General features: G+C 43.4%; 5 protein-coding genes across 12 annotated transcripts; 2 read left to right on the forward strand and 3 right to left on the reverse strand.

Moving 5' to 3' along the window:
* The first annotated feature begins 781 nt into the window (after nucleotides 1-781).
* On the forward strand, nucleotides 782-15,980 carry SNX22 (sorting nexin 22). The gene is made up of 6 exons (XM_033166970.1): nucleotides 782-924; nucleotides 7,728-7,811; nucleotides 11,734-11,838; nucleotides 11,929-12,020; nucleotides 14,354-14,427; nucleotides 15,021-15,980. The coding sequence occupies exons 1-6, from the start codon at nucleotides 847-849 to the stop codon at nucleotides 15,155-15,157; spliced, it is 570 nt and encodes a 189-aa protein (XP_033022861.1). The 5' UTR covers nucleotides 782-846; the 3' UTR covers nucleotides 15,158-15,980.
* A 503-nt stretch (nucleotides 15,981-16,483) lies between these two features.
* On the reverse strand, nucleotides 16,484-23,852 carry PPIB (peptidylprolyl isomerase B). The gene is made up of 5 exons (XM_033166969.1): nucleotides 23,661-23,852; nucleotides 20,455-20,568; nucleotides 19,242-19,335; nucleotides 18,906-19,090; nucleotides 16,484-16,923 (listed from the first exon to the last, which is right to left on the reverse strand). The coding sequence occupies exons 1-5, from the start codon at nucleotides 23,835-23,837 to the stop codon at nucleotides 16,801-16,803; spliced, it is 693 nt and encodes a 230-aa protein (XP_033022860.1). The 5' UTR covers nucleotides 23,838-23,852; the 3' UTR covers nucleotides 16,484-16,800.
* A 6,781-nt stretch (nucleotides 23,853-30,633) lies between these two features.
* On the reverse strand, nucleotides 30,634-79,685 carry CSNK1G1 (casein kinase 1 gamma 1). 7 transcript variants are annotated; one of them, XM_033167742.1, is made up of 13 exons: nucleotides 79,587-79,684; nucleotides 66,923-67,315; nucleotides 63,241-63,281; nucleotides 62,516-62,585; nucleotides 60,221-60,372; nucleotides 58,138-58,372; nucleotides 56,127-56,212; nucleotides 54,068-54,152; nucleotides 50,490-50,638; nucleotides 49,417-49,518; nucleotides 48,409-48,516; nucleotides 45,495-45,601; nucleotides 30,634-32,071 (listed from the first exon to the last, which is right to left on the reverse strand). In XM_033167742.1, exons 2-13 carry the CDS (start codon nucleotides 67,098-67,100, stop codon nucleotides 32,017-32,019), a joined length of 1,368 nt encoding a protein of 455 aa, XP_033023633.1. In that variant the 5' UTR covers nucleotides 67,101-67,315; nucleotides 79,587-79,684; the 3' UTR covers nucleotides 30,634-32,016. The 7 variants fall into 7 exon arrangements, with proteins under 7 accessions (XP_033023633.1, XP_033023635.1, XP_033023634.1 ...); XM_033167744.1 differs by lacking the exon at nucleotides 79,587-79,684 and adding an exon at nucleotides 79,164-79,181; XM_033167743.1 differs by lacking the exon at nucleotides 79,587-79,684 and adding an exon at nucleotides 70,637-70,741.
* Nucleotides 79,686-83,966: 4,281 nt separating this feature from the next.
* On the reverse strand, nucleotides 83,967-92,600 carry PCLAF (PCNA clamp associated factor). Its single transcript, XM_033167741.1, has 4 exons — nucleotides 92,389-92,600; nucleotides 89,322-89,399; nucleotides 86,556-86,718; nucleotides 83,967-84,525 (listed from the first exon to the last, which is right to left on the reverse strand). The coding sequence occupies exons 1-4, from the start codon at nucleotides 92,438-92,440 to the stop codon at nucleotides 84,462-84,464; spliced, it is 357 nt and encodes a 118-aa protein (XP_033023632.1). The 5' UTR covers nucleotides 92,441-92,600; the 3' UTR covers nucleotides 83,967-84,461.
* A 5,920-nt stretch (nucleotides 92,601-98,520) lies between these two features.
* On the forward strand, nucleotides 98,521-136,805 carry LOC117056510 (activating signal cointegrator 1-like). 2 transcript variants are annotated; one of them, XM_033166952.1, is made up of 13 exons: nucleotides 98,521-98,661; nucleotides 102,611-102,777; nucleotides 103,098-103,234; nucleotides 106,780-107,001; nucleotides 108,283-108,361; nucleotides 109,154-109,283; nucleotides 111,088-111,303; nucleotides 112,282-112,405; nucleotides 114,076-114,263; nucleotides 115,977-116,101; nucleotides 116,928-117,019; nucleotides 129,422-129,524; nucleotides 136,533-136,805. In XM_033166952.1, exons 1-13 carry the CDS (start codon nucleotides 98,573-98,575, stop codon nucleotides 136,598-136,600), a joined length of 1,740 nt encoding a protein of 579 aa, XP_033022843.1. In that variant the 5' UTR covers nucleotides 98,521-98,572; the 3' UTR covers nucleotides 136,601-136,805. The 2 variants fall into 2 exon arrangements, with proteins under 2 accessions (XP_033022843.1, XP_033022844.1); XM_033166953.1 differs by lacking the exon at nucleotides 129,422-129,524 and having other exon boundaries at nucleotides 98,522-98,661.
* The last annotated feature ends 6,342 nt before the right edge of the window (nucleotides 136,806-143,147 follow it).

The raw sequence follows: 143,147 nt of genomic DNA on the forward strand, positions 1-143,147 counted from the left end.
CCGATATTATTAATTATTATTATTAAAATTTGTATACTGTGCTATACCTGCAGATCCCAGGGCAGTTGCAATATTAAAAACACAAAATAGACAATAAAAACAAAAACAACCCAATAACCTTCCCCTCCCCAACACATTTTAAAAGAGAATTGGATGTCAATCAGGCAAAGAACTGGTTAAAGAGGAACTTTGTCGACTGGCGCCTAAAAGCGTGTAATGAAGGCGCCAGGCAAATCTCCCTGGGGGGAGAGCATTCCTCAAACCGAGAGCCATTGCAGAAAAGGCCCATTCTCAAGTTGTCGCCCTCCGGATCTCTCGTGGAGGAAGAAATAAAATAAACCTTTGAATACCCCCCCCTTTTTTTCCTAATATTTCTTGATCATTTAATAAATTCTCATTTAATCTCCATCTCATTGGGGAATTTTTGCCCTGTGTTCTTAATTCCACAATAATAGAGTTGTGATCCGATAACGTTCCGGGTAAAAATTCTACCTTCTTTATCTTAATGTACAAATCTCTAGAAAGCCATACAGAGTCAATTCCGCTCGCAGAATGATCCAAGCTAGGAAAAAAATGTGAATGGTCGTGGAGGAAGGAAAGGGAGCGGGTAAGAGGAAAGCCGGATAGAGGGAGCGCGAGGAAAGTTTGGGAAGGAGGAGGGAAGCGCCCTGCGTTTGCTCTCCACTTTAAGGGCAGCACGCACGAGCCCTCCGCGACGGCGCGGTTGGAGCGCGCAAAGGCGGCGGGACCCGATGGGGCGGGTCTCCGCCGAAGAGGGCGGAGCGGTTTAAACAAGCCCTGAATGAGTCCGAGGGGGGCGGCTAGTCTCGGCTCCGAGGAGGCGGCATGAAGCTGCAGGTGGCGGTGCCCTCGGTGGGGCTGCAGCTGTCCGAGGGCGACCAGAGCCCGGAGAAGGCGCGCACGGTGAGTGGTGGCGGCGGCAGCCCGTCGGGTTGCTCCCGGAGCGGCGCGTGGGCTCTTTTCCAGCCGCGGGGCCGGGAGGGAGAGCCTGTCCGCCGGTGCCTCTGGCGGGCTGGAGGGGAGAGCCGGCTTCGAAGGCAGCGGGTGCCGTCGGTGCCCGAGGCCAGCCTGCAAGCGCCTTTGGCAGGGAGAAAGGGGGCGCTGAACTTGCTGGTGGGGCTTTGCAGAGGCCGGGCGAGCGAGGGAGGGGCTTCTTCGCGGCGTCCACCGCGGGAAATGAAGGAATGAACCCGACACGTGTAGCCTGGGGACCCTTCAGAAGTGAGAAGGCGTGCGAACAGTCTGCGTTTGGCGTCTCCAAGTGACGCAGGGCAGGACGCTATTGTAATTCTTCCAACACCGTCTCCTTTTTGAGTCTTGTGAAAAAGAACAAAGCTGAAAGAAGAGACGCTTGGAGGAATGACGAACCTCGAGACTCGCTTTAGGCTGCGATTGAATGACTTGAGTCTGTGTCCCCCAACAAGCGCGCACCCCGCCGCTCAAAAAGGGGGGTTTATTACAGCTTCTGTGGACAAGAGATGTGGGATATGGCAGGTATAGATAGAGAGAGAAATGTTAGCAGTGAGGTCGGAGAAGAATGAAATATAGATCCTGATAATTGTGGTTAAGGTTAAAAATGTCCCAAACAAGTATAGTGCCCCCATCCATGGCAGAGTTGGTGAGACCACCAGCCTACTGGCAGAGCCGCAGCTATGGAGTGGAGGGCGAGCCGGGTTCTTTGCCCCAGGTGAAGCCTCCAGCAGGGCGCCATTGAGGCTCCCAGTCGTGTGTGTGTGTGTGTGTGTGTGTGTACACAAATGCTCATGGCGGAGCATGAAATTGAGTCTTTGACCTGTGTAAAGTAAAGCCTAGTTTTGCCCCTGCCTCCTGGCACTGATGAGCTAATGAACAACTGCAGTGTGATTAAAAAACAAAACTTATCTCAATTCAAGGCCACAGGTGATAGAACCAAACATCAAAATACTTCCTTCTCTGGGAAGAAAGTGCACACTATGGAAAGCACTTGATTAAATGTGTCCTCCTTGTTTTATTGTTTAAGCTGATTTCCCATTGGCATCATTGCCTCAGGCAGCAGTTTCTTATAAGATGGGAATCCTGTGATACACACACACACCTGGAAGTTGTTGGACTACCATTCCCATCATCGCTGATGTGGACCATGCTGGCTGGGCCTGATGGAAGTCAGAGTCTCACAACTTCTAGAGGGACACAGGTTCTGTGTTCCTCTAAGAAGGGCTTCCAAAAGTGGGGCAGCTGGAAACACATTCATTCCATGACGTTTCTCAGTGTCTCCGTTCTGTTAAAAGATAAGAGCTGGCATGGGAAGCCCGCCAGCCTCTAGATAATAATGGAGTCCATCATTATCTGGAGAACCAGCCGTTTCCTACCCCTGACTTAAAGAAATGTTTATGCTGCTTGAAAGTATACTGGTTGAGACAATAATACACAGAATACAGGAATAATGTGTTTTATTTAAATGATGCATATTATTCCAGTAACCTTCCCCCCCCCCGTGTTTGGGGGGAGGGAACAGCCCCTCCTCACACTGTTGCCGCAATAACACACACACACACACACACACACACACACAAACACACAACTACCCTGTAGGAACGGGCAGAATGGCAGTTGCTGTGCCTCTGCTCCTTGTAGAACTGTAACACTAGAAGAAAGTAGGAGGCAAGGTCTACTTCACTTACATGCACACACTTAAAAAAAAATCATTCCGGCCACGAGGAGCCAGAAGGCACAGAGTAACTGCCACCAATACATTTTGGCACCTGAGGCAGACCCCAAAATTGCACCTCCCCTCCCCGCCAGGAACGAAGGGGTGAAGCAAGACCTATATCCAGAACAAGGGGGGTGGAGGAAGATTGGCATTGGGATCAGCTGCCCCAGTGAATCCCTTTGCCCGAGGCAGTCGTCTCGTCTTGCTTCATGGGAGGGCCGGCCTTGAGTGCAGTGCTTAGAGACAACAGGTTCTCATGTGGCACCACTATAGCTCATCCTGGGGTACTGGGGGTGGGAAACGAGCTAACCCGAGAGTGGGGTGGGGATCAGTATGGTGTAGTGGTTAGAGCATCAGATTAGGACTTGGGAGATCAGGGTTCGCATCCCAACTCGACCACGGAGCTCACAGGACAACCTTGAGCCAGTCACAGTCTCTCCATCTGAACTACCTCACAGGGTTGTTAAAAAATGAAGAGACAGGAGAACCATATACACCACTTTGAGCTCCTTAGTGGAAAGGTGGGACATACATCTAATAATCACAAAGCAAGGTGAGGCGCCTGCCTCTGGTGGCAGGATCCACAGGTGCAGCAGAACCCAACAGAGATCTTTATTCCCCACTCGTTCCTGATGTAGATCTTCACTCACCTCTTCTTTCCTGGTGAGGAGATACGCCAGGTGCTAAAATGTCTTGAGATGGCCCTGCTCATAATAAATAAATAAACTGTATTGCGTGGGCCTTTGGATCCCTGTAGACTCTGACAAGCAGCAACTCTCCAGTGTCTTGGACAGAGGTGATTCCTTGCCCTAAAACTGAGGTCCTTTTAAAGTGGAGGCAGAAGAGCAGCCTGTTGGATCAATTCAATGGTCCGGCATCCTGTTCTCACATGAATTGGTCTAATCTTTTAAAGCCATCAAAGTTGTTGCCCATCACTGCCTCTTGTGGCAGCGAGTTCCATAGTTTAACTATGCACTGCATAAAGAAGTCCTTTCTTCTTCTCTTGCCAGTTAATTTTTATTAACTTTCCAAATTGTTAACAAATTAACAACAAATTAATTCAATTTAAAAGTTGACTTTCCACCCCACCCTTCCAAGATGCTGCTTTCCCCTCCCTCCTTTGCTGCTAACAATAAAACACTGTTTCTTAATTTCTAATCCTTTTGCCTCCATTCTCTGTTTCCATTGACTGTTTATGTTCAATTCCTGCTTAGACTTTTATTTACCTCTTTTGAAACGGAGTTAATCTTTTATCAAGCCATATAAATCATTAAACATAATATTAAGTCACATTTCCTCCAATACGACTTATTCATCATGGCTATATTTTATCCATCCTGAATCTTCCAACATCCAGCTTCACTGAATGCCCATGAGTTCTAGGGTCTAGACCTAGGACTTTCTGTGTCCCAAAGCATGTGCTATGGGAAATCTGAGAAGCCCACTTAGATCAGATTTCTGTCGTGCTTCTAGTGGTGCTAATGCCAAGAACCCCAAGCCAAATTAAGAGCAGAAGCTTAAGACAGGATTCTGGTAAATTGGGACATCAGCTGTGGAATGGAGGGAAGTGAACTTAAGAGTGGCCTGTCTCCAGCTCGTACTGAGCGAAGCATAAACATCAGGCATGGCATCTCTTGGGCACAGAGTTTCTCGGTTTCCTTATTGGTTGGCAATTCTCTCTGTTTAGTTAAGCTGGGTGTGGTGACCGACGACCGTGGTTCTGTATTCCAGCTGGAAGGAGCTTACTTTGCTTGTGCCTTTATGGGGAAAATGTGATTGGAACATAAAATGCCTTATATGGCAGACTATTCTTGGCCCTAGGAACCTAAGAAACCACCTACCAGCCATTGGTCCTTCCAGCTAAGGCAGCAACTCTCCGAGTCGGAGGTCTCTTTTAGCCCTATGGAGAGATGCTACGTGGAACTCAACATGGGGGAGCTGAACATGTCGGATTCTATCATTCAGCCATGGCTTTTCACGAATGAATCCGATTTTTTCCTTTTTAAAAAAGCAAGCTTCTAGACCTCATGGGAAGCAACGATAGGCTTGAAGGCACGTGATCAGGACATCGTGAAATTTCGGAGAGCGGAGGAAGAGCGATGCTGCAATCCCACTGGCCAGAGGGTTAGACTTCAGTGCCTTGCATCGCTTCTTCCCTCCCCATCCCTATTCCACGCTTGTGGGAAGGAAAGAGAATAAAGGGTATGCATGCATGTTGGTTTAAAGTAGATCACAACGGACTTCCGGCAAGGACGCCATCGCGGGCGGTCGTGGGTTGCCTCGGCAGCGAGGCGACCCAGACCGGCCCGGCGGTTGGAGCCCCGCTACCGCTAAGGGGCTCCGGTGAGGCGCGGGAAGAGCGTCCCGCGCCTTGGGCTCCCCGGCGGGCCCGCTAAGGCTCCGAACCCTTCCCTCGCTCCCCCTGTAAAGGGGGAGTGGGGGTGAAGGGACAACGGAGCCGGGCCATTAGGGGACATGCCCCAACCGGGTCGGCGAAGCGGCGGCCGCCGCCCGCGGTGAGCAACATCGTTCTCCCTGCAGAGGAAAAAAATAAGGAAGCCCGGTGGCTGTGAGTACATGATTGGACTTATTTTTCGTGTTTAATGATCCGGGAGGTATTATGGAAAGGAAGCCTGCCTCCCTCCCTTTGGTGGAAAGAAAATAACGGTTTCGAGAGACTGCTGTTACAGTGATGGTTACAAAGTACTGATTTTCTGACAAGTGAGACTATTTAGATTTCCCTTTGGGGGAGCAAGACGGTGGAGAATATCTCTTTTTAAAGTTATAGTCTTTGCGCCCTGGCTCCAGGGAAAATGGCTGCGAAAGCTTGAGATTGAGTGGAAAACTACTGGTACTAAGATGGAAAAACATTTAAATTGAAACTGAAATTTGATACCTATGCCCGCTTCTGCCATGCTGGGTTTCGTTTTTGAGTTGGTTATGAACCATGGATTGACTGATGAACAAAGGATTATTTTTTTGAGACTGGAACTGCTTAACCAGAAATTGGTGATATTGAACCGGGATATGGCAGAAAAGGTACTTCCCACAGAGGAGACTTTTCAGGACATGGCTGCAATGGAAGAGAGCCTTGGCAAAGAGCTGAAGGGGATGATTGAAGAACAGAGCAAAATGGCTTGGCGACTCCGGGAAAAAGAAACGTCCTTTGGGGGTGGCAGACCCAGGACGGGGAAGATTTCTATATCCAACTCTCGAGGTGAGAGCTCGGGAGTGATGGGGAAAAAATTAATATGTCTACAAATAAAAGAAGAATGGAACACTGAATCGGAGAAGCTGGAAGAAGATGATCTGCGTACCCTGATGCTCTATGCAAGGACTGTCGTGGACCTTGTCTGGATCTGTGGACTTACAAGAAAAGAGGACAATTTGAGGAGTGGTTCCGGAGTAAGACGGAGAAGGAAAATGGTTAGAAGGGGGATAGGGTGAATTGTATTAAGGGTAAAGTAAAAACGGTTTATTACGGTACCCTGAAGCCGGTGTGTCAAGATTTTAAGTTTTTGAACTAGAAAAGGGATATTTTGATTTCTTTTTATTAGCAGCAGTTTAAGGGAAAGAAGATGTCTGTTATGATTTGATTTAAGAATAATATGTTAAGATATGGAGTATTGTTATCAATTATTATGAAGTTATAATATGATCTGATTTTAGTTAAGTTAAGAAGTGGAATATTATTGTAAACTAAAAAATAAGATTTTAAGAAGAATGTTTAGTTTTGAACTTTTAAATGAATTTAATTTTTAGAATGTGAAGTTATTAAAGTAGAATTTGGAATTGGAGCCGAAGGAGAGAAGGCAGGGGAAGTCAACTGTAATGATTCGACCAAGATTTTTTTTTTTTTTTTTGTATTTAAACAAGAAGAAGAATCGTTGGTATGTTTGTATTTGTTTAGTTTTAGTTGTGGTGGGTAAGTGTTGGGTTAATGTTGGTGAAGGTGTTGGATTGTTCTTTGTTATGGAAAAACCAATAAATTCTTTTTTTAAAAAAAAAAAATTAAAGTTGATCACAACGTGGTTTTTCTAGTTGCCAAGTGCTCCCACTGCTGGCAAAGCAGGGCTCTTGTATGTGTGCCTAGATGAGGAAGACAAAGCAATGTATACTAAAAATAGCAGTGTGTGTGTGTTTGTGTACACACACACACACACACACACAACCTGCTGCTACCAATACACAAACTTTCTGTGAGTAGACTGCTTTTAACATTCCGGAGGTACTCCAATTCTTTTTTTCTTGTCTTTTCCTCATTTCATTTTTAATTCATATACCATCTTTTTCCATTGCTGACCCCAAGACAGTTTGCAGCCCAAGGTGAGGACTGTACCATGTTCTTTCCCCCTCCCCCAAATATTTGGAGCTGCTGCGCAGAGGAGGGTCTGCTGCTGCAGCTGCAGTTCATGGTGACCAGAAGTGAGTGTTGGGTGTGTGAATAGTTGCTTCACCTGGGTAAACTAAGGCCTTGGCCCAGGGTCTTTGGTCTGATTTTCTCTCCCCCTTTGGTCTCCTTTTCTCTCTCCTGAACAACCAAGTACACAAAGACTGTGTGGCACCTCTGCTACATCTCTGCAGCATCTGGGCACAAAGCCTTCGAGGGGAGATGTGTGCTGCATTACAATCTCTGTGCTTTGCTGGAGTTGTCCGAAGTGTATTCGCCGCACTTCAACTGCACACATTCCTCAGGCCCGACACGGAGTTTTCTGCTGGGTGTTCTATTATGCAGAGCAGAGTTTATTCAGTATTCCCCCCCCCCACACACACCCCACTCCCATTTGGCACTTTTGAGAAGCGAAGCCAAAACCTGGTTTCAAAGAGGCTTTTGTCAAGCGGTGTTTGCTTTGGGGAGAGACTGGACTGTGGTGCATTGTGGGGGAAGAAAGCAAGATGACCGCCCTGCCGTTGCAGAGAGCTAAGACAGATCTCATCTGTTCAGCAGCAGAGCTGTTTTGTGGTGTGGGTGGGGCACGTCCGGGTGAAACTGACTCTCTTGTGCCTAACCTTTCAGGTGTTCACGGTGGAAATCCTGTGGAACGGGAGGAAACATTGCATTGAGAAGCGCTACAGCGAGTTCCATGCCCTCCATAAAAGGGTAAGTAGTGGGTGCATGAGAGTCAGGGGGGATGGGGAGCTTGTGGCCCTGCTGGGTGTCATTGGACTACAAATCCCATCATCCTCAGCAACTGCCCATGCTGGCTGGGACTGATGGGTGTTGGAGTCCCACCCACTAAAGAAGAATGGAGAAGTAAGGGGATGGATTGCACAGAGCTGGCAAAGTACGTTACGCTAAAATAAGAAAATAAGGTTTTGTGGAAGAATGCAAACCCTTTTCAGATTATTTAGAGAAATATTATTATACGATGAACATGCGAGCAGGATTTGAACTATGAGCAACAGAAGGGCCTAAAGATTATAGTAATTTTGTTAAGGTTCAAGAGATAGAAAACAGGGTGCAGCAGGGGAAGAGAAACAGAAACACAATGGAAAAGGGGTTAGGAAATTGAATTTTATTTATTTATTTATTTATTTATTTACTTACTGACTGACTGACTGACTGACTGAAATGTAAGTGTGAAATTTTGAATAACTTAATTTTTTAAAAAAGCTTCAGATTGATGGGTGTTGGAGTCCCACCCCTGGTATAGATCAATGCTGTGGCCTGGATCCATCTGCTACCACACTTGCACATGGCTTTTCTTTCACGTAGTCAGCTATAAGGGCTTGCTCTATCCTGGTTTGCCCCCCGTGTCATTCTTCAGAGTAGCAATAAAGCCTGTACAACTTTGCAGTGAAAAGCTTCTTGCAGGGGCAGCTGGAAGCCTTGAGTCATAAGAGCATATGGAGAGCCTGGCTGCCGGATCAGGCCCATGGGCCTACCTCGCTCAGCATCCTGTATCCCACAATGGCCAATCAGATGCCTTTGGGGAACCCCACCCTGCCAAGCAAGACATGAGCACAGGAGTCTTTCTCACTGCTGCCCTCACCCCTGCTAGACTGCCTCTGGATATGGAGGCTTCATTTTGCTGTCCCAACTATTAGCCATTGATGTGCCCTATTCTCTTCCATTAAGATTTTTACTCCCTGCTTAAAGTAGTCTTTGCCATCCTGGAAAAAGGGGGTGCCAGGCAGGTTGGCAACAATGTGTGGCAGACCCCACTCATGCTTATTTCAGAGTACATGTAACCGTGATCCTGAAATACAGCTTAGCTTTTCAGTTTCCTGGAGTGTCACATTAAATTTTGCCGCTTTGGGCGTATCTCCCTGCTCAAGGGAAGTGCAAGAACCCTTGGCTTCCATGTTGTTTGTTTGTTTGTTTGTTTTTGGAGGGGGGTGGAGGAGTTGAAGAAGGGCGGCCCCATATTACTGCCTATGGCCATAGACACTGCACACACCACACCTTTAAAGCACACGCACCCTAAAAAGAATCCTGGGAACTGTAGTTCTTCCCCCCACAGAGCCACAGTCCCCAGAACCCTTAAACTACAGCTCCCAGGAGTGGGTATACAGTTAGATATAAGGTTTTCCCAGCCATAGTATGAGCAAGATTAGAGGGGGGTATAGAAAGGGAAGCCATGTTTCACTGTTGCTTTCATCAGTGAGTGGCAGGAAATTTTCCATTGCCAGCTCTCTTTTTTAAGTTAACTTTCCCCCCAGATAGCTACACCTTGCAAACACAACTCTGGACAACCGAGGCTCCGTTCATTGGGTGTGCTAAATTAATCCAAGGGAAGTCTTGATCAGTCACCATGTCTTCCTCGCAAGTGTTCCGATGAAAATAACATGCCAATAAAGCTTTGAATTTGCTTGAGTACCATATTTGTGCCATCTTGAGGATGCTCTGCTGAATTGTCTCCCTCCTCCCCCCCAGTCAAATACCTCAGTCCAAATACTTTTAGGGTGTGGGTGGGTGTGGAGGGAGACTTTAAAAAAAAGATATTTATAAAGTAAAATGAATGCAGTGTGGTTTTTTGCTTACTGAGTATGGGTCAAATAAACATGCCAGATTATATATATCCGTGGGTTTAGGGCAGTGGCAGCAAACTGGTCCCCATCCAGATGTTGTTGGATTCCAGATGTTGTTGGGCTTGCAGGCCAGCAACATCTGGAGGGCAGGCACCATGTTTCAAATGCCTGCCCTTGCTTTCAGGGCAATGGTTTTTTTTTTCCTCCTGGGCACTGGATAATTCTATACAGCATTCCATATTTTCTGTAAAGTCCACATTGCTGGTCTTGACCCAAGACTTCCAGCCTAATTGGGGCTGGCCCAGACAGTGGCGGAGGAAGGTGGGGGCGATGGGTGCGCTCCGCCCCCATTGGCGTTATCCCGGTGGGGTTCCATTGCAGCTGCCGCCCCCACAGGCTGCGCACCCCACCCACAGGCTGCGCACCCTGCCTCCACGGGCAGCACACTCCACCCCCAGAACGTGCGCCCCGCCCCTTTGGGTGGCACGCACGCCCTGCCCCCGGGACACATGCCAGCCCCGCCGCCGCCTGCTCCCCGCCCCCGGTGCCGGTGTCGGAGAATGAAGCTCCACCGCTGGGCCCAGACTGCTTGCTACCTTGATGCAGAGGCCAAGATGGTTCTCCCTCCCTCCATGCCCTGCCAGGGTGGGGGACTGTTTGGGCCCCAACAGGCCAGATCCTTACCTCCAGAAAACCCACTACCCAACTTGGGACAGGTGTGTGATCCACCCATCTGTCAGAGTTGACCCATGTGGGAAAGGATCCGCTTTGCCAACACATTTCCTGCAGGAAATGCACTGGCAAAGATGTGCTTGGAAGGATTGAACTCTACTCACCAGCCGATGAACAGAGGGTTCGATCCTGCTCTCTGCTTGGGTCTGCTTCGCCGGCATGTTCCCAAGAGGGAACAAAATGACAAAGCGGTACCCAGCAGGATTGCTATCGCCCAGTGACCTTAGCTGATTTGACAGGTGGGCGTGGTTTGGGGAAGCGGTTTTGTGGGCCGAATTTGACCCCTGGTGGAACGGGATTGCCCCACAGGCCATAAGTTCCCAATGCACAGAAATGGACCCTGCTGGCAGCCAGGGTGGATTTGATTTAAATCATAGTTTTCTACATAAAGACTAATTATTGCTGGTATAACTTTAATATGCAAGTAGATGAAGATTTTTAGAATAACAACTTTTCATATTAGTTTTTTTTATCCCCAGTTTAATAGGTTAATATTTGGACAACTTTTCTGTTGTACTTAGGAAGGAGAAAAATAATCATTACCTTAATAATAACAATTTAAATAGATTTATTAGATCCATTCCACTCCAAACAATCAGAAAAATATTGTTTCTATTCTATTCACTGAACTTCTTGAAACTTAGCACTGAAGGGGTTGATTCTGTATTCATAGGTTTGTAGAACAATAGGATTAAGGTCTTTTTGTCAACTCTGTTCATGTTATAACATTTTTGCTGTGAAGAAGAGGCATGTGATCTCTGCTGAGTCAAATTCAGTTTTGAGAACTGCAAAAGTAAACCAAGCATCTGTGATAATATCCTGTAGGCAGGGAAACTGCCCAATAATCTTACAAAAACCTCTGGAAGAGCATAAATTTCATTGTGAATGGATTAATGGAATTTATTTACCCCAAAAATTAAACATATACAGCCTTATTCTACATAATTAAAAAACTAATCTTTATTTCATGATTGAATAACCTTTGGATGGTAATATATTTAACTCAAAAAGCATTTTATATTTTAAAAAAGTCCGATTTAAATAAATAAAAAATCTGATTTAAATCAAAAAATCATTGATTTTTATCCACCCTGCTGGCAGCTGAGCCTGACTTCAAAAACTCTCAGTGGAGAGCTGGCTAGTTTTGGGGTCGTAGTACAGAGCGCTTCTCCTCCCAAGGCCTCTCTGACATTCAGCATCCACTGTCAGAAGCAGCAACTTCCCTCTGCCTAACAGTAGGACCGGCTGTGAGCCTGGTGGATCCTGGAGCTCCTTTGATGTCCGTGCAGCTTCTCTGCTCCTCTCCCCAACCCCCACAGATCAAGAAGAGATGCAGAGTCCCGGACTTCCCACCCAGGCGCGTCCCCAACTGGATGACGAAAGTCCTGGAGCAGCGGCGGCAGGGCCTGGAAGCTTACCTCCAGGTAGGATGCGAGGCTGGCAGCCGAGTTGAAAACAGCCTCCTTTCCTCCCCAGCCTGCACTCACTGATCTTGGTTCGTCTGTCTCCTGCAGGGCATCTTGCTATGCAATACGGAGCTTCCCAAGGAGCTTCTGGACTTCCTGAAACTCTGGCAGTTTGAGCAGGAGCACAAGGCTGATCTCGGGTGAGTGTTTGGGTGAGCCAGGGGGGAGATTGAGCAGCAGCAACTCTTTCCACCTTTGTGCCACTGTCTGGCGCAGGTGTGTGTGTGGGGGGGGAACCTTTGGCCCTCCAGATGTATCTCAGCTACAATTCCATCTACTACAGCCAGTGACTTGCCAGTGCCTGGGGCAAAGCAAGTATTGTGCCCCCTAACCTGTGGTTCATGCCAGGGCCAGTCGGGAGAGGGAAGCTGGGGGGGGGGGACAATGCCAGCGGTCACTTATTTTATTTTTATTTAACGAAATTTTTACATGGCTTGATTTAAAAAACAAAAAAAACACCTCCAAGCAGTTTTTCTTTTGAAATTTTGCATCCTCCCAAAAAACATTTGTGCAACAGCCCCTCTGCCCCCCCCCCTCAAATGCTATGCCACAGGCTACAGCAAGTGTGCCCAGGGGCAAGCGGGGGGGGGGGTAGCAATTGTGGTTCATTAACACCTGGAGGGCTGAAGGCTGGTATAGCTGCACCTGGTATAGCTCGACAGCAGGATAGTAGTTCGAGATTGACGGTGGTTTTGTGGTTCTTCCAGGACTACTCTGCTTTCTTCTTTACAAAAAGCGGAGTATCTCACAATAACAGAATGCGATGCAGTGCAATATATAATGCTGATTTTTTTTTTTCCTTATTGCAAGTTATACATACTGCGCTTTTCTCAAACATCCCTTTCCCTGCAAAGTCCAGCATGGCAGGTAAACTCTTGTTAAAGAGGGATGGGTAGCTGGTCTCTTGTGGACATTGTCCAGGCGCTTTCCTCCCGAAGGAGCTACAGTCAAAGACGCCAACCCACAGACACTGACTGCCCTTGTGTTGATTTACAGACTTTGGGGGGCCTGGGCAAGTGACAGCTAAGGCCACATCTGCACTGCACAGTTAAAGCACTTGTATTCCACTTTGACAGTCATGTCTTCCTCCAAAGAATCCTGAGAACAGCCTCCTTTCCTCCCCACGGGCATGGAGAGTTATCAGAAGACTCTCATTTCTCCCCACAGAGCTACAACTTCCAGAGATCTCCAGGGAAGAGGGATAATCCACTTGTGAGATTTGTAGATCAGTGAGGGAAACTGGTGGGTGTGTGGGTGTGTCCTAACAATTCTCAGCACCCTTAACAAACAGCAGTTTGATTTACCATAGAATTGTAGAGTTGGAAGGGAGCACAGGGGTCATCTAGTCCAACCCCCTGCAATGCAGGAATCTTTTGCCCAACATGGAGCTTGAACCCACGACCCTGAGATTATGAGTCATGTGCTCTACCAAGTGAGGCCATGACTGTCAAAGCACTCTAGGTATGCTTGAAGTGCATGGTGTGGGTGCAGTTTAAATCTCAAGACCAGTGGTACCTTGGTTTAAGAACAGCTTAGTTTATGAACAACTTGGTCAGGGATGACGTGAGTCCTTCAATATTTGGAGAGCCACAGGTTCCCCATCCCTGCCTTACAAGCTCCCAGAGCCACCCGTTTCCACACACCAGCCTTTGTACGGATAGGCTGCCTTTGTTAACACCACTGTTTGTGAACAGCCTGTCCTGCCACACCCAGTGTTCTTCCCTGGGCAACTTTTTCCTGCAGGACACAAGGCAAGTGCTTCACTGCCCCAGTGCTTTGTTTCCACCAGTGGGAGGGAGTCAAAACAGACCCATCAGAAGGGTCCAGCCCATGGCCTTTGTCTACTTACTCCCCAGGGGATAAATGTGCTCATCCAGCCATGGAGGCAGGCACTTACTTTCTTGTTCCAGGGGAATGGGCACTCCCTGCGGCTTGCTTGCTGCTACAAGCAGCAGGGAATGCTCTCAAAAGTGTCTGCTTTGTGCTCTCTTACTGGCCAAGTTGCAAGTGCCTGTTGCTTTTGCAGAGAGACAGAGCACACCACCTTCTTCTGGTGCTGCAGCTTAGTGGTAGAGCATCTGCTTTGTGTACAGATGGTCTCAGGTTCAATCCCCAGGTAGGGCTGACCAGGAGAGAGGCTGCCAGTCTGTGTAGGCATTACTGACTCAGTAGAAGGCAATTTCCTATGATCCTTTGTTCAGAGAAGCAGCATCTGCCTGATACAGTTAGGCCACTAGTCCCATCTTACTCAGCATTGCTTACACTGATTATTCCAGTGAGGGGTGAGGATCTCTCCTGTTGGTTGAGTTTTTAGCTTTCCTCTCCCTCCTTCCTCTTAAGTTCAGGGTGGGGCATGTTGCTCCTCTCCCTTCTGCACATGCATTTTATTCTCACAACCACCTTGCGAAGTAGGCTAGGAGCTGAAATGGACAGATTCTAACCCAAACGGTGGGGCTCATTTCTCTCCTTGCAGCCCCGGTTACCTGCTGTCCCACCGGCCGGTCATAAGCTTCCGAAGTGATCCATACATCCTCCCGGCTTCCACAGGTAACGGCTTCCTAGGAAGGTTTTTGGGGTGGTCATAGAGAGGAGCAGAGTTCTGGGCTGCCGAGGGTCTGGTGTGCATGTCGACACTTTACAGAGCGATACAGAAGCAATTTGTCGTGTAGTTTTCCATATGGATGACAAGAGAGCCGGGGGTCCCTCATTTGCCATCCTGAACTGGCAGGGATTGCGGGAGTGGATGGAGAGCAGTTCTTGTTTTGCTTAAAGGCACCTGTGCAAAAACCACTGCAATGTTAGAGATGCCCAAACACTCAGGTTTGGGGTAGTAGTTAGACAGCATCTCCTGAAACAGGAGGAAGCCGTGCATGCTGAAATGATCCTTACAGTCACAATTGAAACACGGGATTGCAGAGTCCTAACATAAGCCACCTTTGTGCTCTGGAACTGAACCGTGTACTAGATCTCATGTGAGTGCCAGGTTGAAGCATTGTCCATCGGCCCCTTTCCTGGGGGGTTAGCTTCCTAGGCCAGAAAGGGAAGACAGGAAGAAGCCTCAGGGGCTGCTTTCTGCTCCCACCTTTTTAAGGGCTGAGTGAATGGGCTGCTGCCTTTTAATTCCCTCCTCTCCCTCTCAGACTCGCTTCCCGACGTGATCCTGAGCGGAGTGCTGCAAGGCTTTTATGCACCCCAGACGACCCTCTACCTGCAGTCAAAGCTCTTCGCGGCTCTGCCACCCGCCAACTCTGCGTCCTCTCCTTTGCAACCGGCCTAGGGAGCACTCAAGAGGATCGAGTGCAGCTTTGTTCGTTTGCGGAAAAGCAATCGCCGGCTTCCTCCTTGCGTCGTGCGTGGGAAAGAAAGAGGTTGGGGACAAAGGGTGCAGTTGGGGGAGAGCCACCATCTTGAGGCAGGCAGTGGGAAGGAAATGCAGTAGGTTGTTTTGTTAGGGTGCTGAGCTCCAGTAGAGTGCAGCTAACAAGGGCAGGGCTTGTTGCCACTTCTGGCAGAGCTGTGCCTCTCAGATGTTTCCAGGTTACAGCTCTTGTCAGCCCATGTGAGTGAGAAGCAGCTGCAAGTCAGGGAGGTACGCAGGCCTTCCTCCAAGCTTCATGGGCTGGAAGCAAGAGCAGCACAACAGCAGCTGGGGGCAGGTACTGACTCAGGTCAGGTGCTAATACAAGATGTTCCTAGTGTTTGTGCACACAGCGGCGCCACATTGATAGTCTCCCAGCCTTCCGTCTAGTCCAAAGGGCATGGATCTGGTCCAGTTGGCACCTTAATGCAGGTGTAGCCTACGTGGTGCCATCCAGCTGCCAACAGTCCCCCAACTCCCATCAGCCCCAACCGGCTGTGGTCTAACAACACCCAAAGTTTACCAGCTTGGGGAAAGCTGCATTGATGTGACACAGGTAGCAGAGCCCTCCTAGACAGAGGAGTCCGGGTTTTTCTACAGCATGGCAGGAGACCAGCAGCTCCTCTAAGCTATCCCGATAGTTTGGGTTACTCCTGCTGCAGAAGATAACTGCTTTCTCAGTGGGGTAGGTGGTCTACTTTAACAAAAATGGCTATGCAATAAAAAACACTTCCACTAGAAATATTGAGTTGTTTTGAAACTGCTGTAATTTGAGGCAGATGGGGTGGAGGGGAGAAGACAGTTTCTGACAGTGCCAGTGGGATGGTTTGTGGCCAGTGCTGCTTAAACCATGGTTTACTCTTACACTGAATCAGTATGCTAGTGCTGGAGGGGGGGGGGAGCTGAGCCAAATCATGGTTTAGTTGCAGGAGAGGCTTTGTTCTTCCTGCTCAGTTTGTGTTTGCGGTGGCTTGGGCCTCTCCTTCATTGAATAAGCCCCTTTAAACATACTCACATTTCATGGGATGCTAGGATTGGACACCCACTTGCCTTTGTGTTCCAAACAGAGGGGAGGTGCAGAGCTTTCTGAATGAATTTGGCAGTGGCTAACAAAGAGAACTTTCCTTGGGGAAGTAGTAAATTTGTGACATTCGCTATCTAGATCACCCCTCTAAATAAACGCTGGAAGTTCACGGTTGGGGTGGGAGGACCTAGCTGTAGCTAATAAAAACAACAACCAGGCAGTACTACAAAAACACAATGGTCGCGTTTATTGGTCCATGTGCTTTCTTACAAAATGGAATGGGACACCCATTACCCCCACCACCACCCCTCAAAGCCACTTGGATGACCAGCGGCTGATGGAATGAGTTGTTACAAGAATGGGAGACCCCACCCCCCCCACCCCGAAGCGTGTAGCTGGGGGAAGGGCACACAGAAAGGGAGCAGCAGTGCCAGCAGTTCACCTGCTGTGGGACAATGATGATGCGAGGCCTCCGTGAGTGTGTAGCCCCCTCGCAGCCCTTTGCAAGCCAGAGTCTGACCCTCCAGCGGTCACCCAGTTATTCTTTGGCAATGGCAAATGGCTTCTCCACCTCGATGACGTTGCAGTCGGCAATGGTGACGTCTTTGAGAGGTTTGTCTCGACTATCGGTCTTTGTGTTCTCCACTTTTCTCACTACATCCTAAGAATGGGAAGCAGGAAGTTAGCCAGGGGCATTTTGCTTCTGGTGTGGTCCAACTGCGGCCACACGGAGATCTTGGGATGCCAGGTTGCCGCCTGACACCTCCACCTGGCTGGCCCCTCCAGCTTTATTAAGCAGGTAAGCATAAGAGCTTATTTGTTGCATTTATAGCCCACCTTTTCCTCCAAGAAGTACATGGTTCACCCCTCCCCTGGTTAATCTTTACAACAACCCTGTGAGGTAGGTTAAGAGGCTGTGACTGTCCCAAGGTCCCCCAGTGAGCTTCATGACCCAGTGGGGATTTGAACCCTGATCTCCCAGGTCCTAGTCTGACACTCTAGCCACTATACCACACAGGCTTCCTACAATTCTTCTGCTAAGGGGCAGATACATAAATTAACAAGGTAAATAAAACAGGGAAAGCAAAATGTCACTTAGAGAAGGTTCTGAAATATTTTCCTCAAAGCCTAAATTAATTTTATTCTGGATTGTTTTATTTGGCGTTTTCATACGGAGTTGGAAGGGACCCGATGGTCATCTAGTCCAACCCCCTGCAATGCAGGAATCTCAGCTAAAGCTTCCATGACAGCCATCCAACCTGTTTAAAAACCTCCAAGGAAGGAGAGTCCACAACCTCCCGTTTTAATGTGTTGCATAATGCCTTGAGATTTTTTTCCTTTAAAATATTAAGTAGGAGAGAAATTAAATGAATAGTCATAACGATAAATCTCATTTTTTAATGGTGCCTAGACATTCCATTGTGGTGACTGTAAGCTAGGTTTGAGGTGCCATTTGGTGATTTGCTTATATACCTGAGTTTCTAACACTGATGACACGTTATACCCGTGGAGGGCACTTGGCAATGCCCACCGCATGGGCATTTCTAGCTGCCCCATTTTGCCCTGTAATGCAGCCTGGAGAATGGCAATACAGTCGTACCATGGAAGTCGAACGGAATCCGTTCCAAAAGTCCATTCGACTTCCAAATCGCGGCTTCTGGTTGGCTGCAGGAAGTTCCAGCAGCCAATCGGAACCTCCATCAGACATTCGGCTTCCAAAAGAACGTTCGAAAACCTGAACAGCCACTTCTGGGTTTCGATTGTTTGGGAGCCAAAATGTCCGAGTTCCAGGGCGTTCAACAACCAAGGTATAACTGTATGGGGTTCCTGTAGTAAGCTCTTTATATATTCACTCTTGGGTACGAGTTATGCCATTCTTTGACACTAGGTGCGCAGAGCTGTTTCCCATACAGAGGGAGCCAACACATTGTCAAACTCCCAACTCCCATCACCTCCAGGCAGCATAGCGACTGGTCAGGAGTGATGGAAGTTGTGGTCCCACTTCACAGGGAGGGCCCTAGGTTCAAATGTCAGAATTGGCATTACCAGATAAAAATTCAAGTCCACCACAGAGATCTAAAAAGCCCAGGAAGCTGAACAGATTTGTGCCCGATGTCAAAAGAGACAATGAACTCAGCATCAGGCAAAACTATTGTTGAGTCACTCCAAAGATGGGTCAACATCCTGGAAAAGGCCCTCTCCCCCCTCCCCCACTTCCTACAGCAGTGGTATCTGGAGAAGAGCCTCCTTAGGCCCTATCTTAATACAGGCAGCAGGTGCTGTTTGGTGCTTAAAATGTTTTTACCAACACTATGAACTGCCCTGACAACAAACTAGGAACAAACTTCTGAAGAAGTGTGCATGCACATGAAAGCTCATACCAAGAACAAACTTGGTTGGTCTCTAAGGTGCTACTGGAAGGATTTTTTGATTTTATATTTTGTTTTGACTATGGCAGACCAACACAGCTACCTACCTGTAACTGGTGAAACTAGGAGGCAGAGAAGTTTTAATATGCTCCATTTGCCTGGTCCTGGTCCGTAGTCTAATTCCCATTATTTTTGGAACCAACAACTGCATTAGAAATCCAATAAGGGCCCAGATGCCGCTATACACAACACACACACACAAAATTCAGCTCACCATCCCTTCCAGGACTTTGCCGAAGACAACATGCTTGCCATCCAGCCATGACGTCTTGACAGTGGTGATGAAGAACTGAGAGCCATTGGTGTCCTTGCCGGCGTTGGCCATGCTCACCCAGCCAGGCCCATAGTGCTTCAACTTGAAGTTCTCGTCGGGGAAACGGTCCCCATAGATGCTTTTACCTGGCAGTGAGCAAAAGGGAGAGAATAACACCGTCTTCCAGCGCCCAGCTTTGTTTTTTTAGAGTTAGTCCTGCCCAGAGGAGGATCCTTGTCCAGCCCCATCCAGATGAGACAGAATGACTCGGGCCCCAATTACCATTTGGCGCCTTACCTCCTGTTCCATCTCCCCGGGTGAAGTCTCCCCCTTGGATCATGAAGTCCTTGATCACACGGTGAAACTTGCTGCCTTTGTAGCCAAACCCTTTCTGAAAAGGAAGGGAGTTTGGTAAGAGTGAGGAGAGTTTGCGGCACCAGTCTGTGCAAGGCTTCGTTTTTAAAGTTCTTTCCTGACCAATCCAGAGCCAGACAGTTTCGGAGCATCGGATATAACCTCTCCCATCCCATGGGTGGAAGAGAGTCACAACTGGTGGAAAAGGGACCAAGATGCTAGGGAAAGCAGAATACTTTGCTGCTGCAATGCAGATGAGGCCCCAGCAGTTTCTTCTCCTCCACCATCACCAACCCCCCACTGCCTGCGAACACTTAATGGGAGTCCAAATGCTTAAGGCTTTAGGCTGCAGCAGGTTAGCCCATTACTTGAGCAATAAACTTCTTAATGGGCTCAGCTCTTGCTAATCACTAGCAATCCCTTGTGGTTCCAACTACTGAAAGGGCCCCATCATGGGGATCAGCAGGGTTGTTTTTTTCCCCCTGGGCGGGGGCAAAGTAAAACACTAAAAGAGGAGAGCGGGCCAGTTTCTCAGAAAGAAAATAAGAACGGTTCCTATACATTTTTGTTGCATTTCAAAGGCTACACAAATGCTGGAAACTTTTAAAATATATAAATGAAAGCTGGGAATCTGGGGTGATGGTTCATCCAGAGATTTTTTTTGGGGAGGGGGGGGAACTGCCCCAATGTGTCACTTCTCCCCAGTGGAAGCTCAGTGGCCCAATGAAACATCTGAAGTCACAAAACCTGATCCAGTGCAGAAGCATATGGGAATTCACATAAGTAACTTGACGGTCATATTTTGAAAGTTAAAAGCAGCAGTGAGAGGGCAGAAGCTTAATCATGGCAGCACCTCATCTTTTTCTCTGTGCTTAGCTTAGAGAAGAACATTTCCTCTCCAGCAGATCTCCACTCAGTTTCCAAATATTTGTGCAATTCGGCCAGCAGCAGCAGTGAATGGAGCACACCTTTAGATGAGCAATATTATTATTTCACTAATTCAAAATGGGGTAAGCCAGCCCTCCTGCGTTTGGGGGCCCTTCCCGTTGTGTGGGTCTCTGGATGCGTGCCCCAGTCTTTGCAGCCACCCCAAATGCCAGCCTTATTTGTAAGCAGACTGACCTACTTAGGACTCTGACCCAGCATTCGAACTCACCTCTCCTGTGGACAAGGCGACAAAATTCTCAACCGTCTTCGGAACTGTCTTTCCAAAAAGGCCGATGACCACTCGCCCCACATCTTCATCCCCAATCCGCAGATCAAAATACACCTGGTGAGCAAAACAGGCTGCATCATGGAACGGCTACAGAGTGGAGCCCCCTTCCTGTTCTGCATCCAGCGTGGCATCAGCCTCAATATCCAAGAGTCCCATGCCTGCGGGGAGTTAGGCTGTCTGCAGCAAGGCTTATACGTAGGGAGCTACCCACGGAACCGTACTGCTAATGTTATTGGGATCTTCCTCAGGTTATGCTCTATTCAAGTAGGAGGAGGAGAACCATATCCTTGGGAGAAAAAGGTGGGGCATTAAATAAATAAATAGATAGAATATTTGTCCACCTAAGCAGGTATTGTCTCTTCTGACCAGCAATCTCCCTCTCTCTCCCCAAGGCATAAGCAAAGTTCTCAACCTTGCAATTTGATTCCACCACCCCCAGGCTGCACCCAATACCAGCACTGCCTAGTGCTTGCTTGAACTGAAAGGTTTGTGTGCACTAGAAACACCTGGGTTATATGTGGCTGAAGTATAGCCCACTGTACAAAGTAGAGAGACATTATCTATTGCCCCACCCACACAAGCATGTGTCTCCCAAGTTTTCAGGCTGCACACTCTTCCTCCTCCCTGCTTTTGAAGCATGGCAAGTGGGTTCTGCCTGACAGCTCATGTTTGCTGGTCTGGAGTGGGATTCTCACTTTTTGCATGAGGACGTCCTGGGTTCAATTCCCAGACAAGTCCATACTCAAGAGGGGAGAGGGGAATCTTAAAGGGGAAGGTCATTGGTTCAATTCCTCACACCTGCAGCTTGAAAAGGATCTCCTCCCTGGTACAGAGGAGAGATGCTACCAGCTGCATTAGGAAACATCCTCGATCCCTTCCCTTCCCAGGAGTTTGAGGAAGGGAAGGGGCCAGAATGCACAGACAGAGAATACTTTGTATGTCTGCGGTTCCAGGCTGAGTCTCTGTCATCTCCAGCTGAAAGGCTCTTGAGCAGCAACAGCTAGTGGTGCTGTCAGGACAAGTCTTTGGGTTCGGCCAAAGGAGGGAGGGAGCCCAAACACAGGAGGGCTTTTAAAGGAAGCAAAATAGTACAAACTGTTTTGGAGCACATGGACCATTAAGTCTAGAGCCTAAAATTTCCCACTGGCTCCACCTCTCTGGAATGCATTGCCAATAGGGGTTCACTGAGCCCCCTCCCTACAGCCATTCCGGAGAGACCCCCAAACCCACCTGCAGTGTTCTAAACTCCCATCGTTCTAGGCGCATTTTGCGACAGGAAAGTTCATTAGCGCGAGCAGTTTCTGAGCTCTGGGCGCAGTATTGAGCCCGAGATATCAGATTAAAACTGCAGAGTGGAAGGAAAGGAGGACCTTTTTCTGCCTCCCCACTTCCGGCTACTCTCTGAAGACTGGAGAAGAGACCCTTTTAAGAATATTAGTGGGATGGCTAGACCATGTGAGAAATGAATGTAATATTTTAGATGCAGTTCATTCATTTTCAGCTTTGTATTCTTGTTATATAAAAAAAGTACGCCTAGACATTCCGTTGTTGCGTCCATAGCCTAGGTTTAAGGTGAAATTTAGCTCCTAGCTTTCATATCTCAGTTTCTAACACTGCCCACCTGCTCTCACTGGCCTTTGCTTCAGATCACACATTGCTTTGTAAGGTTTTTATTTAATTTTCGGCAGGCTGGCTGTTTTTTCTTTCATTTTATGAAGTACAGTATGCTTTTGTGTCTGTAATATTGCAAGCTTTGTTGGAAGGGCTTTTGCTCTGAAAGATGGCCAGGATTATTTTTAAGCCAAGAAACTCAAACAACAAAGCATTTGGTGGCACCTAAAAGACCATCAGATTCCTGGTGGCGTAAAAATGCATGTTAGTCTCTAAAGTTGCCGCAAGACTCTCTGCTACTTTTGGAACTTGTTCGATAAAATGATACAGGGATAGAAAGAAACCAAAGGTCTGACTCAGCATAAGGCTACTTTGTAGAATGAGGGATCTCTTATCCTGGCCAAGGCTTAGTCACAAAGCCTAACCCTTTCTGCAGACATCTCTTTTCAACATGCATGACAACTGTCCTAATTTACCAGGGGCAGCCCCTAATTTCTGAGCCTCCCTAAATCTCTCTCCTTTCCTAGCCCTATGCCTAAGAATACTGTATCACTTTGGGACCCCCCAAAGTCAAGGCTCCTAACACCTAAGTCTAAGCAAACGTACCAGGAAGTTCTATTACGCTCAATTGTACTTCCTATTCAGTAATAACACATCACATGCAACAAAAGCATAGCCTGCGTTAAACCTGTTGGCCTTTAAAGGAGCCGCAAGGTATTTCTGGAGTGCGAGACAAGACAAGGCTGCCCCACTGGGGCCTCCCAAGCATAACCACCATGCTTGGAATCAAGCATGTTGAGAGTGAACTTCTATTTAATTTTTATTTGCTGCTGTTTTGAGAGTTAATTTTATTGTGTACTATTCTATTCTAATAGATCGCTGAATATTACTTTACTTGATATAAGTGGTTCCATTTTAAAGTTACGTTTTATTATGAATTTTTGAACTGGCCTGCGTTCCTTGCTGCATATATATATATATATTGCTGCAAATCGCCTTGCTTATAGCAACATAGAAAAGCGGCGTACAAATTAAAAGCAAAATGAAATGAAGCCGCGCATCCTCGGAAGGGTCTCTCCATCGTGCATGACTTCATGCGCCCGCCTGGCCAGCTAAGACCCCACCCGGTGCCTAAGCCTCCCATTGCTTCCTTTCTTTCACTCCTTGCACACCACATCCCGATAAAACAAGACTATGGTCCACTGAAGACTTCGCCACATATAGTCTTTCAAGGCGCACACGCAGGATAAGCTGCAGGGGACCGGGTTCAGCTCTGAACGGTTTGCTAAGAGAAGAAAAACCACCGCCCCGCTCTCTGGGTGCACTGGCCATAAATCGCCTTTTAGGCTTCATGTCAAGATAAATCATATAAATAATAATATAATAACAATAGCACAGAATCGGGCTAGAGGGGCTTCTGCTCCTGCAGAATAGAGGGGTGCAAGCGCAACAGGGGGGACGCCCAGCCTGCAGAGAAGTGCAATGGGGGAGGGGGGGCTGCAAAAAAGACCCCCCTCCCCTCCCCCCCCGCTCACCTGGGTCGTGACCTTGGGCCCCTTCTTGCGCTCCTCCGCGTGAGCAGCCGGGAAGAGCAGCAGCAGCAGAGAGCCGCCCAGGCCCAGCAAGGCCGCGGCCGCCAGAAGCTTCATCTTCCTACGCTCGCAGCCCCAGCAGCGCCAACCCGGCCACAGTGCCCGCCGCGCAGCCAGCATCCGCCCCCTTCCCCTCTCTCGCTCTCGTTCTCCCCTCCCGCCCCCCTCTCCCCCGTGCGCAATGGTACAGCCCCGAGCCGGGCGGAGCGGAGTCCTCGGCGAGAGGGATTGGCCGGTTCCATCTCAGGAGAGGGGGAGGGAGGCCGTTCCCCACCCCCACATCGGGGGGGGGCCTCGGCGGCTCCTGCGACAAAGGAATGCCACGTTTCCAGCCTTGTATTGGGCGGCGAGCTCGGCCAATGGGAAGCGGGCACGAGAGGCGGCAGCTGCGCGCCGGTTGGACCAATTGACAGACAAAGGAGAGGAAGGACGCGCGGGGCGGTGCGAGGACTACGTTACCCAGGAAGCAGTGCGCGGCCGGCGTTGTGATCTTCGCTGAAGTTGCCGCCCTTCGCCTGTAGGGGGCAGAGCAACTATCCGGATAGAATGGAGGATGTTCTGTTTGTAGCCCTTTGGAAAAATGGTGGCGTGTTAAAGGATCAGACGTGTATAATTCCCTCCATAGCCAGATATGTAGGGATCTGGCCCTATTATGCTGCAATCTTGTACACACTTACCTGCTACTTAGTGTGGCGTACTGCTACACACAACTTATTGCTCAATTTGGTGCAAACGGAGAAGCACGTGGCTATTAGATGCAAACTGGGTGTGTATGACTTACAGTGCTTTGGCTTAAGACACTTGGCACACGGAGAAAGCAAAGGTATTAAAAGGAAAACAAAACATCTCAAAGATCCAGCTTATAAAAGGTTATGCCTTAATAAACTATGCGTTACATGCACTGCCATAGCTATCCCTCAGGACTTTGAACAAGTTCAGACTTCATAGGGTACGCCAGTCGTTAATTTAGCAACAAAAATAAATGCCCGCGTGATCCTGACACAAACCCCTACTCACGAACACTAGGCAACAGAACGAAAGAACCATGTCCTCCATCTGCCCCCCCCCCCCAGCAAAAAGGTGTCTATGACAAAAGTGTCTCTCACTAAATGTAAACAAATTGTGAAAGACTGCATTGTAAGTGAGGGTGATAGATGTACAGTACCTGTCCCCTGTTTATCTGTTTCATAACACAAAAAATCCGAAATGAAAACTATTTAAAACAAAAACTTAGTGTGCTTAAACTGTTTTGAGCTACACCTTTTGTCAGCCCCAAGTACTGGAATCTTGTTTATTGCACAGAAAGTTGACATTTTGAGTGAGTTATGGAGTGACCTTTTTGTAAACATGACTAAATTTTGACTAGCAGCAATGATGAATGGATCAGTGCACTTTTCTAGTATTGCTTTTGCACACGTTCACTCATAAGACTGATCCAGACCATTTCTGCATGAATCTGCAAATTGTTTTTAAAAAAACACCAGAAATTTTTTTACATGTGAATGTGCATTTTTAAAAACATATTGAAAATATAGGAAGCTTCCTTGTATATACTGAGCCAGACCAATGATTTATCTAGCTCAGCGTTACCTGACAGCAGCTCTCCAGGGTTTCAGACAGGATTGATCCTCAGGATTGATCCACAGCTCTACCACCAAGCTACAGCCACTTCCTTTGAAGTGTTCTCTAAAACAGCATTGTGTAGTGTGCAATTGTGCAGTGTGCAAACCAACATGAGTTTGACCAAACTGCAGGAGGCAGTGGAAGACAGGGGTGCCTGGCATGCTCTGGCCCATGGGGTCACGAAGAGTCGGACACGACTAAACGACTAAACAACAACCAAGTGTGCAATTTACACAACACAGGGATATAAAATTATGCATGGTGTGGAGACAGCAGACAGAGAAATGTATTTCTCTCTCTCTCTCATAACACTAGCACTTTGTAGACATCCACCAAAGGTGACTCTTGGAAGAATCAAGTTACATCTTCACACAGTGCAAAACTATGGAATTTGATCCCCCATGAGGAATGGGTCACCAATGGATGGTTCTAAAAGTTACATTCATTCTGAATTAAGGCTAATTACCGTTACTAACCCTTTCTTCTGAATATCAGTTGCTGGAAAATACAGGAAGCGGGAGTGCTGTTGTGCTCGGGTCCTACTTGCAGGTTTCCCACAGGCATATGGTTGGCCACTGTGAGAACTAGACTAGATGGGCCACTGGCTTGATCCAGCAGGCTCTTATGTTTACTTAAACCTCATTTCTCATTCTGTTGCCCAGCCATCCTAATAAGAGCAATTCAGAATTGTTCACTATCCCAAATAAGATGTCAGCACTTGGCTACCTTGCCACTCACTCTGACTGCAGAGGACAGCACGCAATTGAATGTAAAATACTGTGTTCAGCGTGATCATAGTACACAACATATTCACTATAACATCAAGGCAAAGAGTAGTGTTTCAGAACTTCTGCTTGATGATGACAAACATCCTGGCGTTAGTAAACTAACACAGTGCATGGTCTCAATTCAAAACCAAGGTGACAGAATTGAACATGAATGCTTCCTTTGTTGGTGAGACCATGGAAGCAAAAAAGCACATGCAAGCTGTGTTTATGCTTCTTTTGCAAATATAATCTACATTGCAAATACCTCCAGTTTTCTCTTAGGCAATACAGTATTAGCATATTTTATGGTTACTGGTTGGAAATGCAGTGTCTCATTCACAGGAGAAGCATCCCTTTTGTTTTCAAGATGCTAAGTGTGATGGGACATGGCACCTGAGAGAAAATAAAAAGGACTACACAGATGTGAACAGAGCAAATTTGATGTTTTATTTTACATTAAAAGGGTGCAAATAGGGGGAAGGGGGTATTTAAGGTACACAATATTTCTTGCAATGTCCCATTAAAAACAGGCACATCAGAAAAGATCAGTAGCAGGACCCAATTCCTGGCAAAGTGAAATCCAACTAGCGCCAGAGGAGCCTCCTGCACATCGTGTTTGTGAGCCCTTATCCTGAACCGTTTCAAATGCATTTGAAATTGACATTCATGTTAAAAAATACTACGCTTCATGTTCACTGCCAAGTTCCAAGAGCAGTGCCAGGATTATATGAATAAAACATTGCATTACACATTTAAAATAAAAAGATTAAAAATCAAAAGGCATTTCAACAAGAATCAGACATGTGCACACAATACTTTAAAAAAGATTTTTCACAGCTGATTTTTCTTTACAGTAACAAGAGTAGCACTCATTATCCCAATCATCCCATTTTTAAAAGCACAAAAGGCCTACATTAAAGAAACAGACTTAATAAATTATACATCACAAAATTTCCAATGGGAAAGCCACTTAACTGTGGTTTCCCTGTTTGGGGAAGATACAATATTTGGTATGGTCCACCTGCCCCCAAATGATAATTCTCTTCTCTGCTTGGTAGTTGCAAAGACAGACTTATCACTACCAAGTTGCTTTTCTAACTGGAGAATATTAACCTGTTCCCAAGTTCCACAAGGTAGCCTATACAGTTATGCAGCAGTTATGCAGTTTGGAAAAGCATTTCTTAGAAAAAGTGATCATTTTCCTGAGACAGTCTTAAGAGGATGAGAGAGGCTATTTAAAGCCATTTTTCCTGCCTGTATTTGATTGGCATGCACCTGTCATTTCAGGGGCGGGGTGAGGATACTGAACTCAGAGCAGGCACTGCAACCAGGTGCTCAATGTAAGATTGTCCCAGTCCCTCTGAGAAACCACACCTTCCATAGGAGCAGTATTCTGGGGCAACAACTCCAGAATGAAATCCCCATGAGGTGCTGAGGTGCAGGTTCCTACTACATCACTAAGCTGAGACAAGGGCATCCTGGTCAGAGACTGAGGTTTCCTCACAATTAAGAAGTTTGGTAATAAAGCATGCAGACTAAGCTGCTGCTTATCCTCAGACCCAAGGCCTGCTGCATAACAAATACTGAAGTAAAGATCTGCACCCCCTCCAGACATTCACACAGCAGAGAGTAATTCCTATAGTGGTTCATCTACAGCACAGATAGGAAGCCTGTGGCCCTCCAGATGTTGTTGGATTCCAACTTCCGTCGGTCCCTGCCAGCATGGTCAATGATTAGGGGTTGTGGCAGATGTAGTTCAACAACATCTAGAGGGCTAGAGCTACCCCACCCGAGACCTGCAAGTAAAACTATTAAGGGAGGCTTGAGAAATCAGTTCCCTTTCCAGTCACTTACTGGGATATGCATAATACAAACACGGCACAGAGAACTGCCAAGGCAAGCAAAGTAGCCTGGCATTCTTAGGCCCTTTAACTGCTACACATCATGCCAACATCAAGACCTGCAACAAAGAAAAGGAAGCTCAATCAGTGAGGCTCAAAACCAATGGGAAAAACTAGCCTTCCAAGTCAAACAATGGGTACTTCCTTTAAGGCCTGATAAGCAATGCAGAAAGCATATTTTCCTTCTTCCCCCAACTTTAGCATTTGAGAAAACAGGGCTTATGGCTTTGTATTTTTAGGGAGGTGCATATTTGGCAGTTCACACCCAGCAATACAACACCATCTTCAGACTACATACAAAGAAATGCTCACCATGGCAGTTTACCTTCCACAAAGCATCGCTCATGAAAGCTCTTGGGGGAGCTTACAAGTTCCATTCATCAAAGAGCAATATACATTTTGTTCCTCCATCCTGCAAGTCATTATAAACCACGGATGTGGAAATATTTAAGTCATGCATGCCTGTTTTGGACTATAGGAGCAGTGGGCAGGTCATTTTGAAGAACAAGCGTCCCAGGAAGCAATAATTTTTGAAGATAAGTTCATGGCGTGTGTTTTAAAATATAAGATTAAGGCTGAAAGTTGAAAGGGAGAAAGAAATTCAAACCAGCCTCAAGGAAAATAATTTTCTAATTCTGCCACTGGCAATTTTCAGAGTGATATACTCATTACATCACAAGAAAGCTGCTTTTATAGAGACTAATGCAGATTAGCTATTTTAATTTCTTCCACCCTAAAAAGAAAGGCAACTGTTTGGTAGCAAAGTCATGATCATGACTATTTAAAATCCAAGAGGATGGAGGTGACAAAACTGAAGGTAGATTTTGAACAAGCACCTGGAAGAACTACCCTTGTCTTCTTTTAAGAATATGTGCTGACATGTTATTCTCTGAGGCCCAGAGAACATTAGAAGCCAGCTAGCCAGCTCCTGAAGCAAGGCAATCCTCACAATTAAGCAGATTTGGCCTTTAATAATGGGAAAGACACACACCCAGTGATGAGAGGGAAGGGAGACCTATATAATCTTACTCATTCCTTCTGAGCATTTGTTTCAAAATAATCAAATACAATACCATCAGCTTTGTTTTGCAAAGGATGGCGCTGATTTAGAACTGGAAGCTTGGGGAGAAGGCTGTAGTAATTAGCTGTGGTATTATTAATGATCATAGTATTCTCTTCAAAGTAGCTAAGGTTGAATAGTTAAGAATGAAGGGGGAGAAAGTCATTTTACCACTGACTGTTCTCTGGAAAGAATCAGCACATTTCAGAAATGGAGAAGAATACTTGAAGACGCCTTCAGCTCCATGTTGCTTCATTGGAAATGGGAGGCTGCAGAAGCGGCTCTGATACGAAGACACTGTATGGAAGCACTGGGGAACTGGGAGACTGTTTTGATAAAATGGGCCAGCACTTTGCACACATTCTCCCATACAGATGCTTAACAACTGAAATGTTCACTTGCGGCAGAAGACGGTCCTACAAGTAATCCAGACCAAGTTAGTTTCTCTTGTTCCTTATAATGACTCCAGTAAATCCAGACTTTTACTCAAGTATCCCTACTGTGAGACATTTCTTACAGTTTTGTTTCTGAAGAGCTTCAGTATTTGACCAGAATGCAAAATCAAGTTTGGATATTAACCTGCTTCAAGAGCACATGCTCCCTATATGCATACAAATATTTTCATTCAGAAGGAAGCTAGATCTCCTGAGCAACGGAGCAGAGAAGCAAAAGCAAGATGGATTTCAACCATTGGACATTAAAAATAATGAAGACTTCTAAAGAAAAACAATTTGGGTCGGAACTGTTTATCATGTAGCTTCTTCCATTTGCAAATTCTAAGATGTTCCTCAGTGAAAGAGAACTAGACTGCAAAAGGACAGATGCATGTGGTGCAGCTGGGAGCACAAAGGTCAAGTTTTCATGAAATCTTACATCTCATATTTGATATTTCCCATGCCAAGAGTGGGAAACAAGGCTCATTTTAGCAGGTGGCCTTAGAAACATTTAAAGAGAGTTTTAGTAGTCGGGAATAATGGGCTGAGAAATTTTAAAAGTCTTCTAAAACAAACCATCAAATCCTTCTAATCTATGACTGATTGTGAAGAGTTCATTCCACTTACCTGCATTTTAAATGCAAGAAAAAGGCAATTGGCCACACTCAGAAAATGGATGCACAACTTTCTAGGATAGACAGTTCATGAGCAAAAAACAAGTCTACCTTTTGGCTCAAGGGTTGAAGTAGTGTTGGGGGAACCAGGGAGAGGAAGGCAGTCCAAAGCTCAGCCAAACAAAGCTAAAAATGAGGCTTTTAGAAGAAATTGACGTGAACCAAAGGAGTTACTGCAGAGTTGCTTTTCCTCCCTGAGCAGGTTTCTTCTGTCTGTAGGCAAGGAGCTTCCACAGTTTTCCCCAACAAGTTAAGAGGGTTATGGTCATGAGTTAACTCCCACCCCAAGGATTACTGACTGAACTACAGAATTGTGGTGCCACCTATTAGAGAAGATGAGTCACAAGATTTCAGGTATAAAATTTCTGAAAAGGAAACATTTTCAGTTCACTTCAAGGCAGTAGGCAGAGGGCACATGGTATGTCCTGGCTTCTGGGGCCAACTCCCTCAAATTTCCAAGCCATATCCACAGAAGATCTGCAGGAGTTCACAATCTCTGCCTTGGAGCACACTGAATGCAGAGTGGCCAATCCCATTTGGAAAGTCAGAATAAAACAAAGTTATCCAATTGCCTGGGGCATGTTAATAAGGAAGCCCTGACTGCATAACAGAAAGAATCATAAGTAATACACAGACTGCTCTGCTGGAAGTCACATGCTATTCTAGTCTGTATAGATGGCCTTGAACTTCTAAAACGCCTGATAAAATATGTCATCTAAGGCAGTGGCAGTGTCCTCTCGCTGATGAAATAGCTTTGCTCCCTTTAAATGGCCAAACTGCCTCATCCTTTCCACTTTCGGATACAGTAGTCTGCATTTGCATTTCTGTGACCTGCCCAGAATTCAGCCCAGCTGACTTTTCTCCTTCCTGCCAGCAGAAAGACTTCCAATTCCAAGCAGGTTATGTCAGGCACCATGGAGAAAAACCACAAGAGGGGTGTTCACTGACAGCTGGAAAGGGCAGCTGAAAATTCAAGTAAGCTTCAGTGCACAACCAACAGTGGGGTATGAAAACCCCTGAATAGTCCCAGGGGATTCCAAATGTGGTGGACAGACTAAGTCAAAGGGAGGCTTTGCACTCAAATACAAGCTGAACATGTGTGCTGGCATCATTCACACCCACAAGGGGGGGGGAAAACACGCACGTACAGCATACGCATACATAATGCTAAAATTAATTAAAAGTGCAACAACGTAAGTTCCTTTAGAACAACTGACACTTCTCTGTAACCATTCTGAGAAGGGAGATGCCACAGAAACCAGTAAATCAAGGCAACTGGAAATGTAGATTGCAGTTCTCTCGCCATTGGCTTACTATCATGGAATTCGTTGGAGTGCGATTAAGAAGGATCAGGTCTAAGCTGCCAGTGCAGTCAAAACTAAGCCGTTCGCAGCAAGAGGAGCTGGGTCCTCTTGAGAGCATCCTCTCTTCACCACCATGTTGACCCCGCAGTTCATAAAGCCCCCCGCTGTTGGGGGGGAAGCATGTCGAGAACAAAAGAGAAAGGGAGCAGGAACAAAAGCACATCCACCAGGAACGCCCTCTTTGCTGAACTGCTGTACAGACAGGAAGGTAGCCAGCCAACCTTCCAACAAGGGCAACGAGTGCTGGAAAGGATGCAATCCTGATTCCAAAAGGAGCTTCAAGCGTGGAGTGAGCAAGCGAGACCATTTGGGGAATCCACCTGAATGTTTATTTTGGATTTTTTCCCCCTTTCCTCTCTTTTTGGTTTAATATGTCCCTTGTTTCTTGTCCTCTCCCCAAGAGAAGCCCCATTCAATAAGACGTGGCAGGAACAGCAGGTAAACAAAGTCCCCCAAAGACCTCAAGGAGACACCTGTCATTTCTGGCGTTGGGAAGACTTCTTCCTTTTCCTCTTATAGAAGCAGCAGCACCTGGAGCACAAAGAACACAGCAAATCAATAGAGAGTACCAGAACCTCCAGCAAGCCCTCTCCTTCCAACACAATGCATGTGATGTGGCCAACTTCTTCACTCTCAGAAACACACAACACACATGCTCCCAACACCCACCCTCTCCTGCAACAACAGATAAACTCAAGACGTTCAAAACATCAAAGTAGTCCAATAATCGCCACCACGCTCTGGGGACCCATGTGATTTTTCAAGGGCTGTAATAACTTGAGGGTTACCATGACCAGTTCTAGCCTCTAGCTTTGGCATTATTTTCCAAACCAACATCATTTGCAACTAACGGGGAACGTGAACACGGCTGATTCCGTCCGAAAGGCACACAACTCAGAATTGCCACCCCCACCGCTGGCAGAAAGCTGCAAGAATGCACACTTTTAACCAAGTTGCTTTCACCACCACAGATGATACATTTACTATACAAGAAACTAATGAAGCCTCATGTGAACAAACAGGATGCTTTTAGAGGGGAACCGTGGCTAACAACTCCTAAGATAATTCTGAGACATGAAGAACACTGGCATGGGATGCTGCTGACACGGATGGACCTATGTAGTATATGATGAGAAAAGTCACCGCTGTTGCCTAAAAATACAAGAGGGATTAAAAAGAAGTGTGGAAGAATTACTTAAACAACACGGGTTGGAATTCAACTGCTAAACACAAAGTTGTCCTGATCTGGAGTTTCCAAAACACCTGAAGGAGAATTCTAGAACAGTGACTTGAACAAGAAATCGCCCTTGCTATAAAAAAAAAGTTGGGAAAAAACATGTTTTATAGGGAAGTGGACTTCAAGCTATCAATTTAATCTATGATTAGTCAGAAATTAAAGTTGTAGTCATGATGATTTATCAATTAAAAAAAACAGTAATACAGGCTACCCAGATTTGCATGCTTCCTCTTCTCTGTGCCAAGCTTGATGAAAAAGGTACGTTTTCTCCCAAAATTAGCAGGTATTTTTTGCCTTACACCACAGATTTCCTTTTAGCATTAAGAACCACAGGAAACTGAAACTTATAGTTGGATTCAATGGCAGTAAGTCTTTTAATTCTGTATCATCTTAAATGCTGGTGGGGTCTGAAATTGTTCAAATCTTGAAGCCATTTTTATTCTGGTGTGATTGGCCATAATATCCTGTAATCCCAACTCTCAAAATGATACAAATAAAGATGTTATTCCCCACTTTAGAAATGAGTGATAGATTTTATCTGTTATTTGCTGTCTCATATTTAAGAGGCACAGTGCCTTTCTGCCAAAATCCCCACCACCAATACATACCCCAAATTTTGGTAATATGGAAATTTAATTGATTAAAAGCCAAGGTAGGATCAATTATTTTTTAAAGCACGGTTTATAGTTGATAAGGCAACAAAGATAAAGCAGGTGGATTTAACAGCACGCTTAGAGTAGATATTTTTGCTCTGAAGTAAAATGTATCTGGATGTTACTCAAGCAAATTCCTGTGTAGGTAACTTATTTAAAATCTGGCATATGCATGAAAGCTGGATAAAACCTAGGTTTGGCTAAGCATGATCTGCAGTAAAGGTGGACAGGCTTCAGATTTGTGAGATTACTTAGTTCTTTACCAGAACCCCAAGATCTACTAACCAGAGCCAGGTGCCAAAGACAGAAACATAGAATTAAAAAATTATGAGGCCAGACATTTACGTGTGTTTTTTCTTTCTTTTTCAGTACCAGAATGTGTATAAGTCATTCAATATAAAAAGCCCACTCCAGGTTATCATTTCAGCTGCATAATCTAGATCAAGAGTGTCATTTTGTTGTTAGTATGGTTAAACAATTGGGAATCAGAAATCCTTGCAGTCAACCTTCTTCCCAACACCACCAAGATTTAGGAGATTATTTTTACGAATATCTTGAGAGACCAATTTTTACAAATATCTTGAGAGGCAAGTAGGGAGGCAAGGTATTCCCATGCTTCAGCGGGTAGGAAGTTAAGCATATAATTACTAAATTAATAGTAAAATACAGCTCACGAAGAGGGTGTACAAGATCTGAAATTCTGATCTCCAGTAACTTAAAGTTAAATTTATAGCATGGTGGTAAGTTTGCATTCAACAGGACATTTCTCTCAGATAACAAACATGAAAAGATGATTTAATGGGGGGGGGGGGATTTCCAGAGATACTAGAGCCCACTCCATGTATACATATTGCAAACAGTTTTATATAAACTGTATTTGAGCAGTAACTGGAACTCAAACTTAAGCTCAAACACAAATTGAGTATTGTAGGGTATCTCTTTCAGTTATACCCCAAAATAATTGAATCTCTATCATAGCTGATTTATAATATTAAAAAACCCCACATAGGCGGCAGTTCGTCAATGAACTGATTGGTCATCTTACTAGGATTCGTATAGTCTGAAGATGTACACATTTATTAACAGCAACACAATTGGCTATTAGTCATAAATGGGGGGGAAATAACTTGCCCTCTATTGACCCCTGGTGCTTGAGGGTATGGGACTGACTTTTTCAATTAAACTCACAAACGAGGTAACAGAGGAGAAAGGCAGCAAAGTGGATTTATTGAAAAATTGAAGGTTCCCTCCCCCCTCAATATTGGAATAATGAAGTCTATGAAAGATTGAACTTTTCAATCCCACTACATTCTGGGAATAAGTTGCCCGACAGATAAATATCTGAATTAGCTAACTAAAAGCAAGTTAATATTGTTTTGATCATGATTTATTGTCATTACATTTAATTAATATTTTTGTGATCATTTGTTATTTATGTGTAATGTATAATTATTGTGGAATAAATCCGTACATAATACTTAGTAGAAATAATATTTTTTCAAAAAATTGCCATGTTAGCAATTTATGGCCTAGAAGCCCTTCCCTGATAGGTCTCCTGCCATTTGTGGTCAAAAGGGAATCACCCATTGCCTTCTCACAAATTAGATTAACCTCCAGGAGTTTTTCCTCCTTCCTTGTAACATGTTGCTTGCCTTCTTACCTGAGCCACCTGGACTTGCCTGACAAAGTTTACTGGACAGAAGCAGCTTTCAACATGCATCTTATCACTCTTGTACTCCCTCTTTCAACAACTGAAGGAGAAAACTATGAGCCATCCAAGCATAATGAAGCAGAACAAGGACAGATGACTTTTGAATGTTGCCCGTTTTCATCCTTGGAACAGGGATGAGAGAGGAAACTTTGCCCACATGTGACCATGAGGAGATCTCCATAGTTTGGAGAAAGACACCACAATAAATAGCCCATGCAAAGCAATAAGCCATTGAGTTGGTCTCACAGAGTTGTGAATGATGGGGAGGAAGGGGGAGGAAAAGAAAAGGCAGAGAACTCACTGTGTTGCACTGAGCTACAATCAAAGTTCACATTAGCACTTGGTCACCCATTGCAATATCAAATGCCTATAGTGCATGGCCTGTCGCATTAGAACAGAGCTACAGGCACTGCTAGCATCAGCACAACTTTGTTTCTCCCACTCTCAGCTTCTGGATCAGTTACAATCTATTGTACAATGTGTGCGTTTTTAAAGGAGACTCAACCAATTTGGGAGAATATCGCATGCTGGCAAAATGCTCATCAATACAAATGGACTGTATTTATCCTTCCCCTTCCAGAGAAGTGAATGGTTTTTCCACTAACAATATTAAGTGTTATGGATTCCACTACCTTTTACAGTAGTAATCAAAGCAGCTGCAATTGGGAGACATTGCAGGGAGTGGACAAAACTTGATCTCCTCCTTGGGCGCTGGCAATCCCTGCAGAGCTTCCTATGCTCCATCTCATGGATGAAAAGAACCCCATAGCCCCAACCTTGCTTAGAGCAAAGAACAAAGGGTGAGGCAGTCCTTAGAGGTACAACTGGTTCTTGCATAAACTTTCACTCCACAAATAATAACTGTTTACCTAACCCAAATTTCTGTAACACAGATCTTACTAGAAAATTATTATTCACAGAAAATCTGCATCTTGAGAGATCGAACTAACTTAACCTGCTATAGAGAGTTGCTTATTTTCCATAATCAATTTTAGGTGTAAAATCTGAATCCTTGAGTACACAATTTGATTTATTTTGCATAGGTAGCCCCATATAAGGCATGCGATCTCATTAGTGGATAAAACTTCAGAGAGAAAAGACAACTCTATAATAAAACAGGAAGGTGACATATCTAGGTTTTGACATGTTGTATTTTAATCAATGATAAAATGAACAACATAAGTGAAGGAAGTTGATCTGTAAAACCTGAGAGGCATGCATGAAGCTAGGGTGACTTATGCTGCACAGATGGCTTCCATTATAGATGACACAGGCTGGATGGTTGACAGAACCAGACAAACCAGTCTCTTATGAGAAGCCTGGAGTGGACACTGGGTGGCCTTCACCTATGAAATTAATTCACTATGAAATGAAGCAGAGACAGAGAGAGAGAGTCACAAAGACTGATGGAATACGCGATATACTCCTTAAAAACACCCGTTTCCCACATTCATTGTTTCCATCTATACAAACAAGTGGCAGAAATAGCTATGCTAGCGATTACTTCTAATGTTCCCAACACCCCAAATTTCTAAGGTGGAAGAGTTGCCATAAAATGGTTTCCCCTCCAAATAGTCACATGGCAAACGTGTATTTTAGCATTTTAAATGCTGCCCAAATATGAGAGGAGGGTAAAATGCCTCCAAGGGATATAAACTACAAAATAAGGTAGGGCAGTAGGGGACACCACCAACAGGATAGCCTTGGATTTTTAGTCCCATAGCCTATTGCAACCTTTCCCAACTTGGGGTCTTACAGCTGCTTTGAACTACAACTCCCACCAGTCCCAGGCAAATAGGAGTCGTAGTCCAAAACAGCTGCAGGGCTGGCCTATTGCACACATTTGGTTTAGTAGCAAACAGATATCTAACATAGTTTTCTCTCTTTTAAAGGATAAGACAATGTTACAAAAGGATGATCTAAGACTAAATTCTTGAACTGTGGGTGAAACAAATGGACAGAATCATATACTCAGACCCCAGCAAGAACTCAGCAAACAAAGCCAGGGTAGGAAGCTACTTAGTTTGTAGGGAATGCAGGTTGGCCCTAATCCAAGATATTCTCACAAGTGTAAGAGATGCACTCCTACTGAAATCTGCTACAGGCAGACACCAGGCACAGGGTTAAGAGAAGTTCCCCCAGGCAGCTTATGTTTAGAAGGGGAGACCCCTCTGAAGCACACACAGAGTATTTATGAAATTTTAATTTTATTGTGTAAACCACTTACAATACTTCGGTTTGAAGCAGTAGGCAAATAAGAAATAAATAAAGTGCCCTTCCTACAGCTGCAGTGGGGAGCTATTCCAAAAGTAACAGCACATGATGTGGCTCAAAAGACTGCAGATACATACTCAAGAACTCTGAACTCTTCACACACACACCGCTAAAGAGTCAGGTATGGCCAAGTATGTCTTAAGACTACAAAACTGCTGATAACCATGGACTTTATGGGACACCTTATGGTGCACATCTATTGCTAGCTATACCTCCTTCCAAAACATTCAAAAACCAAATCATGGCTTCTGATGGCTGCAGGAAGCTCCCGCATGCAATCAGAAGCTGCATAAGCCCCGTTGGACGTTTGGGTTCCAAAAGAACGTTCACAAACCGGGACAATCACTTCCGGGTTTGTGGCATTTGGGAGCCAAAACATCCGAGTTCCAGGGCATTTGACAACCAAGGTACGACTGTACTAGAAAAGTCTGAAAGAGGACCATTTTAACACCCAAAAGTCAAAACTCAAGAATGGCATTTGTTCTCCAGGACAGAACACACACAGGACTGAATGTTGGGTTGTGAGAATTCTGTTGTTTTTTCACACACTCCAATAATTAACTTATTTTGTTGTGGGAGGAGGAATCATTACCAGTAGCAGCCGGAGACAAGCGATCCATTCTTGCAGAATGTAAACTACATTAGTAACATTTGCCTCTTGCAATAAATACTTGTTCAGTAGCAAAGGTACTCCAAAGCAGCAGGAACCTGAGCTTAAACACAACTCTACTCTACTTTTCACTCTAACAATCTCAATCTTCTCTCTCTCCAGTGCCATCAACACAAATGCAATTCACAAATGCAATTACAACTGGCTGTGTTTTCAACAGAGATTACAGGCAAATGAGACTTCCCTCAGGAATAGGCCCCATGATTCAACCCCAAGCCTGTTAAGATTACTACCATTTTTCTCCACTACAAGGTATACAACAGTTATCTGCCTTTTCTTTCAGCTACAACAGTAGCAGGTCCTTCCTTATAAGTAAGAAACATGTGTGCAAAAGACCTGTAAACTGGGGAAGGAACAGAGCAGCCAAAATATTCTCAGGGCTCTAGGTTTCATGGGTTAGAACAGTAATTTCTAAAGTGCCTCATTAACAGTAATTTCTAAAGTGCCTCATTAACCTTGACTTTTTAACTTTGAATTTGATGTTCTATGCAATAACCTATATAGTTTATTTTGACAATATCATAGAATCATAGAATTGTAGAGTTGGAAGGGACCACAAGCATCAATCTAGTCCAACCCCCTGCAATGCAGGAATCTTTTTGTCCGAAGTGGGGCTTGAACCCACAGCTCTGGGATTAAGAGTTGCATGCTCTACAGACTGAATTAGCCATCTTCCTTTGGCTGCTTTCTTTCCATATATAGACAGAGGAGGAAGAGACTCAAGGGCTGCAGCAAACCCTATGAGGGACTCATTACAGAATCCTCATGGGAAGCTGGTTCCTTAAAAACACTCCGCTTTCCACACATTTCAGACATCTCAAGCTTCTCACCTGCTTTTAAAGAGTCCAGTTGTCAGGAAAAACATTCCCATTTCATAAAAATGCATCCCTTCCTCTACAAAGCCCCAGAGAAGAGAGAGGCACTAATTTACGTTACCATTTCTTGCAAAGAGCATCTAGAAGTCACCACCTGCCCATTTGGTGAGTAGGACATCCAACACCACACAGATTCCTCTCTGCTGCAGTTTTCAAGCAGAAAAGAAAGAGCAGGACTCCTCTACTTTCTCCATATCCCACACAATAAGAGTGGGATTGGTGACTATAAACTTTGTGGACCCTGGCCCCAAATCACACTTCACTGCTCCGAAAGGTAACAATTTGTTTAGCCATTTGCAGTAGCATTACAGACCTCACTGCAATAAAATCTTAAAGTTATCATTTCTTCATGAGAGAGTTCAGGTTAAAATGTATGAGGGTGGCATCTCTTACACAGAAAGGAGTATATAGTGTTTTACAACTATGAGAGCCCAGCAAGAAAGGAGGAGGAGTGGAGTTGGTAAGCTTGGTGCATCAGGACAGGTAGGGGAGGTTTTGCCCCTTGTTGCTGTGTCTAAGTGACCCTCAAAACTAGCCAGAAAGCAAGTAAACCTATCTCCATAGCCATTCAGCTGAGACTCTTGGTTTCTGCAGCTCAGACAAGGAAACTCTTGCTTATTCTGGCCCCATCAGGGCTCAAAATAGGTGTAGGACAGAATTTTTAAAATGTTTGTACCCTAGCTTGCCTTTCCTCTGTCGGGGAACGACACATGGTGACACACATGAGAATCCCAGGTGGTCATCCATACAGGAACTGACCAGACCCAGACCTGCTTAGCTTCAGTAAGGGAGTGGACTCATGTGCATTCAAGGTTATACTCTGGCATGAAACATTATAGATTCCTTTTGTTCACACACTGTTTGAGAGAACAGCTGCAGTTTGGGGCACACATAAAAAACAAGTATCAGTGATCATCACAATGGTGAGAGTAGTAGCTTTCCTCCAACTTGTAAACAGCCCTCATCACATAGGTTGCTTCCTTGTCCTATCCTCACCTCTACAACAAAATATGAAGCTCTAATCCACCTTCTGCAACCTGGTGCCCTCCAGATGTTTTGGAATACAGTATGGCCATTGGCCGACAGGCATCTGAGTTCAAACCACCTGGAGGGCACCATTTTACAAGCTGAAGGCTATAAACTAACTCTTCCCTACGAACTGCAGGAAGCCACAGGAAGGCAAGTACCTTGATCTGTGCCTGGTATAAGCAGCCTAGATGTAGTTCAGAAAATAGTTAATTGGTTCCCAGTCCAGAATAAATACTATTTTCTTACTGTAGGAGCCTAGCTCTGGAAATACCAAGCAAAGGGTGACACCCACCCAAGCCACATTTTTACTACGAAGTTGCTAACAGAAAACAGGATTGAAAAGAGCAGAACTCTAGCTCTGTAGCCAGTGCAATGCTTTCAGGACAGTTGTGCCTCTGCCACAAAAATTTGACAACTGACAGAAGTGTGCAAGTAGAGAGAAAATTGCATAGGAAATTTATTGCCTCTAGCTCCAAAAACTTCCTAACTTCAAGTATTTGTTCACCAAGTAAAACTTAAAAGACAAGTGTTTGGTGTGTTAGGATGACAGTCCAAGGACTCTGAGCAGCAGCTCACCCACCCCTTCCGTTAATTTCATTTTGATTTGGCCAATCATGGCCTAGTCTGGTTCATGCCCCCTTGTATGTGAACCAGAGAGAGTGACTCACCACAAGTTGAGCATTTTCAGGCAGCTACAATAGACAGTGTGAGGAGAAAGAAAGAAAGAAAGACAAATAAAAACACAGAAAGGTAGGGAGACATTAGTTCAGAGGCGAGATGGAAGCATGTCATGGCAAGTCATGCAAACATGCAGTGCAGATCTGCGATACACACGACGTCTACCTGCCTTGTCAAACCTGGTTCCACCTGAACCTTCTGCAACTAACCAGGAAAGAGCTATCACAAGGGATTGTTGATTCGAGACAAAGTTTTCACAACTGTCTAGGACAACTATGTTAGAGCATCAGAAAATCATCATTGACGAGAATGTGCTCTAGAGGACTTTGGCAGATACGGTAGGAGCAAGAAGGTTTCTGAACCTTTTAAGTTGCAAGGAAACTCTAGAGATAGCTGGCTAAAAAGGCTCAAATGCAAATACCTTAAGTGCTTTGATGGAACATGGCAACTGATCAAAACAATACCCCTACATTTCCTTAACTTCATTTATAATTTTGAGAAGGAGTTAGTCTCCCTACACGCCTTGGAAATAAATTATTACCACCACCACTACTGTGTTATTTAAGTTTCAGCATGTGCTGGAGAAAGCAGAAGTAACACTTCTGGCACAAAGGATTTACATTCTAACTTAGGCAGAACACAGCTGACAGTGGAAAATGTGGAAGAGAAACCAAAATAGATGGGACAACATAAAATGAGCTTATGGTCTGGAGCAAAATAATAGAGAGCCTTTAAATTTAAAGGCTACAAAAGACAAAGTTGGTGTGGAAAGTGACAAAGGAAGCTGGAAAAAGAGATTTAAGACAATGGATGACTTTCAGCTACGGTAGCCAGCAAAAAAAAGGATGCAATACCATGGATGATGGTTTAAAACAGTTTTAGGGGTGGAAACAGCAGTAGTATTAAGACAACAAGAAAGGTAAGCATTCCATGTCTGCAAGTTTGCAGTCTTGTGAGATTGGGAAAATATCAAATTTCTGCCAGCAACAGAAGTAGGGACAGGTAGTCAGGAGAGGAAGTATCTGAGTGAAAAGATTCTACCTCTGAGAATCAGGGGCAACATACCTCTGAATACTAGCTGTTGAAAAACAAAAGCAGGAAAAGAATATTGCCCGCATGTCCTACTTGTGGGCTTCCCATAAACATCTCATTGGCTACTATAGGAAATAGGATGCTAGACTGCATAGGTCAGGGGTCGCCAAACTTACCTGGCCTTGGGCCGGTTCCTCCAGCGCCATTCGCGCGGCGGGCTGGAGGGCGCGCACCTACTTGCTATTTCCAGCGCACTTTTGGGTTGACGGAGTTTTGGAAATAGCTTGTGCACATGCATCATTTCTGGCGCACTTTTGGGTTGATGGAGCGCTGGAAATAGCTTGTGCATGGGCCTCCGCAGACCCGGAAGTGCGCCGGAAATGACACTTGCACATGCACACTATTTCCGGCGCTCCACCGACCCGAAAGTCGGCAGTCGCGCCGTGCCGCACCAGTAAGAGCAGGCAGCAGCAGCAAGCGGCAGGGGTCACTGTGGGCCAGATAACTGAGTCCCTCGGGCCGCATCCAGCCTGCGGGCCTTAGTTTGGGGAAGCCTGGCATAGGTCTTTGTTTTGATCCAGTAGGGCTCTTCTTAGGTTTTTAAGATTGTTATCTGAATTCTTACCATGTTATTTAGTTTGGGATACAGGAGTTGTTAGCAATGCAATCAGAGTAAAAGAATTCATTAGAAGAATGAATAATCAGAATTTTAAAAAGAGAGAATTTTTATCTGTATAAGTGTAGTAAGCACAAGCAATGAGAGCTGAATGCAAGCAACCAGAGGCAAATGGCTACATTTTGAATGGAAGCAGAGCTCTGTTATGAGCCAAGGAATGAAATAAAGAAAAAGGAAAAAAGAAGTAAAAGAGGACCAAGAAGGGCAAAAACAATATCTTTAAGGGAAAGTTGACATGACTGAAGGTACCAGATTGTTTAATTAGAATGCAAGCTACTCTAAGGTTTAGCCAGAAGAAGGTATTGAAGACTTTGGTAAAAAGCAGTTTCAGTGAAGTTAATCTAGCAAAAATCAGATTGAAAAGAGTAAAGGAAGGAGTTGGAGGTCAAAAGGTAAACATGATCGTACAAAATGCTCAACAAATTCTGCAGTGAAAGGTACTGGACGACAGGTGAAAGTGGGGGAAGGATGAATATAAGGAGGAAATAACGACTGAGAAATATTTGTATGTCTGAAAGCCCACAATAATAAACTAGGCAGCACAGAAAAAATGAAGATAGCTAGACAGAGAAAGCAGGGGTAGGAAAGGATGGATCAAGAGATCAGGTTGCATGATTGAAGGTAGTGAGCATCTTTCATATATATATGAAGGATAGAGAAACTGATTAATGACAAAACTAGGAAATTCTGCATACAGAGGGGAATGGAAAAAGGTCTGGATAGAAATTCACGAAGAGATCTTATATTCTTTGAGCAGGAAACTCACAGCAAGGGAAAAAAGAGCAGACAGAAAGGCTTCACTAGCAAGAATAAGTCTCAAGACACACAGACACAGCGCGCTTAAAAAATGACCAAGTCACACAGCTTGAGGTAGACAACATTTGAATGGTCTGTTAGAAGTTGATGGCTTAATAATAAAGATTGTCTATGGCTGGGAGATGAACAGGCAGAAAGGAAGAGTAAAAGGCAGAGTGAGGAAAGAGTGAGGAAAGAGAAAAGAGAGCATCTTGTCTAGAGGAAAGTAAAACTGAAACGCCTTTTTCAGCTTTTCAAATTTTACTATAAAAGTTAAACACACACACAACCTCACCCATCAGTTCTATACATAATTAATTGCCTCTAAGCCCTATGAAATTAATAAGACTGTGCAACACTGAGCGCGGACGCTTCTGCGCATGTCCGTGCAGTCCGTGCATGTGCAGAAGCGTTCTGCGCAGTTCACGCATGCGTATAAGCGTGATATCGCGCTTTCGCGCATGTGCGAAAGTGCCACCCAGGTTGCGCACTGTTTGGGGTGCGAATGGCACCCCGGAATGAATTGAGTGCGCAACCCAAGGTACCACTGTACTTTTCAACTGAAGTATCATGTTGACTGGAAGTCTGTGTGAATTCAAATGTCTTGGAAACTTTTAGCACACCCAGGAAATTGTGGGTAAAGCTTGAATGTGCAATTTTCATGGAAAGGTCAAGGGCAGTATGGTACACCATGTTTTAACCACAGGACCTTCCCCAATTCCACAGTCAACATTAAATGTCCCTGACTTTCATATTTACTGCAGAAGAAAACAATTCTTCACATAGCTGAGCTGTAAAATCAAAGTCAGTAATGGTATTTTATTGGCATCTCCCACTAAGAAGGCAATCCTAAGCATGCTTGCTAGGGAGTAAAAAGACTCAATGACTGTAGTGCAATTTATTTTCAAGTTAACATGCAGAGATATTGCTGTTGTCACAGCTGCAGCAACAAGTCCACCACAGGAGAACATGTCCTTGGGGACATTCTGGAGTCTTAATTTTTAGGCTCCATGGACATGGCCTAACTTAACTTAGCTGATGCTGCAGCACCAAAGCAAAGGTTGTCTTGCATAGAGTAACAAGCTGAACAATTTATTAAAAGCTAGTATCCAAAGCGAAGTACAAGTACTGAAGCCCAGTTCACTTGAGCAGCACTTAGTGGAAGCTAGTCTGCTGTCGAAAGAAACTCAGGCAGAAAGCTCTGTATCATATAACAATAAATATCCAAAGTAGTTAATATCTCATCCCACCCCCTTCTGCTGAAATATATTGTTCCCCTGCAGAGGAACAGAGGCTCAGCTGGGAATGCAACACACAATTATTAAGTTTGCCACAAGGACCTCTCAATTTTATTTAAATACATTCAAATCCTGCATTTCTGAAGCTTGAGGCAGCTATGAAGCTCTCCTTATGGCTGAAGACAGAAATGTTTGCAGAACGATAACACATTTCTTGGGTAATGGGAGTGCTAGGTGATTACTTCTCAGCTGAAGATTCACACCTGAAGCACAATTAGAGGTGTTGCATACACTTGCTTTTCTCACAAGCAATTTTAGGCTATTTCCAGCCTAGGAAATAAAGAATCACAATGCTTGCCAAGAAGCCTATGATTGCTGAGACATTCAGTAGCCATAAGGCAAGTCAGTCAATCTGCTATGCCTTGATCTATGAAGCCTTTGTGGAACCTCCTTCCCATGATAATGCATTAGGTGTGTGCTGACTTCATTTATAAAGAAAAGAAGACTGCTGATTACCTAGAGAAGATTCCACATCATGGTTCATGTAATGGTAGAAGATCATGCAAAGTGCCACCGGATGGTGGAGATGGAAAAACAGCCAAGCCATTATTCCCTCAACAAAATACCTTGCAACACTCAGCAGGCAGCTTATAAAGTTACCTTACGTGTTTCCATAGCAAAAAAAGGAGTTACTCACAGTCTGACAGGTTAACCTAAAAGGATCCAAATGCATAGGCTCAGACTTCAAGAATGAGGGACTCTGGCTTCTGCATCCCCAGCGCTAGTTATGTGCATACAGTTTGACAAACAGAAACTACAGCCCTAACTCAGAGGACGTTTACTGTACATGCCACTTGCAAATTCTTCTGAAATACTAATTTGCAATGCATGCTCTGGCCAACAGCAACATTACCTGGGCAGTGCAAGTGAGAAGAAGCTGTACCATCAGCAGCAGCACTGAGGTTATCATGCAAAAACAAAGCATCTGATAGCAGGTTATGGATATAGGCATCAAACACAAGAACACAAACTGATTTGACACACAAATGATGCAGGGGGGGGGGACTGCTTTCACGGCAAACATACTTAGCTTCCTCCACTACTTCCACCTCAGTACGTGCTGCAATTTGTACATTGGAAGGTGCTCCTGTTGGTTCATCGATGTTCAACTCACCATTGGTCGAGTTTACCACCTTAAAAGAATAGAAGCAAAGCCCCGACATTAATATGAAAACATAGCCCCAGTTTATGTCACATGCATAGGCACATTAAATTAAGTGAAAAGGAAACTTGGTGCTCAGAAAGGAAGTTCATTCTATGACCTGGGTTGTAAGTTCTCTGCAAACATTCCAGCAGTTTTTGTTTTTTTCTGATTAGGATATACATAAAAAATGTATGAGACATAGAATGAATTCTGCACACTACCAGTTTATGAATCTTAAGGCATTAATTTTTACACCTCTAGCCTAGTTTGGGATCAAGAGGGTTACAATGACAGAGAAGATGCACAGTGCTCTGAAATAATCAGTGGAAGCATCATCAAAAAGAAAGAAAGCAGTGCAGGTAGTGAAAATATACATATAGTGTGCATGACCAAAGTTTGCCTGGATAAAAACTGTCTGAGGAGTGATGGCTTGTCTACTACATATAACATACACACTCCAACTACAGAGTGAAATAACCATTAAAGCTGGGACCTACATGTGAAGCACATGGTCTGTCCACAAGTTTTGCTCTGCTTAGAGAGAGGGTTTTTTAAAGGGTTTTGCTTTGCTTTGCTTTTTTCACATGTATGAGGGTGTCAGGGAACTGTCCCCGGCACAGCGCAAGGTGGTGGAAGGGCTCTCGGGATGCTACAGAGAGCCCCGGCCCCACTTGACCAGCAGCACCTCCTCTGGCAGCAGAGGAAGCAGTGAGGCTTCCAGCGGGGAGGGGCAGGCATTTCAGGGTATGGAGGGAAGAGGCTCTGAGGATGCTGGAGAGACCCTGCACTCCCCTCGCTCAAGGGGCGATGAAGGAGACACGCAGCTTCTGGCGCCCCAAAGGCGTTGAGGGGTGAAACGAAAGGATGGGGGGTGGGGTTTCCGTATACTGAAGCTCTTTTGTTGGGGTCAGAACCGGAAGGGACCATTCCCAGATTCTGACAATGCTTGATACAGACATTAACTTATTAGCTCTGCACCGTACATGTTGTTGTTGTTCAGTCGTGTCTAACTCTTCATGACCCCATGGACCAGAGCACGCCAGGCACCCCTATCCTCTACTGCCTCCCGCAGTTTGGCCAAACTCATGCCAGTCGCTTCGAGAACACTGTCCAACCATCTCATCCTCTGTCGTCCCCTTCTCCTTGTGCCCTCCATCTTTCCCAACACCAGGGTCTTTTCTAGGGAGTCTTCTCTTCTCATGAGGTGGCCAAAGTATTGGAGCCTCAACTTCAGGATCTGCCCTTCCAGGGAGCACTCAGGGCTGATTTCTTTAAGGATGGATATGTTTGATCTTTTTGCAGTCCATGGGACTCTCAAGAGTCTCCTCCAGCACCATAATTCAAAAGCATCAATTCTTCGGCGATCAGCCTTCTTTATGGTCCAGCTCTCACTTCCATACATTACTACTGGGGAAACCATAGCTTTAACTACCCGGTATACGGACCTTTGTTGGCAAGGTGATGTCTCTGCTTTTTAAGATGCTGTCTAGGTTTGTCATTGCTTTCCTCCCAAGAAGCAGGCGTCTTTTAATTTCGTGACTGCTGTCACCATCATGGAGCCCAAGAAAGTAAAATCTCTCTTAAAGGAAACTTGGAGTTTTGCCTGCTTAACTCATGAGCAACTAACAGAGGACCTTACAGAGGGTAAACAGACTACTAAGAATCTGTGAGCTATTAGTTTTGTTTGCTTATTTTCAACACTACCTTGGAAGCATTGATTTCTCTTTACCAAATGTTCAAGCAATCCTGATTGGTGAGGGGAGGAAGCAGATATCAAGGTAGCTGTAGCCAGATACCAGACAGCCTGATTGTATTCTCTCTACAAATTCTCATCTGTTTCCTTATTGCCTATTTCAACTTGCTTCTATTATCCTGACCACTTTCAGATTTCTTATCCCTCAGTTCTAAAACAGACTTTGCATACTCATGTATACTTATTGCAGGGAGGTTGTCCTGCAATTCCACTGAAGTCTCAGAACAACTGCCTTCCTGTTTGAGATTCTGGGTCCTCTGGTCTGAAACTTTTTGCTCCCAAGGTTATAATGTTTGAGGCTTTTTGGTTTACTTTTTAAAAAGTGAGTAAGTGGGTGGGGACATCACAAAGTTGTATAAAATCATGCATGGCATGGAGAAAGTGGATGAGATGAACACTAGGCATCAACCAATGAAGCTGTCAACAATAAATAAAGTTCCTGGTACAGAATAATAGAATACTGTACAAGAAAGAGTAAATCCTATTGTGTTAGATTGGGTGAAATTTAACTCTTAAGAAAATAAAGGTAACAGCTTTATGAATAGTTCTAAACTTCTATTTTCCTCTTTCTCCCCCTTTCTAGCTACATAAATTATTTTATTTTTATTGCTTTAATGGTAATTACATCTTATTTATAACTTTGTTCTACCCAATACATGTATTTATAGCATTTGTTTCTAAGACACTGTGTAAGCATGGTAATATCAGTTACAAAATAAAAGTATCTGGAAGACACTAAAACAAAATCTGCAAAAAAAAAGAAACAAACTCTGTCTAAAGAATCAACATAGACAAATGGTGACATCATATTTGCCTACCAAACACTCTCATACGACACCAAACTGAGGAAATCTGTGTCCAGGAGATATTCTGAGTACAGACAAAGTTCTCATACTGTGCTGCCTCATACCTTGTGACAGGCAATTCACACATTTTAGCTGAAGCATCAAGTTAACCAAATATGCACCAGAATGTGGTGCATATAAACGTTACAAGAAAGTGACTGCAGTAGAAAAGATGTGTGGAACAGAGAAGGACAATACCTGTACTGATCCCCCATGCCGATCTGAAGTTAAGTGAGATTGCAGAAACAAAGCATTGGCTTGTCGCATTGGTGCCATTTCCCATTCTCCGCGACGTTCTGATGCAGACTGCATAGGCATTTGCAAGCACACAGCGAAAAGACAGGAGGGAAGGCAAAGGTAAACCAGAGCAAAGCAATGCTTTATTTTAAAAAGCACATTGTCAGCTCGCTGCAGGGTGGGCGCCGAGAAGCAAAGCAATTAAGAAGTATTAATTTTGACAAGTCTACTCCCAACCATTTGCACAGAAGCCAAAAGCAGTAAATACCAAAGTGGACTTCCTATGGGACGATCCAGAGCAAGTCTCTGTTATCAAACATTTTAAAGGTTAGCCAAGCCTACTGGCAGTCACACTGTCTCTCACACATGTGTACATAGTTTATAGATATATACTGTATATTCTGGCGTATAAGACTACTTTTTAATCCAGGAAAACCTTCTCAAAAGTCGGGGGTCGTCTTATACGCCGGGTGGAGAATCTGAGGTCGAGTATATCTCAAACTCTATATTTTAACTGGAAAAGTTGGTGGTCGTCTTATACGCCCAGTCGTCTTATACGCCCGAAAATACGGTACACACGCATCATAGGTCCAAGTATAAACCTCTCTTCTCAGCCCAGTGCTGCAGCAGAAATGCAGATCATTGCATTACAGCAATGGGTAGAGAGATTTAAAACCATCCCAATACTATGATGGGGAATAAAGTCCTATCTTGCAAAAAGAGTCTCTCCTTGCTTCAAAGCCTGACATTCACCATTATATATCACTCAGTTCAAATATACAGTAAAGCAGATTAACAGGAAATATTCTTAAATACAGGATAATATTAATTAATCAGCCTTCCTACCACCCCAACCACCCAAGAAACAGAATTAACAGTCTTTTCTCTGTATGTACCTCTTTATAAATTAAAGTTTCAGTAAAGGTTTGAATGGAAAGTTATAGTTAAAACAATGTTATGCTAACAAACCTGATTTCGGAGAGGCTGCATCGATGATCGATCCCTATGTGCATGGATGTCTCTTGTTACAGATGGTCCAGACTCCACATGCATGGGCCCCACTGGAGTGGGCTGGAAAAGAAACACACACCAAACAGAATTGACCCACCAGGTGACTCTCAAACAATCTGTTGACTTAACAACTAGAGCAGATAATTTTTGAGTAGAAACCAAACAGATGCTGCCCCCCCCTCATCTTCAATTGATGAACTTGCTGCTTTCAGCCAGTGGCCTACAGCTTCTTCAAGGCAAACAGCCACACCTGAAATCTCATGCTATCCAGCTGGCCACAACAATGCACATATTTAACATCTACATGAATGTGGTAGATGCCGCAGTGCTGTTCTGAACTTCTCCTCATTCTGGACACTCCCCCACCTTCCTGGAGGTTTAACCTTCCCCCGATAATGATGGACAAATGTCTCTTCAGAACATTTGAGGTTTGCTCTTCAACCCCCTCTTGGTCTGAGAGGAGAGTTTGGCAGTCAGATTGATTCCCCCACCCTCACCCACTGGTCACGTTTGACCCCCTAAAGGGTGGGAGATAACAATCTGCCTGCAGGCTGGAAAAGTTCCTCAATGCTGCCACACATGGCTGAAGGCAGGGAACAGATATGTAACATGAAAATAATATTGTGGCGAATTTAGTTGATAAGAGAAAGGAGAAAAGGCAACTACTAAGTCATACTAATAAAGAAGTATAAATGAGCAATGACAATCTACAGTTATTAAGGAGAGCCAATAAAATCTGCATTCTGTCATCCCTCCAGTCAAAATGCAAGAGCACCAATTGCACCTACATTATAATACTACTTGTTCAAAAAGACACATTTAGTAACTTGAACAAAGAAAAATGTTTGGAGCCTTGAACACGTATATGGCTTTGCAGCAAAGTTTTCAATGTACTGTACAGCAAAAAGGTCATCTTGTGTTCTCAGTTCATCATGAAGCGATTACTTGCAATGTAACTGGCATTTAAAAGGGACATTATAGAAAGAGCAACAGTCAAGAAAAAAGGAATATGTCACTCAGCTCCAACATACAATTGGCCTGCCAACCCAGTCGTAGGCGTAATCAAAGGTGAATCCTCTCTTTTCAAATAACTCTGTGAAGATTGTTCGTAGATAATCATAGTCTGGTCTCTCGAAGAAGTCTAATCGTCTGACATAACGAAGATAAGCTGCCATCTCCTCTGTTAAAGGGAATTAGGAAGAAGCAACATCAGATAATCTGTTCAGAAAGAAGTAGAAGCAGAATACATTTCAACATTACCTACTGGTCGGATTAATCCCCTAAGATATAAACCTATAAATGTAGGTGAGGGGGTCAACAAACCTGTGCCACTGGTACGATGATATGCAGTCACAATTTCCAAATGGTTCTCCTTAGTACACTTGAGGCCATTTAGACATATGAAAAGGCAAACTTTCAGGTAGCAAAAATATATAATGGAGAGCAGTTTAGAGAGGAGGAAGCGTTTACACCAGACCTCCCAATTCTCTCAGTGGACATCCACATAAAGATACTCATTTTTTCAAGTGTACTACCTCAACAGTTCAGGGTAGGTTAAAGCATGTTTATATTAAACAGGTGGGCTCCTGTCTTCAAAACAAGGACCCACAAGCCAAGTTACAAAGAGAGACAAAAGCAAATGAAAATAATGAAGAACAGCTGCATTTTAAGAGCTATTTGAGTCTAGGTCCTTGCCACAACTTTCTGTTGAGGTCAGTGTGCTAAAATCAGATCCAGGGAACAGAGCCTACACTGCTAATCTGGAGTCAGTAATAACCCAAACAAGGCCACAAATGTTTTGAACAATAGCTCAACATACCGTATTTTTCCATGTACAAGACACTATTTTCTTCCTATTTTTTGAAGTTTAAAATTGGGGGCCGTTTTATACACGGATAGTGCACATGGGGGATTTATTTGGAGTCCCCAAAAATAGGGGTCGTGTGATACACGGGGGCATGTTATACATGGAAAAATACGGTATGCTGCTCAGAGGTTTAAAGGGCTACTTGATTTAAATCAGTCACAACCTGATGGTCCTGAATGTTCTTTGAAGTACAGCACCTCTGTTGAGCTACATACAGTATGTATAATGATGAGCAATATGACAGCTATCAAGCAGCAAAGAGGTATTTCTTCCCATAGTTAATTATGTTGCACTTGCATGCTTGACTAAAAGAAAGAGTGGGTGCAGGTAATTCTCTCCCCAACCCTCCCTGATGACATCAATAGCAATCAGATTGTTTGAAGTCCACATAAGTCTAAAACAGAGTATTTTCAGGTTCATCACACTTATCCAATGACTCACTGACTTAAGAAGCCTATTCAGAGCCTCTACTGCCTCCCTAGGATTCAGTGAAAACAAGACAGAGTTGGGTGCTGGTGTACTGACAACACCACACACCTAGTCTCCTAAGAACCCGGCAGTGGTTTGTAAATTTTAAATAGCACGCAAGCCAATGAACCATGGGTTAGATAGGCATGGGAAACTTCTGGCCTGAGGGCAGGAAGCAGTCTACGGAGCCTGGCTATTTGGCCCACATCTACCCAACTCCCTGTATGGCATAGCAAATTAAGACTCTTAAACCAGCTTCCACTGGCGCCAATAACAAAAATTAAAAGTCTGCTTGCCACTGGGGGGGGGGCAGAAAAAAGAAAGAATGGCGTGTGTGCATGAATGAATGAATGAGTGCTCCCACCCCTGGAAGGTTTCCCACAAGAGAACATGGCCCTCAGTCTGAGTCGGGGGGACCCACCCGTGAGTCCCAGCACCACCTTCTAGGGCTGCCTCTCCAAAGGAGGACTGGAACCACCAAAGGCAATGCCCATGAGGTCCACATTGGAAGAAGTCCCAGATGGACACCAGGGCTGATGATAATGGATATTACCACTGAGAGTTCTAGGAGAAGAAACAGTGAAGAAACACATTCCTCCCAATTCATTTTCCAGCAGTCAAGGTACTTTCTATCCTTAAAATGGGTCAACACCCATGTTTGCTAATTTGTCACTCAGCTACTCACATCACCATTCTAGGGCCCTACCTATCAGAAATAACCAATTCCAAAGAAGCACATGGAGGGCTGTCATGGAAGCCAGAGCACACTGGTGTGCTTTCAATCTGCTACGTTGGCAGACGCTAGGACAGAGCAACAGGAGCTCACCCCATTGTGTGGACTCGAACTGCCAACCTTCCAATCAGCAAGCCCAAGAGGCTCAGTGGTTTAGACCACAGTGCCACTAGCAAGTAGGATTCGAGCACAAGGGCACTCTGCTCTCATGTGACTTCCAGCAATTGGTATTCAGAAACATTGCTGCCTCCAACTGTGCAGGAAGAGCATAGCTATTGTGGCTAGTAGCCATCAATAACCCTCTCCTCCATGAATTTGTCTAATCCTCTTTTAAAACCATCCAAGTTGTTGGCCATCATTGCCTCCTGTGGGAGCAAGTTCCATAGTTTAACTATGTGCTGCATAAAGAAGTCATTTCTTTTATCTGCCCTGAATCTTCCTTTTCATAAATTATGCCACTGTTCTGCAATTTGGTTTATTTTAATTTAGGGGTGTCATATTTCAAGAAGTAAAAATCCAGACACAAAAGTTGTTGAACCTTTTGTGGGGGGGGGGAATTGCCCAAAAGGTTGTTGAGCTTTTGGGGGGAAATCACCCCAAAGGCATAGAGTGATTAAAAAACATACACTTCCTGGTTCTGTTGGCAAAAACCCAGACCTTTTGCCCATTGTTTGAAATTCCCCATGGGCGCTAATTTCGCCATTCAAATCCTTGGCATGTCCAGGAAATTCTGGGTGTATGTGTATGACAACCCTAAATTTCACAACACATGGTTAATTTGAAATATTACAAAATTTTAAAAATGTCCTCTACTCACCTTTTAACGGTCAGGTGTGTTTAGAATGAGTGAGCGCAAAACGGAACAAAGTTTAAACCAAATGATAGCTAGCTCTCAGCATTTTACCTGGATGTTACTACTTCAAGGCAATTTTAAATTTTTATATATTGTATATTAAGGTATATTATTAGTACCATGCATGATTAGCAAAAACTTATTTAGTGCAGCTAAAAAAATATTGTCAGACCTGCAGCTCCTAGACTAAACAGTGCCCTAGCCAGGTGACTGAAACTCCTATTTTTTTAGCCATATGCAGGCTGCAAAACCAGAAAGTTTATCAAAAGAAAGCAGACTCTCTAGTACATAGCAGAGTTGTTATGAACTTGACCAGACTCATTTACTCTGTGCTAGGATTGGCACTTATCATTAGCCAGGTGGCTGCAAGCAATCATTTAAAACCAGGGAAGGGTAACCTGTGGCTCTCTAGATGTTGATGGACTCCAACTCCCAGAAGTCACAGCCATTATGGGCAATGGTCAGGAATGATGAAAATAAGTTACCCAACAACACATGGAGAGTCACAGGTTAAACACAAGTATCACTGAAATTTACAGCCAACTCTGATGTTAGCCATACATTGAACAAAGAATCCAAGCATACCAGTAGGAACACATTTGTTCCAACACCTGAACTCAGGAAATGCTGCTTTAACAAGAGCCTGGTTCCTATTTACAGAAGATACACCACCCAGTCTGAAACTTACCTGGAAAGTTCTCACAGAGAACATCAATTGGAGTGTTCCTCTTTGTGTCCCCAATCTTCTGGTATCTCTCTTTTAATGTATCAGCCTGTGTAAGGCAAATATATATATTTAAGAGGGTTAGGCTATGCAGGAAGGCAAGCCACTCTCTTCCCCTCTCTGCCTCCCATATGCAACATGGGGATAACAAGTTGTTGCAAACTAAGATTATCTAAAGCCGTTTGAGCACTGTAAAGCACCATATACACATTATGTGTTACTACTATTGCATGAACAGGTCTGCACGTGCAAGCTCACACAACACAGCTTTCCAGTCAGCACCCATTACAGCCAGTCTGCACCCTCTCCAAAGCTCCTCCTTCTACACAGCCCAGAAAAGGGGTGTTTGAAGTTATTTTGAAACACACTCTTTACAATAACATTTACTCTAAGACCATTACTAACTATAATGCATGATAATCAGCAAGGTGAGAGTGACTCTACTAAACTAATATCTCCTTCACCCATTAACTCTCTAACCCTTTGCTGTATTCATCCTGACAAAGGACTTCATCTGCACCACAGCACAGCTCATCAAGCATCTGTTTACAACAGCAGATCTAAAAAGGATGGAAGCATGATCCTTCCCACCCAATAAAAGCCTATTCCAGATTTTTCTCCTTTCTTTGCACACTAGACCTCTTTTTTTGTTACTGTTCCTTAATGAGGTTCCAAGAACAAAACAAGGGTAGCTGATGCTAAACCTCTGTGTGGGAGGCCTCCTCCTTTGTGGCTGACAAATTGGATGTGAGGGACTCCAGCTGTGAAGCAGACAGGAGGGGCAAGGCAGATGAAGGATTATACAGAGAAACATCAGGCAAAATGAAAGCGGGAACTAAAGGGAAGCTTGGAAATGCAGGTAGGTAGCCGTGTTGGTCTGCTGTGGTCAAAACAAAATAAATAAATTCCTTCCTCTCTAGCACCTTAGAGACCAACTAAGTTTGTTATTGGTATGAGATTTCATGTGGATGCACACTTCTTCAGATACCTGAAGAATAAGGTGCTACTGGAAGGATTTTTTTTTTATTTTGGTTTGAAAATGCAGTTCATCTGCACTGGGGCAAAATTAAGGATAAGAGATGCAGCAGGAGAATCATGTATGTCTTGCAGTCATATTTAGCTGCTCAGTAAGGAATATGTCAGCAATTAAAAGCAAAAGGGCAAGACATGCAACTTCCCCTGGCTGACTATCAGGATTAAATTCAAAGTTGACTAGCAAACTGAAGAGTATCATAGTGAGTGGAGCTTGGGCAATGAACCAGTCAGAGCCAGCTTGCCCATGAAGATGGGTGAAGTGCCCGTCTCAGGTGGTAGAAGTGCATGAGGTGACATCCCACCTGCCCCACCACTTCCGCTGCCATAAGGGAGACGTTCCAGCATTCAAACATTGCCTCTCATCTTCCCCACACCTGGGGAGGTAGAAGCCAAGAGGTAATGCTTTGAGGGGTGCCCTGGTTCCTGCCAGGTTTGGCAAGATCAAAGACATTTCTGTGTGACATGCTGCCACTCGGCTCCCACCTCCCCAATGGGGGTGGGGAGCCAAATGGTAACACTTTGAGGAATGCCCCAGCCCCTGCAAAGTTCAGTGAAATCCAAGGCGCAGAAGAAGCAGTGTTGGGGGTGAGGGGTGAAGACAGGAGGTGGGAAATCCTATTTTGCCTCAGGTGGTAAAACAGGAAGAGCCACCCCTGCCATCAGTTATCACTGCCCAAAGCCATGTTTTCTTAAAAACTGTAGAGTTGTACCTTGGTTGACCAACACCTGATCCGTTCCAGGGTGCCGTTCACACCCTGAAAAGTCTGTAACCCGAGAGGAGATATCCCGCATGCGCGGAAGTGCGATATCGTGCTTCTGTGCAAGCGCGACCTGTGCAGAATATTTCTGCGCGTGCAGCGAAACCTGGAAGTGAACACTTCCGGGTTTGCCGCGTTCGTAACCCGCAGCGAACGAAACAAGAGGTACGACTGTACGTCAAACAGGAAGTATCTGCTGTATCTATAGAGCAACACACTTTAGCAAATACCTTAAGGCCTTGCCAGGGCAAACTGCCTCGAAGGAAATACATGAACATATGTCCAAGGGCTTCCAAGTCATCTCGACGACTTTGCTCTGAAAAGATGTAAGAAAATGCACCACTGCTTTATCAGCTCTATCAGAAATGCCTACTAATTACATTCTTAGCTCTGGTACAATGTGAGGAAACATTTGTAGGCATCAGGGAGCACACAAGGGGATATTTGTCAAAGACTCCTGATTGGCCATGAAGTTTTAGTGTAGATTTATTCTCTATTTACAAAAATACATTCCTGCTTCATACTCTATGGATGAACTGGCTCCAAATCTAGATACAGGTATTTCATTAAAGTGGTCTTTAGTTTATTGCAAGTCAGGAATAAAAACCCCAGCACTATGGTAAAAATAGGATTTATTGGGGTGCTTATGCAACCTCTCCAATATGGATAAATGCATCCTTTCAAATATGACATAGCCTATGCTGTGAAGCTTCCAAGATATTCTACAGAGTACAGTGCACTCTACTAGTGTGAGGACAGAGCATAATAGGGAATGAGAAGTCAAGATTGCAAGGACAGTAAAACAGTAAAAGCTCCAAAGAAGCCCATGTGAATCACACAAGTACAACTACCAAGGCATTTACATAAGTAGCCAAACAAGAAGCACTCTGGAAGCTAAATAATGCTTTGGTTGTTTTCTGCTAGAGCTGGCTTACAGGTTGACATAAAATAACACAAACACTGATTTGCTAAAAATCTATTTCAGAGTTTCAAAATGCTATCAATACCAAAACAGCTAAAGACAAAATTATGTGTATATGGGCAAGAGCAAAATGCAAATGGAACTAAAAAAGTGTAGGGAAACTGAACTATTGAAGAAGCTAGTCAGATGAAAGCCATCAATGGACAAAATGAAAAGCTACTGCTATTGGTAGGTTTTCATTTGGTTTGGTAAAGGCTATTTTATGTATATTATTTGTAATCAACGTACCACATTTTTCCATGTACTGTATAAAACTTTATTTTTTCATAAATTTTTGAAGTTTAAAATAAGGGGTCATCTTATACACAGATAGTGCATACTGCAAAAAATAGCAGGCGTCTTATACAAGCGGGGAGTTATACATGGAAAAAGACAGTATTTATTAATATTCTTAATAATGAAATTTAAATATATTTGGGGGGGAAAGGTGCTACTGATAGGTAGGCATGCAAAATTATGCAACAGTAGCAACAATATGTCTTGGCTCCCAGTACGTTTCCGAGCACATTTCAAAGTGTTGGTGCTGACCTTTAAAGCCCTAAATGGCCTCAGTCCAGTACACCCCCATCATTCTGCCCGGACACTGAGGTCCAGTGCCAAGGGCCTTCTGGTGGTTCCCTCGCTGCGAGAAGCCAACTTACAGAAAACCAGGCAGAGGGCCTTCTCGGTAGTGGCACCCGCCCTGTGGAATGCCCTCCCACCAGATGTCAAAGAGAAAAACAACTACCAGACTTTTAGAAGACATCTGAAGGCAGCCCTGTTTAGGGAAGCTTTTAATGTTTAGTAGACTATTGCATTTTAATATTCTGTTGGAAGCCGCCCAGAGTGGCTGGGGAAACCCAGCCAGATGTGCGGGGTATAAATAAATCATTTATTATTATTATTATTATTATTATTATTATTATTATTATTATTATTAATTTAAATTGTACGCCTGAGGACAGAGGCCGTCTTTTCATTGCTATTTGTAAGCTGCTTTGTAAGTCTTCTTCCACTTAAGAGCAGGATAAAAATGATTTGAACACACACGAAGAGCTTAGCATTCTTCCCCTCACCCCACCCCGATGCAATAAATTTCAGGAGTCTACAGTTCTATGTGGATTTTCAGTTCCAGTCATTCAAATGTCTCGTTTTTTATAACATCTGAAAATGTTTTAATGGCATAAGTTCTGTAGAAAAGAGCTTGAGCTCTTCCGCATAATACAGATGAAGTAATACATAATACAGATGAAGTAAGATACAAAGGTATCTTAACAAACCTTTGCCAAGATGGGTGTTGATGGACATATATCTTGCTGTTCCAGTTAGACTCTTGTGTTCCCTGTAAGGTATGTGTTTTTGGGTTTCAGGATCAATGTACTCCTTGGCCAGTCCAAAGTCTATTATGTGGATGATGTGTTCTTTCTTATTTCCTTGTCGTCCAATAAGGAAGTTTTCTGGCTTGACATCTCGATAAATGAGATTCTTTGAGTGCACAAATTCCATTCGAGAGATCTGTAAGAGGACAGGACAAGATGGTATTTAAATGCCTTTAATTACAAAACTGTCACGTGTTTGTCAATTATTCAAAAGCTAGTGTACATTGAAGTGTAACTTAACATCATTCCCATATGTTAAAATACCTTAATAGAAGACAAATAATGTAGGTTTTTTTTATAGAAGAAACCCATCTGCCAAGGAACCTTCAAGGTGTTCCAGAAGATTCTGAAGTATGATCTACATAAGAGAATCAGTTCATAAACGGCTCTGAGCATGCCTGTTGTCATTGTTGCCCCACATGAACAGACAGGCAGCGCAGAACACCCTCAACATCCCGAGAAAGAGGAAGATTGACAGCAATTGGTAACAAGCCAACTTCAAAGAGCCTTGTTCATCATTACTCATCTTACTGATAACACCCCTTATAAGCTTCAAGAAATCCCAGTTCCATACAAGTTTGCCACTTCTCTAATCCATGTTCTGCTTTCCATCATCATCAGACTCTTTGAAACTAGAAGTTATCTAGTGCAACCTACTCTTCAACTCGTACACGTTTAACATGATGCACTTGTAATCAATCTGACCAGTTTGTCACATATACAACCATTTGAAAGTGCCCAAACTCTATTTTGGGAACTGAACCTTATGCACAGGGCCAGCTAACTTGCATTTCCTTTTCTGCCACCAACAACAATGCCTGGTAATATAATATTTTTAAAAGTTTGACCATTGTAGTCCATGCGGTAGTAAACTCAAGGCTGGAATACTGCAATGCACTCTTATGTGGAGCTCCCTTTGGCCTAGCTCAGAAGCTCCAACAGGTGCAGAATGTGGCAGTAGGACTGCAGATAAGCACCTGACAAACAACATGTGACACCATTACTGAAACCTCTACACTGGCTGTCCATTACTACTGAGCCAGGTTAAAGGCCCTTGTATTAATTTACAAAGCTCTTAACTATTTAATTCCAGGGTATCTTTGGGACTGCCTGATCCCTTACATCCCAGCTCAATCACTGACATCTGTAGGAGCGTAGCTGGTCATTCCCCAAGTTTGTGAGGCTCATTTGACTGCAATAAGAAACCAAGCCTTTAGTAACTATCACCAGCCCAGTCTTGTGGAATACTCTGCCAATAGATTCAGCAGGCACCTTTCATTTCAACTTTTGAACACCTTTAAAAACTTTTCTATTCTGTCAAGCTGAAGTAGATAATTAAAAATACATCTTTCCATAATACACAGTTGATTTCTAATTTTTATATTTTTAATGGTCTTTTTGTATATACTGTTGTAAACCACTGATATTTTTCACAACCACCGGATATGCTGGCTGGGGTTGATGGGATCTGGAGACCAATGACATCTGAAGGGCCACAGTTTCACCAGCCCGACATATGCAATCAATAATCCTTTCTAAACATCAACAAGAACATAAATCATTCCATTCAAGAGGTCAAGGACATGCAGTTCTTGATATGTTCAAATCTTGCTGTCTAAAGTGAACAAAGCATAGTAAACAAACCATTTATATTTACTGAGTTGCTGAAGATTAACTCAACTAAGTACTACTAAGAAGCACGAAAAACCCCAATATACTAAACAAATAAATCACACACAAACACTTTACTTTTCTTGAAAACTGAAAGTTAGCATAGTGCAAGGGAAGCCCATTCCCATCAGTCCAAGTCAGCACAGCCAACGGTCAGGGATGATGGGAGGTAGAATCCAACAACATCTGGAGGCACTCTGTTGGCTACTCCCCTTGTAAGGGTTAATATGTAGTTTCCTGAACCATTTGCTAATATTAGGAAATCATGTAAAACAAAGACTGCGAAATCAGCACAAACTATTCTTTTACTCACCAGCTGGATTGCTATCATTAAGACTGTCTTCAGAGTGAATGTTCTATCACAAAGGTCAAATAAGTCCTCCAAACTTGGACCAAGGAGCTCCAGTACCATGGCATTGTACTTTCCACATGGCCCATAGTAAAACACCTGGGGGAAGCCTTCAACTGAAAGTATACAAAACATACTTTTGGAATACATCGAGATGGTTGCAGTAGCATTACTGTTGTATGAAAACTCCCAAAGCCAACAGGTTTTACTTATGCCAGTCAAATTCTGTCACAAAAATGGTTCTGAAATTTATCTATTAATTGTTCTCCACACCACACCACATGAAACCCTTTCAATTAATTTGTGAAGGGGTGGTGGTGGTTGTGTGTTGCTTTTATGTAGAGATGGTATGCACTAGGACAGCAACAATCACAATCTATCAAACTTTACAGCTGGTAATCAAACTTGACAGCTGGTATCAAACTTTACAGCTGACCAGGATATTTTACCATTTTTTTCTTTAAGCAAACCATATGATGTCACAAACTGCTTTTCAAACTCCCCCACAAATTTCACTTTCAGAAATGGCTCACAGAGCATGGGAAGATGCTATTTGAGAAATCAAAGTTTAAAGCTCCCTTGGGCATACAGAACTGACTGATCCTAACTAGTACAGTCATATCTTGGTTCTCGAACAGAATGCATTCCAGGACTCTGGTTGACTTCCAGATCTGTTCGAAAACCAAGACGTGGCTTCTGATTGACTGCAGGAATGTCCTGCAGCCAATCAGAAGCCGTGGAAGCCACACTGGACATTCAGCTTCCGAAAAACATTTGAAAACCAGAAGAAGAAGAAGAAGAAGAAGAAGAAGAGGAGGAGGAGGAGGAGGAGGAGGAGGAGGAGGAGGAGGTGTTTGGATTTGATATCCCGCTTTATCACTACCCTAAGGAGTCTCAAAGCGGCTAACATTCTCCTTTCCCTTCCTCCCCCACAACAAACACTCCGTGAGGTGAGTGGGGCTGAGAGACTTCAAAGAAGTGTGACTAGCCCAAGGTCACCCAGCAGCTGCATGTGGAGGAGTGGCGACGCGAACCCGGTTCCCCAGATTACGAGTCTACCGCTCTTAACCACTACACCACACTGGCTCTCAGAACACTCACTTCTGGTTTTTGATCATTCGGGAGCCAAAACATACAAGTTCCGGGGCATTAGAGAACCATGGTACAACTGTATCTCTGTTACAAGAACAAAGGAGCCCCGCTGGATCAGACCAAAGCCCAACTACTCCAGTATCCTGCACCCCACAGTGGTTTATCAGATGCCTGCTGGAAGCCCACATGTCCTCAGGACATGAGGACAATAGTACTTGCTCACTGTTGTTTCCCAGTGACTGGTGTTCAGAGACAAGCTCTCTCTAATCCTGGAGGTAGCACATAGTCATGGTTAACAGCTGTTGATACCTTATCCTCCAAGAATTTATCTAGCCCATTTCAAAGCGACCCAAGTTCTGTTTCACGTACCAATTCTCAGCTATAAAATACTATCCCAAGCAAAGCTTCCAGACAATAGGTTTCCAGTCCTGGAAGTCAATGCCACGTATAAATTTAGTATCTACTGCTCCATTCTTTGACTGGGCTGTGAAGATAAAGCATTTTCTTTATTTTGATGCCTACCCTACATAACAGATATCTTATGTCTTCAAAGAGCATGCCTGGTCAAACAAAGGAATTTACCGCAGCAAGATACAGTGGCGGCTATTAGCTTAGATGGCTTTAAAAAGAGGGTTGGGCAAACTCATGAAGCATAGCACTATTGATGGCTACTAATCATAGTGGCTCTATGCTACCCTCCAGGATCACAGGCAGTATTCTTCTGTGGAAAAGGGCTACTATCCTGCTTCTGGGAAGCCGTCTGGTTGACCACATTTGGAAACCAGATGTTGGACTAGAGATGTTCTGATCCAGCAGGACTCTTCTGGGTGCATCTTGTATCTGCAGTGGCTCTTCTCACATGTGTTAAGGGAGTCACATGTTTTCCAGTATACCAGCTACAACCCTTAAGTCAGATCTATTATATGTGCCTTCTACACATATTTTCTCAAAGTTACCTACTAACAGAATAAAATGAGTTCCCTTTATGCTTGGGATACAAAGGTAAACAAATCTTGAGGACTGTGGAAGTGCATCAAAATTGCAACTGTCTGATCAGCCAAGGACAAAGAGTGGTCTTCAAAAATGTTATTGATGGGGTTTCAAATACATCAACTACAAGTTAAATACTGTCCATTTATTATCATTTCTAGCGGTGAGATTACTTACCTGTGCAGCCAATGTGTTTATAAAACCTATACTCTAAATGCAGCTGTGGGGCACGAGATTTTAATGGCTCCTACAAAAACAGAGTGAAAAAAATAGTCAAATTAAATGGAACTTTGTGGCAGCCCTGGCTTCTCTCAAACTTGGAAAATCACCTAGGCCCAGTATTTAATTTGACTAACTTTGAAGAATTGCTATTCAATCCTTGCCCTTTGACTTTCCAACACAAAATATCAGGTGTGAATTCATGAGAGGCCAACTTCAGTGTAGGCAAAAACTGAAGATAAGCAGCTACATGGTCACAATGTCAGATAGGAAGGAGCCTAATATTAAGCATCTGTCAAAGAACATAATTTGGGTCATTCATCTGAATTACATACATGATATTTTGTATATGTATGTATATATGCTACCTGCCTTAAAATCTACGGATGAAGGGTACAAGTTAAACAAATAAATAAATAAGTTAGAAAGAAGTGGCGGTTCACTAAAAAATATTATTAAGATACATGGCAGGTTACAATCAAAACAGCTTTCCAAATCTCTTTATGGAAGCATTTCGTGAATGTGTTTACAACAGGGAAGTGTTTTACCAGGAATCTAACAGACAACAGTTTACACAGATGTCCAGGAAAACATAGTCTAGAACAACGGGAGAATAATCTAAACTCCTAATTTTCTTAACACTCAGAATTTCAGAGATGTTTAAAAACTGCACATATACTCACCAGTTTGATTGCTACGTATTCATTTGTATAAAGATTTTTGCCTGCAACGGAAACAGAGACACAATAAACATCACAATGGTGACAGATAAGTTAGCATTGCTAGTTTTTCAAGTTTCCACAATGAAAAGAGGTTTACTCCAGTCTTCACCAACCTGGTCTCTCCAGATATTACGGCTACAAGCACCATCAGCCAAAACATCTGGTATGCTGTATAACTGAATCAATTAAATCTGACTACAGTTGTACTTTGGAAGTCAAACGGAATCCGTTCCGGAAGTCCGTTCAACTTCCAAAACGTCCAAAAACCAAATTGTGACTTCTGATTGGCTGCAAGAAGCTCCTGCAGCCAATCAGAAGCCGTGGAAGCCCCATCGGATGTTCAGCTTCCAAAAATAGTTCACAAACTGGGACACTCACTTCTGGGTTTGTGATGTTTGGGAGCCAAAACGTTTGGGAACTAAGCTGTTCGAAAACCAAGGTATAACTGTATGTTATTATTAGTACGCTGTTTATTTGCAAAAATTATTTATATTCAATATTAGAGGGGATAATGTGCAATTCACCTATTCTTTATCACCCATTGTTTTAGAACATAAATTCTTCAATGTTTTAATGTTTCTTTTATATACATTTAATAATACAAAACTATTCAGAGAAAAGTATGACTAAGAATGTCCCTATGTGGGGGGGAGGGAACCAAACAAAATTGTTAAAAATATTTTTTTTAAAAAAGAAAACAGAGCCTAAACAAATTTAAACAAACCCAAGTTTCACATAAGCACAAAGGTCTTGAAATTGTCAGCTAGATTGCCTACTATTGCTGAAGTTTAAACTGCATGCATGATAGTCAACTGAAATATAATTTACAGTATATCCAACTTTTATATGAACTACCTCATGCTTATACTTTTCTTCAGAAACGTAACTGAAATTTGATTTTAAATAAAATTCCTCATTCTTTTGAGGCTCAATAAAATCAAGATAAATGACACCCTAGTGAGGTTTATTTTACTCCCCAACTAAAACTTGTTGTAAAGTCTTTCCCAAGTAGTGTATCAGCTATAGAGTAAACACAAAGTTCAACCTCTTTGGGGTGAGGGCAGGGGCGTCGGGGGCCCCGGGCAGTACCCCTGCTGGGGCGACACACCGGGGGCTTTAAAAAAAATTTTTTTACTTATTTTTTTAAAAAAATTAGGCCGTGCCGTGCAGAGCAAGGATCATTTGCTCGGCTGGCGATTTGTTATTCCTGCTGCAGGAATAACAAATCGATGGCCGAGCAAGCGATCCTCACATCCCTTTCACTTTCCCCTGAGCCTTCCAGCAGCCGAAGACTGTGGAGGTAATGTGTGCCTGCCTGGTTGGACTTGGACCATGGTGCTGATAACGCCAAGGTTGCAGGTTCCATCCCTGTATGGCATAGTTGCCTATTCCTGCATTGCAGGGGGTTGGACTAGATGATCCTCGGGGTCCCTTCCAACTCTGTGATTCTAAGGCCTGACCAGATGCTTAGAAAGCCAATGTCTTAATCTTTTTTTTAGTTTATTGCTGGCTTTATTCTTTGATTGTTCTGATGAGTTGCTTTTACCAATAGATTTATTGACTGACTCTCTTCACCAATTGCTCTCAGGTTTGTTTGGTTTTGTGCATGTTTGTGTGTGTGTGCAATAAATAAAACTCCACAGGGGTGCTGCAGGTTCCCACCTAGGGCCAAAAGTGGGGTTCCCCATGGGGCAGGCTCAGGGAACCAAAAAATATGCTTTGAGCCACAGAATTGTAGTGTTGTGTGGGACCCCCAAGGGTCATCCAGCCCAACCCTCTGCAGTGCAGGAGTCCAGTGCCAACATTTGGGGGAAACACCCATATCCCTCTAGGGTAATTCATTGCAGGGGTCACCAAATAGCCCTCTTCCCCTACCACCTTCAGGTGCCTTCCCCTGCCCGAGAAGCGAGGCAGGGTTTGAGGAATCTCCCTTGCCTGCCTTCATTCCCCCTGCTCACAATGTAAATAAACCAATGTAGGTAAATAAACCAGAAAATAAAATTTTTAACTGTATATTATTGTTCCTTCTTTTAATAATTTCAATGGGGGGGGGTGACAAAAATTTCTTTGCACCCAGGTACCAAATTCCCTAGCTACGCCCCTGGGTGAGGGAGAAAGGTGAAGAAAGAGCATTCATGTTCCGAGGAAGCAACAGTCAAAATTAGCAGCTGCCTACCTGCCCTTTGGTGTTTGGGGCAGGAGAAAAATTAAAGGTCCTGGACAGAGGAGGAAAATATAGGCATGTGTCTTGAACTATCAATTTAGAATATAAAATTTAAGTTGACTGAACAAGCAAACCACTGATTAGATGTGCAAATCAAACAAGTTATTGTTTGCGTATGGGTAAAAGTATATCAGAAGCACAATTCATTTATTTTTAGATGATGCACATGTGTCATAGCAGAGACCTTAGCATTTCTTTTGTGTGTGAGAAAATAGAGAATGTATGGAATTATCGCTGGACAAACCTGAATAGCTAAACTGCCTCATTAACATTGAGAATTTCAGAGAATTATGGATGAAATAGTATCTGAATGCATTATAGCTACCTAAGATGTTTTATATGGTGAGTGGCATGTGCTGTTTGTGTGGACAGGGGAAAGCTGACTTTCCCCTTAGCTGGTCGTTTTACCCAGAAACAAGAAAGTTTAGGAATAATATTGCACACATGGATCCCGCTATCAAAACGCTTGTTATCTGAAATCTCAGTTATCTGAACACAAAGAATTATATGCAAACTTCACTACATAAGGCTGGCTCAGATATCTGAACAACTGGAGTTTGCCTACTTTCTTACTTGTTTGTGTTTTGCCGGTTGGAGGAAGCAATTTTAGGCAGAAACCATGTGGGGGAGGGGGAGGGGGAGGGGGAAAGATCAGACAAATCAGTTTTTCCTTTGTTTGCCTTTACCTGATTGGCTGCTGCAGTTTCAGGAAGAAAGAATGGAGGGAGGGAGCATGGATTAGAAATGTTCCCATAGGAAATAATGGATATCATCATATCATTATAAGAAACAGCATTCTCCAGCAACCAGTTAAAACCAATATAAACTGGTGAGTATTATAGTGGGCTTTAATTCTTTTATCTGCTCTAAAAAAATAGGAGCAAGATAATTGCTTGTCTATATTGGAAAATTTCATTTAGCAGCATTATGGAACAGGAAATTACCGGTATATACTGTGGAAATCTGAAAAACAGCTGCTCAAGAAAGAACTGCATTAAGCATTGTTTATTAATTTATATAAGCTTCATAATTTTCTGTATATATGAAAATTATTCAGCTAAACCAAGTTATGTATAGTAAAAAAAAATAGTATATTAAAACTTCCTGAGCAGAAAAGGGGAGGGAGAGAAAGATGTCACCCAAATAAAGAAGTGTTAATTATAACTTTCATATAAAACAATATGAAAAACATACGTTTTGGATGAGGCATGTATATACTGCAGCAAAAACTGCCTTAGAAAGGGCATCCCCCATACACAGGAGACAAGGCAATGCCTTTCCTAAGGTGGCACCTGCTATCTGAAGTTTTGACATGTACTACATTAACTGCACAATTAGGGACACACTTTTAGCAGATCAAAATATTTTAACTAAATAGTGTAGCCCTGTTTACAACCTGTGAAAATTATATGCTCTTACCTAGCCTGAGCTCTCCGAAATTTCCACTGCCTATCTTCTTGCCAACTCTGAAATTGGGCCCAACCATAAGAACACCAGAGGCTGAAGTGGAACTTGATGCTCGGGAACTGTGTGAACTTCTTGTTGGATTTCCTTTTGCGGTTCGCCTTTCATCTTTCTCCCTAGTAAGATGGTCCATGATCTTAAAATAAAAATATCTTCCAGTGAGCAGGATTTGGACTTTGCACTTATTCTTGAAGAGAGAAATATATATCCAGAAGAATCATTTGGGTCAAACTATAAAATCATTTGGAGATCTTTTGGCACCATATCCAGGTTATTAGTGTTCTTCCACCAAACATTCGATGGGCAACTCCAAAGTCCTCCACAAGGTAGGGGAGAATCTTATATAACCTACAACAGAAAAAGGGCAATTGTAAGATCAAAATCCTATTTATAAAAGAACAAGCTGTTCACTAAAATAGAATTCAATGATAGCTATTTTGGAAGCAGCATTTTCATCAGGTTGCCAGAGTCAGTGTAACCATTTGTTGTTTCTCATTGTGGAAAATACTGTATAAACTTGAATAGAAATGGACACTACCCATAGCCATTCCCGGCCCTGACATTGGAAATACAGTAGCAGTTTTCCTCCATTTCAAAAGTCTCACACTTTTCAATCTAAGATATTAGAAGAGTATATTAGCTTTATATCGGGTAACTAATAAGTGGACATGGCTACACTTATTAATGTCTTAGTGAACAATGTTTCATGAGTCTAGATGTATACTGTAGAACAAAAGGAAAAATAATGCTTGACAGCAATAATGCCCAAGAACACAAATGATTTGTACATCATACAAATCACAGAGATTGCCAGCTAATGCTTTGGGTAAAGTAAGGGTAGCCACAGTTTCATTGTTAGGTTTGTTATATGCAAGGCTTGTGCATTTCTGCATTATGAATACAATTTCAAAATCATATTTTACAAAATTAAGATTACAAATTTAAAACATAATATGTGCTATGTAGGATATAAGAATTCTACAAGGCAAGTTCTCTAAGTCTGTTAAATCTGTCTTAATGCAGAAGCGATTGCTGCTATGTTTTGTAGCATTTAAAATAGTATTTATAACAAAGTAATTATAAATACAATTTAAAATATAGCAGCAATCGCTTCTGCATTAAGACAAATTTAAAAGACTTTAAATTCTATATTGCAAGCAGCCCTAGAAGTTTTCAAACTGAAGATGGGGTATGAAATGTTTAACATAAAGTTGGTTTCAAAAGCAGACATGATAAAATCCTTCAACCTAATGCTGATTCTATTAATCATTGTCAGCTTCAGTTTTTAAATGTTAGAAGGAAAGTCAATTTTACTTACACACACACACACACACACACACTCCAACATTTTTAAATGCCTTATTCATCAAACTGGCATAAGAGAGGCAATACATCTTTGCCTAACAGTGTACCCTTCACACTTAGCCCCACTAATCATGAAACAAATTTAAAGTCTGTCATTACCAATGGTTACTTGCTCAATCCCCAGCCAAGAACACAAAAGCTAAGCCCTCAGATTCTGGAGACATCATTAACCCAAAACATAATGTCTATTACTGCCAACTCTAGAGATAGTTGTAAACATTCTCGATAAACATATCTCACTAAGAAATAGTTCATATCCATGTGCTTTTAAATTTTGCAGCCACATATCGAGTTCTCTGTATCACTATTGCCTAACATTTAAGAATTATTGTCTGCTTGATATCAAATACTTCCTTTGAGGGAGATTAATAACCGAGAAGATTAATTAAAACAGTTCCTTAACAGGCTGGGATACTTTTATCTTTAGAATGACCAATTATACTTGCACTTTGACATTAATATGCATATTCAAAGAAAGACAGAGCCTTGTTGACTTAATTTGAATTTACCATAGGAATCAGACTTCACTGGCGTTGTGCAGCTTATTTCAGGTAAGTCAATTTATAAAAACAAAACATTAGAAATGACAAGGTTTTATTTTCCTAGGGGCCTGATAACAGCCTATTACCATTAGCTTGGATTGCTTCCCTATCATGAAATTCCCTAATCCTTCTCATGTATTAAAGCTGTACATTCAGTTTGACTCAAATGACTCTGATTGCATTAACTTGTATTTCTAATTACTGTATATGCACTTTTCAGCTCATCATAGTGCCTCTTCTGCAATACAGTCCTGAAGAATACTGTATAGTATTCTGTTATCCTAACTTTTTACTTTCCATCTTCTGCTGTTTGACAACCCTAGAATGTATTTTCAGAGCTCCTGAAACCTTTACTTAGTTCAGTTTCTCTTTAACTTGCTTAAAGACAGGTAGAGAGATTTTTTTTAAGTACCCGACATTTTCACTAAAGGATAAACTATGTTATATGGAAAAAAAGAAGTTGTCATATACAAAGTCCGAACATTGGGCCATCTTGCCTAGCCTTGCCTGCTCTGACCAACAGCAGTTTTCCCCAGCTCTACTACCCAAAAGCTAAAAACTTATACTTAACCGAATAACTGATTCATGCAAAGCATTTAGCCTTCCAACAGCGGGAGAGGGGGGAAAGAATTCGGGGAGAACCCATATGAGTCATTTTCTCTTTTAGAATAAATAATTTGTGAAATGCTTTTTAATAAAGAGTTTTAAAGTATTGTTTTAACAGTACTTTATTCAATCAAAAATAATGTAATACCTTTGTAACACTCTAACAGTATTAGGCAATTACCATTCTTAGCATCGGATTTAGGGTGGTGTAGACAGTTCCCCCAAAAAAGGTGCCGGGCCAAAGGGGTGCGTAATAACAACAGCAACCTATATTTACACAAGTACCTACTCAAACTTAAGGGGGCGTCACATTTTGTCCTTGCTTAGGGCACCATATTACTGAAGCCAGCCTCTGACTCTGTACACTGCAGACATGTACGACTCAAAGCTATTTCTGTTAAGATGAGAAAGCCTACTGTTTTCCCCACAGGAAAATTCCACATCTGTTGAGGGAACAGCACTTTTGCTAGAACAAACTTCCATATACATTCATTCCAATTAATAGATTTTTGTACACAGCTACTAGATATCTGTCACTGCACATGAGAATCTCTTCACGCTCACCCACTAAAAGATTGTTGTTGTTGGGCAAGGCAGTGGTGGTTACAGCAGCTCAGGTAACTTAAGATGCCCCCACAAGTTCAAAACGTGCAAGACAAACTAGCTTAAAATATTGGTTAATGGCCATTGAAGCTCACCAATCAGATGGCATTTTACTGTCCAGTCCATATGTGGATATTGCACCATACGAAGTATAAGGTGGCTTTGTGATCTCATTTGGATGGAACTGAGAGGCCACTGCCAGTCAGAGTAGACAATGCTTCACAAGATGGATCAACTGTCTTACCTGGTATAAGGCGGGCTTCCTGTGTAAATTATGTATACCCGGCTGCAAAACCAAAGGACAAAAAGCCCAAGTAGAAAATACAAAAGAAACAGAATTCCAAAAGAATTTGCTTCATTTCCGTCTAGGAAAAAGGTAATGTCAGGTGTAGTACTGTAATGCAGATATGTTTGAAAAGTTGTATGATCTGATTTTACGAAAAATTAAGGCAATATCTAATTTTATGTATTTTTTTTAACGGGTGCTATAATAGGCCATTTTTCTAACTACTATCCTCTTAGGCTTACCGTTAACCTAATTGTTTTGACATACCTGGCTCAGAAAGGATAGGTACAATAGCATTTTGTCGTTTAACCCAAGAAAAATCTTTATGTTCCAAGTTACATGTCTTCTGTAAAACCCAATTGGCCGGTTGATGTTGAGAAGCTGCATCACCCTAGAATGTGAGAGACTCATAGAACTTAGGTGGCTGTGATAACATAATGCCGTTCAAGTGTTATTCAGCGGTATAATCACAACCATTAGGAAGGCAAGGAGTCCTCATGTTCAATAATATTTTGCCGTTTAAAAAAAGTAAGTAATAATCAAAAAGTCACATGTATTATTTTGAAGTCATTGTATTACTCTTAGAATTTACTGAGCACTTTAAAAACAATGGGTTGTATCCAACTACGTTCTACCCTGAGTAGACACACTGAAATTAAAATATCTATATGAGTCACAGAGGGACGCGGGTGGCGCTGTGGTCTAAACCACTGAGCCTAGGGCTTGCCAATTGAAAGGTCAGCGGTTTGTATCCCCGCGATGGGGTGAGCTCCTGTTGCTCGGTCCCTCCTCCTGTCCACCTAGCAGTTCGAAAGCACGTCAAAGTGCAAGTACAGTGGTGCCCCGCTAGATGAATGCCTCGCTAGACGAAAAACTCGCTAGACGAACGGCATTCGTCTAGCGGAAGCTGCCCCGCAAGACGGAAAAGTCTATGGGGCTGCTTCGCAAGACGAAAAATTTTCGTCTTTTTTTTTCGTTTAGCGGAGCGCGGCTGTCATTGCCGCTTCACTAGACGGAAAAAACCGCTAGACGGAAAAATTCGTAGAACGAATTATTTTCGTCTAGCGGGGCACCACTGTAGATAAATAGGTACTGCTCTGGCGGGAAGGTAAACGGCATTGCCGTGCACTGCTCTGGTTCACCAGAAGTGGCTTAGTCATGCTGGCCACATGACCTGGAAGCTGTCTGTGGACAAACACCAGCTCCCTTGGCCTATAGAGCGAGATGAGCGCACAACCCTAGAGTCATCCGCGACTGGACTTTACGGTCAGGGGTACCTTTACCTTTACTTTTATATTAGTCATATCCATTAATTTTTGTAGTGAGCATGACTAAAATTGGATACAATTCTGTTATGCACAGCACTGACTCTGTCCAACAAGGTTTATAAATCAATACATACTGGAATTATTCTCTTTATGTGAGTTCTTTAGCACTTAAAAGAGCTCTGTGAAGGAAGAGTAACCCTAATATTTCATATGTCTACTTTGTGTATATGACCAACCAACCAACAGCTCCTCTTTTGTCTGCAGAAACAGATATATTTTTGCTCATATTCAGGCATGAAAAGACAGAACACAAAACTATTAATGTTTAGCCCAGAATAAAACAGTTTAATCACTTGGTGTCAAGAATGAATGAGAAGTATGTCTACTGGGGCTGGAGAGGTATTTGGAGCCAAGCTTTATCTATAGCTGCATAAAAAGCTGGGACCAGAAAAATATTCCAAAATGTTTCAGCAATGACAAGCAAGTCTTCCACAGAGGTACCCAATACAGTGTTAGAAACTCAGATATGTAAGCTATTCGTTAATGGCTCCTTAAACCTAGACTATGGGCGCAACAACAGAATGTCTAGTCACCGCGGGGAGGGGGGAGATTGTGTATATTGTCAATGTTAATATATTTTAAAATTCAGTCACACATTTTAACAATTACGGTAATCTTTTATTTAAACAAGTGAACTAATACACAATTCACATCAATGACACATTTTTAATATCACATTTCTCACAGCAATTATTAATGGACCACCACAAACATTAATGGGAGTTAGCCTCAGCAGTAGTGGACAATCATCAGTCATTTGAATAATTAATATTTATAAATACGGGTATGTACATAGATATTCTTAACCCAATATATTAAGTCGCAGGTTCATCAAGTACTGCAGTCACCGTTAAATATGTTTATTATATCAAAATTATTGGAAGAACAGGCCTAACCTCAGAATCCTAAACATTTCAACACAGAAATAGATCCTACTGAATTCAAAAGGGCCTACTCTCAGGCAAATGGGATTGGGATCACAACCTAATTCATTATTTTTGAGCATTACCTCTCTAGTAGCATGCTTATGAACACTCCATTCGCAAGATAACATGTTTTGCAGGACTGCCTGTACAGCTGAGTCCTCAGAATCTTGTTACCTAAAAGGTTTTGGGTACAGTGGTACCTCGGGTTAAGAACTTAATTCGTTCTGGAGGTCCGTTCTTAACCTGAAATTGTTCTTAACCTGAGGTACCACTTTAGCTAATGGGGCCTCCCGCTGCCACCGCCACCCGATTTCTGTTCTCATCCTGCAATAAAGTTCTTAACCCGAGGTACTATTTCTGAGTTAGCGGAGTCTGTAACCTGAAGCGTCTGTAACCCGAGGTACCACTGTACTTGGGATGCCACATTTATTGTGGCATGTAAGCTCAGAGACCAGGGGCGGTGGTTGCTGCTGCCCAGAGGACTCCCAAGGAGAGGGGAGAGAAAAGGAGGCCGAGGGAACACTTCACAAGGGAGGGTGTTCAAAAAGAGGTGAGGGGCTGCCCGCAGGCAACAGGGGAGTCGCAAAAAGAATGTGGTTGGTCAAGGGAGCCGTGGACACAGAAAGGTTGAAAACCTCTGGTGTACATGATCAGCACAGAGCTCAATTGTCTACCATCTTGCGCTGCTCAGATTAGAACTCTAACACATATGTTACTATTATTATAGTTGTTTTTGTTGCTGTGGTAAATTTCAGCAAAGTTCCATAATTCCTACTGGGGCAAAACCCTTGCATGTGCAAGCTTGACTCAACAACAGATGGCAACATTCTTTTTTTAGAATTTAGGCAGCAACCCTATGGAAAATTTCACACATACATTTTAAAATCAACTAAGACTGCCATCCTCAATCCACTTATCTGTAAATAATTTTCAATGAATTCGATGGGATTTGCGTGAGTAGGCATGTATAGGATTGCACTGTAAATTTATCTATACTAGGGAGGTAAAATAATTGGGAGCTGAGAGTCCTGTGGTATGGAGTAAGATGAAATACTTTCACCTTTTCCTCTCTGGATCCACACTGAATGAACTCTGATTTCAGTAAGCAGCACTGTACACTGCTAAAGTTAGGGTGCTAAGTGGCACTGGTACACTCAAAATAGAAAATAACAATTAACTATCATTAGTCTTTTCGTTTCCAGAAAACAAACAACAAATGTATCATGGCAGGAGCTTTCATGGACCACAGTTCAATCCAGATGCATGAAGTTTTTATCCCAGGTTGTAAGTAAATGTGTTTACATTTGTTAGGTGGGTGGAGTGTAAACAGTGAGATTAAATGGAAAAACGAAATCCAGACTTTCCACATTTCATTTCCCTCTGATTTCACTGTTTACAATAAGCACCTGATAAATTATGGGATAATACTAATATTAACAGTCTTCTAACAGGCCTCTATCTCCTCAGAAGTAATCCCCTGTGGGTTCTAGAGGACTTACTTTCAATGACCGAAGTCTTATTTTACTAATCCTGAGAGAAAGAAACTTAACAACTTCTATAATGAAAGGAGAGTCAAGCCCAAATTCTTAGAGGAAAGGAGGCAATGGAGGGGAGGAAGAGAAGCTTGCATAATCTCCCTTCTTTCTTCCAAATGTCCTCACCAGCTGCTACTTCTGACAACAGAACAAGGGGGTAACAAAATTTATAATTTGGGGGACAAGTTGGTGATGGTAACCCACCTTCCCCTTCCATGTTGTCCTCTGCTGTTTTCAAAAATTAATTTGATAAACACACTCACTGACATGATCTTTCTGATGTTTGGCGGCACTTCATCTTCAAGTCCCCCAAGCCTACCCCTCTCTCTCACTCACAAACCTTTCAGGCAAAGCAATAAAAATATTATAAAGGCAAGCTATAGCCTGCCACACTCACATGCTTAATGTGGCTCCTCTGCTCTCTGAATGAATAAAAGATAAAGATTGGGAAATGCTGCAAACTGGATTGGTTGGAGGCCTTGATAGGGACCACCCTTTCTCTATGGCACTGTATATTGCTCTGTCCTGAAGGCCTGCTGAATGTTGGGAGGGAGGGTTAATAGAGGGGTGCTCCATCCCAATGCCCTCCCTCAGGTTTTCCTGTGTATGAACGAAAGAACTGATATGGGGGGAATTTTCCCCACCGCAGCAAACAAGGGTGGGACCTAGCAACACATCATACAGCGATTGTTCAATGGATGCATGCATGCTGAGGCTTGTAGCTGCTTTGCCTTCAGAGGAAGACTGAAAATGGAGTCCAGAGAGATTGAGAATTTGGTGAAGGCCAGGTGAGGGCAAAGAGTGGGGGCTCTGATGGGGGCAATCATCATCATCTAAAGTGAAATCCCCCTTGAGAGACTGAGATTAATGAGTGTGTGTTAGGGGGAGAATAACAGAGACTGGGTTCTTCTGGCTTTAAGAGTTCTGGGATTATTGGGAGGGCAATGCTCCACTTGTGCAAACTCACCATCATCCCCAACACTCTAAACCATAAGAACAAAGCAGAAGCAGAGCTTAGAATTTGACTGGGGTTTGGAGTCTTGCTCTGAAAATGAACAAGCCAAGATGAGTTCCACTTTTCTGGATAGGCAAGCAAATGCCATGACCTAAAGTTACCAACCCACCATATATTAATGTCTATAAACATTTTGAATAAATCTGCATAGTTTAGCCACTTATTTGTAGTTCTGTCAACAGCTAAAAGTGGTTACCATGGAAGCAGTTCACAGTTGTACCCACGCATCAGTGCTGAGAAACTGATCAAGTAGGTGGCTACAGGATATCTGAACCCTGATAGAGCAAAGGGGCTGGATTATTATTTTTTGGCAGCAATAGGTTCTACTGCACCCATAAACCATAGGTTAGAATAAATTATCTTAATATTTATGCTCTTTACAGGTTACAAAGGTTTCCCAGTAATGAAAAGCAGCGTAAAAGCAAATGCCACATAGACGTTCTACCATGGCAGGCATCATTGCTCAGTCATTTTGTGTTTATAAAGCACCTATAATAAGCTGTATATAATACAGTACCTAGATAAAATGGTAACCAAGGCCTTGCCCACCTATTTATCATAAAAGTGTTCAGAAGACAGCACCAAATGAAGCTTTCTGTTTTTTAGCATGAAACAAAAGCTTCAACTATTTTAACTGGTCTTAGACCCACATATATGGAAACCATCTATACTGTATTCCAAACCAAGACTACTAACATATCTAAAAGCATGCCTAACAGAAATGTTACACAGCCTCTAGATTGGGTTCAGAGCATTTCCCTGGGTTATCCATTCCAATGGATAATAATAATAATAATTTACCGTATATTCCGGCGTATAAGACGACTGGGCGTATAAGATGACCTCCAACTTTTCCAGTTAAAATATAGTTTGAGATATACTCAACCACAGATTTTCCACCCGGCGTATAAGACGACCCCCGACTTTTGAGAAGATTTTCCTGGATTAAAAAGTAGTCTTATACGCCAGAATATACTGTATTTGTACCCCGTCCATCTTACTGGGTTGCTCCAGCCACTCTGGGAGGCTTCCAAAGTATATCAAAGTATATCAAAACATAATAAAACATTTAAAAGCTTCCCTATACATAATAATAATAATTTTTTATTATGAACAGATGACCATCTTGAAAGGAGGCTCCACTGCAGTCCCCTACCATTTTCTCTATCTGCATCTGGGTTGGTAACTGCTCAAGGTTTACATTTGCAGGGTCTGTGCCATAAACAGCTCTATAAAAACAAACACAGTCGCTTTGAACTGGTCCCAGAAGTTAATACGGAACCAATGTAATGCCGCAACACTGGTAGGATCAATTTCCTCTTCCTAGTATCAGTTAGGTAGGGCAGGATGCAGCATTTTGCACCAGATGTTCCAAACCAGGCATAGGCAAACCCGGCCCTCCAGATGTTTTGGGACTACAACTCCCATCATCCCTAGCTAACAGGACCAGAGGTCAGGGATGATGGGAATTGTAGTCCCAAAACATCTGGAGGGTGAGTTTGCCTATACCTGTTCCAAACCATTTTCAATAGTAACTCCACGTTAACAACAATGTAGCAGTCAATCCTATAAATTGCACAATGAATAAATGACTATTCAAATTTCAGTACAAAGAGTACCTCTATGTGGCACATACCCTGCGCACACACACCCCAACACCTCTGTCGCCGCTGGATTCACTTTCACTATCCCCTCAAAAATGGCTACCAGGCATTAGTTTAGAACTGGCACCACTATTCTAACTTAGATTTTAAAAATGACAAATGAAGTTTAGTGAGTTATTGAATGATTCTGAATTCTAAATCCCCAGTGCCTCCATATAGATATTGAACAGCAAAACATAAACAAAACCACATTTCTGAAATGTGCTGGATTCTATTAAAGACAACTCCCTAGCCTAAAGATACAACTCTGCTACCTCTCTTTTGCAGGAAATTGACTGCTAATTTAAGTGTAAAAATCTGTCATTTTCAGCTACAGGTGTATACTGCAGGCATACTTAGGAGTATGGAAGTTTGCAAGTCACATGGGAAGAACACCCTTATTGCACAAGTAGAGCAGGTAAGTTTAAGGGACATCAATCCCATAAATTAGACAGGACTCCAGTAATTTATGAGCCTAACATGTTTGATAAATCATCACTAATACCACACACTGCTAAAAGAATTTACCGGTAGTCACATCCCAGTAATATCAATGGTGCTTACTCCTAGATGTGTACTTAAATGCCAGGCTACCAGAATAAAAATTGCTAAAATTTTATTTTTGCTTGTGTCTGTGAAATTTGCTCTATTTCTGAATCATGCAGCCTTCAGTTTTAGTAACAATTTTTTTTAAAAAAAAAAAATCTATTCTACAGCTTTCTAACAGGAAGAAGCAACATACAATACAGGCAGTGACCATTTTAGGAGTGCCCAATATGTGTGTAGCTGCTCACACGCACATTGCACCAAGCCCGGAAGTGACCCAAAAACATTACAAAAAGAGGCAGAACAGGTTGGGGCGTTTTCAGGCTTTTTCAATGGTGTTTCAAATACACACAAATTCACTTAAATGTGTGGTGCCTTGGAACGAAACCCTGCATAAATTGGGGGTTTCCTGTAGGTGCAAAGTGACAGGTCACCCACAGTAGTGAACATCTTCTGGTAATATACTTCATATACCACATAAAAGATTCACTCATGTCCTAACAAAGAATTAAACAAACTTGCTGCTTCCCCCCCCCGAAATAAACAAGTTGTATTTTATAAATAATGTAATGCGGAAGCATATGCAGGCATGACTTGAGAGACTGATGTAACAAGACCTAGTTTCAAGTAACTATGTTTAAGATTACCTCTGGTTTTCAGCTGCATATTTTAAACAAACACAGAGATACACTAGTATAATTTTAGCACACATCTCGGAATCCTTGCACACCATATGAATCTTGCATATATGGTAGTATCAACTGGACAAACACCAAATAAACTATTTTTAAAAAAAATACAAGCTAATACAATCCTAACAGCAAATGATTTTTCTTCATACAAACAATCCTCTTTCAGCCCCACAACTAGTAAAATGCAGAAACAAGGCATATTAAGAAGCACAGCAACAGATCAGCATTAGTTTAGATCACTACGTAAAGGGTAATAACAATAAACTGCTGCATTTTGTCTATGGAGTCATCAAGTCTTAGAGAAGAAAAACAATATGCTCAACAGGCCCATAGCAGAAAGAAAGCAGAAACACTTCCAAGTTCCTTACTCTTCCTTAATTGTTTCGCTTGGCTTCCTACACAGAGGAGCAAAAGGCTGCATGCTCCGAATATAAAGGCTCTGAAGTATTCAACACCTACAAAGCATTTCAAAATTGCCAGAAACTTGACTCATAAACACTATGTGTGACCCCCAACAGGTTTAAAGAAAAAAGGACAAACCATGTTTTCCACGCCATGGGCAGCTAGCCAGTGGAAGTGTGTTTCATGGGATTTGTGTGTCACAAGTATCAGAAATGTCCTTTTAAAAAAGGATTAAATGTAGTGACCATAGATATGCTAATAGGCATCAAGACAGACAACCAAACATAGATTTCCTAATCTTTGGCAGGATTAATTCGTATAATGCCCCTTATTTTACCAATACCACCACAATATGACCAAATATTGTAGACAAAAGGCTGAGCTAGACAGACCATTTGGCCTGAACCCCTAATGGCAATTTGGTCTCCTTTGACGGTAGGAAGCATCATAGCAGCAGCACTATTGTCTTTTCCAAAGGCAGAGCTGGTCGAAGGGCAAAACCTGGAAGCTACGAAGCTCGCTCTCACACACGCGCGCGAACTTTTTGATCAAATACCCCTTAGGAGCCAGTCCTCCGTGGTGAGCAGCCGCTCAGCATTTTGCTACAGTACATCGAGTTAGAGCATCTCCAATCATCACCATCATCATTCTGAAACAAGTTGCAGTGGAAAAGCAACACACGCACACACAAAGAACCCTGGAAACACCTGCGCAAAAGCTCCTGCATGGCTGAAAAGGCTCCGTTCTTCAGCACGGAGGGAGAAAGGCGGAACACTGCTCCAGGCATCCCTCTCCCTCCCCCCAAAATGGGGGCACACGCAGCCTCCACTTTGGGCAACCAGAGAGTATGCGCTTCACGCCAGGCACGCCAAGTGTTATCAGCGAAGCGAGGCCTGGGCAAGTCAGAACATGCCTGAGCCGAGGGAGCGCCCCCTTCCCCAAACCCCCTCTTCCTCTCGTCCTGCTTCGCAACTGCAGGCCCCGTCGACTGCTGTTAATGGCACAGAGAGACGCCCCCCCGCGCCGCCCTCCTCGGAGGTAAAGCAGCAGCCTGAGGCGCCTCTGCGTTGAGGAAAAAGTAAACGCCGCAAACGAGCACTATAACGCCGGTATCCGCCCTGACCTCCTACCGTCCTGAGGAAAAGCCGCTTCTCCAGGGGTGGGGGTGGGGGTAGGGGGGGCGCGGGAGGGGGCGCGTACCCCGAGCCACTGCCCCCTCCTTCGTTGAGGCACTCTCAGGAAGGGGGGGGGGAGAGCGGGACACCCCGGAAGCTCTTGCTGCGGGCTCACGCCCTACGCCCAGCCGGCGCCCTATCGGAGGAAAGCGAACCGGCCTGAGGTACCGTCACAAAAACTGCTTCCGGGTCGCGGCCTCCGCGGACGCGCCTTAGCAACCGCGTTCGGTTACCAAGCGGAAGCTGGATGGGATTTTGAGGCGAGGGGGGCTCACGTGACTCAGAGAGGGAGGAGTTCCCCCCCCCCCGCGGAGCAGCCGCTGATTGTGCGGATGTGGAGGAGCCAGACACGTGGATTAAAAGGAACCGGAGGGGTCAAGGCGACGCATTCATTCCAGAGAAGTCGCCGAGTTAATGTTTCCAACAAAAGGGTTGGGTGGGGAGCTGGAAGCAGAACTTCTATCTCTACTCTAGTGCAAGCCCCATTCAGTTCCGTTCCCTGGCCTGCTCCTGGAAAGTATGCGTAGAGTTGCAGCCTGAAATAACGGGATTTGCAGCTCCCTCGCCTGCGTGCTTCATCACCTTCGTCATTCCTTCTCAGTCGTACCCTTCCGCATTGAAGGCAATGTTAGCTGCCCTCTTGAACAGACTTGAAGAGTTGGAAGGCACCCCAAGGGTCATCTAGTCCAACCCTCTGCCTTGCAGGGAACTCAGATAAAGCACCCATGATGACAGAGGGCCACCCAGCTCTGCTTAAAACCCTTAAAAGGAAGTAAAGTTCATTCACAAGCACCTCCCGAGGGAGACCATCCCACTTAGCTGCAGATTTATCTCTGATTCTTATTTCTGCTTGAAGATCAAAAGAACCTTTATTTGCATCAGTCTCTAGCCGTAGCCAATGTTTTTCTGGGGGGATGCATACCCCTAAACTTTCTGTGAACCAAATTTGGCCTCATTGAGTGGCAGTATTTCAATATGTGTAGGAGAATGGAGTACCCCTAAACATTTTTTAGAAAAAACAACACTGGCTGTAGCAATAAAATACAACATACTGAAGATAGAGATAAAAACTTAACTATACAAAATACATTTTGGAGGCTTACATCAATAATCAAATTACTTATTTTATTATTTACCACCTTTTCTTCCAGGGAGCTCAAAGTTGTGTGCATGGTGCTCCTCCCCAGTTCATCCTCACGAGCCTGTGAGGAAGGTTGAGGTGGTGACTGGCGGAAGGTCACCCAGTGAGCTTCATGGCTGAGTGGGGATTCAAACCCTGGTCTCCCCGGTCATGGTCCAACACACTAACAATTTCAATACACTGGCTCTCAAAAATACATTCTCTGTCCCTTTGGCAAAGGCCCTGTGGTCAGGCTCTGCTCATTCCTCACCTAGTGAGAGCTGTTCTTTTCTATCTTCTATCCCCCATGTGTAACAGAAAAATCCCAGGTGTGGAACTGCCCAGCCACCTGGCCCTTAGGGATAAGCCCACTGGTTTCTGCGGAGTTAAATAAAAGAAGTCCAGCCACTGGAGCAGTACCTATTTATCCACTTGCACTTTGATGCGATTCAAACCGCCAACCTTCTGATCGGCAAGCTTAGGCTCTGTGGTTTCTGCTGCCATAATCATTCATGACACCTTAGATCCCTACACTGGTTCTCCTCTCCCTCCTGCTTCCAGATGCATCACAGCCACCCTAAGCCTTCTTTTATTTATTTATTTTTATTAAAGATTTCTTGGTTTACAAAAGTATGTGCAATGTCTCTTTTTTCAAGTTACATTTTCTGCAGGTCAGTTTCATTTGTTGACCCTCTTCTGAGCCCTCCCCTGGCCTATCTCTTCTCTCTTTGCTTTCATGAGCTTCACTTCTCCACCTTCCCTGTCCTCTACTGCCTCATGGATGCCTGCTCTGATTGTGCCTTGCTGATTTCTTCTGATTTCCTCCCTATTACCTCGTATGTTTAAATCTGCTCTCCAAAATAATTGCCTTCCAAAATACCGGTATATTCAGGATACCACCTCTTCCTTCAAAGTCAATCTGTTTCATGAAATCTTGGACACAATCCTATTTCCATACAAAATACTTCTGACTGAAATAAGCATTCTTCCGGTTTATTCCCATTACTGCTTCCCTCAAAGCGCCCCATTTTAGACTGCAAATTCCTCAGTGCAGAGAGCTATCCTTTTGTACAGTTGTTCAGTTATTAGAACACAAGAGTCTTTAATTTCAGTGTGGTGGGTTCGAGCCCCATGTTGGGCAAAAAGATTCCTGTATTGCAGTGATCTCTTGCAATTCGACGATTCTGTGAAACACCAAGCATACTGATGGCACTGCAAAAATAACTCTCAGTTCAAATTGGACCTATCAGTAATTGTGTTTTGAATATTACCTTTATTATGACAGCTTTCATGGATTAGAGCCCACTACACATTAGCAGGTAGAGCATTATTCTCATGCAGATGATGTTATATACAAGTAGAGACTAAAGGCCATAACACGCTGGTGTAATTTGTGCCCTTAGTATAGTTATCATATATATACAATATAAGGTGTCGTATCAATAGCTGCCAGGCACAGCTAATTTGTAGGTTTAAAGATTGGTGAACATGCAAATATACCCTTAAGTCAACTGAAACTGCTGGATTATGAAATTTGACATTTTAGCTAAACTTTAAGGGTGGGATTCAACTAAGATTTACTCAAAACAAACCCACTGAAATTAATGGTTCTAACATTTATCCTCATTATTTCACTTGGTCTACTATGAATAAAAGGTAGCTGAATACCACCCCTGGAGCAGGAGTGGCAAATCCACAGCCATTTGAAGTCTGCCAGTCCCCAGCAAAACCTTTTAACTTACAGATGCCCCTTCTTCTACTTCTTGCATCCTCCCATTGCTACCAGGTTAAAGTACATTTTCCCGTTTCCTTACTGCCTGAAATCTCGCATTAGCATAGTGCAAGATGTCTGCATCTTCCTCTACCTCACAGCACAATGTGGAGGAAAATACTTTTCTCTCTGCTATTCAGATGCTTAAAGGTCCTCAGTTCTCAGATCTGAAAGTGAACTACATCTTTGTTATTTTTTTATTCACTAAGAAGAAACTTTTCAGTAAACTTTTGAAGTTTCTGGTAAAGCTATTCAGATATTAACGGTTTTGGTCAGGGAATCCTTGGCTGCCAGGTGAAACCTTCTTTAAAAATAATCCAGCTCTTTGATTTAGCCAAAGAAACTAGCAGATTTTTCATGTGACTATTTCTAAATGCACCATATGGCTTATTATAGCATGATTCAAAAGAATTCAAATAGAGCAGGGTTACAGAAGAAGCGGGACGCAGGTGGCGCTGTGGTCTAAACCACAGAGCCTAGGGCTTGCCGTTCAGAAGGTTGGCGGTTCAAATCCCTGCGACGGGGTGAGCTGCCGTTGCTCAGTCCCTGCTCCTGCCAACCTAGCAGTTCGAAAGCACACCAGTGCAAGTAGATAAATAGGTACCACTCCGGCAGGAAGGTAAACTGGATTTCTGTGCGCTGCTCTGGTTCGCCAGAAGCGGCTTCGTCATGCTGGCCACATGACCTGGAAGCAGTCTGCGGACAAACGCCGGCTCCCTTGGCCAGTAAAGCGAGATGAGCGCCGCAACCCCAGAGTTGTCCGCAACTGGACCTGACGGTCGGGATCCCTTTACCTTTACCAAAGAAGCAGGTTCCCAACCCTGTCAACCAACATCTTTTCTTCTGGAAAAGTAAAAGCTATTCCCTTGTGTTGACTACGCAACATCAGAGTGGCTAACCCACAGCTTGTATCCTCAAGAAATCCCAAGTGATTTCTTGTGGCTCCATAATTTGTCAGCAGCAACAACAAATAATTTTCTTTCTTTTTCTTTTTTACTGAACTCACTTCTTTGTTTGAGATGGTGATGTTGGTCTCCCTTGTGCTGGTTTGGGCAAAAGTTTTCAGTCTCTGCCCACCCAAGGGCAGCAATGAGGGTGCAGATCTCTTCCTCACCCTGCTCATCAGATTAATCCAGTGAGTCTCAAACTTTTTTCTCTGGGTCAATACATCTCATTCTATTCCCACTATACCTTCCCTCTGTACATGTTAAACACTGTCTCATATGTGTTAAAGCATAAGAACTGGAACACTGACATGAGTCCCAGTATGTGAATAAGCAAAGTATATCCTGAAAGTGCAGGGAGAGGATACACAATGAAAGAATTTGAATTTGTTTCAGTGGCATTTACATTATATCCCTGATGTTATCACTACTGCCATTATTGACATACACTACTGCCTCTGGACCACACTCTGGCTCTCGCAGAATAGAAATGCACAATATAGAAAACTCAGAAAGTTATTTTATTACAAATTATGCTTTTTGGTGTTCCCAGTTTAAATAGCTGGAGTTTCAGTTTCACCCTTCTCTAACACTCAGAGAGGCCAAGACATATCACTCAAGGTAATGAATTGCATCAAAATACAAACATAGGTTTTTTAAAAAGGTAATACAGTCATTTCAACACTCATATGGCACAGAACTTTAGGGAGTGCAGAAAGAAGTAAACCACACCATTTAACGAAAACCCCATGATTACTACTTACTCAACACTGCAATTCTCGATGGGTATCTAAGCTCCCACGAAATAATTAGTTTTCTCAATTCCCTTAGAGTCATTCAAGTTTTAGGTTATTTTAGTAAACAAAACAGCATGCTAGGCTTTTAAAGACCTGTACTCAAACCAAAACACATGCAATATATACAGATTTACACACAAAGAAACCACAAACATTGAGCATGGCAAGATCCGTCAGAAGAAGAGGCAGGGCATCTGATCACATCTGATCACCTTCAGAAGGTGATTCGTCTTCAGCAGGATGAGGAGACAAGGGGCGAGCTCTGTGGAGAGGAGAGATTTTTATCATCCAAAAATCAACCGTACAGTGGTTAGAAGTGGTAACTCCTAGAGTTAGGAGATCCTTGTGCAGAAGTCAAGATTAAATCATATTTAATTATTTATATATTAGATAAGTATATTGTTAACTCCTATTATTGATATACCTTTTTTCTTTTTATTAAAAACGATTAAACAATTTAAAGGGTTTTTTAAAAACTTATTTTCAAAGTTTCTCATTTCATGTAACATGGAAAAGTATATATAAACATGGTAAGTGTAGGCATGAATAAATGATCAAGAATACCAAGGAGTCGCAACCTCAAATTATTTAAGAGATTGTAACATTGATGACAACACTGCAGATGTTTGCTATCGGAACTATTAAAAATCAACACAATAATGTTTGATCTGTTGTCAATGTACCACTACATATTGGAGAAAACAAACATTGTGGAGACAAAGATTTCTGTGCTCTAGATGAGATAGGTAATTCTGCCCAACTGCCAGCCAGAACATTTTGCCTGATGCAGTATGTCTGCTGAGATAATAATAATAATAATAATAATTAATTTGTACCCGTCCATCTGACTTACAGCACCTTTAAAAACATAGTAAACTGTTATAGGGAATCCACAAGTTCTGGCACTTTGGCAAACATTTAGTTTATACCCCAGGTTATTTTTGAAATAGGCTAGACAGAACAATTCATGGCCTGCATTCTCAGCATCCCAGTACCAAAACATTGTGAATGCAAATAGATGGGGCCATGCAAAGCATTGGAGATATTATGAACAGTTTCCTGTATCAGTTGCTACATTCTACATCTCCAGCTACCAATACCAATTGCCCCCCATCTATTTAGAACAAGTTATTCATGTTCCATGTTTCTCATTTATTAAAATACCATACATCCAAGTCAGCTATATTTAGGAAGCTAGTGCCCTTTAGCAAGGATTAAAGTATCCTAATGCAGGGTACTCAGCCTCTGGAATCTAGATTCTAACTGAAGATAAAAAATTAGTTTAACAAGACAAAATAATTAAAAAAAAAAAATCCTTCCAGTAGCTACTGGAAGGAATTTTTTGTTTTGTTTTGACTATGGCAGACCAACACGTGTAACTAGTTCAAAAAGATTATTCAAAGGCCCTCCTTTTGTAATGGATACTGATGATCGTGATCATCATGACAATAGACTCAGAAAGTCTTCTTCCCTAGTATGAAATCATTTATATCAAACCCAGCCCAATTCTGTATAAAAGGCTGCCTTTCTTAAATTCTGCTGGGAAACTATGGATGTGTTTTTAAGAGCAATACATAAAAAGCAACAAAGCAAAATTTATGTGTATTATATATGTGGAGTAACTTAAAAACCTAAAATTTTGCTCCTATTCTCCATGATTCCCAACAGGTTTTACCAAATGGTCATGCTGAGGAAGGGAGTTTAATTAGGACAAAGACCTAGTTTAACCGATGGTCCTTCTTGCAACCTAAGGCTAAGCTTGTTATCTGCGGGTGGAAGCAGAAGTCTCTGCAAGTGAGCAACTTGGGAATTGCTTGTTTAAGAAACAAGCATTCAGACGGAAATTGCAAACTTTATTTCAGCTCAGGGCCAACCTGTCCACAAGGCAGACTGAGGCAGCCGCCTCAGGCAGCAGAATCCAAGGGGCGCCGCTGCAAATAGACTCCCCCAGCACTGCCAGAGAAGTGGCTGCAGCAGCTTCCCGCGAGATCATGGGAGAGCCGCACAAAATTGAGCAGAGGCCTTGTACGATCTCACCGGAAGCCACAATCGCACAACCTTAATAAGCAAGACTTCAGAAGGGACATGGGGAGGCGGGTGCTGTGCAAGGCGGCACCTTCCTGTTTCACCCCAGGCAGCCCCTGTTTCAGCTTGTTCAGCAGCTAAATTTGAAACGGGTTCTGCAATCCCCACAGGAATGTTTCACAGCTCAGTACAATACATGGCTTATCACATTGCACTTTCCAACTGCAGTACAGTATTATCTTATTTTTTGCAGATCTCCTTTCTTACTTTCTTCTGTGCTTTCCTATTCCGCTGCATCCGGGCTCCTCAGGGACCTGGTTCTCCTTCTCCAGATGCTTTGGGGACTGTGTGAAGAATTCCCCGATTCCTTTTTGCCATGGCGGTGTTGGCCTCACACACACTGGGTTGCCACCAGCGTATTTACTTTCAGCTGCAAAATGTGGTTAAAAATACTTCAGCGCTGAGCAATCATAAAGAACTCAATGCACCCAAGATCATTAACTACAAAAGCTTCAATCCAAAAATGAAATCTGCATAAAAGACAGGAAACCTAGGGCATGAGGAATACAGGTAAGTTGCCAGGTGGTTTTACCCATATTCAGTTAAGTCTAAGGAAAGAGCCCTGATTAATGTTGTCATGGGCGTACCCAGCAAGGGGCAGGGGGGGGCAGCTGCCCCCCCGAAGCCCCCCAAAATTAAATGGTTATAATGTGATGAATCGAAACAAAATTAGGTAGGGCGATGGCGAATAATCAGTTGTTTACCACACTGAAATGGTGTAAAAACCGAGAAGTATCTAGAGCCACCTAGCGACTGGTAGAGGAATCTATGTCAGCCAGCCAGTGGGATTCGAGGGAGGGAGAGGTCTCTAGCGGGCTCTAACAGAGAGAAGAGGGAATCATCTAGAGGGGTCTAGTGAGTTCCACGTCACTATATAAACTGAGCCGCCCGCCGTTAGTTTATCAGTATTTTAAGTGCTTTCCCGTCTACCGTGGCTACTGTAGAACCATCTTTCAGTACCCTTTGAAGGGTAAAGACCTGGCTCAGAAGTACAATGGGAGAGGACTGGGTTGTGTTTGATGAGCGTCCATCGGAAATTCTTCAAGGAAAATCAGGACTGGATTGAAACAAAAGTTTTGAAAAAGTTTTCTTCAAACCCAAAAAATGATATTAGTATAAGACATGTAACTAGAATACAAATTTCAAAAAATTTCAAGCAAATAATTGTAATAACTACCGTAATAAAGCACTGCTATAATTATATATAATGTTCTTAAAAGTTTGGTTTCATTCGCCTTTTCCGTGCTGAAATGTCACAACCTGAACGACCATGGCTTGCCCCCCCCCCCAGTTTTGATCCTGGGTACGCCCCTGAATGATGTAACTATTTGCCAGATTCTAACATGTTTGTCAGAAGCAAAACTCAAATGATTTAAACTGCATAATCCCATAAAAGTTTAGTAACTAATTCCCACAGTTCACAGTACAGTACTGCAGTCTGCCTTTTAATCAAGTGCCTTAGGACCGCCGCCTAGATCTCAAATAGCAATGGATTCCTTGGATTCAGTGCATACTTGGGATGGTACACATCAGATACAGACTATTCAAGAAGTAACAGTCAAAGGGGAAGAAATGCAATTCATCATGAAGAGATACCCAGTCAGGATAGAGTATTTTTTATGTATGCCACGACAGCGGCTAGAATTTTATTGGCAAGAACTTGGAAGGGGGAAGAGCTACCGACAATTGAAGAATGGCAGACGAAGCTGATGGAGTACATGGAGCTCGCAGACCTGACCGCCAGAATCCGAGACCAGAGGGAGGAGAAGGTGTCGCAAGATTGGAAGAAATTTAAGGACTATTTAGTCAAGTATGTTAAACTGAATGTTTGAATATTTGAGCAGAAATATATAAAAGAGTCGGCTTTTAGAAGTTTAAGGTTAGTTATAATGGTTCAGAAGAAATTTTGATGTGATAGATCTATTTGCATAAGAAGGTTTCAAGATATAGAATACAAGTTAAGAAATATATTGGTTTAAATAAATTTAAAGAGCATTAGGATGTTGAGCATAAGTTAATGGGAAAAGAAATGAAGCTACCTAAAGAGTATATATGTTTTTGAAGACAGAGGAGGGACCAGGGGAAGTTCCCCCAAGAAGTTAAAAATAAGTTGAGAAACAAAAGATAAATGTTTGGTAAGGTTTGTATAAGTTTTCTTTTTTGTATGGTATTGTTGTGTTTTATATTGTTGATTGTGTATTATGTTTTTATTGTGTTTATGTATGTTTAATGTTGTTTTTGTTTTGTTTTATGGCAAAATAATAAAAATCTTATTAAAAAAAAAAAAAAAAGAAATGCAATTCATCAATTTAACATTATAGAAGAGTACCAAGGTTTCTCAAGCTTCTATGCTTTTCAAACTGCCAAGCTTGTTATTATTCTGTATTTGCAATTGGCATCAATTCATTGTTACTAATGAACTTACAAAAGGGAACTTTTTGTATGGAAAAATGAAACACTGGAAAATTAGTGATGGAAAGTAGTGCATGAAAATGTTCCACCTCACTTCACTAATTAAAAGTATGCAAGGCCAGAGCAGTGAAAACACAAAAGCAGCTTCTTCTGTAGTTGGAGAACTCAAGCACACTGGAGCCTTTCTTTAACTTATTGCAGCACTATTGCATCATGACAAATGGTTCCGGAATTAACTGCCCTGTTTGGTAAACACCAAATTCTTGTGCAGCAGAGCACTATCCAGTCAGAAGTTAACCCAAATTAGGATATCAGCAGCATTACATATTTTCCAAAGCATTACATATCTTCCAGACATGACGAAGAAAGTGGCTGAGCAGAGATCAGAGAATCCCTGTTTTTGTTTTTAAAGCAGTTAATCCACGTTTCCGTGCGCTGCTCTGGTTCGCCGGCAAGAGTCGTTTGCAACTGGACTTAACTGTCAGGGGTCCTTTACCTTTTTAATCCACAACACATGCCCCAAGCCACATAAAAGGCAGCCAAGACTCAAACCCTGCTCACCTTTCCGTGAAGTAGGAGAGGAGCCCACATCAGCGTTTCCGGAGCCCAGCACTTTCCGTGGAGCCCTGGCAGCCACCACTAGGGTTGTAGGAGAAGAAAAAGGTTAGATATTTTCAGAAACTTCACCCACAAAAAAAGATTTTGATTCTAAAGTCTACTTGATACCAGCACAACAAGCCTTTACCCTAGCTAGATGTGTGGGGTCTGGCTGTAGTTAATTCAATAGTTGGAAGGCACATAGCACATGCATGGAGATGTGGACCCCCAACTAACTTTCACAGGAAGGCAAGGTTGAATTGCAGTGCCAACCATACATGCAACTCTATTCTATACTGTACATGCATACTAACAAGGTCTTCTGAGTTCAACAAGGCCTAATCCCAGAAAAGGGCATGCAGGATCACAGCCCAATTACTGTACAGGGCTTTTTACTTCTCAAGTAAAACTGCTTACACATTTAAACCACAGCACAGCTATAGGTGAACAATAAACCCCATTACCAAGCATTACACTAGCACAAATAGAAGCCCTATGACAATCACCATCCCTAAATTTAGATATCCACCATAAGAGCCAACCTAGCGGAAAGGATAAGAAGCTAAAGATGTCCAGAAGTCTCCAGTTCAGGGCTCACCTCTGTTAGTGGCCACATTCACACCATACTGTTATGAGTTTGGCGTGGAGGGGGGAGGGCTGAATGCCTGGGCCCTCTTCTAATTTCTGGATCCAGCAGAGATTCAATTGCTGGAATAGCAACACCAGCCAGGTAATGGCCCGCTAAGCACTCAGCTACATTGGCAAAGGGGAAAAAAACTATTTTATATGTGTTGTTTATGCATTCTAATACTAACACCAGATGGCGCTGTGGAGTTCCGTTTTTGCTAACCCAATTTCTCATACAAAGTTTGCAAACTGAAATGCATCTTTGATGTGTCTAGATCCAGCCTACGTATGAGAACTAGGGGAGTGGCTCTGTGCCAGAGGGCAAATGGGTGGGAGCCCCTCCCTGAACTATTTGTTAGAAAGTCAAAAGGCCTCCTGATTAGGCGTTTTAGCTATGAGATGTTGAATGTTGTCTGTTTTAAACTGTTTCCCTGTTGCTATAGTTTTTATTTAAACTATGAACCAAGTACTTGTACATTAAACACTAATAGTGTTGTAGATATCACTGCAAATTTATTGTGCCATTTCTGTGGTTTTTAACTGACATGAGACTTAGTCTATTTGTCTGTATCATTTATAATTCTTATTTATAAACCCAATAAAAAGTTATTTTAAAAAGAGAGCCCTGTTTTGATTTCTGTTTTAATCCAAGACTGTGGTTATGGGAGAAAGAAGGCCCCTTTGGAGTGTTGATGCTGTGTACTCGGTAGGCTCAGGCTGTATATGTATCTAAAACCATTTATCCTAAAGACACCACAGTGTCTGCTGTGCCTCTTTCCAAAATCCTGGGACTCCTGGAATCTCAAACTGCTCAGAGATTGGGGTGGTGTGCAACAACACATTTAAAGTACCCGTACTGTAATACCACTGTGTTAAACAGTCATGGCTTCCCCCCCCCAAAGACTTCTGGGAGCTGTAGTTTGTCAAGGATGCTGAGAGTTGTAGCTTTTAGAGGGGAATAAAGGGATACAGTACTAACAATACCCAGACTTCATTGTAAATCGGGATGGATTGTTAAACCAGTGTTTTTCAACCACTGTTCCGCGGCACACTAGTGTGCCGCGAGATGTTGCCTGGTGTGCCGTGGGAAAATTACTTTATATATAGTCAATATAGGCACAGAGTTAAATTTTTTAACATTTTCTAATGGTGGTGTGCCTCGTGATTTTTTTCATGAAACAAGTGTGCCTTTGCCCAAAAAAGGTTGAAAAACACTGTGTTAAACCACATTGAGAATTGTACTTCTGTGAGTGGAATAGAGGTCATCTAACAATTCTCAGCACCCTTAAACTACAACTCCCATAATTATTTGAGGTTCACCATGACTGCTTAAAGTGGTATCCTGGTGCTTTCAATGTTTGATGTGAATGTGGCCTTTATTTCACTAGCTAACCTTAGGCCACTTGACAGAACCCATAGGTTTCTGCAGAGGTCCCAATAAGATATTTATAGTTCAGATATTTGCCCTAAGCCTCCAACACCAATGGATTATTATTTTTAAACACAGTTTAATGGATCTCACAATGCTCCAGAATGTATCTAAATGAGGTGTCCAGAGCACTGCAGGAAATTTAAAGCAGAAGCTCATAGCACACCTGCAATGAAATAAGATCAAGCCTGCCAACATAGGAAGGAACATGCAGAAGACTCTTGGTCAAAGGCAATGGAATGGCCCCTTCAAATCCTAGATCCCGCCCTATGGAAGGCCTTCTCAGCATCAACTTTTCCACGGCCAAGTAGAAAAGAAGAATGCCAACTAATCTTGCGGTAAGGATTGCAACACAGCTAATGCACAGGAAACACTTGGAACCATAAAACGCTGAAGATTATTCATTTCCTACCATCCCACAACTTGCCATACTCAAATCTCCCCAGGACTTCAAGGTCAATGCAGGAGTACTGCAAGTCTCGGCTCCACCGCCTGGCTCCAGAAATGGAGCATAGTTCTAGAAAGCTGCGAAGACATCCTCAGTTTTATATAACGATGCTTTCGAATATTTTCTTGCCACGGCCAGCGCCCCCACGAATGCAGGAGAAAGTGGGCCGTTCAGAATATCCGAGCAGGTTTAAGACAAACTAATCCAATCCATGCAAATATATTCCCAACAACCTCCCACCCCCCAAATCCCGGCCCAGTAACAAGACTCTCTCTCCCCGCTTACTTTTTTTTTTAAAGACTCTTTACCAACTTGGCCAAAGTTTTATGCCTCTAAAGATGCTCAGGGTGACACGTATGCTTCAGCTCTTCCCTCCATTTCATCCTCACAACAACCCTGTGAGGTAGGCTAGCCTGAATGACCACCCAGGCGCAGTTGCAGGGCTGAGAAAAAGTTGGACGCCGGCTTTCCCTACAATTTAGTACAGTGGTTTGAGACCCAAGTACACACTAAAACCTATGCCCTACCTTTCCGGTAGGCTCCACTGGTCCCGCCGCAGTCCGCCTTGGTCCGCACCATCCTGCAACGGCCTCTCGCAAAAGCAGAATCAGAGTGCAAGATGCAGCAGCAGCAGCAACGCCCGCTATAACTAAAAAGACCCGCGCAGTCTTCTAGCTTCCGAGACTTTCAAGCTGCCAAGTTTGTCCTTCCCGCGCGCGCGCCCCGCTCCCATTGGCTCTGGCGAGAAACCCGTTTGGCCAATCGCAAGCAAACCCGCGGCTGGCGTTTTGATCAGAGAACGCCATCGCTTATAACTTTAGTACATGTAACTCCTTTCGCCGAATCGCGGCCTGACCAATCAGAATTGCGGCTCCGCTGCGCGTGGGCGGGGGGGGGGGTGGCGCGCGCAGCGGGGAATGAATGGGTCTCGCTCGCCATTCATTCTTCAGAAAAGGCGTTCCAAAGCCTTTGACTCGGAACTTGCCCTGCAAATTCGATATCTGACCGTTTGGCCATGAATCGAAACAGCGGATTCCTCGTCCCACTGGTGGTCACCGTGGCTCAGCAGCGGGTGAATTGTGGTCTCCCTGCTGCTCCCCACTGCTATATACATAGCTGTCCACCCTCCCTGCTGTTTCCCAATGCTATAATAAGGGAATTTCCCGCAAAAAAGGGAAAAGGTCGACAGCTATGGGTCTCATCCGCGACTGTTGCTGAAAGCAGGCAGGCCTCAGCCCGTCTGTGCGGCGGTTGCTCGCGCCCGGCATCCGGGACGGACTGTGGAAGTGCATACATGCGCAGTCCATGCGGGATTCCGCACTTGCGTCCCGGATGCCAGGCGCGAGCGGCACCCCACCCGTGCGGCAACTCGTAAGGCTGCAGCACACAAGCAGAGAGTTGCCATGCAAGTAGCCGCTGCATGGAAGTGCTGGGTGGCGGCTTGAGAGTTGGGGGGGGGTGGCAGCGCCGAGTGTCACCCCCCCTCCAGGCCGGATCTGGGGGTGTGCCGCTCTCAACCTTCCTACACCACTGCAGCCTCCTCTCGGGAACTTGCAGCACAATATGTGGCTCCAATTTATTTTATGTTGTGAGGGGGTTCAGGATGGCTTGGGATCAGGAAAAGTGAAAGGGCCAAAGCAAGAAGAGCACCAGAAGGCAGTTGCCACCCACAATACAGATATCCTCTGCACCAGTATTCACTGGTGTCCATTGGGGAATGGTAGGGCAGAAGTACTGGTAAGTGACCAAACAGTCAATGGAGCCATAACCAATGAGAAGTAGAGCCAACCAATTATAGTTTTGTCCCCATCCTCTTCCATGCCGTGGTCTACAAGGGCAGCATCAACACCAAGGACCCACCCACCCCAGACTGGTTGTAAATGGGAAAGCAGGCTGGTGGGAGCTGGCTGAGGAGAGACTGAAGTTGGCAGGGCAAAGCAGATGTTCTGCTATTGGACTACATCCCATCCTCGTAGAAACCATACTCACCCCAATAAAAGCCAAAATCTGCAGAGAAAATAATGAAACAGAGTTGCACAACCCAAATCAGAGATGGTCCATGAATCATATACAGCCCAATACTTCCCTTGGGCGGAAGTTGGCCTAACATTGGATTCAGCCCCAAGAAGTTTGTTCTCTTTAGTGTGGTTCCCTCAAGGCCCACCACAAAGTTTGCCTTAAAAAAACACAACTACTTAAAAAAATGTTTTTTTACTGACTGCCCCTGTGGGTCCTTTTTTGCCAAATAATATTGTATGTCCCCCACCAGGCATCTTCCAAATGCATCTATTTTCTGTTGTAAGAATATCAAGGTCATGTATATAATGTTCCTAAGTGTGCCAAGCAAACAGGGCCACATGTCTGAGGCAGACAGTCCTGACACCATTTTGACTCTCAAAACTGACCAATTGTTTACCAAATGTTTCTCTGCAAGGAGGAAGGGGTTGAGGGAACCTTGCCATTGCTCAGAAATTAAGTAATCACCATCTCAAAGGAATGGCTGGCTACTCAGGAAAGGCAATCAGATAAGACATATAAATTGGCAGGCAGGAGAAAAACAAACATCAGATTTATTTTGAAATTTGTTGAGAGACAGCCTTTTCTGTGATGAAGGCATGAGGTATCTGGGGTGGTGGTCTTGGGCTACACCCCTTCTGTGATGGATGTGTGAGGTTTTGTGGGGGGGGGCTGGACTCCTAGGGGGATTTTTAAAAATGTCTTTATAAGTGCTTGCACGCATGGCTCTGGGTCCCTCCCCGGCTCTCCTATGTGTGGGGAGGTCAACCCTGTTTCAACAGAACAATAAAGATCAAGCTTACTAGATGCTTTGCTTCTAAATATTCTCTGGTTGGCCTCTGTTTTTTTACTCCTACTGATGGAGAACCTGCAAAGGATTTTACAAGGGCTCTTGTGTACCCCATAAGGGAATAAGGGCAGATTTTTGCTTATTTCATTTCTAACATGTTTCTGTAAGTAAAATAAAAATAAAAAATCTGACTGCTCCTGCAAGTCTTCTTTGGGAAGGTAGCCTTCATAATTGCAGTTCTCACTATTCACATTTCAGCCACACCCACTGTAAGTTCAATATGGGGCACTATGCCCTGTGCCCCAAAAGATTAGCTATCTTGTTGTTGTCGTTCAGTCGTGTCCGACTCTTCATGACCCCATGGACCACAGCACGCCAGGCACGCCTATCCTTCACTGCCTCTCGCAGTTTGGCCAAACTCATGTTAGCTATCTTACCATAGATGAAACATAGTACACATCTACAAATTGTAAATGATAGTGGCCTGGTACAACAAGGCAGCTTACTGTGTTCCTCAAACACATGGAGCTCAATAGGGCTTACTCCCAGGACAGTGTGTCTGAGTTACAGCAGTAGTCCTATGCACACTTATCTAAGAGTAACTCTTACCACAGTAAGTCTCTCAAGAGAACCAGTGCACTATAAATGAAAGTTAATCATGAATTAAGGCTGGTACAAACACCTTGCTGATTTCAACTGTGTGCATCCCTGCTTGTTACTGAATACAAGCCTTACAGGTGCTAAATGCCTGCCATTATCTATCTTGAATGGTTCCATTCAAAACCAAATACAGCTGAGCTAATTAGGTATAAAGCCAATTTAAGCTCACTTTGGCATTCCCATTTTTTTGTTAAAGCGACTTAATTGGTATTAGAGCACTTTAGTGCCGTTTACCAAAGAGTAATTGTAGTAATCTGCAGCAACAAGATTACAGCACAAGAATAACAATTGTATTTAACTTGCTGTGGAATGAGCTGCCCTTAAGCAACACATTCCACCAGAACCACAAAAGTGACTGAAAGAGGAAGAACAAAATCAAAAATAAAAAAATCCTTCCAATAGCACCTTAGAGACCAACTAAGTTTGTTATTGGTATGAGCTTTCGTGTGCATGCACACTTCTTCAGGTACAGACTGAAAGAGGAAGAAATAGGCAATCTATAATAAGAAATAGGCAATCTATAATAAGGTTACCAGATTATTATTTTTTTTATTAATCTGGGGACACTTTTCAACTTCAATTGATTTTGTATGGGGACTGATTTGTAAATCTGGGGACTGTCCCCGGGAAACGGGGACATCTGGTAACCTTAATCTATAACACACGTAGAGAGAACACATTGGAGATATAAAGCAAAACAAACTGATTGATGCAACACTACAATGCAAAGTCAAATTTGACACAATTTATTTCTGTCCTCCATATTCAAGACCTGAGAAAAATGGTGCTTTTTATTACTGGCTAACAGTTTTATTAATGGCTAACAGCTGTCTTGCTACAAAGGAATTTCAGAAATAGACTGGAAAGAGAAGTTGCTGAATTGCAACTCATTACCAAACTTAAAACCATGGAGAGACCTGGTCTGAACAAAGACATTGGATTCTTATCTCATTATACATGACAAAGCTATTTTTAGCCATCTCACCCCTTGCTTTTTCCTGTAAGACCAATTGCAGTCGTTAAAAGTCGTCAACAGGTTTCCCACACCTATCAGCTGACCAACCATTCCCACCACCCTTCTGAGTAATACCCCTCCCCACTCTCTCACTATATATAAGGGTCTGGTGACTTCTGTTTCAGTGTATCAAATTGGGCCCCACTGGGTAGCCCTGAGTCTAATATTTTTATTATTATTTTTAAAAAATTATAAGATTTTCCAATTACAAGCACAAATCGTTACATGGTTAAACTTTTCATACAGGCCCCTCTCCCACCGAGGGGAGCGAAATATCCAAACCCCCCTCTCACAGGAGCAGACAAGATCATTCCACATTTAACCTCTGCACTTTTCTAATGGGCCATTGTCTTTGTTCAGACCAGGTCTCTCCATGGTTTTAAGTTTGGTGATGAGTTGCAGTTCAGCAACTTCTCTTTCCAGTCTATTTCTGAAATTCCTTTGTAATAAGACAGCTACTTTGAGATTTTGTACTGTATAGAATGTCCTGGGAGATTTAAGTTTTAGTTCAGGACAGATTTAACAGTTGTTCTCACAACACATTCATAAACTTTTTGGATTTGCTAGCTGGTTTGTCACCAACATGAAAAGTTTGGAAAGCTCTGTCCTAGTGAAATTCCTAATGAGTTTTCAGAGTGGAGTGGTTTTTAGACTGTAGTGATATGCTTGTAGGGGGGTAGAACCAGGGGCGGAGGAAGGGGGTGCGATCTGCCCTGGGTGTCAACACTGAGGAGGGGTGACAAAATGCCAGGTGGCACTCACCGCCAGGCCTGCAGCACGCCCTAGCCACACATCTCTCCTGGGAGAGACACAGTGGCTTGGGCATGCGCTGGCTCCGTGCTGCCCAAACGGTCCGCCCACTGCCTCCCCCCAGCTGTAGGGTGGCTGAGTGGGAGGAGGCAGGCAGACTCCAGAGGCCCTGCAGTGTGCCCCGCCCCTATGGGCGGCTTGCCCTGCCCCTGGGTGCGCCATCCCAGGTGCCCGAGCGCCTTCCTCCACCACTGGGTAGAACTAAGACATACTGAATATATGGTAATGGTAAACTTGCTTCCCGTTCATCTAAAATGACTTTGGAGTTTAAATTTGCTTGCTACATTTAGCATATGAATACAGTAGTAAAATTAAATGTTACTTACTTAAGATGTATACATTTGTTCCAAATTTCTTTCAGCTCCTGTTTCAATAGCCCATTCTATACAGGAAACTTACTGTCATATCTCAATGTGTGACATGCACAAAAGAAAAAAAGTGCAATGATATGAATTGGCAAAAAAAAAAAAGCTTTTGTCTTTTTGAACTTTACACACTAGCACGTAACAATAATATTGCTTTATAGACTGGGCTGATTAGAACCAGGCCAGAAATCAATTCAGAGCAGTGAATCACGAATCAAGCAGTTACTCTTTGTATATTAACAGAGGAGGTATACAGCCATTTTACCAAGTGGCACAGGCAATGCTTTGAAATATATGAAGGGAAGGAAACCACAGGAGGCCTCCCCCCCCCCTTGCTGGTGTTGCTGCTGGTTTCAAGGCCAGCTCAGCCCACAGATCACTGTCTCCTTTGTGTATGTGAAAAAAAGAAAGGCAGTTGGACACAGTGCACCATTTCCCACCCCTTGCAGAATATGGAAACTGCTTGAGCAGAACTCTGAGCCTTTGGAACTGCAGCAGGGTAAGAACTTGTGAGAATGGCATCTCCTTCTGTGGGATTTTTATCCCAATTTTCTGCTTCCATTTCTTAATTATCTATACATACTATCGCCTGTTCTTTTCACTATGTATTTCTTTTCACTATGTGAGGTAGGTTTAGGGTGAGATGGGATTACTGGCTCAAGATCACCCACCCAGTTTGCTTCCTGGTTTAGAGAAAATGAGGATCCAAGTATCTTCCACCCTTATCTATATCACCCTGTCTCCTAGATAAACCACACTTTGCTTATGTTAGGATCAGAGGTACAGCTTGGCAATTTTAAACTCTAAGTAATGGTCTGCTAGTGTCCGCCTTCTTTAGGATCCTTTTCTTAAGACGATCCTGGGACCTGACGACTGCTAAGCGGACCTAAAGATCTGTTCTTCCGGATCAAATTAGTCCTGGAACTATCGATGCACAGCCGTAGTTGCTGAGCCGAGATTGTTTGGCGTTGCACCAAGGTGCCGCCGGCTTAAGGAGAAGGTGCACCCGCTCTTTCCTTCCCCCAGCACTGAGAGGAATTCGGGCAGAAGACGGGATGGAGGCCGCGGCTGGGGCGCTCGTGTCGTGGTGTGTGGGGCAGCTGCGTGGCGGCTTCGGGCTGGACGTCGGCGAGGAGCTTGTCCAGTGAGCTGTGGGGAGAGGAGGGGAGGGGAGGGGGAAAGCGTCGATTCGCCGGGCCCGTTACCCCGCGCGGTGGTTGCAGAGAGAAAGAGCTGCCGGCGTTGTGACAGGGAGAGCCGAGTCGCCCCCTTTTCGCTTGACAGGCGACCGACGCTAGGCCCGGTGGGGCTCCTGTGCCTTTAGCAACTGTGGGACAGGCAGAAATGCCTATACAGGCACCGGAATTGACGTATATGTTGTTATTATTATTACAGTGGTACCTTGGTTCTCAAACTTAATCCGTTCCGAAAGTCCGTTCCAAAACCAAAGCGTTCCAAAATCAAGGCATGCTTTCCCATAGAAAGTAATGCAAGACGGATTAATCCGTTCCAGTCTTTTAAAAGTCTAAAACAGCAACTTAACATGAATTTTACATGCCATCTCAGGACTTTTTAATTGCTCATCTTCTAACATTGTGTATGCAGTCAAATGCCAACAGTGCCCTTCAGCTCTCTATATTGGACAAACAGGCCAAACCCTACGCCAAAGGATAAATGGACATAAATCTGATGTCAGGAATCACAAGACAGAGAAACCAGTAGGAGAACACTTCAGTCTCCCAGGGCATTCTATACAAGATCTCAAAGTAGCTGTCTTAATACAAAGGAATTTCAGAAATAGACTGAACAAAATAAAAAAATAAAAGAATCCTTCCAGTAACACCTTAGAGACCAACTAAGTTTGTTCTTGGTATGAGCTTTCGTGTGCATGCACACTTCTTCAGATACACTGAAATAGAAGTCCTATTTCACTTCTGTTTCAGTGTATCTGAAGAAGTGTGCATGCACAGGAAAACTCATACCAAGAACAAACTTAGTTGGTCTCTAAGGTGCTACTGGAAGGATTATTATTATTATTATTATTATTATTATTATTTATTTTGTTTTGACTATGGCAGACCAACACGGCTACCTACCTGTAACTAGAAATAGACTGAAAGAGAAGTTGCTGAATTGCAACTCATTACCAGACTTAAAACCATGGAGAGTCCTGGTCTGAACAAAGACATTGGATTCTTATCTCATTATACATGACAAAGCTATCTTTAGCCATCTCACCCCTTGTTTTTCCTTTAAGACTAATTGCAGGCGTCAACAGGCGCCAACAGGTTTTCCACACCCATCAGCCAATCACCCATTCCCATTCCCACCACCCTTCTGAGTAATACCCCTCCTCACTCTCTCACTATATATATGGGTCTGGTGACTTCTGTTTCAGTGTATCTGAATAAGTGTGCATGCACACGAAATCTCATACCAATAACAAACTTAGTTCTCTAAGGTGCTACTGTAAGGATTTTTTTATTTTTTATTTTGTTTTGACTATGGCAGACCAACATGGCTACCTACCTGTAACATGAATTTTACTATTTAACAATACCATTGAGCCATAAAATGAAAGCAATAATCAATGTACTGTACTATAAAATAAATAAGACAGTGTTGCAGATGATAAAAATTAAAATTATTTTTTTTTCTTACTGCACTGATTATAGTCATTGCTTGGATGGGGGGCTTTTATCCATTTATGCAGTCACACAATCAATCAATCAATCAGTAACTGAACTGGGTTCCACATGGTCACAAAAACAAATAACCGAAAAAGCCTCAAAAACAGAAACACAAAATAAATAACAAAAACAAAAGCAACAAACTTAATTTGTTCTGGAAGTCCGTTCGAAAACCAAGGCACAGCTTCTGATTGGTGCAGGCACACCGAAAACAATAGCTGACAGCCATATTGGATGTTTGGCTTCCGAAAAACGTTTGAAAACTGGAACACTTGCTTCTGGGTTTTCGGCGTTTGGGAACCAAAGTATTTGAGAACCAAGGTACCACTGTATTTGTGTGCACAGTATCCCTGTACTCCTTACACCACTGAGCAGAAAACACGTAGGCCTGTTGAATTTCTCTCTCTCTACATACATACATATATAAATGGATCCCTGTTCCCCTCAAATATGAGAGTGCATAAACAAGATCATGATGGGTGTCTTCACGTGAACCTGCTTTGAATAGCTATAAAGCCTGGGTTTTGGACTCACAATTCCTAACAAATCTGAATTCTAGCCACACAAAGCATTGGCAGGAAGGAAGAAGAATGGCAATAAATTGATGTAAATGTCATAAATGACTATTTTTAAATTTTCAGATTCATCATCAAGCAAACAAATAAAACAATTTTCATAAGTTGCCTTGGACTAACCCCTCCACTTTTGTGGGTCCTTATGTTAACTTTTTCTCCTGCATCTTCTCTGTTAATCCAATTCTATTTAATCTCCAATAAAACCATAGTCCAGCTTTTAACTACGAGCATCATTCCAATCCTACTAATAATTTTAATTGTTTACAATGATTTTTTTTAGATAAATTGTATATTTTCACCATTATTATTGGAATTTTTGGGATTCCTGATCAGTTTAATCTGCCATTCTTTTCTGGAAGAGACTGTGCCTGCTTTCCATCTCTGGGCTAATAGTGTCCAGGCAGCAGTAGTCACATACATAAAAAGTCTCTTCTGATTCACTTGGAATTTTGACACTTACAATTCCTAAAAGAAATTATTCTTTTTTTTTAAAGAAAATGTTATTCTAAGGCCTGCTGAATTTCTGCTTGTCCTGTTCAGTTAAATCTATTTACTTACAATAATAAAATCCTGGCAACTTTTGCTCCTAGGCTGTAAAAAGTACTGTTAAAGTCCAAACAAGAATGGTCATCTGTCATGGATTCTTCAGCTAAGATTCCTGCATTGCAAGGGGTTTGACTAGATGACCCTTGGGGTCCCTTCCCACTCTACAATTCTATGATTCTAAGAATAAAGTTACAATTAGTTAAACAACAACAACCTAGTTAGGAGACTACTGTAGATTGCATGCACGAAGGACCCACGCTAAAAGAGACGGAAATATCAAAGGATGAAAGAACTTTTTTAAATGTTTATGTAACATTTATTTTTTAGTAACATTTCACTTTCTATATAACATATTTTTGTTAACCGATGAGTGGTGTATTTTCTTTTTAATTTTTTGATGTAATATTCATATATATACACACATATACATACACACACAGATATATATATATATGCATGCAGAGGGGGGGGGGGAAGGACAATGGTAGCTGTTGCAGCTGCTGCGTATATCTGTCCTGTAAAGTGCTCCACCTGCTGATTTCGGCAGATCAAAACACTTAAAAATACAGGCAGAGGCTAGAATGGCTCCCTTCTCCCTGCCTCATCTAGCTGACAGCCTGGTTGGTACCTCAGTTCCTAGGGCACCACTGCTTTTGAATGTCTCTTTTTTAACTAGGAGGAAAAAAATCTTAATAATAAATCATGTTTTAAATAATAGGATAAAAAATAAGAAGAAACCAATTTTTTTGTATAGCAGCACCTACACGTTGAAACTCCCTGCCTATTAACATCAGGGAGTCACCTTTCCTATACACTTTTTGGTACCTATTTAAACATTTTTATTTATGCAAGCCTATTCAGATGTAGAGAAGTTACATGTATTTCCTTTTAGCTACTGTTGATTTTAATGATATTTTGAATGTGTTTAAATACTTGCTTTTAACTGTTTTATCAATAATTTTTCTTTTTATACTTTGTAAACTGCTTAGAGGTTTTCTTGCAATCAAGTGGTAGGTAAATTTTGTTAAATCAGTAAGAAAGGGTGCACTGATCTTTCTGAGTGTGGAGTTTGTGTATTGTTTCCTGATGCATTCAACCATAACTCTTAATTTGCTACTACATTGTCTCATTTAGTTCTTTATTTTGCCTCAGTGCCCTTAGAAGTCTTATTATACAAATACTGTAGCATGTTGAGAAATTAAGTAGCAAAAACATTTAGCCTTCATGTTCTCTTTTGAACAAGGCACTCCTTCAAGCTTCTGCACTTTCTGTTCCTTTATAGATATATCTTGTCTATTGAGGATGAGGAGGAGATTCGAGATTATGTTACTGACCTAATCCAGGGGGCAGATGGCAAGAAGAAGAACTTTGTGGATGAGCTGGTAGCCAGATGGCAAAAGTTCTCTCAGCCATCTTCTGACCCTTTGCCAATATATCGGAAAAAAGATGGTAAGTGGGAGTATAATGAGGCAGTAAGCAGAAGAAATAACTGTTTGATTGCTAAATTGCAACATTTTTAGATTACCACTGAATCCAGTTGCATTACTGAAAAATATGATATTGTTCTTGGTGCTCCTCATGAAAGGTGCTGATGGTAAATTGTTGCACATTGACTTGTGCTGATGGCAAGAGATGTGGTGTAGAGAGTGGGGCAAAGCATCAGCTGGATGGTGCCATGTAATGAATTCTGTAAGTGAATGTTACAAGGAAAAGGGGGAGGGGAGTGGCAGGAGCTATTGAATTTTTCTTTACTGTGCATTATCTTTTAGATATCTCAGAGGTTCTTCGGCCAGGAGACCAAGTCAAGAGGGGAAGACGCAAAGGGAGAAACAAACAGGAAGCACCTGTTCATGTTGAAGCTGAACAGCCTGTAGAGGAAGTAAAAACACCACTAGATTTAGCCAAGGTAGGTGCATTTGTTGTCCACCATTGGGTCAGATTGACATTGTGGGTGCTTTATCCAAAGACATAAGCCTAATCTTCAAAACAAAAAAAAGTATTGGTTGTAATTTTTTACTTGAAGAGCATAAAGGGGCCATTGTATTTCAGTTGTGGGGACTGATAAGGAGTCTGCTATTCTGAGAGTCAAATGTTTCATCTTTTATCATGGAATGCACGAATAAATCTGTCATCAATGGCCAAAATCTTTCCACTTTCTGTCCACATGCCTTTTAAGGACACAAGTAGGAAAAGTTAAAAAGGGAAATCACCTGAAGCCCAAATTAGAGTTTAAGGAGTTCTGACTGTTGATTTCTTACATACTTTTCTTGTTGAGAATTTAAACAAATATGCAAAGTCAGTGTGTTCTGTTCCTTTTTCTTCTGTGGCTAAAAAAACCCCAAAGGATTAATCGCATACTTTCTCTTTGTAATTTTTTATTAACAAAATTTCAATACATACAAATCAATCAATAGCATCATACATATTTCCTCCCCCTCCACTGCTCTCCGCTCTGCTCCCCCTCCCCCTCCCCTCCCCTTCCCAGACTTCCCCCAGCTTCCCCAGCTGTTTTCTTAATTCACCTTCAGATTACAGTACTTCTGCATATTGTACATATAAAAATGTACCCTCCTGTTTTTCAAATTCATATTTTGCCAATAAGATTTGTGAATGTTTATTCAAATCCTGCCAATGATTCTAATTCGCGTTGTTTTTTTCAAATATCTTATAAAAAATTCCCATTCCTCCTTAAAGTCCTGATTGTCCTTTTCACGCAATTTATTTGTCAGTTTTGTCAATTCTGCATAGTTCATCGATTTTTCTTGCCATTGTTCCTTTGTTGGTATTTCCTCTTTCTTCCATCCTTGTGCCAGCAAGACTCTTGCCACAGTCGTAGCGTACATAAACTTCTTATTTTATTTGGTATATCTTGTCCTAATATTCCTAATAAAAAAGCTTCTGGCTTTTTAACAAAAGTCCGTTTGAACATTTTTTTTCATTTCGTTATAGACCATTTCCCAATATTTTTTAACTTCTCTACATTCCCACCACATATGAAAAAACGTCCCTTCTTTTTCTTTACATTTCCAGCATTTGTTAGTCTTGGTTTTGTACATTTAGCTATTTGGACTGGTGTAGTATACCATCTGTACATCATTTTCAAATAATTTTCCTTCAGCAAAACCCAATCTGTAAATTTTAAAATTACTTTCCACAGTTTTTCCCAATCCTCAAATTATATATTGTGGCCCACGTCTTGGGCCCATTTTATCATTACTGATTTAACCTCTTCATCTTTTGTCTCCCATTGTAACAAGATACTATAGGGATTCTTCAACAACTTTACCTTCTCTTCTACAACTTCTTCCTGAAATCTAGAAACAAAATAACTGAACCCTTTTTTATTGTCCTCCTTGTAAATTTCATTTAATTGTAATGTAGTCAGCTCTGCACATATCCCTTTACTTCCTCATAATCTTTTAATTTCCATTTTCCATCTCGATCTTCTAATAAGTCTCTGTATGTAGGCCATTTTTCTTTCTTGCCAAGCGGTTTGAGTAGTGAAGCCTCAATTGGTGATAACCACCAAGGTGTTTTCTGTTCTATCAAATCTTTATATATTTCCCACAATCTTATTAATGATTTCCTAATTATATGGTTGTAGAATCCTTTATGTATCTTTCCTTTCCCATACCAAAGGTATGCGTGCCACCAATGGCATACTTTCTCATTTAGACTGCTTTGTTTGTCTCAAAGTCTTCCAGAGTGTGCAGTCCATGCTATTTTATCTCAAAAATATTTTCCACTCACCAGGTTTTCCAAGTTTTGCTGACTTGCAATAACATTAAAAGTGGAGAGAGGGTACAATTTAGCTGGATCAAACTCTGAGGTGGTCTTCATCTGCTTCCCTTTCTCTCCTGGTATCTTTCTAACAGGGCAGTTGGTAATAGATAGCCCAGCTAGAGCAGGCCCTAATGGATTTATTGCCTGCCTGCCTAGCTCCCTCCTTCTCCTGGAAAGCTTTCCATAGGGTTCTTTGTGATAGATGGCACTGTAATCTCAGCAGATCTCTTGGCAGCTGAATAAGTGTTGCCTAATCTTTTACCATAAAAATCACAGTCAATAAAGCCATTGAAATGGATGAAGTGACTACTGTTTCTAAATAGTTGACGCATTGGTTTTTGTGTTCAGATTTTTATTCACAATCAGAAATAAATTATTATTATTATTATTATTATTATTATTATTTTTAAAAGAGTATGCCACTGTTTCTTTTATTCAATACAGTGGGAACACTTGTGACCAACAGCTTTAACACACTGTTAGGGTTTGCAAATTTCCCATCATTTTGATTTGGCACATTCATGCTACCTTTTTTTTTACACAATTTATTAAATAATTCACACCCTGTTTTCCAGTTTGTTCAAAGCAATTTCCTGTGTATATTTAAGTACAATTTAAAAAATCATATCAGTACATTTTATGAAAGCCCAGTAGACCCACTTGATAAAATGTAATCCAGATACCAATTAGGTGCTCCTTTACTTCATCCTCTCCAATGGCCACCTGTAAACTTGCATTAAGAAATCCTTTCCTGTCTCATAGGAGGTTCCCCACTTCACTAAACTCACCCCACACTCATACGGTGGAGACCCCACCCCCACCCCATATTCAACCTTTTGGTTTCCTTGCTCTCTCACAACTGGCCACCAACTTTCTGACAGATGCACATGGAGTGGGTGTTGCTCCCCCTCCCCTCTGCTGCCAACCAGCAGATGCACTCATGGGTCTTTTCAAGGCAATGGGAATACAAAGTTCTGCCCCTCACAAATGAAGTAAGAACAAAAGAAGAGCCTGCTGATCAGGCCAATGGCCAATCTAGTCCAGCATTCTGTCCTCACAATGGCCAACCAGATGCTTCTGGGAAGCCCATCAGCAGGACCCGAGTGCAACAACACTTTCCACTTCTGATTTCCAGCAACTGGTATTCGGGGGCGTATGGACTAACAGTGGAGGTTTGTTTGGCGTTCTGAGGGCCATGGCAGTTTTCTCTTCTTTTTCCCAAGTAGGGTGCCTTAAAGATCTCTTCATATCTCATGAAGGCATAGGACAAATCCCTGCAATCAAATCTCAGAAAGTTGTTTGTATGGTTCTGTGCTTGGCAGAAATAGTTCTGCTGCCATGATTCCCTATTCTCATAATGATAGTTTGATGATACAGATGACATGGCTTCTCATCCTGCATGATAAAGTAAGTTGATAAAGTTAAGCTAGAGATAACTGGAATACTTCCCTGATAGGTGAGGCATAAAAAACTTGAGTACCAAACAAACTCTGCAAGAGGGGACAATGATTAGGTTGTTTTGTCCTGGGAGAACCTTCCGCAATCTTTACGTTGGTCAAAAAGAAGTGGAAAAATAGGTAAGGCATTCCAGTTCAGAAGATTCTCACTCCAGTTGTTCTCTGAAATGTGTTTTCTTCTCCCCTCCTGCAACACCTCCGCATAACTTAGGCCCAGGAGATAAACAGCGGCAGCTCCTCCTGCAAGAAGAAGGCAAAATACGTCAATTTGTACACGAAGGAGGGTCAAGACAAACTGACAGTCATGCTCCCGGGGCGCCACCCTTGCGAGTGCCTGGCTCAGAAGCACAAGCTCATCAACAACTGTCTGACATGTGGGCGCATCGTCTGTGAGCAAGAAGGCTCTGGGCCTTGCTTATTCTGTGGGACACTGGTATGTTAACAACCTCCTGTATATATTTGTGTGCCCCTCAGTTTCTACCTTGCTTAATTATATCAGGTTAGCACTATATTGTTCAGTATCCTGTATAGTGCACTAAGCTATATCTGTTTTACTTCTCAGGGAAAAGAGGAAAGACTTATCCCTCTTTGCTGTTCAGATCTAAATCTCTCATCAAAGAGAGAGCTGCTTCTCATGTGACATGGTTCTTAGACCTTCTTTTGAAGTTTTATTCTAAACATAGTTTGCCTCACAGACATAAGCTTATTTAATGTCCCGAAATCTTGCTTTGAAACTTCATAAACCAGTACCATGAGAAGCAGTTCCAGGACAATTACAAGGGCTGTCATGGAAGCTGCATTTCAGAACTCCTGGTGGATTTTGGTATTGAGCAGGCAGCAGGTGAAAGGTGGAGTTCAATGGATTAACCCCACCTAGCAAATTGAGGTACAATCTGAAACGAGAGCCATGGGAAGCAGACAAAGACAGGAGTGCACCTCAAATCTTCTTATGGCTGCCCTTTCATATATGCACAGTGCTTAGAAAAAAAAATAGGCACTTGATAACAGGTGTTATTAATAGTGTGTAGAAATTTCATTTTCTGGATCTAGATGGCAGGCTGTGAGCAGCAGAGGGGGATGCTGCTTGACACATTGTGGAGTTACTGCTAGTCAGTGTAGACAGCATTGGGCAGTGGCCCAAATATGTATTTGTGGGCCCACTTCTTAATTTATTATCATGTTTTCAGATGGTGCTAGTTCTGTTAGTGTGACTCCCCTTGGCTCAGGCTGTGACCCAGTGTTGGGTTCTGACCAATGGGCCATTTGAGGTATAATGGGCTAGATGAGGATGGGGTCTTTGGATGTTTGAAAATTTTGAGTCTTGGACCCAAACTATTGGGTGCTGGTGCATCATCTGGAACATGGTGATGTTTTAGATGCTACTATTCTATTTTTGTGTTAGTATTACTCTGTCTTCTGTTCAATTTATGCTATTAAATTTGGTTAGCTACTTGTATTGTTTCATACATTGGTTGTATAAATATATATATAACGGATACTATGATTGTTTCTATGTGTTTCCAATGTGTGTGTGTGTTTTATTTGTTATTGTTCATTTGAAATGAGGTGAGCCACCTTAGGCATAATTCTGTAGGAAAGCAGCATGCAAGTCAGCAGATGGTGCTGATGAGCCAACCGCAGAAGGCAATTAATTGCATGGCCATGTGTTCCTGCATGGAGAGAGCAGATCTCATTGTTCTCCAATCTCTTTTAGGTGTGCACAAAAGAAGAGCAGGATGTCTTGCAACGAGATTCCAACAAGAGCCAGAAGCTGTTGAAGAAGCTCCTGGCAGGTTGGTAGGCTTATTTTTTTGGGGGGGGGGAGGGGGGAGACTTGAACACAGACCTTCTTTGCAGGATCAGGGAATTTTGCTAACTTTAAAGATTTGCAATCCTTTCTTACACAGGTTAGAGTATTTTAAGTTTTATTTAGAAGGGTAGCTAAAAGTGTTCTGTCCATAAGTTGTTTTAATGCCACTTCCTTCTGGATAACCCTGGCTGGGTGGACGTTGCACTTGCAGCAGTCTTGGTGGCTGTTGTCAACCATTTTTATTTGAGTGACTTGCTGGTCCCCAGTTAATGCACTTTCAGAGCTAATCAGAGACCTTTAGAAGTCTGATTTGGATTGAAACCACTTCCTCTGCTGAGGGGGAAATGAATGCTCTATTTGCCACGGATCCAAACTGCTCCCTCCAAATGGAGCATTTGTTCCTCTGCAGAGGAAGTGGTTTGGATTCTCTTCCTCATCTTATATCAGAAGTGGGCAGCAAGTAGCAAATAGTTCCCAGCCCAATTTCATGTGGGTGGCAAGGCAGGGGGCAAATGTGGGAGAAAGAGAGAAAGGGGGGTGGCTTTGCTCACTTTTGGCTCTGGTCCGCATCCCCCGCCAGCTTCACCCCACCCATGTGCCAAGGGAATGCATCCCTTGACAGATGAAAAGGTTCTCCATCCCCTCTTTGTGTGTTGGTGTACAGGCAAGCCTATGCAGAACTTATTCTCAAAGTGCCACCAGTGCAATCTGTGCCAGGTGGATGTGTAAATTGGTGCATGGAGTGCAGGTCACAATGAACTCTTGTGGATTTCAGGCACTGAGAGTTCTGGAAAGGTGGATATAAGTGGCAAGGACATACTCCCCCGCCAGGAGTCGCGACTCAAGGCAGGTCTGGAGGTGGCTGTGAAGCACAAGGACAAGCTGTTGGAGTATGACAAAACAAGGTACTTGACAGAGAACGTTAGACATGTGTCTAGATCCAGAGGCTTCCTGAGAGGAAAGATTCTCCTATCCTTCTTTATGAGCAGCCTGAACCACAAACTGAACTCTCTCTGCTAAAGCTTTGAGGACTGATTTCCAATATTAATATTTGCAGTTTCCGTCCTTGGCCCTGTTCTTGCACTTTCTCTTGTATAAAGCACACACGTTTCATATTTTACTTAGCAGGTTGCTTTTGACAGAAAAAGCTTCAGGTTTTCTTTAAAAGCTTTTTGATGTGAAGATGCCCACTGTGTCAATTGCTGAATCTCGACTAGCTGGATTTGCCTTTTAGCAGGATAACACCACCAAGGGGGTGAATTTATTTGACAATTTCAGCTACTCAGATTGAGAGAATACAAACTGTGCCTGCTTTGCTTCTGTCCCTAGCATATGTGTGAAGCAGTGTTCATTGGGTCACCTTTGTCCCATGCTGTAGACCAGGGATGGGGAACTTGTAGTTCTCTAGATGTTGCTCGATTGCAGCTCCTATTAAACCCAGCTGCCAGACTTTGGGCTTTCACATTTCAGTGGCACCCTGTGTGACACTAAAATTCAGTCGTCGTCGTCCCCCACTTGCACTCCTGTTCTACAGCATAGTTGTGGCACCCCATGCAGCTGCAGCAGTTGTGTTACCCTAAAATAGCCTCTTCTGCCACCATGGCCAGTTGTTATGAGCAACTGGCTATTGATTGTCTCTTACTGCCCCAGGGTATGGTCCAAAGGCACGTGAGCCACTGCCTTGCTGAAGCTATGCAGGATTGGGTCTAGTGAGTGTATGTGGCCTGGAAACCATGTGTATGCCAGGAAAAAGGTGGATTATAAATGTAAGAAAATAAGTAAAGGAATATAGGACTTGTAGTATCTGACATCAAAGATCATCTCTGTGCTACAAGGCAAGAAGTAGTGTGCTAGTGTGTTTAGGGAAGCCTTTAATGTTTTATCTTTATCATATTATTATTATTATTACCAAACTTTCTCATCTCCCTTTGGAGAGTTCCCATCCAATTTATCTTGAATCCAATGTGCGCCCACAGATTCTTTCTTTACTTACAGATGCTATCATGGGCTGTTAGGTAGTAATAGCTTAGTGGCTCCTATTAAACCCAGCTGCCAGACTTTGGGCTTTCACATTTCAGTGGCACCCTGTGTGACACTGTGTGATCACTTGCTTTGCATACAGAAGATCCCAGAAGGTTCAGTCCCCAGCATCTCCAAGTAAGGCTAGGAGACAACCTCATCTGATATCCTGAAGTGCTGCTGCAGACAGTATAGACAGAACCAAGCTAGATTGACCACTGGTCTGACTTTGTATAAGACAGCTTCCTATGTTCCCTGACACCTGCAGATAAAAAAGGGGTCAGATAGCAGGTGATGGGAAAGACCTCTTCCTGAGCCCCTGGAGAGGAGTGGGTATTCCCCCCCTTTTGTCTTTTGATGGGCTGCAATCCCTGTTTGCAAATTACATGTAGGCACTGAGCAAGATTAAAGCCAGAAGTTGGCAAGGCCTTTCTTCTTTCTTTCTTTCTTTCTTTCTTTCTTTCTTTCTTTCTTTCTTTCTTCTTTCTTTCTTTCCTCCACTCCACTTTCTGCCCTCCTTGCCACTTGCATGAGAATAGGCTGAGAGCTGCATTAAATGAGCATGAGGAGCCACAGGTTGCCCACTCCTGAAGCAAACTGTGCAAGGCTAAAGGAACAAATCAGTCCTTCGTAATGACACTGTGTTTCTCTCGGGGCTGCTGGATGACTGTCTTCTGGTTTCCATGCTAGTGCGCGCCGAACTCAAGTCATCGATGACGAGTCAGACTACTTTGCTACTGACTCCAATCAGTGGCTCTCAAAACAGGAAAGGGAAGTACTGGAAAAGAGAGAGAAGGAGCTACGGGAGCTGAGGCATGCTTCTCGACTCTCCAAAAAGATCACAATTGACTTTGCCGGACGGCAGATCCTGGAGGAACAGGGTGGCATGGCAGACTATCACAGCAAGTGAGTATCATGGCACACTAGGTCAGGGTGGTGGATTCACTTTTGACAGAGGAAAGCTTGATGGCTACAGAAGCAACTGCTCCTTTTTTGGTCAAATGGATGTAATGTTTGAGGCTGGTCTTTCCCCCTTGTCTCATCCTTCTCTCCTTTAGGAATAGGACTTGTATTCATCCAGTTTGCTCTTACTGTTGATAGTCTTCTCACTTCTACATCCTGTTTTGTGACATCACAGTCACATGCACAAACAAGGATAGAGAGTGTGTGCAATTGAATAGATGAAGCTCCCAGGATGATACTTCTTTGCATCTGCTCCTAGTGATGAATGTAATAGCCTGAAGTGAAACAGAGCAGGGCTTGAATCGTGGTGCTGCAAGGATTTGGTGAAGTACCCTAGCCTCATTCATCTTGATCCTAAATGCACCTCCTGGGAACATTTTTCATTATTAACAATATAGACTCACACGTAAAATATTTAAGATCAGGGTTAGTTTGCTAGGACCCTTGCGCCAGAAAAAAACACTGGCTTCTGCGTGGTCATTAAACTTTTCCTCTGAGTGAAAAGAAGAATTGTTTCGCTGAATTAGGCCAAGGTGTGTCCATCTAGTTAAGCTTTCTGTCTCTAAACAATAGCCAGCCACATGCTGCTGGAAAGCTCACAAGTGCTGCATGTTGCTGACCATCCCTTGTTGATTGTTGAAATCCTACAGTAGTCGGTGGGTCCATTAACCTTTCATGGCAAGTGGTACATTTCATGAATTGGTCTTTTTATCACCTCACCACTGACATTGCAATTCCTATGGCGGAGGTCTGCTACAGTTGTGTAGCCAATGCACCTTTGCACGGTGTTTCTATCTTTCTCCAAGCAAGGAAGTTTCATGTAGCAAAGAAGGTGAAGGGAGCCTGGAAAGGCATTTTCAGTTGGACACGTGCAGGGTAGTTTGCAAAGACTAATGTAAAACTCTTTGGCACTCCTTGCAGATTGGATGAAACAATTGAAGCTATCAGTAGGGGAACCTTGACCAAGCCAAAGCAGAACCCTGAAGGAAAATATGAAGAATCTGGAGTCTTGGTGAACCCAAACCTTCTCCAGCCAGCTCCTGTGGTCAGTACTCTTCCTCCTTAATAAAATTCTAGATCTCAGATGGGGAACCTATGGTCTTCCTGATGCAACTGGTGTTGCAAAGCTAGTACAACACAGCATCAGCCAGCAAGTAGTTGAAAGGGTGGTACACCAAATATGAAAAAAGCACAAGCATTCATACATTTACAATTAAAGGGAAGCAAAGGGGCAGTTATGTCCATATATGGCAGTAATCCTTTCACTAGCTTCTACTGGTTTAATCACAAGGCATAGCAACTTTCTTATCTTTGCCTCCTTCCTTTGTCATTAACAGCTATAGCATGAGCTCATGCACAACTGCTGCTCTGTCCTTCTCTCACAGTTTTCTTGAAAACACAACTTTCACATTCTGTCTTTCACTCATTCAACCTTTCTCACACACATCTCAACTTTATTTATTTTTTTATTTCTATAACTTATATGACAGTAGAATCCAGCAATTCACAGTTTGGCCATTTATGCTCTAAATCAGGGGTCAGCAACCTTTTCCAGCCGTGGGCCGGTCCACTGTCCCTCAGACCATGTGGTGGGCCGGACTGTATTTTGAAAAAAAATATGAACGAATTTCTATGCCCCACAAATAACCCAGAGATGCATTTTAAATAAAAGGACACATTCTACTCATGTAAAAACACCTGGAAGGCCCCACAAATAACCCAGAGATGCATTTTAAATAAAAGGACACATTCCACTGATGTAAAAACACGCTGATTCCTGGACCGTCCGTGGGCTGGATTGAGAAGGCGATTGGGCCGCATCTGGCCCACGGGCCCTATGTTGCCTACCCCTGCTCTAAATAGTGTTGCTTGAACAAGGGCTCTTTTGCCACTAGTGAGGCAGAGAACCAGCCCAGGGATCTGTCCAGGGTATCTCCTGCTGGAGGCCTAGTGAGGTTTTATTATGTTTTTATATATGTTGGAAGCCGCCCAGAGTGACTGGGGCAATTAATAAATTACTATTATTCCTGGACAGCAGGATCTTCTGGCACTGTACGATAATTGCATGGGATTGTGTATGCTTCCCCAGATCTTCAGGGTCCTCATTGGAGGATTACTTTTTGAAGTTTGAGTCTGGGCTCAGTATAAGAGTCACAAGCATTGCTGTCACCTGGAACCTGTTAGGATTCTTGCTCCGTGTTTGCAGTCATGGGATTGGTTTTATCACATGACGGTGTATGTTTTCATTCCACAGAGTGGGAAGTGATGGAGACAGGATGTTTATACTACTGTGTTTCGTGATGTAGAACTATTGTCCTTTGTTCTTTCTCTTTGCTGTCTGATGAGAAAGAGGAAGGAGCTGAGTCAATTCTCTGAGTGTATTATAGTTAAATAAAGTAGTTTAGCCAAAATGCTGTGCTGCTGAGTCTGTTACGCAAACTGCTAGCACTCTGCAGGATCCTTAAGTGTGCTGATGCCTTTTGGGATCAGTCGCTGTTCGGGCTAGAGGAAGCTTTTGAAACTCCTGAACGACCGACCAGGAGGGAGAGAACATGCCAGTCAAGCATGTGCCTCTGCCAGGGTCCTACACGGGAGTAGGATGAACCTGACAGAACCCACAAGCTATAAAACATCTGAGACACACTTTCATGCATCCCTGTTTTGCAGTTTAAATAGAAAAATGTTAACCTATTTGTGTGTTGTTCTTGTTTTAAGTGGGTGGAGCAGACTGGTTTGCTCCTGCACAGGAAAAATGTCCCTTCTGCAGAGGCTGGAAGTGAGGCATGTTTGGAAAGAAGTCGCTTACGAATTCAGGACCGAGAGATACAGGAGATCTCGGATGATGGCTGGTGCCTTAGCATGCATCAGCCTTGGGCCTCACTGCTGGTCAAAGGGATCAAAAGGTAAGTAGAAGACCTGAAACTGAGAGCATTTGAGACAGGGAGCAGCTTGTTTAAGGGAAACCCATGTGCAGTTATCTGTTGAGGATGATTTTCCCTTAAATGGAGTGGCCTGTCTTATCTAATGAGCGTTATCCAGAGCCTCTTAATTTTCTGTGTCAGTAACTGCAATGTGTAAATAACAGGGACATGAGGCACTTTTGTCCTTGCTGCAATGTAAGAGACACAAGGAGACCTTTCACTTGCAGAAATATTCCTTGGGGCTTAATTTTCAGTAAAGGCTTATTCATGTAATAGAAGGTGAAAGGCATCTAATGCATCAGCTAGAGCACTGAACTTAGACCTGGGGATTCAGGTTCAAATCCCTGCTTGGGCTGTCTCACAGGGGTGCTGTCAGGATAAAAGGGCTGGGAACTGTCAGCTTCTTGGAGAAAGTGTGTAGTAAAATTAAAGGTTACATATTTTTAAAAGGACCAGCTTCTAGTGATTAACTTTGACCTATACTTACTGGCTTCTGGCCTTAAATTTTCCACTTCCCATTTAAAGTGTTAGGTGGTAGTGTTTTCCTCTATTCCTCTGGGTGGAAAGGAGCTAACCTTTTGAACAACTGCTGTATTAACTTAAATGTAGATCAGAAGACTGAGGGTTGTATCTATCGCTAGTCCTACTCAGGGCAGATCTGTTGAAGTTAATGGCTATAACTTAGTCATACAGGCGGTGACCATTTTAGGTGGCTCCTTTTGGACCTGGAAGAGGGAAGAATGGGGTTGTGGTGCAGGGCTTATGCATGCCCTGCCGACATGCACAGGAGCTGGGAATGGAACCCCCCACGGGTGACTATGTTTCTATTTTACTTAATGTATGTAGGGTTTGGTGTCAGCGTTGTTTGTGCAGGTTCTCTGTTGTTCGCTTGTGTTCCTTTGGTGGTGAGAGGTTGGGCTTGGCCTAGGGTGTGCTTGTTCATTTGTGGTTGGCTGTGGTGGTCTTTGTTTTCATGTGTGAGTGGGGTGGGTGGGTGTTTTGGATCAGCTTAGCCATATTGATTTGTATGCTGTTGGTGGATTTTTGTCATTGTCTTGTTGGGCTATGTGTTTGATAAAGGGGAGCCATACTGGGGTGAAGGAGTCTTCTTCTATTTGTCCCCATGTAGAGAATGATTGTTAAGCCACTCTAGAGAGGAGAGTGATCTTGTGCTCAAATTTTGCATGCAGGTTTCCCGCAGGAATTTGGGTGGCCACTGTAAGAACAGGATGCTGGAATAGAAAGGGCTAATGGCCTGACCCAGCTGGCTCTTCTTTTGTAGATATGTTGTTGCCGTCAGAATGGCGAGACTCCAGGATGAATTCTGAGAATGTCAGCTTTGAAATACAGTAAAAGTAAAAAGTTTGTTTCTGGCAGTGTATTGTAGCTGGGGGGAAATGGGTCAGCAGTTTATGGATAAATGGGGAATGTATAAACTTTGGTGCTTTGAAGATCATGATTCCTTAATCCGGTCTCCTAATGCCTGAGGCCCATTCATGGATTTTCAGCTTGCAATTTTAATTCTGTCACTAGCGCCTTCTTTTTGAAAGGACTGTCTGTGCCAAGGGTGCTTGCCTCCCCCAGAATCCACAGCTTGGATACTAGAATGGCAATTCAGTGTTCCCTGAATCATGTGAGTGCCGAGGAAGGCATACCTCCTGGAGACTGAATCTGTTTCTGTTCCTCCCTCTCCAGGGTAGAAGGCAGGACTTGGTACACATCACACCGGGGTCGATTGTGGATAGCAGCTACAGCCAAAAGGCCATCCCCTCAGGAAATCTGTGAGCAGGAGGCTACCTACAAAATACTGCTTGGGAAAGGTGAGCCCCCCTCTTCCCATCTCTTAAGACCTTTGGATTGCCTGCCCTTTTATCTGAGTCAGGGTGTTGTTCCTTGGAGGCCAGCTGGCTAAATGAAAATGAGTTTGTGGGCTCCAGAGTGACTACTGCTATACATGTTCTGATTACTTATATAGTGCATATATGTGTACATAGATGAAAAGAATGAGATGACAGGTCCCTGACTCCTAAGGGGCTTACAATGTGAAAACACAATTGGGGTATCAAAACAGGGCCATTTTCTATGCCAGCTGTGGATAATGAGGGATAAAGTTCAACAACGTCTGGGGACCCAAAGTTGAAGAAGTCTACCATAGCTTTATTCTGCTGCCACTGGCTCTTTTCTCCTTTGCCTCACATTTTTCTTTTCTCATTCTCATTTTAAATACTGCAAGAACTCAAATTCTTCAGCCTGATTACAGCATTTCAATTGCATAAAATGTGTTCTAACCAATTAGAGAGTTAGAGTGCTTCTTGCCAGTGAACCTGGACCGAATGTAACATTTGACCTTAGATAATACCTCAGCAAGGCCTGGGGCTGATCTTTGCACTGGCTGGAGGCATGTTAATGGAACAGATTAGAAGGCCTTGGGAGACCGAGGTCCTCGTGGAGAAATGCTTTCCCCAGGATCAGAAAAGCTTCCTTAAGCAAACGTACTTTTGTCCAAACCATGAAATTAGCTGTATAAAACAGTGTGGAGAGCTCACGCAAGGCAGTCGAAAGCTAATCAAGACCATGTGGAGAATGGCAGGGCGCTGCATCACATGTCTGAGCTTGCCTAACAATTTTCTCTCCGGCTTGCCATAGATTTGGAATTTCCCAAAGATTATCCCTCTGGCTGCCTCCTTGGCTGTGTGGACTTGATTGACTGCTTGTCACAAGAGCAATTTAAGGAGCAGGTGAGTGAGCACCCAAAAAAAATCTGCTCGGTTTTGTGAGTGTTGAAGCTGGAGCACATTATTTGGCTGCCTTTGGCAAAAATGAAGGTCCTCCTTTCTCCTTCCTCCCCCCCCCCCAGTTATGCTACTGTTATGATTTTCCTGATTGGAGGTTTCCAAAGGGGCTGTGGGTGTCTCTTTCAAGTTCTGCTGCTTTAAGCATAGGAACCTGCCTTAGCCTAAGTCAGGACTATTTATCCAAGTTGCTTACCCAGCGTTGTGTATTAGGTTTTCACTATCCAAGATTTCAGGCTGCAGTCTTTCCCATCATTTGCTGCTTGGTCCTTTTAGGCCAGGGAATTGAGACTGGGGACCTTCTGCATGCGGCGCATGTGCTCTGTGGTCTTCTCTCTAAAGCAACAACCTGTTCCTCTGCTAGAGTTGGGCAGGCACCAGCAGCTTGCTTTTACAGAAACGTAAGAGAAATCACCATAAAACAAAGAGTATGAATTCAAATTTAAAGCAAGTCTTCTGCACACAGGCCACAGGTTTACTGCAGGTGATACCTCTCGGATAGATCTGTTCTCGAGCTTATGGTGGAAGCAGAGGCGGGGGGGGGCGGTGTCTGACTGTGTGCGGGGTGCACTTCTCAACCTTGTGTGTGGCTTTGAGCGTCAATCTTCTCTCAGAGCCATGTCGGTATTTGTATGACCTGTATTTGTTTAACCAAATCAGTTCTGAGTCAGGGAAATCCCTTTCTGAATAGGGCTCCTGGCAACCAGTTGGTTGGTTATTGATTTACAGAGGCAGCTGCAGCTAGGCCAGCACACCTAGTAGATTCATAGCAGTCCCTTGGCAGGGAGGAAGATCTTTCTTTATCAGACAAAAGCAGCCGCCACTGCTTGTTTACCCATGTTTGGTAATGTTCTGCACAGATGCAAAATCTTCTGTTTGTGAACTCAGAATACTCAGTAGTTAAAATGCATACCCACCCACACCCTGGTGTTTCATTCACTGAGGGAGGCTCAGTAAGTGGCCTTTGTATCTGAGTTTCAAAGGATCCCTCTTACTATCGTATTCCTGGTCTGTATTTAATAGGTTGTATGTATCTAGTGATGGGATATCTGGTTTTCTTTCGTTACGATGTTATGTATTTTGTGTTTTTATGTTGTAAAGCACCCTGTGATCTTTGGATGAAGGGTGGTATATCAATTTAATAAATAATAATAATAATAATTGTACCAAACCTAAGGCCCCTCCTGCAGTGTACATTTAAAGCACTGATACCACTTTAAACAGGCGTGGCTTCAAAGTATCTTGGGAACTCTTGGTTTCTTAAGGGTTCTGAGAGTTGTTAGAAGACACCTTTTTTTCTTTCTAGAGCTACAGTTTCTAGTGCTTTAACAATCGATTTCTCTTCCCAGGGAAATCTGGGAAGTGTAGCTCTTCGAGGGGAATATTGTTGCTCCATGATGGGAGTTATAGTTCAAAACACCCAGAGGGTACCAGGTTATGGGAGGCTGGCACAAAGGTACAGCGGTACCTGTACCTTCCTGCAGGCAAGAAGATCAAGCTGACCATGATGATTCACTTGGAGAGGTAGTCTAGAGCGGGAGAGCCTTCCACTGTCCTTCAACTGCTTCCATGAATAATGGTTTGGGATATGGCTGCATTGGGTTGAGCTCTGCAGAAAGGAGCACTGTCTTTAGAGTGGCCGAGCAGCGGTGTAGGGCCAGGCATGGCTTTGCCACAGTGGGGAAACCTTGTTATGTTCACCTGAGGGCATGTGACGCAACTGCTTTACTGAGGCTGAGCAGATCTGGGTCTGGTCACTGACTGGATGGGACGCCATGATTGAGTTTCCTGATTGAAGGAAGGCAGCAGGATGTAAATGTGCTAAAGAAATGTGACACAAATGGTTGGCTGATAACACATGTAGGATTCCTTCTGATGTATCAAAACTTTCTCGGATCTTGAATTCTTCAAGCCAGGTTATCTGACTTTCAGGTTATCTGCTTCTGGGCAGCCAGCTCTTCAACACTGACAGACCTACCTATTACAGGTATATATAGAAAGCATGGGTGGGGACCCCCCCCCGCCCCGCCCAGGCCATTAGCTGGGTGCAGCTTGCAGCTGGATTTCACCTTGTCCTTCTGGGTGCTCTTGTGTCAATTAGCTGTTCTGTGGGCAGCAGCTGAGAGGGGAAAAGGGCTTTGATATATGGCAAAGTGTGCACATTGCCATTCTTAGAATTTTTCTGTGGAAAATACTGTTGCTTTTGACTTTTATATGGTCAGGGCAAATAAAGGGTGTTGGGGAAGATTTGTTGTTGTTGTTGTTGTTATTTATTAATTAAACAGTATTTGTAAAATAAAGTCTTTGGAGAAAATGGAAGGTTTAAGAATTACCGTAAATATATGTTTCTGCTTCCATGGGAAATACTGATATGTTTTGTTTTTGTTTTTTAAAATTATGATTTTCCATTTTATACATTTCAACAGTTTTCCTATCATTTTAACATTTCAAGACTTGACTTCCTTCCCCCTTTTTCTGCAGTTCCTTAAATTTATTTTAAATATTCTCTGTATATCCAAATTAATTTAATTTACTCATTTATTTGTCTGCTTTAAATATATACTCTTATGAAACTGCAGGTTATTACAATAATTGTGCCAATGTTCTTATCTGTTTACAGTTTGTTTGTAAATATTCCATAAACCATTTCCATTCTTTTATAAAAAGTTTGCTATCTTGATTCCCCCCCCTTTTTTTCCTTTTTTGTATGCTATTTCTGCATATTCCATAAGTTTTTGTATCCATTCTTCTTTTGCTGGGACTTCTTCTTTCCATTTTTGGGCAAGTAACATTCTTGCCGCTGTAGTTGCATACATGAATAGATTTCTATACAGTTTGGGTAGCTCTGTCCCTATAATCCCTATATGGTTAAGGGTATGAGATGGTGTATGGCTCTGGCCCACTCCTGGAATGTGTCCCCAATAGCTTTCCATTGGTTAATGTAGTCCTCAGATGACGGAAGACTCTCCACTCCTGATATAAAGCAAACGTTGATCTTACCTGTGTGCCATAGCATAGGGGAACCTCTGTTGCATAGACCTCTTAATGATGTGCCTTCTGCCTCTTTGCTCTCTTCTTGCCACCAGAGGGACACCCAATACTTTGCATTTTATTTACTCAGGAATGGGAGGACTGCTAGCCAAGCTCCTGGTCTCCTGCCAGTCGCTTCAGCTCCCTTCCCTTCCTTATCTTCCATTAACTTGAAACCGAACAGCCTAGCCATTATGGAAGGACACCCAACCCTCAGGTGTTATAAGAATCCAGTCAAGCCCAGGGATCTGATTAAGTAAGCTTTATTTGAGAAAGGGCGGGGGGGGGGGAGAGAGAGAGAGAGAGAGAGGAAAAGTAAGGAGAAAGGCAATGAGTGTGCACAATAATAAAAAGGAAATAAATATTACACCAGAGCATTGGTCTGGCTCTTGGCTAGCGAACTGGTGACTCTCCAGTTCTTGCTAGACTCCAAACAAATAAATCTCCCAGCAGTGGAGGAGGTGAATAGAATATAAGCCATTCCACATTGGAAGCCAGAAGACTGCTTTTGAAAATGAGAGGCAAATATATTAATATGCATCAGGTTGTTTTTTTTAAGTGTCACAGCAGAGCTGCCCAGCATCTTGATCAGAGGTAGGAAGCTGGTGTTTTTGAGCTGCTGCTGGACTCCGGTTCCCATCTACTCCAAGCTACCGTACATAGTCCATATGCAGGGATGATGGGAGGGGTAGCCTTAACAACATCTGTAGGGCCATAGATTCTCTACTGCAGATCCTGATAACCAATAGACAGTTTGTGTTAGAGAAACTGGATGCTAGTTCAAACTAGTTAGCTTTACTTTGCTTCTCAAACAAAGCATACGTAATCTTATGCTTGGGAAGAAGCCTATAATGACTTCAGTCCAAATATAAATCTCCACACCGCACTACCACATTCCTGACCATCAGCCATGCTGGTTGAGGTTGGTGAGAGTTGAAGTGCCACAGGTTCCCAGTTCCTGCTCAACACAGGTCAGCCCTGTGGATCAGTTTCTGGATGCATGCTGGCCTCCTCCTCTTGTGCAATTGTTGGATAAAACAATGCAGAATGCCAGAAAACTCTAGCCTGAGAGAAATCATATTATGTGCTGCTTTCAGTAAAAACGACATCATTACTTCCTGAAAAGGGAGCGGATTTCTTTCATAATTTCATTTCAGTAGCCAACATATATATTTGGAGAAAATGTCTCTTTCACATCATTTATGTTTATTCAGTCACATCTCTATGCCTGTACTTACAGAGTTAAAATAGATAATACCACTATATTTTTCTGTTGGTAAGCAATGCCATAAATAATACATGTCAGTGTGGCTAGATATGCTCACTATCTGGTCTGGTTGCCTTTAATTAAAAGCATTTTGCCTGTTTTTAGAAAAAAGTGTGCATAAATCACACCCTTTTCATTAATTACATATAGAAGACAGCTAGCAACTATCCAAGATGATACACAGCTTTCAAGCAATGAGGAGGCCATTTAGAGCCGATGATCAAAACTGAAACAAGAACTAATTATACCCATTGCTATCCATGTACATTCTACACACTAAGATTTTATTTTATTTTTAAACTAGATAGCTGTGTTAGGACAAAAAATCCTAAAGTAATAGTAGACAGCACCTTCATAATGCCCAACTGAAATATTAGGAAGAGAGCAAGCTTTCAGGTTCGACAGAACTCTTTGTCTAAGCAAAACAAGCAAAAAAATGGGGTCAGGTGGAATCAGTATGTTAGACTAGATGCAGAAAAAGCCTAATTTGCACCATGTTGGTTAAGTCTTAATTCCCCCTTTATTGAAAAGAGGGATAGGTGGTTGAGGGTGATGCCTGATAGCATAAATTCCAGAGCTTCAGCATCTTTCCCAGCATTTAAATGTGAAATATCAACTCACTGAAAAAGTCCCATTGATTTGATTGCTCATTTGGTAGAGCATGAGACACTCATAATCTCATGGGCTTGGGTTCGAGAGCCCTGTTGGTCAAAAGATTCCTGCATTGCAGGGGGTTGAACTAGCTGACCTCCGTGGTCCCTTCCAACTCTACAATTCTACAATTCTATGAATTGTTGTCACTGCTGCTGCTGCTGCTGATTTACTTTGTTGAACCTTTTCAATGTTTTTTTAATTTTATTTTTATTGCTAGCGTTTGTAAACTGCCTTGGAAATATTTCCTTTTCAATGATGGGCTACAAAAAAAGATAAAAGTCTGGGTTGTTCCAGCTGTGTCCAACCTACACAAGGATATACGTAATTACGTATGCAGCACAGACCTGGAACTGTTTGCAAAGCCCTTTGTTGAGAGAGGGGCATGGGCTGCCTCCCCTGTGCCCCCAAGGTGGTGCCTCCTTTGCTCCTACTCCTGACTTGATCATGCTTGCAACTGATTTCCTGCTCAGGGTGGGCAGTATGAAGAGTGACAAGGAGCTTGCATAAGTGCGAGATGAAAGGGAAATGAAGCAGCCTGGCTAAGATGTGTCCATCTCCCCTTCAAAGCAGCCAAACCACTTGCCAGCATGTTTCTGTTATCTGCAAGCAGCAGATAGAAGCTCTCAACAGCCTCCAGGGAAGATGTTGCTTGCATTCAGCAGCACAGTAGGGCTGTGGTTTGTAACCTCAGCAGTTGAGGCAGTTAGTGTATGTGTGTTTTTCCCCCTTCTTCTTAGCAAAGCCATTTTGATTACCAAATCCATGACTATTAGCGGCAGTGGTTCTGCACAGTTCCTTTCTCACCTGTCTCAGCTCAGCCTAGCAGACTTTCACACCACAGGCTGTGTGGCTTTTAAAAATCTCACCCCACCTCTTTGAATGAATGCATTGAAGCTATTGCCTTATTTGTTTGTTTGTTTTATATCCCACCTTGGTTGTCTCTTCCTTTCTATTTTATCTGAGCTTTAGGTCAGGAGATCTTGTTTGTTTTTTAAAATTCACTATGCTTATATCCCACCTGGTCTCCAAGGAGCTCAAGATAGTGTACATGGTTTGTGTCACACAAAACGCCCAGCCAAAGAAAAAGCACAGTAACATTGCATTCCTCTATCACATGTGACCTTTTCTAGTCCTCTGGAGAATTCACAGTATAATGTTTTATTGTTGTGCTTAAAAGGGTGTCATCTGCATGATCCTGTTCATCCTTACATCTGTGTAAGATGTAGATCAGTGTTTTTGCAGGTGCGTAAGATGGCAGCCTGGCAGTGAATCTGCAGCTGAGATTTTGAACCAGGGCAAAACAAAAAAAATGGATAGCTATATCTGAGAAGGAGGGTCTTGTTGTATTAAGTCTCTGCTGCGGTGATGGGGAACCTGTGGCCTTCTAGATGTAGTGCTGGACTGCAGTTCCCTTCATCCCTGAGTTTTGGCTATGCCAATGGAGTCCAGTGACACCTGGAGGGCTACAGATTCCCCTGCCCAGCTTTACTGAATCTGTGAATCTGCAAAAGCAGCTGGTTGTACCCACTGCAACATTACTTCACTTTGTTTTGGAGAAATTGGATGTTGGATCAAGCCAGCTGGCTTTGCTCTGCTTCTCAAACAAAGTGTAGTCTTATGCTTGGGAAGGCTATAACAATTTGAGTCTCTATTTAGATATCTACACCAAGAGCAAAAGCTTTGTGGTCTCCAAATCTTGCTGGACTACAGCTTCCATCGTCCTTGACCATTGGGTATGTTGTCATTAGCTGATGGGAGTTGTAGTCCAGCAACATCTGAAGGGCCCCAAGTTCCCTGTCCCTGATGTAAAGGCTATTGCCACATCTTGTGGGCGCAGTGAATTGCATAATATAAATTATGGATTGAATGAAGGAAGTTAGCATCTTTTGGAGAGGAAGAAAATGGAGAGTTGAGTTAGAATGTTGTGCCATATGGTATGTTGGATCTATGCAACAACTGGTTACTCTCCACTGTGGCATCCACTCCCAGCACACAGCAGAGATGCCCAAGTGTTGAAATATACCAAATCAGCTGGTATCTGCTTGCAAAAGTGTGCATGCCAGCAGTTTAATGGCAGGCATTCCAGAGAAGAAAGAGTTGAATGGCTCCATCTAGCTGGAAACTGCCCCATGCTGTTGGGAGGATGGGGGAGACCTCCTGCCAGGGACAGCCGAGGAGAAGCAAATTGAATGGCCTAGTATCTAAGCTTCCTTACTGTTTGTTGATCAGAGAGGTATGTGCATTCCCTATGTTAAAAGCAAAGCCAGCTTAGGTGTCATCATGACACCTTTAAAGATTAACAGATTTATTGTGGCAGAAGCTTTCCCAGACCGGAGCCCACTTCATCTGATGCCATCTGCAAAAACCTGTTTCCCGGCTGCAGGCACGAGTTTTAATGCATGCTTACAGCTGCACATCGCACAGCTGGAGTGCCAGCACTGGGGAAAGCACACATTTCTGACCCAGATAGTTGCCAAGATAAGCTTTAGCAAAGTGAAGGTACTGGTAAAGAAGAAGGGCTTCGAGTGGCTATGCTGAGAGCTCTTTGCTTTCCTCCACAGCTCTGAGTGCAATTTGCCTGCCCTTCTCTGCCTTCCATTGCACTTTGGCATTAGAAGAGAGCACTTCACGCCGACATAATTATATACATTGAGTAGTAGTATGCTTCTCGAAGATGGCTTTTTGGCTACTGTTTTTTTTAGCAAGCAGTAAACCAAGGTCAGGTTTCTGGCTGAAGCAGGGCTGCATGCATGTTGCACATCTCGCAAACATGGGTTTGGATATTGGGCACCAAATCGGGTGTCTTGAATAACAAAACCTTGATTTATTTCTCTCTTTTTTAAATAAAAACTCCCACAAGCTCTAGCCCATAAGGCTGTGGCGATGGACTTGAAAATGTGTAAGTAGTATCTGATTAAGGTACTGATTAATATAGCAGGAGATGCATTGGAAAATGCCCAATTCTTGGTCACAGCCCTACAACAGTCTATAGAGCATTATGCTTCTAACAGGGTTTCCCTGATGGCCTCAGTTATTGAACTGTTCTACATAAGGGGCAGTGGTCTTTCATGTCATCTGGTTCTTAGTTGTTCAGGGCTTTGTCAATAATTGGAATGTAAATGTGGCCCAGTAGTTTATCAGCAGACGGCACCCTTCCCTTGGGACAAGTGTAATGTGTGCACATCTAGACGCTCTACTCAACATGCAGGCTGCAGGGTTCTGTAGCAGTGCCAGCTTCTGGATCCGTCTCAAGGGAAGCCACTTGTGAGGTTACTTATCTTGAGGCAGCCTTCTCCAGCAATAACAATGATCAGGCATGATGGGAGTTGTAGTCCAACGACATCTGGAAGGCACCAAGTTGGGGGAAAGTTGATTTATTGATTTTATATACCCGGAGGTCTCAGGGCGGTCACAGAACAAAATCAAAATATAAAACCACAAAATATACAGGTGAAACTCGAAAAATTAGAATTTTGTGGAAAAGTCCATTTATGTAAGCAATTGTTTTCATTAGTTACTGGAGTTCAATATATGAGATAGACTCATGACATGCAAAGCGAGATATGTCAAGCCTTTGCTTGTTATAATTGTGATGATTATGGCGCACAGCTGATGAAAACCCCAAAGTTGAAATTGTTAATTTGGGGTTCTCATCAGCTGTACGCCATAATCATCACAATTATAACAAATAAAGGCTTGACATATCTCGCTTTGCATGTCATGAGTCTATCTCATATATTAGTTTCACCTTTTAAGTTGAATTACTGAAAGAAATGAACCTTTTCACGATATTCTAATTTTTTTAGTTTCACCTGTATAATCAAAATAAAACAACCCAATAACCCCCAACCCCATTTTAAAAGGGCATAGGATGTCAATCAGATCACCGAAAGGCTTGGTTAAAAAGGAACGTTTTTGCCTGGTGCCTAAAGGTGTATAATGAAGGTGCCAGGAGAACTTCCCTGGGGAGAGCATTCCACAGATGGGAAGCCACCCTCTGGACCTCTTGAGGCACACAAAAAGCCCTCAGATGCTGTTCTCAGGGTCCGGGTAGGTTCATATGGAAAGAGACAATCCTTGAGGTAATGTGGTCCATTGCCCCACCTTTCCCAGTATTGTCTCCTCTGGCTAGCAGCTGTTCTACAGCTGTTCTAGGGTCCTAGCCTTCCCCTAGTCCTCCTACCTGAGATCTTTTTAACTGGAGCTGTCTCAGGTCTTCCTCAGGAGTTTGTGGACTCTGCTTCCTTGGAGGTTTTAAAGCAGAGGTTGGATGGCCATCTGACATGGATGCTTTCGCTGAGATTCCTGCATTGCAGGGGGTTGGACTAGATAACCCTCGGGTCCCTTCCAACACCATAGTTCTGTGATTTTATGATTCTGGGAATTGAACTCAGGATCTTCTGTGTGCAAAGCATTTGCTGTGCTACTAAACTATGCTCCTTTCCCCATTGGATTTTCAGAGAGTAAGACACTGGTGTCCTGCATCGTTTACCGTGCCCACTTCTGGTTCGCCAAAGTAGCAGAAATTATGCAAAAGCAGCATATGTATGCCACTGCATTATTTTTTTCATAAATCATACAAACTCAACAAAGTGTGCAGCTTCTTTATATATGTTCAGATTTATTGTGGCAGAAGCTTTTATAAGACTAGAGCCTTCTCATCAGACACAGGTGTATACACATGATACACAGATATAGAGAAAATCTGGGGGGGAAACCCAGTGAGGCCCAAACACCATGAAATGCAAGATGTACAGTCTGGATTGAGGACTCTGGACATCTCTGTGCAACACTCAAGTGCATTTGAGATAAGCATAATGATTGTACAGAGAGGCAGTCCTTGGTAATAACACAAACTTCCTAGCTTTGCTGTTCTCATTTAATACCTATTTATTTGCTGTGCAAAGTATGTACAGCTGTTGATAACTTGTTAACCTATTCAGTGATCCTGCCTAAACCCCAAGATCATCCTTTTTTCTGAGTTATTGCTTTTGATGCCCGGTGAATAGCTTATTCTTTTCTCTGGCTTCTCAGTCATAAATACTGTTAGATCTATTGTACCAATGCCACTCTGCCCCTGGTTTTGTCCTGAATTTTTGGATTTATTCTTAACGCTGTACTTTATACTTCTAATTTTTTTACTTGTAAATTGCCCAGAGAATTTTTTTGCTGTTGAAAAATGTAGCAATGTTAGAAATAAATAAAACCACCTATCCCTTCTGTTAAGTACTTGTGGGGTGGGGGTGGGATCTTGGTATGCTAGAAAACATTTCTGGGCTGGCCATTGGACATCCTATAATTCAAGGATGGGAAACGTGGAACCCACTGGCTTCAACCAGGGATGATGGGAGTTGTAATTCCCATCCCCATTTCAGTGGCCTTCATGTACTAAGCAAATGCTCAACCACTGAGATTGGACCTTTTTGTTGCCTTTAGCCAGCACCCTTTCTCTTGGGCATTTTTGTCACTCAGTCCTCATCACTCGGTCCCCGGTGATTCTCTACGTTCATCTTTATTTAGCAGGTTTGCTTTGATCTAGCTTGCACATCAGTGTCCTTTGCTGTTTAGTCCTCAGGCTGACTCTGTTCATCATACTGTGGGAAAGGCCAGTTGTGAGGTCTGTCTTAAGAGTCCGTCCCTTTCTGGTCTCCCCTTGTGAGAAGTCATCATCATCATCATCATCATCATAGACTTTTATTGCGCTAGCCATAGGCCATGGTATCATTCAGAAAAATAACAAAAGGAAAAACAGCAATAACCATAGAAATCATCAGGCACCACACATACAATATAAACCACGGTCACAACTACTAAGATTGTTTGTTGCATAAATAGAATAGCAGAAGATTCTCTAATAAAATGTGCCAAATTAAATATCCGAATCCCCTTTGCAGTTGACTGCTATTTTATCTAGTTCTTTCCTTCTGATCTTCTTAGCTGTCAACACATAGAGTGCTACTTTATAAGTTACAAAGTCATAAGTATGGCTCAGCAGCCATTTCACCCTTTCCACCCTATTCAATTGAGTTCCATTTGGAAACAGGGGTTTTATGAATCGGTCTCTTGGGTCTATATATAACGGGCACTGCAATAAATAGTGGCACAGGTCCTCCACACAGGGTTGCCCACACAGACAAAGTCTCTCTTCGTAATGTACTTTGCCATAGCATCCATCCAACACCGCCGAGGGCATCGACTGTGAGAAGTGAAAAGTCAGATTTCTGAAAGGGTTACGTTCTGTACTGAGCGTGCCATTCCACATCCCCCTTGGAGATCTGAAAGTAGCTTGCAGGGGATGTTTGATCTGCTAATATTTCACGTGGCTGCATTTTACAGCACAGTTGCATGTACTGATGGCTGAAAGACACTGTTCCTGTCAACCCTGGGATAACTGTTTTTAGATTACTATTTTTCTGGCAATTTTTAAATTATTGACGTTGGCCACCCCAGACTCCTTGAAGGGCAGGATGTAAATTGAATGAATGAATGAATGAATGAATGAATGAATGAATAAGAAAGCAAATACTCTGAAGTTAAGTCCCTTTCAGCTCATTAAGGCTCACTCCTAGGATAGAGTGACTAGGATCATGGCCATAAATAGGGCATTCTGAAGGGCTGGCTTCTGCCACATCAAACTGCCCAGTCAAACAGAGCCATGCCTTCGTGTCACAGAATTGTAGGCAAAAATGTTTTGATGAGAGTCCTAAGGGCTTGTGAGAGTGAAGCTGGAAATGCAGAATAGCCAGGTAGCCTAAGGTGGTTATTTAACTGTATTAAAATTCACAGCATCTGACTTTATAAAATTTTGAAATAAATGCCTAGCCCTCAGTGACCATTCTAATTCCTTTTGTGCTCATTCTATGATTCTGTGATTCTGTGTCACTGACTAGAACACTGATAGGATTCCTACTGAGCAATTAGATGGAATTCCACCTGCAGGCTTTTTTCCTGGTATCTTTGCATAAAATGGCTGGAGACTGCTGCTACTAAGACTTATGTTTTCTCTTTGCTTTTGCTATTGAATGAAAGCTAACAAACTTAAGGAAAATTTAGGTTAGGGGCATGGAATCTCCTTGAGGGGGTCATGTCCCCTTATAGCAGCAGCCCTGCTATGTAAGATCTTTTAAAAGCTCTATTTCCAGGCATATAGTGCCTGTCTTAAGAACTAGCTGCTTGAATTTGTCTGTATGCAGCGCAGGTCCGCTTACACCTCTGAATAAATCTCAAGAGCTCTTAGGGCCAACGAGCTGTTCCCTGCAATTAAATTCTAAATTGCTCTATGCTGCTTTAAGCATATTTTTGCTGATCTGTGTAACTTTCAGACATTCAATTCTCTCTTTCTGTCATAATTCATCGTGGTGTTGTTAACCCATTTTGTGTGTTTTGTTCTTTTCTAGTATCCACAGGTGAGCCAGGAGTCATCTTCTCCGTTTGTTTTCATCTGTTCTAATGCCCAGGAGATGATCTTGAAGTTTCCCATCAAAGGCAAACACAAAATCTGTAAGCCCTACTTCTCTATTCTACATTGCAGGGCATTTTGGGGTGGGGTGGGGTAGGCTGGTTAATGCCCTTCTGGTGGTTCCCTTCTTTCAGGCTTCCCTGGCAGCAAATTATTGCATAAGGAGTGGTCGTCAGTAACATATATTTATATTTATACTTATATCCTGCCCACTCTGGGCAGCTGGGTTTTAGCTGGCCTGGTTTTAGCTGTTAACAATATGAGTTCGATAAACCATAGTTTATTGGACAGAATGAGTCACGTGTTTTTCCTACCCCATCCCTCTTCCCCTTGAGCATCCCACTTCAAATGGAGACAGTGTTTAAATGAGCTTCCTTGTTCAGATGGCACAGGAAACTTTGGCTTAATGACCCGCAATAGCCTGTTTCAGGCACCTGAGGGAAGAAGAGGGGCCTATGGGGCATGTTTGGGCAATATTGGACCAAGATTGTTATGTCTGAACTAGGCCAATAGCTTCTCATAATGGGTTTAGTGAGCTGGTAGCTAATCTGCAAAGAACAATGGAGTGTTGTATATTTTGGCCTAAGGGCCTGGGAGGCATGTGTGTTGTGACTCAGGGCTTGGCATGTTTTCTAGCTCCTGGCTGTGTCATGCTGAAAGGACTTTGCAATGGCTTTGGTTTCATCTAAAGGAATGCCCTCCAACCACTAGCTATTACTACCCAATTTCGCTTCTTTTGATGCTGTACCTACAACATTGTCTACAATTAAGGGCTGCTGCATATTTTTTCTTCTGCTTTCCGCTTTCCAAAGTACCCAGAGAGTTCTGGTTAGGCGTAGAGAGAGATTATTTTAAGATTATAACATGTCGCAGGCTGGTCCCCTACCAGCACTGAGTGTAAGGAAGGGTAATGTGAATGTCTAAAGCTGGTGTAATTTTTAGTTGGTCCTAATAAATAGTGTCCTGGTTAGATTCTCCCCCCACCCCACGCCACCCCATGGACCAACACAGCCCCTCCCCTGCCAATGTTACAGTAATCCTTGAAAGCGTAACTTAAAATCATTGCCGTTCCCCACTGATGGTTAAACTGCTATTGCATCCCCGTTGTGTTTTGCCTCTTTCTCATTGTACATCCTTGGATATACAGAGTGTGAGCAAATTATTCACACTCCTATGTTTACAGTAGAAACAGAGCTGAATATGTCTTTATGTGGGTTGGCTTCCTGGCTTATGCCACAGCATTGTTTCCCGCAAAGGGAGTGGGCCTCTTGCTGTTGGAACAGATTTGGCAGCTGTGGCTGCACAACCCTTAAGAGGGATGCACCTGGCAAGGAGGCTTACCTCAACGTATTTATTGGGGAGGGCTAGACAAGCTGGAATGGTGGTTTTGGGAACTTGCTGTGAAATCAGCTTCCTGCAGGCACCAGGATTAAATGTTCAGAGCTTTTCGGTTTGACTCTGATCATTTCTGGGTCTTGCCTGCCCTCCATCCCTATGGATCCATCTGCATTCTAGAAAGGAGTTTGCTGTTGGAAGTCCTGCATGAATGGCATTAACCAAGAAGGCCAGTTTTGAGGGGGTCCTTGGCAAAGTGCCCTCTCCTAATTTGGCTGGCTCCCATGGTAGGCGCTAGCGGTGCTCTAGATGAGTGTTTAAGCAGCTGGAAGCTGCTTTTTAAATTTCCCACAATGCCCCAGCATAGCATCACTCCAGGGCATTGTGGGAAATTATAATAACAGCTTCCAGGCACCCAGTCTTTTTTTAAGGGGGGGCGTATAGGACAGATGCCAGTGGTTGGTCTTGCTTGGGACCCTAGCAGATGCCCAAGGATCTGTGTCCTGGCACCAGGCCTGTCTATCAAACCAGCTCCTCTTCTGCTGCTTGCATTAGACAGCCAAGCATGAGGTTGGGTTCCCCCACCCCCACTTCTGTGAAGCAGAATGTGCACTTCTGTTGCCAGTACAAACCCTTCTCAAGTATTTCACAGTGTGTCCTTTCCAAAGCGACAGTTTCCTGCTCGAGGAGGGATCAGCCTAACAGACTGGAAGGAGATTGCCCGTGCCAGAGGCTGCCTGAGTCCCCTGCTCTCTCATCACTTTCCCTAGGCTTTCTCCCTCTTGGGAGGTTAAGCAACAGGAAAGCTTGTTGTTTGCAGGGAGAGGGTGGTGGTTGGTCATTCCAGGCCATTCAAGAATAGTTGGTGATAAGGCTGTGGGACAGAGAATCCTGTAGCTGTTATCACAGCAATGCCCTGTTGTTTTACTGTGTCAGAGCTGCAGTAGGAAACAGTTCAATTCCACTTGGATATTAGCTCAAAAGTCGTTATTCTCATGGCATCCATTTGCCTAGTTGAATCATTCAGGCAACGTTAATGTTTCCTTGTTGCAGCATCCCTTGCCAACCCAGTTCAGACAATGACTAACATTCACATCTTCTCACATTGGGATATGATCCATCAGCTCAAGTCCAAATGAAATTAGCAATGATTGAACAAGAGCTTGTGAACAGGCTCCCGTGCAGCTCCTGTTTATCTGAAATGGATTTGCAAAAGCTGCACCCCACCCATCTAACCTGTCACTCACACCCACACATTGTGCTTGCTCCTTTTAAGCAGATGGGTTTGCAAACATGTTCTGCTGTGCTGCTCGGTTGCTTGTGAAAAGTATGTTTACCCCAAGTGGGACTGCAGGTGAACACATCACATGGGATGGCATTTGAGGAAAGCAGCAGAGGGGAAATGCATTTACAAATTTGATTTCATGTCTCTAAGTAAAAAGCGTCCATCAAGAATTATTATTGATGTGACTGGTTTGATACTTCATGCCAAGGATCTGAGGTTCTCTGCCATAAAGCAGAGTTGTTGCTGAAGGTCAAGCCAGGACCATAGGAAAGAACCTTTATTTTTCGCCTGAATATGAATGTGCCTTGGAGGAAACCTTCATTTCTGTGAACAACATGGGCATGAAATGGTTGGTTGAGCATGAAGTAGCCATTCTGTGCCACCCATAAAGATATTTTTGTTGCCTGTATTATAAAAGACTTTTAAAGGGCCTGGGGATGCTGCAAGTTGAAAAATCCTGAATGCTACAGATATTTGAATAGTGCATAGTAGTGGGCTAGTGGGTGTCCCAAGGTGCAATATTAGGCTATTTCTTTGATTTTTGCTTTGACATGCAGATGTGCAGTACAATCCATCAATTTCCTGCTGCCTGAGACACAGGTCTTTCATTCTTGGATATCTGTTCACCTTAACAGCTACCCATTTAAATTGGGGTTTACCAGGCTTTTCCACATGGCAGCTATCAATCTTGGGACCAACTCAAATGTTCAGATTGGCTGTTACATGGAGGAAAATACTACTATGTTTCTGCATAAATATGTCAAAGGAAAGGCCTTCCCTACTCAAACCTTTGTGTCCTTCCTCCACCCCAGGATTCCTGGCTGGTTTTCTTTTCAGCTTAGAATTCTTGTTCTTAAGCTGCTTTGAGTGTTATTTTTTAAGGCAAAAAAAAAAAATGAATCTCGTGTTAAAAATCTAATCACACACCTTGGAATTTTAACAACCTCAAAATCAAGGGTCTGTCATGTGTTCCTTTACAATTTTGGACATTAACTTTTTAACAGAGAAAGGCTGGTGACATTTGGTGGTGAGTGCATGGAAACGTTAGGTCAGGGGTAGCGAACCTCCAGCCAGTAACTCCTTTTGCCTGATTGGAATCGCTTTGGCATCATTGTGCATGGACTTGCTCTCCGTTTCCCACGCTCAGTTGAGCGGTGTCCTGAACAGTATGAGCTATCAGTTTGTCTAGCTCAGCTTGTACAGTAGCATGTGCATGTCTGAGGGGTGTAGAGGCAGCTAATGAGTAACTGCTGGTTATGGATGAGTATGTCTCAAGTCAGCCGGTGCCCTGACCAAGCCGAGAGATCAATGCAAGCAGACTCCTCTTGACAAATGTTCCTGTCTAGAGCAATGGACGGCGAGCCAAGGGCAGCTGCTGCTTCAAACTGATTAAGGAGTACAAAATAGCATCAAACAAGGAGGTGGCAGAGCGCATGCTTGAGCTGTAAAGACAAAGGATAGGGCTCGGGTGTAAAGGGCAGGGGCTTACTCATATGTCGCTGGGTTTCCCTCTCTCCTCCATCTTGTCCCCTCACTGTTAGAGACAGTGACTCTGCAGTTGTTCCAAGCCTGGCCAGGGAGGAAGAGCTCATATGAATTTGGAAGTGGTTCCATCTTGGCAACCAAAGCTGAATTGATCTGCTGTGCAGAGCTGCAGAGGATGGCAGTGCCATCTTGCTAGCAGTGGGGAGAGCGGAATTGCTAATCCTGTTTTAGCCAGTAATACTGTGGCTATTGATTCTGACAGCTCCGTCTGAGAGGATCTGAAGGGCTCAGGTGCTTCTTGGCTCATGAGCCCTAATAGCTTGCGTTCACTATAATAACAGTTCAAGGGCATGCCCCTGAGATGTTCTTGTTAGATTCCTATGCTCCTCTTGATCTCTCAGCCACCCACCACCTCTGCACTTCTAGTGCAAAGTGGGGAACTTCACGCCCTAGGGGCCCAATTAAACCCTGCAGGGCTCTCTTTCTGGCCTTTGGGACTCAGGCCACATCTCTCACTGGTCTTGCTTCATGCTTTCCTTGAGTTTATTTCATAGAATCATAGAATTGTAGAGTTGGAAGGGACCCTGAGGATCATCTGATCCAACCACCTGCAATGCAGGTATATGAAGCTGTCCCATACAGGGATTGAACCTTTCAACTTTATCAGCACAATGCTCTAACCCAGTGTTTTTCAACCACTGTTCCGCGGCACACTAGTGTGCCGCGAGATGTTGCCTGGTGTGCCGCGGGAAAAATTGAAAAATTACTTTATATATAGTCAATATAGGCACAGAGTTAATTTTTTTAACATTTTCTAATGGTGGTGTGCCTCGTGATTTTTTTCATGAAACAAGTGTGCCTTTGCCCAAAAAAGGTTGAAAAACACTGCTCTAACCAACTGAGCTATCCAGGCTGACCCAGTTGGAATGTGTCCTTGGACCCTGATTGGATGGAGAGAGGAATGGGAATGTGTGTAGATGCTATAGCCTACTGTGCAAAGGTAAAATTTACAAGTGTTGTTTCCCCCACTTTTGCCTCTGGCCCCAACTAGCCACAGGCAAGGACCCCTAGAAGGTTGCACAGAAGGGAATGCAGCCCTCAAGATGAAAAGGTCCCCACTCCTGGTCTAGTGGTGGCACAGGGTACAGGTCTGACCGGAAAAGATGTTGCTGTGCCTCTCCTTCCCTCTACAGTTGCTCTGCCTTGCAGGTGTGGATCCTCATGGAAAAGAGCAGCCACTACTGCATTTCAGAGTTGTAGGTTTCCACTCAGTGCTGTCAAGTATCCCGTTTTCCCCGGGATTCTCCCTTATTTTAAGCAGTTTCCCGCTGCTCTCCCTTATTTTTTATTTCCCTTAAATTTCCCGTTTTTAATGGAAGCAGCTCCTCCCCTGCTGGCCAGGGATTGGGTGGGAAGACCTCGCCTACTCTGAGAGAAAAGCCTCAGCCCTCCCTCAAAGCAAGTGGGAGATGTTTCCCGTGCTTACATTACAGGGGGGGTGTATTCCTCCCCCTGCATCAGCCCCTATCCGTTGCCGCCGAGCCCCTCAGCCGGCCAATAGGGTTAGCTGGCGGGCAGAGCCTGGCTGCCTTTGAGCAGCTGCTGCTTCCTGTCCTGTTTTGATGGGATCAGACAAAAAGACGATGGGGCTCCATCGCACGGAGCACATGGCTGCCCTCCTCTTTGCTCCACTCTGAGCCCGAGCCTGCTTGGAGTTTACATTGCTGCTCCGCCCACTTTTGCTTCTGGCTCCGCCCACCACTGACATGTGACTGTCCCCGGGATAGGGGAGACTGCTGATCCCTTATTTTCAAATCTGAAACTTGACAGCTATGTTTCCACTGCTTTCTGCTTCCCATAGCTGGAATAGAGGTTTCATTGCTGACTGAAGTGCTCATGGTCTCTGAGATGGGACTATGCATCCAGGAACATGGATAAGTCTAACTAGGGTTTCCCCCCCCCCTTAAGGTGATAACATTGCCTACACTTGATTCCCCACCCCTAAATTTGCCTCGAGGGCCTCTCACTAAGGATAGAGCTCGAAAGCCTGTTCTGCTGCAACAGACTCCTGTTGTATCCTAAGTGTTATCTGTGGTGCAGAATTTTAGCAGCAGCAGCAGCAACAGCAATGTTTTCACCCTGTTCTTCAGCCAACAAAAGCTTGTTGAGCATCTTACAAATTTCACTGGCAGGGTCTGTCTACCTGTCTAGTTTGTCTTCCTCCCTTCGTCCAAGGATCTTACACCTTATGTGGCAGATTAGATTGTGGCTTTTCAAGGGCTTCCCATGAGCTTGGTCGCTTCAGGGAGGTGACTTCAAAGCTGCCATTAATGTAAGTAGGTTCTCATGATTGGAGTTGCCAAGGGAAAGAAGATGAGACACAATTGCAGGATCACAGCACCTGGCATGCTGGGCTTTCAGGCTGTTATCTGTGCCCTTAACTAACAGGTGTCAAAGCCTTTTGTCCTGAGAATGGCCATGTCTGTTTCCAGGATTCTCTACTGCCCTCTCTCTGCTCACGGCCCTGGATAAACTTGCCTGTATTGCCCACGCCCGTCTTTCAAAATGTCTGGCAATTGTCCCTTAGCTTTAGCAGAGTGTACCAGCTGGCTTGTATCTTCCCCTCAAACAGAGATTGCTTTCCTCTTTGCAGCTGCGACAGCAGAGGAGGTGGTGGCAGCAGCTCTAGCCGCACTCCCCTCTCCAAGCCTCCTGGATTTCTTTTTCTCTCCCCACCACTCGACACAATGCTTCACAGCTCCTTGCGTCACAGGGCAACAGCGGTGGGGTTTGGAAATGCCTGGTTCCTGAAGCAGGAAAATTGGATGTGACAGCAGCACACTAACAGGGGGAGACCTTGTTGCCTTCAGCTGATTTACATTGCAAATAACCTTTAGAAACAAGTACTCATGAGACTCCTCCCCGCTTCTTTCCTTTTTTACAGGGAAGCTGGATTCGAAAATTCATCAGGGAGCCAAGAAGGGATTAATGAGGCAGAAAGCAGTGGTGTGAGCCGGAGGGCACAAACACCACCCACCCACCCCACTCCCAGGCAAGAGAAGAATGGATCTGAACCCGACCACTGAGGCTGCTGGAGCGGAGGCCCCAGATACGTGAAGGGGGCAATCTGAAAATGCAGGCCCTGACAAAGACGAATCCACAAGCAAAGGAGGGATTGCTGTTAGCTTGCATAAATATTAACAATCAAAGAGAGAAATTGGGTGCTGAGTTGTCTGTGGCCAAAGAGCACTGTGGGGAGCCCTGGAGGTAGAGGCCGGGATTGTGGGCTAGCAGAATCTCTTCCACCTTTGGCTGGCTTCAGGCCAAGCCAGAGGTGCTTTCGGAATTGGCCCTGTGCCAGAGCTTCATATCATCACCCCATGCATTAAAGCTAAGCATCGTTTGGCTTTGTTTTCTTCTTGGCCTTGTTTCTTGCTGGGCACGGAACAGACGAGATCACTTTGCAGCAGGAGGGCTGGACCGTTAGAGCATCCTCCGGCTAACTGGCTTGGAGGAAGATGTGCTGTAGGTGCCTGATGCACTGGCTTGGCATCAAGGCCTGCTGCAGTTATCTCCCGCGTGGGGCCAAAGGGCTTGAGCTACATTTCACCCTCTTATTAATTCCAAGCCTAAGGACAGGGCAAGGTGTCAGGGATGGAATGTGGTTGACTGCCAGCTCCTTGCTCTCTTGAGTTCTTGAACTAAACTGTCATCTTAAATCACCACTTCTGGTTTTTTATGTGAACAAACACACATAGACCACTAGCAAAGTAGACAGAGCTGAGTAACTGGTCCCTTCTCATCTGGGTGCATAAGTTTTAATCCTACACATTGCTGCCTGAATAAAATGGATGCCCCCCACCCCTGTTCTCTTTAATACTTCATATTTAGCAAAGTGCAGTTGTCCTTGCAAACTTGTTCTATCTCTGTTACGAATGGTTCTCTCTCCTGTGAATTGCCCCTATCTCTGCATTGTCTTGAGTGTCAAATGCTTGTATAGCCCAACATTTTTCTGCATGGATATTGCTACCATTGCTCTCCTAAACAGATAGCTGGCACTGACCAAGAGCGTAATTTTTGGTACTTTTGGCTTGCAACAAAGGCTATTATGCCAGCCGTTCTGGTAAAGTGTGCAGAGCTGGCCTTTGTTCCTGTCATAGCCATGTGGCTGGCTGGCCTTATATCTGGGCACTTGGTTCTGCGCCTGTGTACCCTTAAGGTGCCTCTGTTCCTGCTACTGTTACAGCCAGGGTGGGAAACTCCGCCAGGCCTCCCCATGTATTCTTGAAGCCACAGTCGCCCGCCCCCACTTCATACTTGCCTTCATATGCAACATCACATGTGGGGCAGGTAGCGATACAGCTGGATCCTGCAGTTGGACATCAGGGTTGAGCCCCCTGAATATCAGCTGATGGCCCTGCTTGGTTTGTGTGTGCCAACAGGTAAGTCTGAGAGAAAGGACATAGCTCAGTGGTACAGCACATGCTTTGTGTTCGGAAAGCCCCAATTTCAATCCTCTGAATCTTTAGGTAGGGCTGGGAGGGACCCCTCAGTTTGAAACGGGAGAGCCTCTACCAGTCAGTGTTGTTTGTACTCAGCCAGATGGAGCAATGGTCTGACCTCAGTATGAGGCAAGCTACTTATAGTGCTGTGTTCTCACTGTGCTGTATAGCACTCCAATTGATTTCTCTTTACCTCCTCCTGCTAACTGCCGCCTTGGCACCTGTAAGATCACTACACTGTGAAAGCCAAAATTTGTCTCCACAAAGGACTGTTAAAGTCATCCATTCCAATCTTCTCAGCTCAGCATTTCTGCCAAGGAGCCGTTTGGAGAACTTATCCCATCTTCTGCTTCCAAGTTGTCACATGCCTTTTCACCTCCTCTTTGTCCATCCTCTTGCAGTAATCTTGTTTTCAACCAAGTATCTGTAAGTCCCTCTTTGCAGCACTGCTCCCACTGATGTTTCTCTCTCCTTAAAGCTCCTGTTTGGCTTCTGGTGTCTTGCCCTGCAGAGCAAATCTTGACTTCCACCTGCTGAGCAGGTGTGGGCGAGAGCCATAAATGTCTGGAAATCCCCTGTGTGGGTGCACTGCTGATACATGCAGAAATGTGAAGCCCTTTGTGCTAGTGAGACGGCCTGGCAGGAAAATGCTCCTGCTAAGAGCCTTCAGGGGAGATGGGAAACTGCCTAGAACAAAGCATGATCTAGCACCTCCTTTTAGCAAAGGAGCGGATTACTTCTCTCTGGGTGTAAAATGTATTCTTTAACAGTTTGATTTCACTGCTGAATGATTCAGTCCTTGAGCAAGTGTGTAAAAAAAGCAACAACTCCTTGAGTGTTTTTCATGAACATGTGCATCCATACACGAGCTGAGACTGAAATGTTTTTATTTAATGTCTACCCCACTTTTCTGTATAAAATGACCAAAATGGCTTAGTACTGAAAAGGCAGTGCTAACAGGCAGCATTTTAAAAGTTAAAGCAAGACATTTTAACAGCCATTTTAAACAACACCAACTGAAATAAAAAGGTCTTCAGCAGCGGTCCAAAACTGGAAAGAAAGAGAACCCAGTGGATCTCTACTGTGACAGTTTTCTATAATCTTGGTGTCAGCACTGAGAAGGCCCTGTCTCTCGTACCCATCCATCCAATCTCATGTATGGATGCTACAAGGAGCTGTGTCAGCTCCTACAAGAGTCTTGCAGTAGCCCAGAAGCTGTCCCTCCAAGGCAGGTCCCAAATCTTATTGGGCTTGTAGGGACAGCTGCAAATGAGGATTGGCCCACCCATATGAGGAAAGGTGAGGAGACGTCTTCCACAGGAGCAGTAGATCCTGATACAGATATTTGTTCCCCCCTTGCTCCTGCTGTACATCTTCACACTTCTTCCCTGGCAGGGAGGGGGGCATCATTTTGTTGTTTGCCTCAGGTCCCTTCACTCCAGCACCACAACCACTTTGACAGAAATGTCCCTCTGACAATGTCAGTGCAAGAGGCGCACACACTGCTAGCCTTGAGGGCTTGTCTCTTGGAGGGCAACATATCAGCTCTGTTCACTGGGGACGTCTATCTGAGTGCAGTGCTTGGAGCCAGGAAACTGGAGTTGAAGGAGGAATCTGACCCTTTCTGGAGATGACTGGTGATAAGATACATGTGCATTGCACCACTTCTTTTGGGATTTTCATTTCCCCCTCTTTCAAAGGTTTGATGAATCACTGTGAAATCATCTTTCTAACAAACCCCACCTCACATGCTGCAATCCTCGTACAATATCCCTTTTTGCATAGCATAAATATTGTATTTATTTAATGTGTTCATATCCCTACCTTTTTCTCCGAGCAGCACATGGTTCTCCCTTTCCTCAGTTAACACCACCACCAATCCTATAAGGTAGATTAGGCTTAGAGGCAGCGACTAGCCTTAGGTTACCCATTGAAATTCATAGCCAAACTTGGTTTCTCAGGTCCTAGTTTGACACTAACCACTACACTACACCACACTAACTTTCTTTGGTTTAGTTTATTTGATTTAGACATCAGACCCAGGGGTGGGAAAATTTTTCAGCTGAAAGACTGTGTTCTGGGCAACTTCACAGGGGCGAGCAGAGAAAGGGGTGGAGCAATTAATTCACCTTTGTACAGCAGGCTAATTTCTACACACAAACAGACACACCCCTTTCTGTCCTCCGTCTAGGCAAGCAAGTATTCAAGGTTACTTTCCAGGTAGGCAAAAGCACTCAAGGAAGATGTGATGCAAGGCCAGTGAGTGGTACAACCTGGAAGGAGAGGGTGTACCGGTATCTATACAGAGACAGTGGCCTAAGAAAGGCACCAGCTAGATGTGCTGCTGTATAATCGGCCTCTTGGTTGCAGGGTTTACCTTGTTTCTTGGTTTTTCCCCAAATAGTGCTTATTTTCCCAGAGACAAGTCAGGACACCAGTGATCTGATGACCTCAGATGTAAGAGGGAGCAGCTAGTGATGGAATGCCCGAATGCAGAGTCTCCAGTACCCTCAATTGTAAATTAATTTTGAGATGATCCCTTGTGTCATCTGCTCCTTCCTGCAGTGACCTAGCCATCTCATGTTAATTTGGAACTTGATGCATCCTACCCACTATACCTCAGTTGGCATGCGATGCCAAACCACGGTCTGGCATTACACGAGCATGCCTTGCGTCTGAAAAACCTTTGCTCCTCTCACCTGCTATGATTCTGTCCCCGTTTCAGGGTAAACCAGAGTTTCCCATCACACCTGAACTGGTATACTATGCTTGTGCTTCACATCCAACAGGTGAATTGGACTCTTGATTCAGTTATGCTTCTGAACTTTGGCTTGGGGGGCAAACCATTGTTTTCTGCTTTGGTGATTATGAAAACCTCTGGTTTTGTTGTGAAGCAGGAAGGAAGGACACGATCCCAAGGTTTGTTCGTGTAATGCTGAAACATGGCTTGGTGTCATATTAATAATGCAGTATTACTGGGATGTTGGTGGAGAAAATTGGCATTTGGGTACAGTTTCAGTTGTAGCAGAAAACACATGCATCTGTGTGCTTTGAAGCTCTATATCAGGATCAGGATCTGTTTGGCAGTTGGAGGCTGTTTCATACTATCAAGAAAGACAGAAAGAATCACAAAGGAGGTGCCAGAAGGAGAAAAGCCATCTCACAAAATGTTTCCAGGGAAAACAGTCTGCTTGGATTCTCTAGGATTTAAATTACAGCATGGAACTCCAGACAACAGGGTTGTGTTGTATTTTTTTAAACTAGCAAAGAAGAACAGGAGCCAGAGCAGGAGCTCATTCTCTCGTGTTGTTAACATCTTCTGAAACAGAATTCCTGAGAATGGAAAATAGATTTACTGCAATGATAAATGGATAAAGCCCCATGGGCAGAATAAATTCCTTAACAAAGTATTTTCACAGCTGGGAACTGAAACATAGGTATCTCTGCCTATCTTTCCATGGTGGGGATCAGGAGACGGACTATATAATATATAATGGTTTGAAAGACCAGCCTAATCAAGAGAAGGAGAATCAAAAGGGTTCCAAAACAGCCAGGAAAATAAATTTATTGTCAGTTTAGTACCTTTTATAGGCAATATTCTAAGTTTTAAGCTATAGGATTGCCTATAATGGTGCTGTGGCCCGTCCTCTTTCCTGACTGTGATGAAAGTGGCCTGAATTCATGAGCTTCCTCTGAAACCCAGCCAAACCCCTGATGGTGTTGACAGAGTGTGGTCAGTCAGCCTTGGCTTTTCAACCAGCTGTTGAACTGGCTGCTAGCATCCATGCCTTGGTGGGTCAAAGAGAAGAAATAATAATAATAATAATTTATTATTTTTACCCTGCCCATCTGGCTGGGTTTTCCCAGCCACTCTGGGCGGCTTCCAACCAAATATTAAAAACAATACAGCATCAAACATTTAAAAATTCCCTAAACAGGGCCACCTTCAGTTGTCTTTTAAAAGTAAAATACAGTGCTTATTGCCTTGACATCTGCTGGGAGGGCGTTCCACAGGGCAGGTGCCACTACCGAGAAGGCCCTCTGCCTGGTTCCTTGTAACCTCACTTCTCACAGTGAGGGAACTGCCAGAAGCCCCTCGGTGCTGAACCTCAGTGTCCGGACTGGACGATGGGGGTGGAGACACTCCTTCAGGTATACAGGACCAAGGCCGTTTAGGGCTTTAAAGGTCAGCACCAACACTTTGAATTGTGCTCGGAAATGTACTCGGAGAAGTCCTGCCTCCACTGTCGTAGGCAGTTGTGGTTGACATCTGTCTGTCTCAAGAAACAATGGAGTGCGCTCTCAGGAGTGAAGTCAAACCACCAAGTTAGCAGCACCAAAGTGACCTCCCAGGGCACAATCCTGGGCATTGTGTGTATGAAGGTCCTGGGCTGTCCAGACAAGACCCACCCCTCTCAGCCTCACTGATGTGGTCCAAAGGAAAGTAGATCAATACGTTTGGCACCAGCTTGGCTGCAGGAGTTCCTAGAAGGAGGTGTACAAGGTGCCATCCAAGCGTATTAGGGACACCACTCTGGATTTGTGTAGGGTTTGCTCCTTAGCTTTTCCTTCTCCTGAATATATCCTGCAAGGCAGTGGAGGTTTGGGATCAGAATTTTCCTTCTCCTAGACGGGGTACCTTCCCAGGTAGATCCACCCCTTACTTTTACCCACAGCATGTGCAGAAACTGCTTTCTGGACCATTTGACCCACTGTTGGTCTTGTCTGCTCAGTCCACTGGAGCCTATCTTCTCCCTAACTCTCTGACGTTTTGAGACCCATCAGTTACCTTCACCTGGTTTAGCCAGCCAGTCAAAGCTGACAGCTGGGAGCCACAGGTGAGAGCTACATATGATAGGTGGGGACCCAAGGTGGACAAGCTACCCCAGAAGGTAGTTCCCCACCAAAGTTACCACCCCTTCCCTAACACCCCATACACCTCAATGTCATAGGCGGTATGCCCCTGAATACCAGTTTGTGGGCATCACAAGCAGGGGGAGTGCTGTTGTCCTCAGATCCCATTTCTAAGCATCCCATGGGTATCTGGTTGGCTACTG

The sequence above is a fragment of the Lacerta agilis genome, chromosome 13 (assembly GCF_009819535.1).
Source record: "Lacerta agilis isolate rLacAgi1 chromosome 13, rLacAgi1.pri, whole genome shotgun sequence".
Lineage (NCBI taxonomy): Eukaryota > Metazoa > Chordata > Lepidosauria > Squamata > Lacertidae > Lacerta > Lacerta agilis.

Excerpts from the sequence above, each read along its gene's own strand:
- PPIB (XM_033166969.1), bottom strand. The coding sequence starts at position 23,837 with ATGCTGGCTGCGCGGCGGGCACTGTGGCCGGGTTGGCGCTGCTGGGGC. Across the intron at positions 19,336-20,454 it reads TCGCCTTGTCCACAGGAGAG|AAAGGGTTTGGCTACAAAGG; the intron begins GTGAGTTCGAAT and ends CTTCCTTTTCAG. Across the intron at positions 16,924-18,905 it reads GCAAAGTCCTGGAAGGGATG|GATGTAGTGAGAAAAGTGGA; the intron begins GTGAGCTGAATT and ends TCCCATTCTTAG.
- CSNK1G1 (XM_033167742.1), bottom strand. The coding sequence starts at position 67,100 with ATGGACCATCTTACTAGGGAGAAAGATGAAAGGCGAACCGCAAAAGGA. Across the intron at positions 60,373-62,515 it reads TAAACACATTGGCTGCACAG|TTGAAGGCTTCCCCCAGGTG; the intron begins GTAAGTAATCTC and ends GTATACTTTCAG. Across the intron at positions 32,072-45,494 it reads GAAGTAGTGGAGGAAGCTAA|GTGCTGCTGCTTCTATAAGA; the intron begins GTATGTTTGCCG and ends TTTGTGCTCCAG.
- PCLAF (XM_033167741.1), bottom strand. The coding sequence starts at position 92,440 with ATGGTGCGGACCAAGGCGGACTGCGGCGGGACCAGTGGAGCCTACCGG. Across the intron at positions 89,400-92,388 it reads CAGTGGAGCCTACCGGAAAG|TGGTGGCTGCCAGGGCTCCA; the intron begins GTAGGGCATAGG and ends CTACAACCCTAG. Across the intron at positions 86,719-89,321 it reads CTCTCCTACTTCACGGAAAG|CTGAAAGTAAATACGCTGGT; the intron begins GTGAGCAGGGTT and ends CACATTTTGCAG.
- LOC117056510 (XM_033166952.1), top strand. The coding sequence starts at position 98,573 with ATGGAGGCCGCGGCTGGGGCGCTCGTGTCGTGGTGTGTGGGGCAGCTG. Across the intron at positions 107,002-108,282 it reads GCTTATTCTGTGGGACACTG|GTGTGCACAAAAGAAGAGCA; the intron begins GTATGTTAACAA and ends AATCTCTTTTAG. Across the intron at positions 129,525-136,532 it reads CAAAGGCAAACACAAAATCT|GGAAGCTGGATTCGAAAATT; the intron begins GTAAGCCCTACT and ends CCTTTTTTACAG.
- SNX22 (XM_033166970.1), top strand. The coding sequence starts at position 847 with ATGAAGCTGCAGGTGGCGGTGCCCTCGGTGGGGCTGCAGCTGTCCGAG. Across the intron at positions 7,812-11,733 it reads TCCATGCCCTCCATAAAAGG|ATCAAGAAGAGATGCAGAGT; the intron begins GTAAGTAGTGGG and ends CAACCCCCACAG. Across the intron at positions 12,021-14,353 it reads GAGCACAAGGCTGATCTCGG|CCCCGGTTACCTGCTGTCCC; the intron begins GTGAGTGTTTGG and ends CTCTCCTTGCAG.